We start from the raw sequence: 144,179 nt of genomic DNA on the forward strand, positions 1-144,179 counted from the left end.
GTACCAATTGAAAAACCAACAAATAGACTAACAGTCACCCTGTGATAGGTGGTATAGCTTGGCCACCTGGGAGGCCAGCCGTCCTGAGGTAACAGGGCCTTTACCATTGAATCATTCATCCACATGGAGTATAACATTTTCCATCCATCCATTATCAAGCCTGCTATATCCTAATTACAGGGTCACAGGGGTCTGCTGCAGCCAATCCCAGCCAACACTTGGCGCAAGGCAGGAAACAAACCCTGGGCAGGGTGCGTGCACACAAACACACACAAAGGACAATTTAGGATCACCAATGCACCTAACCTGCATGTCTTTGGACTGTGGGAGGAAACCTACACAGACACGGGGAGAACTTGCAAACTTCACGCAGGGAAGACCTGGGAAGCGAACCCGGGTCTCCTAACTGCGAGGCAGCAGCGCTACCCACTGCGCCACCGTGCTGTCCGCATATAACATTTTTAGAGTCAAAATTTTAAATCTGGAAAGGTACTCAGAATATATATGTTGAGCACAGAGAAAACTAGGAGATAGATGACACTGTTAATGAACATGCAAATTCATAGTCAGGGGACAGGGTGAGAAATCCAAAACAAGAACAGACAAAACTAAATCAGTACACCAGAACCAGAAGGTCAAACAAAAGTGAAAAACAAATAAGGTTTCAATTCAAAGGTCCTATCGATATCTTGGGTTTCTTCCCTTAACAATCACTACCATTAATTCTTCTTTTAGAAAATATTCAATACTCGGATATTGGAAGGCACTGGCTTCATTGGCTTCCAGTTCAATTCCGAATTCAATTCAAAATTCTCCTACTAACTTTTAAGGCTATCCACAACCTTGCCCCTCCATATCTGTCTGACCTCCTCCTTGTTGCCATTCTCTCTCGTACCCTTAGGTCCTCTTCCTCCATCCACTTGATTGTCCCCTTCGTCCGTCTTACCACCATGGGGAGCAGAGCATTCAGTTGCTTTGCTCCCCAGCTCTGGAACTCGCTACCATCTGAGCTTAGAAATATTGAATCATTTTCACTTTTCAAATCTAAAATTAAAACTCATTTGTTTAAGACTGCTTTTTCTCTTTGATTACAATTGCTCTGTCTGATTTTAACTTCTGTATTTTACTTTAGTTTATAATCTGTGTTTTGCCTATTGTTCATTGTCCTTGAGTGTTTAGAAAGGCGCCTACAAATAAATAAAATGTATTATTATTATTATTATTATTAACCCCAGTAGCATTTAAATAAGTAGCTCCTGGAGATATTTCCAAGAACCTGGCTATGCTGTTAAGATAGGCTTCTGGATTACCTGGAGGTGTTTCCTCAGTTTGTAAGTGTGCCATCCAGTGCTCCAATTTGTAAGTGGTCCAGTACACCTGGGCCAGGCTTTCAGTTCCACACACAGATAAACTTGGAACTGGGAGGGAAAGGAGATAAGAGCTTATCTGGGGAGGAGAAAGGAGGCTGTGTGTTTGGAAATGAGTATTAGAGGAAGGAGTTGTAGACATGTGAGATTACTGGGTCCATGGAAGTTCCTATTGATACTATTAGGGAGGACACTATAATTGCATAATTTACAAAACAGGGCCTTTATTATTTTTTTTCCCTGTGCTATATTATACACACCTGTGTTTATCTCCTTGGTATTGTATCCCCAATAAACTTTTATTTTTATTGAACTGTGACATCCATCAGTTGTTGAACTTCTCATGGGGGGCTATTATAAAGTAAAGCTTTGAAGTTTTTCCCTATTTATAGGTTTTACATTTTTAATATACTTAGTATATCCATCTATTCATCAGTCCAGTAATCTTCTACATAACCTTATCCAATTTGTTGTCTCATACAGCCAGAATCTACCCTGCTATCATAGCCTTGCAAGAACCAACATCTGGTGGACACCAGATCTTTGCTGGCTAAAAGAAAAATATAATCACCCAATGAAAATGTATTATCATATGCTCACTTAACTTGAACAATGTATTAAGTAGTTCTAAGGAAAAGAAAAATCTAAAATTTTATTTGTATGTTGCCTCAGACTTAGATTAGCGAAACCAATAGTGTGGATTCCTTTTGTTCATGCTGTTAATTTTACTTCTATGCTGCGTCTTACTTTTAAAGTAAAAAAAAAAAACAGTATAAACACAACATTGTGATTGAAGGAATAAGCCAGTGGCTTTGAATAGTAACAATGAACCCCTACACAATGTTTTGTGTTCCATTAATGCATATGAATGATTAATAAATGCCTGCTTTATCACTCAATAGAGGTATTTCAATCATTTTAGTTCCAAAAGTTAATGTCATCACACAGACAATGTCATGCTGCTATGAAAACAAACAAAATCAAGATGAAATAATATTTTGTTTAATGTACTTAAGAGCCTTTAGTTTTGAAGGAAGCTGCAGTGATTCTCTGTCTCTGAGCAACGATCACCAAGGCCAGGGCCCCATTGTTGCCATGTATATATAGATATATATATAGATATATATATATATGTGTGTGTGTATATATATATATATATATATATATATATATATATATATATATATATATATATATTGTAAAGACCGAGGAGACAGTAGCAAGGGTTGGGGTTTTCCGCCCCGTGATATTGTAAAATACAAAAAAAAAGGTCAAAATCATAAACAAACAGTTCATATGCGCGACGCCGGCTCCTGGCGCGCGCCATTTTATTGGGGAGGAGCCGGAAGTGGAGGAATGCCGGGAAGGACCGCAAGGGAGGATGGGAAGGATGACGCCAGGGCAAGATGGCGGAGGAAGGGCGGAAGTATCGCGACTGCGGTCAATCCAGGCCTATGGTGCAGGAAGGTCTTTTTTTCTATGAGGAAGCAGAGGGAGAAAGTTAATACCCCACCATTCCCTGGCGGCGAGTGGTTTCCCAGGTGCTATCGAATCAATCCGCTGCCTCCTACTCAAGGCGCGCGACACCATCCCCCTTAGCCCAGGACCGCCAGGTCGGGCGGACCTAACCGAGAGGTCGTGAATACGAGAGAGGGCATCGGCATTGGCCTGAAGGGTGCCCCGCCGATAAGTGACAGTGAACTTATACGGCTGTAAGTCCAGGAACCACCTGGTGACCCGCGGATTCACTCTTTGTGTAGGGACATCCACTGAAGTGCAGCGGATCAGTCACCAGAGCGAATTCGCACCCAGCAGGTAGTAACGGAGGTGGGTCACTGCCCACTTAATGGCCAAGGCCTCCTCTCCACTGCCGCGCACCGGTCCCCGTCCATCAGTTTCCGCTAAGGTACATCACAGGGTGCTCGACACCATCGACGCTTTGGCTCAGCACGCACCCAGGCCTGTGTCCGCGCCGGTCTGGAGAATAAACGGAGCCCAAAATCGGGCGTCCGTAACACAGGTGCCGACGCTAGGGCCTTCTTTAGGTCACTGAACGCTGTTCTGCTTTGTCGGTCCACACCACGATAGGGAGCCTTTTGTCAGGTCAGTCAAGGGTGCTGCTCTTCGAGAAACGGGAACAAACCGGCGGTAGTAACTCGCAAGCCCCAAGAAAGCCTGCACCTGTTTCTTGGTACTGGACGGGCCATTCTAAGATGTCTTTAACTTTGAGCTCTGTGGCCGCACCTGTCCTTGTCCCACGAGGTAGCCTAAATATTTGGCCTCCTTTAATCCAAAAACACTTCCGGGGTTTATGCGGAGGCCGGCTTTAGCCAGTGTTCGGAGGACAGCTGCACCTGCAGTAGATGCTCCTCCCAGGTGCCGGAATAGATGACAACGCCATCCAGGTAGGCGGCACTATAGGACTGGTGGGGCTTCAGCACTCTATCTACCAGACGCTGAAGGTCGCCGGGCCCCGTGCAGCCCAAATGGGAGGACCTTGTACTGCCAGTGCCCGCTAGGGGTGCTAAAGGCCGCTTTCTCCTTTGCGGATGCCGCTAAAGGAATTTGCCAATACCCTTTGTCATGTCAAGGGTAGTCAGATATCGAGCCGCACTCCAGCCGCCAAGGAGGTCGCCAATGCGGGCATGGGGTAGGCATCGAACTTGGAGATCTGATTCAGACGCCTAAAGTCATTACAGAACCTCCAGGAGCCGCCTGGCTTGGAGACGAGGACAATAGGGCTGGACCAGGGACTATGGCTCTTCAATTATGTCCATGTCCAACATACGCTTCACCTCCAGTTCGACCTCTGCGCTGCTTTGCCTCCGGAGTCGGTAGGGCCTCTCCCGGACGATTACCCCGGCCCGTGACTATATCGCGGCTCAATCAGCGCGTCCGCCGGGTGACTCGCCACTACCTCGGGATGGCTCGGAGTGTTTGGGCTAACTCCTGCCGCTGCTTGGGGGTCAGCTCTTCGCCGAGGTTAAGGGCAGTTGTGCTTGCGAAAGGGAGAGTGACCTACGGAGCTGGGAGCTCCTCTCTATCTCCAGGGCTTTAACAGGTTGACATGATAGATCCTTCACCGGTCGACGCATTGGGCTGTTTCACCAAATAGTCGACGCAGTCCTTTCTCTCCTTAACCTCGTAAGGCCCTTGCCAGTGAGCGAGCAGCTTCGAAAGTGGGAGGTCGGACGAGCACCATAACTCGTCCCCGGGCGAACTCCCTGAGGACGGAGTTGCGGTTGTAACACCGGCCTGCGCTGCTTGCGCACGCAGTCACGTGCTCTTTAGGAGGGGCCTGATCTTTGTGAGTCGGTCGCGCAGTTGCGCCACGCATCAAAATGTTAGAGGAGGGAAGAGCCTCGCCTCCCAGCCTTCTTTAGGATGTCGAGGATTCCCCGGGTTGTCGCCCGTATAGTAATTCAAAAGGGAGAAGCCTGTAGAGGCCTGGGGTACCTCCCGTAGGCAAAAGCACGAGCGGGAGGAGCTGGTCCCAGTTCCTGCCGCCCGCTGACTACCTTGCGGAGCATCTGCTTAAGCGCCTGATTAAATCGCTCACCAACCCGCCAGTTTGCGGGTGATAGACTGACGCTTTCAGGTGCTTTATCTGCAGTAATTTGGCTACCTCCTTGAACGTATCCGAAGTGAAGGGCGCACCTGGTCCGTGAGGACCTCCTTGGGTATGCCCACGCGGAAAACAAGTTAACCAGTTCCCGTGCGATGCTTTTAGTATTAGCGAGCGCAGGGGAACCGCCTCTGGGTACCGGGTGGCATAGTCCACCATGACTAGGATATACTTGTGGCCACGGGTTGAGGGCTCCAGGGTCCCACCAAATCGACCCCTATCCTTTCAAAGGGGATGTCCACGAGGGGAATAGGGACTAGAGGAGCACGGTCCCTCCTAGGAATCTGGCGGGTCTGGCACTGACAGGATTGACAGAACCGCCGGACCTCCTCATTGATCCCAGGCCAGTAAAAGCGGAGCTTAATCCTTCCAGTGTTTTTCGCCCCAGGTGGGCTTAGGAGGTGAGCATGTGCCAACTCGCATATCTCCCGCCGGAAGGTACGCTGAATTAGCAACAACTTCCGACCTCGCCTCATGGGTAGCCACCGGTACAACAGATCATTCTCAAGGACAAAGAAGGGTTCCCGCGGTGTGGATCCGTCCGCTGTGAGCTGTTAGGCAGAACGATCGCATTCCGGCAAAGCGCAGGGAGTCATCATTCCACTGCTCCTCTTAAAGGAGGCCGGCGTGGACCGAAATTGATGGTCCAGGCGCCGAGAGGGTCTTGGGGCCTGGGCCCGGAAGAGTTCCCTGGCTAGTCCCTTCTCCGCGGAATCTTCCGGTCAAGGTCCGTAGCCACGAAAGGTCCCCGAGACACCAGCCATAGGGCCTGCCCTTGTGCACGGCGTGGAGGCCGCGGAGGGGTGCCTTTTCCCCTCATGACAAGATCCAACGAGGCCCCGAGCGCGAATGGCTTACCGCTGATTCTTTTAGACCAGTCTTGTCCCAGAATCACTGGGAAGGGGGTCAGGTAACACAGCGACCGCCATTTGATTGGTTCCCCTTCCAGGTAACATAGCAGTGAGCGGAACGATATGACCTAGTCCCCCATGCACACAGGTAACCAACAAATGCTGTTTTAACCACTGTTGCGTAAGACAAAACGGCGAGCAACAATGGTAATGTTGCTGCCGGAATCAAACAAAGCCACCACGGCGCGCCCATTTAGCAACACCACTCCCGATTCGACTCGCCAAGGGATGCGGCGGGTACAATACCTCTCCGATGATGTCCAGCTGCAGTCCATAGGCTCCGGGCGATGTGATGGGGCAGTTTGGCAGCAGGTGGCCGGTCTCGCCACACTTGAAACAGCGCGCGGACCCGCCTCTCTGGCTCTGGCTGGCGCTTCTGCAGCGCCCGAGGGGCTCGGGTGGCCGCCTGCCCCTGCCGGTTCCCGCGAGCAGGCTTTTCTGACCCCCAAGTCGGAGGACCGCCAACTGACGCTCCAGGACGCCGAGGAGGCCCGACATGTTCTGATAGGCGTGTCCCCGACCTGCTGGGCGAGGGAACTGGGCATCGCATTGACCAGGCCTTCACAGGCCACCCGCCGACCACTTTCCGCCTGCCGGGCTCTCTGGCCGTAGCCAGCGCCCATCTTGCCCCAGAACTCAACGCCTGGGCGCGAAGGGCTTTTCGGGTCAAAGACCCAGTTCCGCCATTCGCCGCCTGCTGGCCCGGCTAATGCCGAAGGGCCAGTATTTCGGGCTTGAGGAGGTCGTAATTAGCGCCTCCTCCTCAGGGAGGTCATAATAGGCCCGCAGCGCTGGTCCTTCAGGTATGGCGCCAAGATGGACGCCACTGACCGCTGCCACTGCTCCGGTGGCCGCCCTCTCAAACATGCCCAGGTAGGCATCGACGCCCTCCGGCGGGCCCATCGGAACCATAGGATGAGGCGGCTGCCTGGGCGGGTCTGGTCTCGCCTGGGCTTCCACTAACCTGGCCTCGTGGCCTCCAGCTCCCGGTGGTAGCGGCTTGCGCTTGCTGCAGGGCCTGGAGCTGGGCGCTCATTCCCTGCAGCACGGTGTTCAGGTCCTGTCCCTCCGCCATTCCGGGATCTCTATCCTGCCGACTACGCCACTTGTAAAGGACCGAGGAGACAGTAGCAAGGGTTGGGGTTTTCCGCCCCGTATATTGTAAATACAAAAAAAAGGGTCAAAATCATAAACAAACAGTTCATATGCGCGACGCCGACTCCTGGCGCCGCGCCATTTTATTGGGGAGGAGCCGGAAGTGGAGGAATGCCGGGAAGGACCGCAAGGGAGGATGGGAAGGATGACGCCAGGGCAAGATGGCGGAGGAAGGGCGGAAGTATCGCGACTGCGGTCAATCCAGGCCTATGGTGCAGGAAGGTCTTTTTTCTATGAGGAAGCAGAGGGAGAAAGTTAATACCCCACCATTCCCTGGCGGCGAGTGGTTTCCCAGGGCTATCGAATCAATCCGCTGCCTCCTACTCAAAGCATATATATATATATATATATATATATATATATATAGATATATATATATATATATATATATATGTGTGTGTATGTATGTATGTGTATATATATATATATATTTATTTCCAAAATGTTTCCTTTAATTTTTCATTACTTCTTTAACACGCCACTTCTCCGCTGCGAAGCGCGAGTATTTTGCTAGTAGTAAACTAAATGTAAAAACATTGAATAACACTAAGAAAACCTTGAACAGAGAAAACTAACACTCCAAGAGTTCGCACTATAGCCTTAAGACCCGCTCGCTAAAAACACTTTTTTTTAATTAGTTTTAAGCACAGGGAAAAAAAGAACATTTGAGAAATCCATAATTTAATAAACAACCAAGAAAAGTAACATTGCAACAATGCACATGCGCGCCTGTGTGTGTGTGTATCACTGTTGCGGGCCTGCGTGTGTGTGTGTCTGTCTCTCGCGTGTGTGTGTCTCTCTTAAGCACGTGCCGCTGTGTCTGTGTGTGTGTGTCTCTCTCGCCTGTGTGTGTATGTGTGTGTCTGTCTCTCTCGCGCGCGTGCCTGTGTGTGTGTGTCTCTGTCTGTGTGTGTGTGTGTGTCTGTCTTTCTGTCTTGTCTGTGTCTGTGTCTGTGTCTGTGTCTGTGTCTGTGTCTGTGTGTGTGTGTGTGTCTGTCTGTCTCGCACGCGCCTGTGTGTGTCTGTGTCTGTCTCATGTGCACCTGTGTTTCTGTCTTTGTGTGTGTGTCTGTCTTGCATGCGCCTGTGTGTGTGTGTCTGTCTCTCTCTCTGCACAGGAAGAGACTGAACACATGCCGTGTGGCCCCGCGCATGCGCATTTCACCAGAAGACACACGGACACCTGGATTCACACAGGAGTTTTATTAAAGAGGATATGCTACCGTGGCTGTTCGTTTGTCTGTCCAGGATTTTAAATTACCTGTTGCTCGCAAACCGTTTGACTTATTGATCTGAAATTTGGTACAAATATACTACGTGACAGCTACTATCTGCTTTTGGGGTGATGATTGACCTCCAAGGTTATTCCTATTTTTATTTTATTTTATTGTAGAATCAACTGTCGGCAGGGTGGCCGTGCGGTGCATGCGTATGAGTGCCGTTCTCATCCCAACCACCTTCGCCATCACTTCCCCTACCTCTTCATATCTTAAATCATTCTTGAGGCAGATTGAAGACTTAAGTGCCAGCTTAAGGTAAAAATTAAAGAAAACATACTAAGTTATTGCAACACAAACACTGACTTAATCAGTTTTAACATGAAAAGATGCAGACGGAAGAAGAGTAGAAGCAGGCTGCTACAGTGGAGAAAAGCTGCTCAGAAAACAGCAAGCTCATCAACCTCTGAGCAAATGAGTGCTAAACGTACAGAGAAAGAGGATGAAAGCAAGGAATGCTCAAATCAAGTGTATTCACTGGGCAGTGTGCCGTTATTGATATTAGATAATGGCTTCCTGGACTTTTTGCAACCCAATGGAGATGTCTAGTTAGATGATAACAGCTAATAATGTATTGCAAGACACTGAAAGTCCAGCTGAAAGCCATGCCTTGTGTTTTTGGTTTTTGGAATAGCTGTTCTGCATTCTGAGTCAATTGTTTTCTTTTTCTCCCTCATTTCATCCCAATTGGAAACTGGTTGATACAGAGGAATCCTGGGTAAAACAGTTGATTAATTATTGTTTTTACATATTTGTGTAAAGGTTTTAATTTACATATTTCATTTGTATGTTTTGTATTTTCGAATTAAGACATAAAGGGTATATAAAAACTATACGTTTATTATGTTTTATTTTTTGGAACACTAGTAGTTTAGTGTAGGTCTAGCAAAAAACGTCTACAAATTGTGGAACAATTTCAGAAAGTAAGATTGTAAAGACTGAATATCTCATCATTTACAGTTTATAATATCAGCCAAAGATTCTGAGAATCTGGAGAAATCTCTATGCACAAGGTCCAAGGGCAAAAATGAGTAGTGGATGCCCCTGATGTTTGGGCCCTCAGGCAGTACTGCATTAAACATTGGCATGATTCTGTCATGGAAACAATTTCATAAATGCAGGTTAAATTTCTATCATGTAAAGAAGAAGACATATATGAACATGATCCAGAAATGCAACTTTCTTCCCTGGGCCAAAGCTCAAATGAAAAATCAACTGAGGCAAGTAAAAAACTGTTCTGTGGTCAAACTAATCGAAATTTGAAATTCTTTTTGGAAAACATGGATGTTGCATCCTCCACACAAAAGAGGAGAAGGACCATCTGGCATTTTATAATTTCTCAGTTCAAAATCCTGCAGCTCTGATGGCATAGGGGTGCATTAGTGCCTATGGAATTGTCAGCTTGCACATCTGGAAAGATTTCGCATCAATGCTGAAAGGTATATACAGGTTTCAGAGCAATGTATGCTCCCATCCAGACATTGTCTTTTCAGGGAAGACCTTGCATATTTCGGCATGACAATGCTAAACTGCATACTGAATTTCTTACAACAGCATGGCTTTGTAGTAGAAGAGTCCACGTGCTGATCTGGCCAGTCTGCAGTCCAGACAGTTCACCAATTGGAAACATTTGGTGAATCATGAAATGAAAAATATGACAAAGAAGTCCCAGGACTGTTGAGCAGCAAGAATCCTATATTAGATAAGAACATTCCTCTCCCAAAAGCCCAGCAACTGTTCTCCTCAGTTCCCAGATGTTTATGGACTGTTGTTACAAGAGGAGGGGATGTTACACAGTGGTAAACAGGGCCCTGTCCCAACTTTTTTGCTGCCATCAACTTCAAAATGAACTAATATTTTCATGAAATAGTAAAATGTCTCACTTTAAACATTTGATATGTATTCTGTGTTCTGTAGAGAATTAAATATGGGTTTATGAGATTTGCAAATCATTGCATTCTATTTTTATTTACATTTTAAACGGCATCCCAACTTTTTTGGAATTAGGGTTGTACTTTACGTACCTTGAAATGCTGACATGAAGATATTATAAAGACATTAGGGGCTGTGTTGGGCTAAATGACCTGCTTCATCAAAATTGCTTTTATGTTCTAGTGTTCTCACAAAATGCTGCATCAGATGGTTGTCAGATGTGCACCTTCTATTGTCAGAGAAATGAATTTCAATAACAATCACAACACATGCAAATGGGTCTGCTAATCTGTGAGGAAATCAATGCTCAAAGGTGCTCCAGTTTTTGTAAAGTGAACAGCACATCATGAAAGGAAGTGACCATATGGTAAAATGCCTCAGACAAAAACATGGAAGACTCTTTTACAGTATGATACTGAATTCATTAAGTAAGTTTGAGATCCAAGTCTCTGAAGACATGGGAAATAAAGAAAAATATCTACCCCATCAGACAGTGCTACATCCTCACAGAGTCATAAATAAGCAAGCACTAGAACTGAGCAGTAACTCACTTTGAAAAGACTGCAAGATCTAGAATCAGCCGAGTCATTATAGAGGGAAACGAACAGCATACAAGCAGATCTGTGGCAAATGAAATTTAATGGAAGTAAATGTAAGGTATTATGTGTAGGAAGTAATATTGTTAGATTTAAGTACCCCATGAGTATTCTTGACTGCGGACTTTCACTATTTGAGACACCACTTTTGGAATAGTCGTCGGGAACACCTGTGGCAGAGGTGATTGTCAGGGACTCATTGACCAGTAGGCACTGTTGTCTAAAGGGTTTAACAATAGTCTGAAGCCACCTGTGGCAGAGGAGACTCTTGGGAAAGTGAGCATAATAAATCTCTTCTTGGGTTTAAGATAAATGGTCTCAGCATCAAGGGATAAAATACTGTATTGGACTTTACATGACCATATTCAGTACGAAGAGGAATAAAGACAGGGATGGATTATTATTATTATTTAGGGAATGGCTTCCAGACTAATATACTGCATGCTTGACAAGCACACTAGCTATAGTATACAGTAACTTTAATTAATAATTACTGCCTCAGTGTGATTTATGCTTCTGCATAGTATTGCAGACATAAGTGTAATTTTTTTTTAAAATTTATGTATGTACTCATAGGTTTAACATGCTTGTAGCTTAACATTTAAAAGAATTTTAACTTGCACTAGACATATTACATGCTATGTAAGCTTTGAGACAAAGGCCATGTAAGAGCCGTTTGTTAGTTATTTAAGCTATATTAAAAGTTTGCCTAAATATTAGTGTATAGTCTATGGGAGGTTCTTATAACCCCCACAATTTGAATTGAACTGGTATATTCTAACTATTTTTTTGCCCCTCTGATTATAGAATTGTCTCAGTTAGTGACCTGCCTTGCTGTGTGTAAGGCATGGAGGGCACACAGTTTTAAACCATTCCTTACATACTCGATAGTATGAAGGTGAACGTGCTCTATTAAATGTGTAGTGCCATATGCTAGAACATACTGAATATGGAATAAAGCATCTTTAAGTATAGAATAACAGAGGTTTGGCAAGAAAAGATAAGCCTATTGAAGAAACACCTTTTTTTGCTTATTATTCTACATGTGTAACAATCTTTTTTCTGTATTCTTGTGTGGACTATTTGCTTTGAATTTTCATAAAATCTTTTAAAACAAACTTTTGGACTGAAAGATTTCTTTCAGAACACGTTTAACCCCTCCTTGATCCTGCCTTACGCATCTACAGCTACAGGCCCTTTTCAAGTGTATCCAGACAAAGACAAAATACAAAACACGATACAGCTGAAGGTTAAGCAACACATCTTTGACATATCCATGAACTTGCTGAAATATTCTGAATATTGAGAGAAATAGGGGTGTAAAGGGTGTACACAGAATTGTGTCATTCATTGGGATCATTTTTGTAAATGGTATTTGATAAAGATAATAAAAGAGCATCCATCACACAGTGCTGCTCACTGTTCATCTGTCTCTGTTGTAACACTGCATTGCTATTCAGAAAATTCCCTCCAACCTCTTGGAAATCTTTTCCTCAAACTAAGCCATCTGGGTGCAACTGAAGGGCCAAAAACGCAATAACAGACAAAAACCTTGCCCATATTCTGCGTGTATAGATGAATCTTGTTCTGTTAGATGACTGATGATGTGCTCCTAATCATTATGCCTGTTTGTAGAAAGTTAAACCAGCATTCAATGTCAAGTTAATTACTGTTTTTGCCTCTAATGATGGAGTGTGTTCTTCTTTACCCTGTGTGTGTGTGTGTGTGTTTATTTGGACTAGTAATAAGCTACAAAATTAAAGGATTTCATTTTCAGGAGTATGTCTCCCATGCAGGCACAGAAACAGTAATAATCCTATGTTGACCTTTTTTATAAGTCTCTTTGGGTAAAAACACTTACTTAGCAAATAAATGTAAACACCATACCATTTTCTAAGTCCACTTAATCATGAACAGCATCTTTGGGGGCTGGATCCTAATCCAGCAAGCCCAGGACACAAAGGAGTAACAATCCCCTGGACAGGGCACAAGTCAATCGCTGGGTGAACACACTCCCACACACACATACACACTAGGACCAATTTAACAAACTAACCTGCGTGTCTTTGAACGGTGGGAGACAATTGCAGCACCCAGAGGAAACCTACACAGGGAGAACAAACAAACTCCATGCAGAAAAGACCCTTAATGTGAACCTTGGTCTTTCTGCCATGGAGCAGCGTTACCATTCTGCCTCCGTGCCGCCCAAAGAATAAGCAGCAAAATTATTGTTATTGTTATTATTCAATTATTGATTTGAAGCCCAGCCTGCCGCACCATTTATTCTTCAAGAGTCTAGTCTTCAATTCAAAAACGTGATCCATATCAAGAGGCCACCATCATTTTCCAGAATTATTTATTTAAAAGTATTTTGCACATTTTAAGCATTTAACTGGAGGATTTTTTTCATTTATGTTTTTTACTTGTTTGCATTGGTCACCCTTGGGGTCCTGTTCTATCTGAAACTTTAACCTTTCTACACAAACACATGTAATTCAATTTGTTTCTGGCCACCACTACAAACTACATGGGCTAAGTACAATATTTTAAAAAATACCATTTTAAGACAGAGTAGTCCTTTAACAAAAAATATAAAAGTTAACTGTAGTTCTTGAGGTTTTGGAAGGTTGGCAATTACATTTTGTTTCAAAGGAATGGGGTGCCAAGTACTATTTTTGGGAAGAGTATTCATTTAAAACCTCAGATTCTGAGAGCAACAAATGACCACTCATCTCTCCACACAGGCAAATGGGGAAGTGTGACAATTGACCTTCTAAGTTTGTAATTTTCATTTTATAGGCCTCATTTTGGCTGTATTTTGTATCACAGAGATATATTCACACCTCTTCCATGGATGATGGTGCCCAATGTTTTTACGATAATCTTGAACCCCAAAAACCCTGGACTGGATTAAGTGGAGCTGAAAAACTGGTAGATGAATAGATGTAGAAACGTTCTGTATCTACTGTCTGATAGCAAAGTTAGAAAAGTCCAACAGAGCATTTATACATAGACAGAGAGACATACAGACAGACAGACAGGCAGGCAGGCAGGCAGGCAGGCAGGCAGACAGACAGACAGACAGACAGACAGACAGACAGATAGATAGATAGATAGATAGATAGATAGATAGATAGATAGATAGATAGATAGATAGATAGATAGACACACTTTAGTCTGAATGCACACCAAAATGACTAGAAAGGAAGAAAATTAAAAAGCATGAACAACTGACATGGCAGTCACATTCACAGTGAGGCATGCTAGCTGACCTACAATTATAAAATTTATAATTTATAATACATTTTTCCTGAAGAAGGGGCCTGAGTTTCCTCGAAAGCTTGCATATTGTAATCTTTTTATTTAGCCAATAAAAGGTGTTATTGTGCTTGACTTTTCACTACAGCCACTAAGTAAGTCATTTCTAGTTCTGCCCATGAAACTAAGCAGATGTTCACACACTAACGGACTGGTTTGCCAAAGTCTGGGGCATTGTGATGCCATGGTGGTTACATATATATATATAGCAAAATACCTGCTTTAAAAAATGTAAAAAAAATATATATCTATGGCAAAAAATATCTTGTAACGGACCAAAACAGGTTTTCTAGTTCTTAACACTCTACTAAGAGTGCATTCAGAGAAAGGGCACAACTTCAAGTGAAAGCTAAATGAAAGAAAAATAATAAAAGAATAAGAAATGAGAGATGTTATAATTAAGCAAAGAAATACTAACAGGGATTGCTTGCATCTGCAAAACAAAAGGATTCCCCTGCCATTTCTACTGACAGAGCTCCCTGATGAATGGCTACATTTCAGCATCTTTTCTTTTTCATCTATAAGGGACCTTACATTCTGTAACCTGTATGATAAAAAAATCCCTGGTTAATGTTTATTCTGCACCGCTCTCCAACAATTAACATTTTAATTAAGTTATGAGATGAAAAACATGAAAAAATGCAGTGCATATTTGTGCAATAATCAAGCTTAAAATAGCAGAGCAGTATGAAAACATTCATTTGAGTTGCAATTCAAACAATTTCTCCGTGTTACAGTAAATGAAGGAGCATTTTCTTAGCAGTTCAACGAGATTTTATTCATGGAAAGCAGAAGTATAGCCAAGGTAAAGCATCACTCGTAATAAAACTGAGTGCTGTAAAATTAATAATTACTACTTAATGACAAGGAGTTTGCTGGGCAGTGTGACTTCACTGTCACTGTTTCACTTTTGCTTTGTTCTTTATCTTTTTTTTTAACTCTCCATTATCCTAGTCAGCCAGAGTGCCTTAATATATATTGGGATTTGTAATTGCAGGCTGGGAGGCAAAGGCTATTTAAAATAAATCCAACCCCTATAACGGCCTAGTTTTTCAGACGTGCAATTTCTATTCGTTATCTTAGTATAAGTAGTCTATGAACAAGCACATCTCTTTCTGTGTCTTAGTGGTACTGAAAAGGGGATTTTATTTTGAAAAGTAAGTGCTGGAAATGGTTCAGCTCTGAAAGGCATCCAGCAAACACTGCCTTCTATAGCAGGCCTCATATCAGTCACTTTGGCAGGGGCTGCTCTTTGTGTGGTGGACATTCTTAAAGGTACTGCAATATAAGAATCTGGTTAAAAAAAAATAACGTCTGCATAACCTCAGACTCGGAATATCCAGTTAAACCCTGGGTAAGACTGCTGAATTTAACAAATACAAAAATCCTTCTGTTTCCACTTCTATCGTCATAACTACAGTATTATCAGTTAGTTTTTTTCAATTTTTCTGCAGCATTAACTATTAGAGTACATACTCTGAGGTAAATTTATTAGGTTTACCTACTTTTAAAAGAAATAGCCTTCTTCTCTACACAGCCAGTCACACTGATGCAGCTCCCTGTGAACAGCATGCAGACATGGCCTGGAGGTTTACTTGTTGTTTGAACTTGTGATCTAAGTGACTTCGACTTTAGTATAATAGTTACTGGCTGACAATGTATTTTGAGAATCTCAGAAATAGCTGCCCCGCTGAGATTTTTTCACAATACATTCTCTAGAATTTGCAGTTAATGATCCAATAAACACACAAACACGCAAAAACAATGAGCAGTAAGCATGTGGGCAAAGATTTGAGGAGATTTTCCAGATTCGATCAAGCTAACAAAGGGCACAAATGCAAAGACTTTGTAACACTGGTGCTCAGAAGGACACCTCTAAATGAACATTGGAGGTTGAAATAGTTTGGCCAAAAGATCAGAAGAGCATGCTGAGTTACACACTTGTAGGCTAAGAACAGAAAGATGAAGGATACAGCAGACATTTGTATGTTGCTTGTTTTGATAACCCTTGATTTATTCTGTAGAAGCCATGTCTCATTGGACAACTTTTCCAATGATTTTTCAGCCATAGCCTTCATTTACATAATCTTAGGGAGTCAAAGGCAGTCAGTGCTGCAATATCACCTAGTGTGATATATGCCCAATGACTCACTGCAACCAGTCCATTACTTGTCCCAATAAAGTGAAAAAGGTTTGATGCATATAATGCAGCAATACGGAATAAGGAGTAATGAACACAAGTGTTTTGGACCTCACAGACAGAAGAAAAGCTCTTCTGTCTGATGTCTCATGTTTTACGCACCAAGACAGAATAGAAAAAAGGTAGAAATTGCGGCTGAACTCATCGTACCTGTTAACCCCTTCATACAGCACAAGCTCCATCAGGCAGCACTTTATTGGCCATCTGAAAAGGGGCGAGGAAGAATGTGCTGGAATGCCAGCATGCAATCACTGAATTTGATATGCCCAGTGATTTCCAGTCATGTAATTTAACATGGTCTAAGTGAGAAGATCAGCAACAACTAATAGCCTTAGCAGAGATCCTATCTTCTCTGTAAGCATGTGTAAACTGACTTTCGCTTCAAATGCACTTAGTTGAGTCAGAATTTGGTATCAATCCCATGAATCTCTCTGGCCTTGTGTCAGTGGTACAGGCTAGTGGTGGTAGTGTAATGATGTGTGGAATGTGTTCTTAGCACACATCATACCTCTTAATACAAACAGAGCGTTAGCTGAATGGCACAGTGTAACTAGTCATTATTGACAACTTTGTGCACATTCTTATGGCCACTGTCTAACCGTTTTCAAATTTATATTTCAGTTTCAAACATCATCTGAAGTTGGTTCCACATACATGACAGTAACTTCATTTTATGTGTATGACCTGCATGGTCTTCACATCCAAAAGAATGCTGGGAGATTTCAGTATACTGTATAATGAGTGTACTGTAAGGGTGGCACTGTGGCACAGTGGTAACTCTGCTGCCTCGCATTAAGGAGACCTGGGTTCGCTTCCCGGGTCCTCCCTGCGTAGTGTTTGCATTTTCTTCCCATATCTGCGTGGGTTTCCTCCGGGTGCTCCGGTTTCCTCCCACAGTCCAAAGACATGCAGGTTAGGTGCATTGGCGATTCTAAATTGTCCTTAGTGTGTGCTTGGTGCCTTGCACCCTGTGTTAGCTGGGATTGGATCCGGCAGACCCCCTGTGACCCTGTAGTAAGGATATAGCAGGATGGATGAGTGTACTGTATTATGAAAAAATCTGCACAAGCTGCATGATGCTCTCTAGTCAGCATCAAATATAAAACCCAGTAGCTTATTAAAAACAAAATGGGGGTTCTACCTAATACTCAATAAAATAATGAAGTGGACAAAGAAGGTATCCTTTTGCCATTCATCTTATTTTTGCAATTATGGGAACTAGGAATAGCCTTGATGCACATACTTTGCATATTGCCTATTTATGGTAGCTCGCTATTTGGATCCAGCTCGTTTTTGTGTATTTTGTATGTGCTTGACGGCAGGCTTTCCCAGGTGTTCAGATCAAATCCCTGCTCTGTTTAAGTAGCTACATGGAAAGGCTTTGACTTTCACATCACATGAGTTAAGGTAAGACTAATTGAAAACATCTAAATCAAAATCATTTAAACTAAGAAATAATGATTTGTTTATATACAGTAACTCCTTTTCAAGGCTTGAAAATCTTAAACCATCCATGCAAAGATGCACTCAGTGGCCACTTTATTAGGTACTCCTATCTGCTGCCATGTAGGGCAGCCTGAATTCTTCCAAACATTCTCCTCCAAACTCTTTCACTAACAAGGTGATTTGTCCATGGAACAGTTTTTGCTTATTACTCCATTTCCTCTAAATTCTACTTACTGTTAGCGAGTAAAACCCCCAAGAATGCAGGTGGTTTTTGAATTATGCCCTTTTGTGTAACATTTTAAAAATCTTTGCCTTTGCTTTTCCCACCTATTGTTTTTGGCCTCTATCTATTTTGCATCCTGATTTTTGATTGTGACCATGAACCGAATAGTATATGGTTTTTTATTATCTGTTTATTATAACTCTTTATTATAACTTATCTTATTCATTTTTGCAGGCACTGCCAGCTAAATGTGACAGGGCCTTGCATGATTTTTCACCCTTGCGACTGAATCTCCATGTCACAGAGGCTTGTGTATGGAGGCTGTGCTAAGAAAACAATCACCTCTGAGAGCCTGGCACACATCCACACTCCCTCACATTGAGCCACCAATTATCTGGAGTGTGCCAAGAAAAACCTATGTATGCTTACAGAGAAGATAGGATCTCTGCTAAGGCTATGATCTGACTGGGATTTAAACCCATTTATCTACAGTGGTGAGGCAGCAGCTATAACAACTGCTCCGCCAGGCCACTCTGCATATACAATTTTGAATCAGAATATATTATTGTCACATCAAAGAAACCAAGTTTTGTTTTTTTTTTTTTGCTAAAGCAGTTATTGACTTTCATCTTTGTGCAACTGCAAGCCCAGAAGAGTTCTTTGCTTCACTTTGTACCCATATTTTATGTTGTGTGACAGTTGTCCACAGCCATTACCTGGCCTGGATGCCAATGGAATAGAAGGACCAGGGTAGAGAGCATTGGTGAGGTAATACCTCCCCTGGGACGCTAGAGGGCAGCCCTCCTGGGCTGTGGAACCATGGACTCCCACAGGGCACTCTAGGAACTGGAGTTTCGTACAGCTCTATTGGGTTCCGTGGGGGCCGCCAAGGGGAGCTGCAGAGCTTTATAGTGGACATCTACCACACCTGGGAGTGATTCCAGGTAATACTGATGAGCCAACTGGAATACTCCCAGGACCTGAATAAAAGGGGCTGTCTCACTCCATTCCGGGGAGCCAGAGTCGGGAGGAAGAAGGACAAAGCTTGCAAGGGTGGAGTGGAGGTGGAAGGACTGGCAACTGGCAGCTGAATGAAGGAAGGAACGAAGGTCTATGTTGTGATGCTGTATTCACTGTGTTGTACTTTGGGGGAATGAAGAAGAAACGATTCCCTGGCTGTAAATGTGTGGTAATTCGTGTCTCTGCCTGTCTGTGTCGGGTTAGGACTGCTGTACGCGCATGTGTACGTGTGTCTGTCCCAGCTGAGTAATAGTAATAATGTCAGTTGTACAGAGTACCATGAAGTTTCTTGCCACACAACTCTTTCTGGCAAAATTGCAGACAAGAATGCATTAAAGTACATAAATTCATGTTATTAAATAGAAAATACAAGTCAGCCTACCTGATGTTTCCATACCACTTGTTCATTTATGCTCATGGTGCCATTCCTCTCTTTTGGAGCTTACATCAGAGTATAAATTGCACTCATATTATTATGTAAAGCATCCATCACGATGCAGTTCATTATGAGGTGCTTGACAGCTGGATCCTGATGTTTCTTCTTCAAACAGCTGCAAAAGTGTTTTGGATAGCCTGTTGAAGCAATTCTTTGTGTGTCCTTGGCTCTGCTTTTTTTTGCATATAAATCCTTCAATTGAATTGCTGGTTAAAGCTGTTATTTCATACTTGTGAGAGCTAAGTGTTGGTGAAAGCTCATCAACAGTCGCACTGCAAAATTGAAACTGTCAAATGAGGTGCTTCAGTATTCTAAAAGCCAAAATTATGAGCCCATTCCTATATCCGGTCACTTTACAAACCACATTTCTTTTTCTGCCTATTAATTTAAAGAAAATGTGGGTGAGTTGTACTATGGGTAATGTCCCTTTCACAAGTAAGACATTTTGGATTCACATTGGGCACTGATTTTTAGTTTTTGTGTTATGTTGTGATAGTAGTAGCATGTTATTCTAGCTGTAGTTGTCCACAACACTAATTTAAACTTTATAATGCCACACAAATAGGTTCTCTGATACAACCTGCCATCTTAGGACTCCTTGGTGTTTAATAGCAGGTGGTTGAGCAAAATATCCTGACAATATCCTTAATACTGATTGCACTTTCCCAGCTAAAACATAAAATCCTGTTCACTCCCTCTATCCATAAATGGTTGACATAAATGCATGACAGCTCTATTGTGAGTGGCATAAGAATGATGACCTTCTTCACTTTAACGATGATTTTCTTCCCTGAAAACTTGCTGTAATTGAAGATACCTGGACTGTTTTGAGAGCCATTTTTTACTCTTCATTCTGTATGGCATCAAGTTTCTGAGCTGCACGCCATTCGACTCTCTTGAGTTTTTTGCAATTCAAATATAATGCAGTACAAGGTGTACACCTGCAAACATGAGGAAGTTTTTCTTCACACAGAGAACTATGAACACATGGAATCATTTGCCAAGTAGTGTGGTAAACAGTCAAACACTAGGGACATTAAAAACTTAACAACATTCTATTTTGGAGGAATTAAGTGGATAGAATTGGCGAGCTTTGTTAAGCTGAATGATTCGTCCTTCATCATAATCTTTGTGATGTTCTAATGTTCATCAAAATGCAGAGGCTGTTACTAGGTAACAACAACCTTTTGGACAGAATATATGGAACATTCATTTTCTTACACATTATTGGATTGTCATGAGATTGAACCTTTGGAGCTGAAGGATCATCGTTTGTGGGCAATGTTCATGCATTATGAACTGTTGGAGTATGTGGCTGCTGCCCATCATAAATCGATATTCAGAAACATAATGGTTAAAATGATGGCACAAGGAAGTAACACGTGCATTTTGCAAAATGACTTTCACTATATGTGCAAAATTTGGAAGTATTACCAACAGAAAGTTACTTTATTGAAATCACAGGGTTACAGTAGCCCATACATTTTAACAGATGTGACAGTTAGAAAAAGCATTGCTTAAAATGTGGATATTCTGCAAAATCCTACAGCAACAGGTAAAAATATCTCTGATGGTGCTCCCTGAAGTACCATGATAGGATCACCCTTGTATTTCACCGACTGACCATCATATCATTTAGAGGGTGTGAGGTATTGCTTACAACTGTCAATAGCCTAACTAATTTCCTTCCTTCTGCTACTCCCTGTAGAGAGTTGAAGTTAACTCCATAAAACAGTGGTCTGTTGACATCTCCTTTATTCATGCTACTGACCCCACATATTTTGTAAAAGAGTACCCAGCACACACTGAATTGCATCGGCAGTACATTGAGTGCACAAGTTCTTTCTGCTACATTTTACACAGCATTGTAATGCTATTTAAGAGCAGTGGAATTACTATTTGTGTGCTTGGTGTGTGTATGTGAATGCCCTGCAGTGGGCTGGCACCCTGCCCAGGGTTTGTTTCCTGCCTTGCGACCTGTGTTGGCTGGGATTGGCTCCAGTAAACCCCCGTGACCCTGTAGTTAGGATATAGCGGGTTGGATAATGGATGGATGGATGGGTATAATTCTTTTCCCCTGTGGACACAAACTGGAAACTCAGCATCTGAGGCTCAAAGTTTGAATGTTCATAATTGGCAAGTATTCTTTTAATAATTAGACTTTGAATTAAACGTAACACATATTAAGATAAGGTGCCTGGTCTCCTTATTCTGAAGCACATGCTAAGAAATGGTGCTCAGGCTCTGAGGCTGCATATGAAATTTTATTTATGTACCACACACTAAGAAAGCTACTTAGCTCTTGAGCTTTTATTATAACACGCATGCTACTTAAACGGCGCTTAACTTCTGATGTTACACATAAAAGTGACTATTAGAAATTGTTTTATTTCTTTCCAAGGGTATATAACCTTAAGGTTTCTAAATGATAGTAAGTCAATGTTAATTCAAATATTATAATGACAATCAATTCATAACATACAGTAAAAATAATCTTTTGGAGTCAGAATAAGAGATCTGCACCCTCCTTTCATCATTAAACTAAAACTGTGAAATAAACAATTAAAATAACAGACATAAGTTAATAATTAACAAATGCATAAATCAAGAGCCTGATAAAAAGGCCTACAGCTTAAAGAAGAAAACCAAAGTCAAAGTAAAAATAAAGACAGGCAAAATTACAGTGATCAAAAACGCAAAAATGTGGCTTCCAGGAAATCCAAAAACACAAAATGGTGGTGCTCATGGAAAAAATGTACATACGGTAAAAAATAATAAAAAAGTCTGAATTAGTGTAAGCCTCCTTAATTCAGGGTGTTTATAAACAAGAATAGTTGTGTCCGATATTTGAAATGTCAAAATGTGTGTTTCAGCTTAAGTCTAAATAGTGTTGATTGTAATAGAAACTTGTGATTTTTCATTGTCTGATAGAGGTCCATAGAAGATTATATCACTAGTAAAGGATCAAAAATAACTTCATATTCATCATCACTGACCTTGACAAAGTCTAAAATGATACCCTACTTGTGGCTCTTAGAGGGCTAGGATTACCGGTAAAGAATCAGATATCAAACATATTTTCATATTTGTGATCAGCTAACTGAAAATAACATAAAACAACAGTCCACATACCTATAATGTATTACCTGTCCTCATTTTTTGTAATTTTGTGAAAAGGAGTAACTTTGACCCCAAATGAATCGAGGATCATGTCATGTCCTTCTGATCATTTTTGCTGAAGACACTTATTGATTTATTCTTTATCAGGTGTAATTTCCAGCATAAAATATTTTCCAAAAGTGGTTAAAAAATGAGGATTTTTTTTTTGGGTCCGTAGGGCCAAAATAGTGGGAAGCCCAAGAAGCTTGACAGCTTGTATAACTAGACATCAGGTCGAGTCGAATGGTATATCATCTGTGGGAGTTTTCTGGTACCAGTGAGTCAGGAGGCACTGGACAAAAAAAAAGCTGACTTGATTTCAAAGTGTTCACAACTAATTCTTAAGAACACAAAATATAAACATTAGTGACAAAATATGAATGTGTTGCAGACAAAACACAAATAACAATAATAAAAAAATTATTCACACATTTCTAAAAGATTGAAGATTAAGCATAATAAACCTGTGTACAGCGAGGAAAGTGCTCTGTGCAAAAATGAATGTTTCATGTCTGCATAGTTTACTGAAATAGGAAATTAGCAACATCCTAAATAAAGAACAAATTAAAATGTTTGAATAATATACTGAGTTGGGATACCTAAACAGGGGTGTATGTGGAAGACCATTTCAGGAAATACAGGAAATCTGATCACCTTAATCAAAGGTACGATTTTAATCAAATGGTTTGTGATTTGGTCCACTCGGGTCCTTCTACAGTACAAGATGTCATGCACAGTTGCTGTCATTCCTTCTTGTCAAATTATGGCTGAGATAATGTCAAAAGAGAGCTAACACTTTCTCAATACTTATTAACTCAGATTAGTCCCATATTTTAACCTGACATCCACTTCAATTAAAAAATAGGAAACTCTTTCTGACTTGGTTGAGGTGATATTTGATAACAAGAAAGTTTCTTACGATAAGTCATGTTATCGGTTTATCTGTATGGTTTATCTGTATGGTATCGGCTTATCGGTTTATCGGTATCAATTTTTTACTCCGACCATTGAATCAACCCAAACCATTGACTCCATAATCCAGGCAATGACACTTGACAGCTCCATACACTGGCACTGTGTGTTTCTGTGAAAAGACAACAGGTTTGGGACCGGCTTTATTTAGAAGGTGCTGTCACCAGCACCTACCTTTTGGTTTGGTCTGGAATGGAATATCACACAATACTGTGTCATTCATTGTCTCATTAGATATTTCTTGAGCTGACTGCTTTCTCAAATGGTCAGTTGATTGTGTCCACTGTGTATCTGCTAGTTCAATTCTGTGAAACTCAGCTCTTCTTTTACTTATTTCAGCAAGCATGCAGACCACACTCCCTCATTCCAAAAATGACACAGTCCCCTAAATCTCCTGAGCCAAGTGAAATCCAGAACAGTTTGCTGTCTCACTTGTTCACTGCGGTCTCACCACAATGCTGAATCAAATACTAGGCAATGCACACACGGGTCATAGCAAGTCTTCATTACCTTGAGTAATACAGTTAATCTTTCTTTGTTCCATCAAATGAAGTAGCTGCATTTCTTGTACAGTAAGCAGTGTGTTGCCTGTGTTTGCACCAAGTCTGGTGCAAGTTTGATAGCATTTAGTAATCTAAATCTAAATTTTAGGAAAGGGACAATGCAAACTCTGATGCATAAAGAGTTTGTTGTGTATGATTATATTATTGTCGATCCAATTTGATATATTTGAAATGTATATTTGGTTTTCAAATACAGTCTCTTCAACTTTATTCTATGACATGCTTAATTCAAATAAGAAGTGTGGTGGGACAGACAGGGCCTCTCCCAACAGCATTGGTAGCAAAACAAGGGACCAGCCCTGGAGTGGGCACCCATATATCGCAGGACTCATTCGTGCACATACCTACACTCACACAGGGCCATTTTGGAATTGGTAATTAACCTAAATATTGAATCTGAATGGGACAAAGCATGAACAGAAAAGCATTGGTTTCCTGACAGAATAGCAATTCATGTGAGCAAAGTAAGAACAGGAGGTCTGATGACAGGGAGCTTTTATTTTGAAAGAACTTTCAATCAGCAATGACATCATTTGTGCACAAGTGCCTTGGCAAGCACCTGTGTGCGTGTGTGTGTGTGTGTGTGTGCGCAGATGCTGCTATGTGTGTCTGTGTGGCGAATGCATGTGGTGAAAGTGTGTGAGGATATGTGCATGAGAGAACCCTCTGATTAAAAAACAACCAAGGCCTGCCAAACCTGTCAATCTGTCACCAAGCCTCAGGGACACGCGGAGCTCTCATATTCCCGAGGCCAAATCAGCCTGGAGCTTACCCATGTTACGAGCCTAGACAGCAAGATAGTTATCTGGGAGAAATTAGAGGAGTGAGCCTTGCCCATTCACCCTCTGTCCTACCAGACTGTTTGGGAAGTCAGAATCTGGGAGCTGAAAAATCTGTGCTCCTTCTGATTCTCTTTTCATAAATGTATAATTAATAAATGAATGGGAAGTCAAAATGTACATTTACCCTGAAGGACAATATACATCTTTTTCTATTTTTTATTTGTTTTCCTTCACAAAAGATGCAGTTGGATGCAATGTGAATTGGGCAGTCAAGATGGTAAGTAGGTTTTAAGGTTACTTTTTGAATATGGTTAAATTTTGACATGTGGGTTCTTAATATGAGGAGCTTTCCTAGAGAAATAGTTTTGTTATAACATACAACTTTAATCGGAATGATTGTATGCATACATTTCATAGTAATCTACTTGTTATAAACTTCTAACACAATGCTTTGATTGCTCATTGTCAAAATCACAAACCTAGTATTATGCTGTGATTTAATAAATTAAGATTTGCATTAACTAAAATAAAGTTATAAGATCTCTAGAAGAAATAAAAGGATTTTTATAATTTGTATGGCAACAGATGCAGCACATTCTGCATATTGTTGGGTTTAAATGTAGCTTGTATAGTGACAGTCAATGCTGTGCATATTTTAAATTATGTCCTTCGCATTTTTATTTGTCTATACATAAATATAGCTTAATCAATATAATATAATATAATACTGTATAATATAATATAATGTGCTACAGGGTTTATAACGTAGCAGAAGGAAGCAAAATCTGATATGTCCAGGCATCAATCCTCAGCTTTGCACTTTGCAAACTGTTAAAACACAATTTGATTAATTCAAAACAACCTAATAAAATGTACTGTTTTGCAAGTTTTAATTTCCTTTGCAGCACATATTGACTTAACTAATGGCTGGGATTTACCTTAGAATTCTTGTGTTATTTTTTTTTTATAAAAGAAGTAGCAGCACTTTGAATACAGATGGAAAGGAAGAAAGATCATATTGTTCCTTATTGAGAAAGATGAGCATTTTTATTGTGTAATGTCTAATATTATTGTGCATATTTTGCTGTTAAAATATGCTCTCAGAAATTTCTGCAAAATATGGTTAGCCCTTTTTATCTATATTATTATGTTTAAAAGATTAAGTACGTTGCATTATGGCTTCTCCATTCAGGTTTTGCAATTAATGGCCGATGAGAATATTCCTTACGAACATTGTTTCTTGTTTGTGAGGTGGGAAGCAATTTAAATTTTCATTATCTGTTGACCACAATAATAACACAGTCATAGAGTGTCTGTTTTTTCATGGTTAATCATACATTTCCGTGATAATTGTCCAAGAAATCGGTGCAAGGGCTCAAGGATCCTGAACTGGATAATCAGCTTTGGAAATGGATGGATGGAATTTTTTCTTGTTGATATCTAAAATTGGGCACTAGAGTCAAAGGGGATTGCAGTATCTCAGGAGACTTCCAGGAGCCAACAGCTAGCGCAAGTTTCACCTTCCTTTCTGTGAGGTGCTCCTGCTCCTTACCCTTTTAGTGGAGACATCAGACTCAGGTTTCCCATTTTCATGAAATTGGTCATACAAAAGTTTTTTTTTTTAATTACTTTAATGGTGTTATTTGAAGAAGTAATAATCCATACAATCATGTCTAAATTAGGAAACCATACATACATACATACAAACAAAGTGAGTGTGCCTCACATTCAGTTGTGTGAAAAGGATCTCCCTGCATTATTTGCTGAGCCAAGAGTTCAATTTAGCAAGTCATCAGGCTTAACCCTTATTGATATTGACTGTATTAAGTACACTGCCTTTATTAAGAGCACAATGCAGAATGTTTTTTAAATTTTATTTTCATATAAAGATTGTAAATCAAAAGAAGGTTGTTGTCTTTCCCATTTCAACTGAAACTATAATCCTTTTGGAGTTACAGTGTATTTAATTAAGGAGTCAAGCTGTGATAGTGGGCTTTGCACGAGTACTTTAAAATCTGAATAGCAAAAGAAGGAAAGTGCCGCTTTATACATAAAAGAACAGGCAGCATAGTGGTCAAGATATTAGGCTTTAAGCTTCAAGGCTCATGGCTGCCATTTCCGTCTCTGCCTTGTTCTTCTGTGTGACCTTCAGGTAGTCAATTAACCAACCTGTACTCGAATTCTAAAAAAATAACATTTTTAACATATTCAGATCTTGTAAATTACTCTTGATAAAGTTAACAGCTAAAATATATATGCATATAACCCTTTTCAAAATATATTCTTTCTCAAAAGTCACTAATAGGTAAAAACAGATTCAATGGTTATTAAGCAACAAAAATGTAACAAAGTGTTTAAGTAGGATAAAAAATTATAATCAAATGACTTGTGCCTTCTAAGGCAGATGACCCAAAATATTGACTTGCTTTAAAAACACAAGGCACCCTTTTCCTTTTAATACTATCAATGTTTATATGTGTTTTTATATATGCAGTATATACTAGCAGGGATATCAGGGGCTGCCCACGGTAGATTAAAGTGTAGGTGTTGTCACTAAACAATTTCCCAAGGGGAAAAGTTTATCTCTAAACCAAAATCTTATGTGCAAAACCCACCCAGGGCAGCAACTTTTGTTTACCTGTGCCAAGTCCTAAAAATGCCTCCTAGGGACACTTCCTAAATAAAGTTCAAGTGTGATCATTAAATCAAATTTCCCACAGGGAAAAAGTTCAAAACACAACCTAGAATATGGCCTTTCTCTGTAAAAATTGGGAATCTGTGTAAAATCTTTGGCAGAGAGAAGTTCAGTGGTTTGGATTTATATACTTGACAGACACAAATGTGCATTCTGCTTTATATATTAGAGATATACTGTATATATTACTAATAAAAAGTAAAAAAAGAACACCCAGAAGGTATCTAGTCTGAAGTGTTGCAAAACAATGTGGTAAAGACAGAAAGAAAGAAGTCTCAAGGTCAGTGAAGCACCCTGTAGTGAAACAGAGTACGGTAGGAGATCACACCACTGCCATCAATTGGTGGTGCTCACAGTACTCTGTTCATCATGCCTGGTAGATGTCATTATGGACCTTTCATGCAATTAATGGAGATTGATTAGGGTCATATAGTGGCCCTTCATGAAGCCGCATGGTTTTCCAACAAACTGCAGAAAGCATCGGATGTGAGGTGTCTGCAGTGCATGAGTGTTGGTGACAACTGGAAGAGGAAGATATCCATAGCTGAAGACTTAGGTCTGAATAGCCCAAAGTATGATGGTACATCAGAAGAGAGACTGAGGCAGACTTAGTGTCCAAAGCAGCACATATCATAGCCACTGTCACATTAGAAATTTCCAATCTGGCCATACACAAATAAAGCTTAAACCAGAACTGCAGTTGCACATTACTCTTGCACATTTAGTCACCGTTACAGCCATACAACCCTGCAGTAATGTGTCAAAGTAGAGAAACGGTGGTCTCTCATCCTTAATGATTTTCTGACTGGGTATGAGTGATGGCCATGTATGCATCCAATGGAGACCTAGTAAATACCAACATCCATCCTGTGCAATCGCTTGCATGATGGCAAACAAGCCTGTGTTGTTGCACTAGGCTAGAAGGAGGTTACATCCATTTTTAATGTGAGTATGCTATAACATGTGATACACAATGTACCGAATAAACTATTCTGTGTCATCTTGTGAGTGTGATGATGTTCTTAAGACACAGATAATTTTCCTATTTGAATGTCAGTTTGTGGTGGGATGCCTACAGGGTGCTCTTTTCACTTTCCATATATATATATATATATATATATATATATATATATATATATAAGCCCCTAGCGCCCCTCGCCTTCCAACGTTCAGTTGCAGCCAGAATATTAGTAAAATCTGTAAATGTATAAAAGAAAAATTATTATTTATAGGGGGTTCATTCACCAATCCCCTGGCCCCATCTCTGCCATTCGCATTGTGAAAAGGGGGGCTGAACGCACCCTAAGGAGAAGCGGTTGCTCCTTCAAAACTCCCTCTTAAATGGTGATACATTGGGAGTCAAAGCACAGTTTTATTTTTACTACCTCTTTGCTCAATCAGCTGCTGGCTTGCTGCTGCTGCCGTGCCGCGTGATCTGCATCTTGTGCAGGACTTCAAACATTTAAAAGCCTGTACAGCAGCTCTCCTACTCTTTGTCTTTTATTTCCAGCCCCGGGCATGTTTAAATCTTTTGGCACAAAGTCCCGTCCCACAGGATGTGAATTCTTGATATTTTTTAGTTTATAATTTAAAAATGAAATAAGAATCTGAAAAGCTAACAACATCACATTAAAGTTCTCCAAATTCTGAAAACAGTGATACCAAACATATATATGTAGGTTTTAAAATAAGCCCAATTTAAAGCTTGACAAAAACGTGACTTAAAAAGTCACATAAAGACAAGACTTTTTAGCCAGGGACGAGACGTGACTTTTTCAGAGAGATACTTTCACGTCCCGCGAGACAAGACTTTGTGCCAAGACAGTTAACCATACCCAAGGCCGGAAATAAAAGGTAAAGAGTAGATGACAAAGTAAAATGTTGTAAAGAATTCAAAAACATTTGCGCGATACACATGCAGAGCAGGTTAGAAATAATGAAAGTACTAAAATTCAAAAGTCTCAAAGAAATGAGAAAACAAACAGAAATTATTACTTGGTGAAATAACAGAACAGCGAAAAGAGATTAAATATATTGTTCTGGTTTAAACTTTAAGTTGTAGATTGTCTAATTCGTGTTGCCATCAGGGAAAAGTAGTGTCTCTTCCCAATGAAGAGGTGTATCGAAGAGAATTAAAAGATTTGTTGTTTGGTGAAAGTGACACTTACATACGTGAGCGGCAGAGATGTGAAGTGGTTGGCACATAGTGCAGGGCGGGGGTATTGGTGAGCAAAGCGAGCAGGGGGCAAAGCCCCCTAGTATATAAATATACATATACTATAAAGGTCATATATATAGGTGTGTATGTGTGTATGCATATATATATATATATATATTGTGGCATATGGCCGGTCGTTCATCCTGGCCAATACCCCCAGGCCGCCAGATAGATGGAGCCCTCCCTGCAGCATGGAGATGCCCCGAAGGCCAGCAGGGAATCCTGGACAATGGAGTTTTTATCCACAGCCCTGCTGGATACCAAGGGGGCCGCTAGAAGACGCTGCAGGGAGGAACAAGGAGTATTTTCCATACAGCCCAGAAGTACGTCACAGTCAGGAGGACGGAAAAAATAAAGTACTTCCAGGCTAAAGAAGAAGAGTTTACACCTGACTTGTAATGGCAGGGTAATCACATGGACTGAGGGATCAGATGCACTTCCGGGTCAAGGACTATAAAAGACTTAGAGAAACACCATAGCGTTGAGCTGAGTCGAGTGGCAGGGTGACAACGTGTCTGGGAGTGGAGGATTGTGTATTTGGTTATTGTTATTGTTTATTATTTGTGAGTATAGTGGAGTGGAGGGTGCTTTGTGCACATTATTATTGTAATAAAATAATATTATTGGACGACAGCACCCCCTATCTGTCACTATATATATATATATATATATATATATATATATATATATGTTACAGCACCCCGTACAGCTTTACAGATACAAATCCTGGCTTTAAATACTTAAAAAAAAAACGGTTTATTAACACAAATACCTAACCTAAGGTTTTGAAAGTGACATAAACACAAGTATTCTTCTCCTTTCCTCTCCCTGGTCAAGTGAAAGACCCACAAAATAGGAATCATAGATCCCTGCAGCACCCCCTGGTGGCACCCATGGAACCTGCAAAGGCTGACTTATGGGACTACAGTTTCCAGCATGCATAGGTCTGCATAGGTAGCATCACCCGGGAATGCTGTCATCTACTGTGTCTATATGCCACCTGGGCCTTCTGGCCAGGCAATGTAAGGAGGTCCATCCTGGCAGGAAGGCTTGTTCCTTCATGCCATCCATTACTACATAAATATAAAGATGGAGGAAAAAAAAAAGAAAGCACTGACCTTTCAGGCAGGGATCAGAGTGATCACACTGGCAACCCAAAAGGTTATGTTTCTTCTAAAATGGGAGACTGGGGCAGCTAAGCTATGTCATGCCTTGTATGAGTGGGCACTAATTAGGGGCAACAGAATGATTAACAGATGGAAAGACAAGCAACTGAAAACATGCATTGCTTTGTCCCAGGATGCCACAGTGCATCCCACCGCTTGGAGAAGATTCCTGAGCCAATGTCCAAAATGGGTGAGTCCAGGTGGACATAACAAACTTCTGAAATACAGCTTGGCCTCTAGAAAACAAACACTCCTAGATAAATCCACTTTAAGAGAGCAGGCAGCTGCACAGGGTTAGTGAAATCTTTAGGATACAGGAACATAACAAACTGCAAAATTACGTTCTAGTTCTCTGTCCTTTGAACATACTGTATGTACTACAACCTTTGACTTTATGGTTTGGCCTGAACTAATTTTTGGAATCCGACTAAAGCTGCTTCATGGCCACGGTCTGAATAAAGAGAGGAGAAGAGAGAGACAGAGGTGAGTTTAAGGAAGTGCTTGTCTGTTGTATTTCAATGTACACAGGAACCGACAGACACCTGTACAGGTAGCCTAGGAAGGGCAACAGGTTTATTGTTTTGTCTGTTTATTTCTATGCAAACCATGTCCTGTATGTTTTGTTTGTGATTATCCTAGTGTGGATAGCTGCCATATTGATGCTGAGCAAAAGGAAGAATATTAGTATCGTTGCATATGCGTACAGTATACTTATGTATTCCATTTTATGTTTGTTTGAAAGTGTGTGTATACTGTATAGACTAGTAACTCTTAAGATGCTGAAGAATATTCATTGTAATGGGAGTTTTCTCTAGTAGCCCAATGACTCCACCTTTTATTCTATTCTTATTCATAGGCTAGGTTTGTTGAAAGTGACTTACCTCCTACTAGGTGTTCCTCACAGTGGGCTTCTTGAACCCCTAACCTAGACAGGCATCTGTCTGACATCACCATCCCAGCTTTGAGTTCCCCAAACTGGAGTTACTGTCACTGGTCCATCATCCATATTTTTGATTCCTCCTTGCTCCTGCTCTGTAATCTCAAGTGCTCCCCAAGCACTAATTAGGTCTGAATAGCACATCGACTTCAGCAGATTGCACCTAACACTTCAATTAGGATGAACTAAAGAGGAGACACTTCACTACAGGCAACAAAGCCTTGCAGATAAGGCACTGGACATTAATCCATGAGAGTGCCACTCCCTCCCCACTTAACCTCCCTGTGATTCAACTGTAATAACATTACACAAACTATCTGAAATTTTAAGTGTTTTGTGATGGTGTTAGTCAAAGAAAGGCACTCTATACAATAAAGGCTCTATTATGTTAAAAATAAACATGATATGACAACAAAATACAACAAATTACATGTTTGTTCCTTTAACTGATATGATTTTTTTCCAGAATGTCTTTTCCTCACTAACTTCACTTCCAATGGTTCATAACATAATGTCGACATACCTGCATAATCCAATCATAGGGAGCTGCTGCCTCTCCCACAAGCACTGGAAGCAAAGTAAAAATCAGGACAGGGGCTACTCTTACACACCCTCATACAGAACCACCCATTAACTTAACCTCATGTTTTCTGTGACGTGTGGCAAAACACAGAGTATTCCAAGAAAAACCACAGGTAATGGGAGAACATGAAATCTCTACACAGAATGCATCAGGATGCAGTTCACAACTATTCTACTGTGCACCCTTCCACTGAGTCATGTTCTTTTTATCACCATCTTATGTTCCACTCTTCAGTATGTTATTATCTGTGGTTTCTTATCTTTTTGTAGTTTAAATGTAATCTTTTTCGGTGGCCCCTTCTTGATTTATTACACTAGGCCATACCACTTTCTAAACCTGCTTAATCTGGAGCAGGATTGTGGGGAAGCTATAGCCTACCCCAGCAAACACAGGGTGCAACACAGGAGTAGTTCCCTGAAGAGGGTGTCAGTCCATTGCAGGAGAACCCACTCGCATTCGTGCACACACCCACTAGGACCAAATTAGTGTCGCCTCTCCATCTAACCTGCATATCTTTGGGCTGTGAGAGGAAAGCCGAGTACCTGGAGGAAACAGACGCAGACATGGAGAGAACATGGAAACTCCACGTAGGGAGGACCTGGGAAGCGAATCCTGGTGTCCTTAATGGAGTTGTCACAGTGATATTTCAGTTCTGGTATTAATTGTAGTTTAAGTTTTTATTTTACTTTTATAAATTATTTTTTATTTTTATTTCGTTCTAGTTTCAGTGGAGTCAACAATTTTTATTTAGTTCTGTATTTATAATTTTAGTTTTAATTTTATTTAGTTCTGGCCTTTTTACTGTAGTTTTTTTTTTTCTGTTGCAAGACCACAAACGCCAGCCTAAACATATTTCAATGCAAGTTATGCTTCAGTCAACAAAATCCACTCGTGGTTCATATTGCCGTTAAACACAGCTTCCCTATCAATGATCAAACAGATTAAGTGGACTAATGAGTATAGTCAGCAAGATCAAATGGTTCAACCCAAGAAACCAGTCTGTGCAAGCAGGTTGCTGTTAAGCTTTAAACAAGCACGCACTGAGAGAGATTTGTTCAGGTTGCAACAACGTCCGTTGCACAGATCGCCACACAGTGAAAACATTCACTCGACAAATGCCTGTGATGCAGGTGCACAGACCAGGTCCTCAGCTATTTACAGAAGAAAAAAAAATACAGACACAGTGAAGAAAAAAAGTTTATGTCGAGAATAAAGTCGACATTTCCACTTTATTCTCGTAGTTTATTTTGTCATTAAAGTAGTGTTGTGAACTAAACACTAAACTTCATCTTAAAATCAATTTTTAATTTATTAGATTTTCTCAGAGCCTGTCATAACTAATGCAGCACATTAAATGCTTCGTATTAAGTGTTCCTCTACCCAGTTGTTAATCACTACATGCTTCTTTAAACTGACTTCCTCTTGCACTGAGAGGAGGTACAAGCAGTGATCGCTACACAGAATACATTCACTTCATGATATTTCTGCTCTCTGAATGCTAAGATAAATACATCATTTTCATGATGAAATGCATTAAAGCCGGTATTAAACATACACAGTGGTGTGGTGGTAAGTGCTGCTCCCTCGCAGTAAGGGGTCCCCAAATGTATGTTCAGTGTAGAGAACTTTATGGAAGGTGTGACGAGGCTCCAAAACGCTGGATGTATTAATGGGTATCGCCCAGGTTTAACTTAAATATTGTGTAAATGTTGGGTTTGTGATCTGGTGGTCGGAGACATGAACACAGAATTCAATAGATGTTCTTCTGAGCAGACTTTCTTTATTGCATGCGTGCTGTCTCTATCAAACGTACCAAACTTTCAGTTCCTATCCTTCCTTTTTCTTTCTCCATCTAACCAATCACCACACGATAAACATCTTTGTGAAAGTAAAACTAGCTATAAACTTAGGACAGGGAATGTTCAGAACTTTAAAAATTCTTCATTATACAGTACATGTTTAATTATGCCATCCATTTAGGGTTGCATCCATCTTAGTAAGCATCGTGTATAAGGCAGTAACAATTCCTGAACAGAGTGCCAGCACATCGCAGGGTGAATACGAGCACACACACACAAAACCCCACAGCCTACATGACTTTAAAAGGAAACTGAAGCCTGCCGAGTAAACCCACCAGAAAAACATACAAACTCAAGGGAAGGGAACACCTGGAATTCCCCACCTGACTGTCTTACCCCCCTTAACAATACACCGCATAAGTGCAGAATCATCAGATAATTTCTCCAAGTGGCATGACCTGGTGTTATATTTATAGTCTGAGGTGTACAGGAGTGTCCTATGTGCTGCTCTGATGTTGCCCACTTTCGTATCAGAAACACAGTCCTCGAGTCCCACAAACTGCAGTCCGCCCGACAGATAGTCCAGGACACCACAGGCTCATCCAGCTGCTTAACAAGGATGACTGGATCATATTGAAGGTACTGGAGAAATCAAAAAACATAATCCTTACAGTGCTGCCATCTTTGTCCAGGCGAGAATAAGCCTGGTGGAGCAGATAGATAATTGCATCCTCTACTCCAATCTTTGTCCAACAGGCAAACTGCAGTGGGTTCTGGTGGTCTACCACAAGAGGACTCATCTAGTCCAGGACCAGCCTCTTAAAGGTCTTCATGATGTGAGACAATATCCCAACAAATACTGTCTTGACATATAGAATTCATCAAAATGACAGGGGACTTTATTTGAAATTATCATTTGCATCTGTATACTGTGTTTCAAAGAAAACAGAACACAAATGTGACATTTCTTGTACATTACATTAAATGTTTTGATCTTATTGCTAGAAATTTACTGACTTACAAATGGCACTTTTAATAATTCATGATTCTAGCATAATGAAGTATACATATATAACCTATTTTTATCACTGTTTATATTTTCTTTTGTCTTTCAATAAAATAATTAAATTGAGACAAATTACATACATTGAATATAATATATTATTAATTCTTGGCATTTTTAAATTTTGATATAACTTTTCATTTTGTAATGAACATATTAGAATATTTTAAAATTATAGTATAACTAAGAGCTCACCCATTTTACATAGACCACACATGTCTGAACCTTTCTCCAAGGCCGTGTTTCTAATAAATTGAGAGTTCCATTGACAGTATTCTTAATAAAGAACACTTTGCTACACAGCACCTTTAGTATGGTATGGGGCAGGCTAAGAGGTGACACTTAATTTCCCTAGTTATCGAGCATGACTTTTTCTAATTCTCTTTAGCAGAACTAAAAACAGATTAAATAAGTAATCTTGGCTTTTCATGTTAAGCAAGGCATGCGCACTTCAGTCGCTTTGTGTATTTCCCCCGGAGTGTAACTCCATGTGTAGCCCTTAGTAAATCACCTGTCACTTGCCTGCCTTCTGACTGTAAAAAAATGTAATCAGTGATATTATCGATCTGTACTTGTAAAGTACTTTGTGATGATACTTACACTATATAAAATAATGTCACATATTGCCAATACAAGGCAGGAATAAAAATAAATCACTCGAGAAAACATTCACTCATAAGACACAGGCTTAGAACTGCCAGTTTACCTAAATTTGGAAGGTGTGAAACCCTGGGCACGTACAGCCACCCAAACCCGACACAGACAGTCAGGACACAAGTTCCGCACACAACACATGCTTTATTCCTCTGTGGGGAAGCAGTTTTCTTTTGCTTCCCATTTCTCAGCACAGTACACATGAAGACAACAATTACAGCACAGTCCCTTCACCTCCAGTCCTTCACACTGGCTTTGTCCTTCTTCCTCCCAATTCTGGCCATTGAATAATGGCAACTGGACCCTTTTATAGCACACCTGGAAGGACTCCAGATGTCCAATGACCTTCTTCCAGCAGCACTTCCTGGTGCGGTGGAAGTGCTGCCAAACAGGGCCCAGTAAACATCCATGTGCCCCCTGGTGGTGGCCATGGGCCCCGGCAGGGTTAAACTTCCATGCTCCAAACCTGTGACCCTGCTGTAAGCCAAATGGGCTGCCCTCTATCGTTCTGGGAGAGAAAATGTTCTGAAAAAGCTCTCTCCGGTCCTTCCATTGTCGAGGTGGCCATCCACTACAAAGGAAAACCCAGAGTACCGGAGAAAACATGGGCAGCAACTGGACTGGGATTCAAACCAGGTTCTTGGAGCAGCAGTGCACCACCCTGCCTTTTTAGAATTATTTCTATCATACTTTTTACATGTGTGCTCATATTCTGAAATTGTCTGTGAGATTCATTTAATACTTTGTTAAAGTTTGAATTATAAATAAGCTTTATCAAAACACTAGTTTACTGATATTGATACAGTTTCTCTACCTGTTTTGTCTAGAGACCACAGGGCCAGAACCAAACCCAGCAGCAGAGTTAATATCAATGCCAGCAAGTCAAAATAAACAGGCACACAAGGGGAAAAAAAAAAGAATAAAATAGCATAACAGTAGGCTATAGAGCCCTAGGTACAAAGGTAAGGTTTCTCTGTAGAGCTATCAAGCTCCATCCTGTGGTCTGCTGTTTCCCCAAATGTGACGTCACCTTCCGGGAGCATCTTGGTCTTGAAGTCCTTGGACTTGAAAGGTCAGAGTCAGTTGCCCTCAACTACAGTAGGTGTCCTCTTGGAGCTGTGGATAGAAAAAAGACCATTAGCGACAATACCCCTGTGTGTCTTTGAGTGGTAGTGCTTACCTCTGATGAGCCATAAAGGTGACGCTGTGATAAGATATATGTGTACATACCTGTATTACGTTTAGACATGTACATAGAGTCCCTCAGTACATGGAAGGACACAACTGACTTACAGTACTGAATGTATATACATTATATATATTATATATATAAAGTAATGACAATAAAAACAAACTCAATTAAAATTTGTTCAAACAATCACCTTTTTATCCTATAAATGATGGTTTGATTGAATCACTATTTAATCATTTTTAAAGTTGCAATTGTCAGAATGACAATGTAAACCTCTGTGGCACCTTGTATTTAGCACCTGAAGAATACAGAGTTTGGTTGACGTAATGGCCCTCCAGCACCTTGTAGACTTTCTATATTAAATTATTCAAGTCATTATGTGCTGCCTCAGAAAGTTTGAGGTCAGTGGGCCACTCTATACACTGCTAACTTGTGGATGTTCTGCACTTAAAGCATTTCACATCATTCAGATTATTCAGAATGATTCATTCCTGGGCTGTCCAATTTATGTTCCTTACTCCTAGACCTCCCAGATTACACTTGTGCATATGCTGTGAAGGGAGTATCTTGGTCTTCTGCATGACTCCCACCATCTTCATAGTCCTGGGCACTGACTAGACAGTATAAGGCCACTGGCTTTGAGTAGCAGCCCACTAAAGCTTAAATGCCGAAATGACGACCTGCTCACCTGTCCACCCTGTACACTCACCCTTTTGTTCTTGTTGTTTTATGCTTGCTATCCTCGCATTACTGAGAACAGTGCCTCAGCAGACAATACTGCTTAAAGCAGGCAGGTTGTGCACTGTAAAAAGTGTACTTAAATTTAACGGTAAAAATTCTGTAAATGGCAAAAGTAAAATACCTTTTCTGAAAAAAAGAAAAGTTACCTTATGTTCTACTGAAAATTATTTTTGTATCTTAAACAATACTTTTCATTAGTCTTTTACTGCCAAGTTCTGTAAAATCAATATTTTTCTACCTTCAAAATATGCTACATACCGTTTACTTATACATTACAGTTACACTGAAAATAATCACTGTTAACTTTACAGTGTAAAACTGTTAAATAGTAAAAGTAAAGCACAGTTTCAGTAACACTGAAGTTTCAATATTTGCATAAGGACACGCCCCCTTTTACCATATTGATCCTGGTGAACCGCATTCATTTGCACAGTATAGAAAAAAACTTAAAGTTAGCAGATTTATTTTTCCCTGCATGCTGAAGGTTTGTTGAGGTTATAGAAGTTGTTTTGTGGTGGGTTGCATTCGATAAGCCAGTACACCTGTAGGACTCCATACACCACAAAAGCAAACTTTACTTCTCCACCATACAATGTGGCGTGACTTCTTTAAACACTGAGTTCTTTTCAATGTGTATAGTTAAATGATGCATGTTTGCTATTGGTTGTTGCTAGTTTATTGATGCAAACAGTGTACTGGTGTTTGATCCTGACAATATTTTCTAATGGTTTATTGGATTGGCATATTTATTACAGTGCATGGAGTTCAGGTTATGGTTAAATGTTCACTTCTATTGGAATGTGTTGTACAGTTATACCGTAGTTATACCGTAGACCTCAAAATATTGTCACCTTCTTTTTTACAGTAAAATTCTGGCAACTGCAGCTGCCAGTACTTTACCATAAATTCAACATTATTTTTTTTACAGTGTGGTGTGGGGCTTTCAGAGTTACCACAGGCAATGGAGGAAATGCCAGGGACCTCAGAGGTGAGAGGGGGGAATGGACTCGTAGTCAAACCACATGTCCAGACAACTCCTTGTAAAGATAGGCCCAGTTGTTCAACAGGGCTTTTCATGTATACTTTGTGTTTCCCTTTGTACTTTATAATAATCATATTTTCAGCATCCTTCTACCATTATGATTGTGGAGAAATGTCACCAGGCCTGGAATAATGGCATAACATTTTAAATATAAACAGTCAACTGTACAAGGGAAGGTCTGCAGTTCTATAGCTCCTGCCCATAAGTGACTATCTACACCAAGCAGGACATTTCTGAGCCTGAGTGCAGCGATGAAATTGTGTCTTGGATGCTACTTTAGGTCCTAGGCAGTTGGCTGGCAGCCTCTAGATCCTGGATTGTGATCTCTCTCTTGTCTGTGGGCTGTGTTTTCTCTCCAGACTGAAAACTGCTGTGTAGAACCTAACTGTAATGGCTAGTTCTGAAAACAAAAGCCTTCTGGGGAGGTTAGTGCTGTACTGTCAAAGCACCAGTGTCCTGGCCTACTTAGTGCCTGTGCAGAATCTGCATGTTCTCCCAAATTTATTTATTTTTTTTTCCTCTCATAACCTCTTAGGTTGGTTTGAAATTGATTCCATGAATATGTTTTTTAGTTTAATGTCTGGACTATATTAAAGAGCTGTCATTTCGTCAACATTTACATCTTTCAGAATATATTCACAAAAACAGTCCATAGTAGAATACATTTAAAAAGCTTGGTGGTCTTACCAGAGGAGCTCACTGTTATTTCAGATGTAACCTGACCTTTTCTGCATTATCAATGCTGCGCCATCTGCTGCATCCATGACACAGTGACCTTGGCCGCTGCCATTTGTTCCAGCTGATTACAGTCTAAGAAATGTTCCCGGTGTTGTCTCCTACAGCAGATTAAAGGTTTAGTTCATAGTGATAAGGAATGTATTACTAACAATAATGCCATGCATTAAGAGAAAATGTGACAGTTATATTAGAAGCTGCAGGGCACTTAACTGTTTAAAGGTATCCATTCTTGTAAAAATACTATATCAAAGTCACTGAATATTTTAACATCTTGCACAAAAAATGTCAAATGTGAGCTTTTTGAGAAAAGCAACATCGGCTTTTAAAGATATATTGCATATTTGCTGGACATTAGGCATTAGGCAGTGGCATCACCATTTCAGGTAGAGCAATACGTTCAGAGCAAAAGGTCGGCCAAGTTCCTCACAACTTCAGAGGACACATAGCCCAGCAAGTCGCAGGGATGCTAAAGCCTCTGGTAGGGGAGTGAGTGAGGTGAGCAAGTTAAACAGATGGCACCACATGGCCACTGCAAGCTGCTTATTCAAGGCTGAACTTGTGAATGACTAGCAAAAGGCCAGTACTCTCCTTCCCATTCATGGTGATTGACATTGTTGCATTGCGTCTTAGCTGAGTTGGAGACAATGCAGTACAAATTCATCTATTTTAAATCTTGGTATTTATTTAATGAGTTACTGGGGTGCACATCATAGTTCTTATAATCCGCCTTGATGACTTGTGCTTAAGCGTCTCAGCAATAAATGCTAGCACAGCGACAGAAGTCCTTGACCTAAGATTTTGTAGAAAAGTCTTGGTTTTTTTTGTGGTGGAATACTGCTAGAGAAATGCCTTTTATGTGTCAAAATGACATTACAGAGAAAATACATTTGGAGTCTTGGATTTTGTGGCAATAGCTCAATTTCCAGTCAGAGCTTTCTAAAGTGGTGCAAGCTCATTTTTCCAGTTAAAGAGAATTTTCATTTGGCTTTTTGCAATGAAATCTTCTAGTTTTTTTTTTTTTTTTGGTTGGTGAAAGCTATTCTGAGCGTTCCTGCCTTGTGCCCTGTGTTGGCTGGGATTGGCTCCAGCAGACCCCCGTGACCCTGTATTCGGATTCAGCGGATTAGAAAATGGATGGATGGATGGATGGTGAAAGCTAATCACGGAAGAGAATCTGCTCACCACATAGAGAATTTCCAAGTTTGGATTTTTGTGACGGCTGTTTGAGTTCTCTCAAGTTTTGGTTTTTATGGCAACAGTTTTTTTCATAGTTACACTACATTTTCAACGTTTTATTTTGTGGCATGGAATCATACAATAATGAACTGCTCTTAGAAAATCCAATTTTCAGTATTCTGGTTTTCCTTCTTGCTGTTTTCATTAATGTATGAGTTTTGGCTCTTGTTGCTTGTTTGTGTTTTGGTGATTTAACTATTTGTAATTCCTTCCTGACGATAATGATGGTCTGATTATCCAGTTTAAGAAGTGACGATGCGGGTTGGCTCCTGGCTTCTTCTTCTATAATGGGAGCCTCTTGAACCCAACACCATCAGTACCGTAACCGAGATGAGCTTGGCAGATGAGGACAAATACACATGAAGCAAGGGGATGGTGAAAATGCAAGTGCTTTTATTAAAAAGTTTCACAAAACAAGTGTCCCAAAGTGCAGTGCTCAAAAAAAAGTTCAATAAATAATCCATAAAAAGTGTTTGCGTTGAGGTTAAAATGATCACATAAGTAAATCCATTAAAACGAAGTTAAAATCAAATGACAGGAAACTGTCTTTACTAAAAAGCCCAGTCCCTTCTTTCTCACTGGTGGCTCCCCCTGCTTATCCTATATGGGCCTTACAGCAGAGGAGTCGCCTTACTGACAAACTCAGCTAACCTTCCACAGATCTGTGTCCCTGCTGTCCCATGGCTAAAGAAAGGCTCACTCTCTGGACCTAGACTTGGGAACCCAACGGCCATGGCGCTCACGTTAGAGCTCTCCTCCTCGACCCCCGCTGCCTTCCTGGTCTTTTATGGTGAATTGCTCCTTTTAACACACAATGCTCCTTCTCTCCTTTGAACCAGCTCCCTCCTGTTCACTCACTCCAGCTCCTTCCACCTCCTGCCTTCTCTCTTTCTTCCTTTAACTCTTTAAGGGCTGAATATTTTTTCCGAAAAACATAGTTTCTGAAAGCAATGGTTTCACACAGAAATCAACATAAAACGTCTGTTGCTGCATGCTGCAGCTGCCAGTTTGCCACAAGTGTGCGGCAGACTTGCTGCCAGGCTGTCTTTGCATCACGGTTGCAGTGCATTGCAATTTGGTTTCTATCTCTTACCATTGTTAAGTGGCAGTCCTCCTGGCGATTATTGCCGTAGGCGTGCCATCTACTCAATTAGCTGGGGACCAGTCAGCTGAAGCTGGAACGTCACATTCGTTTTCGATCACTTGTATCAAAATCTGAATCCGGCAAGTCATAGTCCAGTTCAGAGGTAATAGGCAAAACTTTGTCCACGGAGTATTTTGTTTTATGCATTCGCTTTGATCTCTCGTCATTATGTCGGTGCCATTTTTGCTCTTGTTTGCACCTTACTACTCACACGAGCACAGAACATCTCGGTCAAACCAATGATGCTAGCGTTCCTTCTAGCAATGAGAGTCCAACTAAAACATAACGGTTTGTTTTGGCACAGTTTACAGTTGATTACCATCGTCAACTCCTCCTTTTGACAAAAGTCGACATCAGCCCTAAAAGAGTTAACCTCTGTCTTCTCTTTTTCTCAGTTCTTTTTCTTTCCAGATTCCCCCCCTCTCACACTCACACTTCCCTTTTAAAATGGGACATGGCACAGTTGTGGCAAGTCGCAGCTCTCGGCATCAATTAGGGTCATGGGCGATCCTACACCTGTGCATTAAGTGCAGCAAGATGCTGTTGGGAGGGGACTCCTCTGTCATCTGGAAGTGCTTCTTGGAGGCAATATCATCAAGGTTACACCCCTTGATTAGAAATGAGGACTCAGCGCTGCACGATCACCTGATGTCAACAGCAAAAGCTCTGGTGATGTGGCTGAAGGGATTTCAGAGGACTCTGTTGTTCCAGGAAGATATAACCCATGAATGTGATTTAAAGGCTGCCTCAGTTTGGTGGCTGCTTGATCTAAGATTTAGGAGATGAGATTGAGCAAGGGTTCAATTGGCAAACGCCATTCAATTCAATTTAATTCATTGACATTACATATTATAGCACAATGAAGAGTATTTGTTACAAATCCTGCTGAGGATGAAACATGCAATGAAAAAATAGTACATGGTACAGGCACAAATAATGAACAAAACATTTATAAAAAATGATAAATATTAATAAATATGCAAACTTAGCAAATTAAAACTTAATAAATAAATAATATTTATTGGCATGAAATGTATATACAACACAATACATTAGAATTTATTTTAGTACTAGCAACTTGGCGCGCACTACGCTGCGCGTTGGATGACCACAGTTGAATGACTCAATCGTAAGGACCTCTCGTCGGGTCTCTCATTGGCACGCTTTTGCCTCTTTCTGTCGCGATCATGGCGTAATCTGTCTTCTCTCTCTGTAGGGGTTTCAGTTGCCTTTCGTTGTGCGGCAGAGACGCGTCGTTGAGCTAATCTGTGTGAATGCAGAGTGTCCGTTTCTTGCGAGCAACTGTCACGCCTTTGCCACTTTGCTTCGTGCTCACGCTGTAATGTGCCCTCTCTCGCAGCAGCAGGTTTAGTTGCGTTTCGTTTTGACATTGTTCCGTAAGGTCTCCTCCATACAAGTGCACATGGGTAGCTGAAGACGGAAAGGCATAGTGGGCATAGTGAAACACACGAATTGGTGACCAGGGGAACCATCCGACATACTCAAGTGCACATGTTATTTATAATTTAAGTTTTTTTGTTTTTGTTATGAACTTCCCCAAAAGAGTTGATCCCTGTAAATAGTTAATAGTATATGAACAATATAATCTGTTGTAGTATGGGCGTTAATTAGCGTCACACCTCATAACCTACATACACCACGTGTTTGGCTGTAACGCCAGAAGCGCGGTGGACGCTGTAAGGGTAGGTTGTGGTTTCTGTTTCTTTCGTGATTTTTTTATTTCATTTTATTGATTACTAGCAGAATACCCGCGCTTCGCAGCGGAGAAGTAGTGTGTTAAAGAAGGTACGAAAAAGAAAAGGAAAAGTTTTGAAAATAACGTAACATGATTGTCAATGTAATTGTTTTGTCACTGTTATGAGTGTCGCTGTGATATATATATATATAGCAAAATACCCGCTGCATGTCATGTGTTAAAATGTTATGAAAAGAAAAGGAAACATTTTAAAAATAATGTAACATGATTGTCAAAGTAATTGTTTTGTGTATTCTCAGCAGCAAAGTTGTTTTCGTAGCTGCATCAGAAAATGTACCACGATGTCTGACAGACCTCCTTTTACTGTTTTCTCACAGCTTGATTGCTCCTGTCATATACACACACACACACACACACACACACACACACACACACACACACACACACACACATACATACACATATATATATATATATACATACCTATCTACATCATATATACACACACATACATACATACACACACACAAATTATATGATGTGTGTGTGTATGTATGTATTGTGTGTGTGTATATATATATATATATATATAATGTAGATAGGGGTGTGTGTGTGTATATATATATATATACTTGTGTGTATGTTTGTATGTGTCTATATGTGTGTGTATAGCTTTGGTCACTGAGTGCAAGGGAAAAATAATAAAATATAGTCTATAAGTTATTAAACAGTAAAACATTAACGCTTTTAAGAAGTACAGGTACATTGAGCACTACTGGAGTGGTTGCGGTAAACTACATTTTAAAGACTGTGTAACACAACAGGTAAGTAACTAACAGCAGCTAAAATGTATATGGATCATCTCTCGGTAGTAGATCCCTTTTGAAAGGCGCTACACGATGGCTGTGGTATAGAAATTACATTTTCTATGTGAACGCTCAAATTTGTGCCTCTGGTAATGTGCCTTACCGCATTTAAAGAAAATTAGTTTTGTGTCCTCTGCAGTGTTAAGAGAGAAAGGCTTTGGTTTGGGATAAAAGGAAAAAGGTGTAAAGAAAGGAAAGTTGCCTTTTTCTTTTATATAGTATAGAGAGATGTGTTCGCTGACGTTATGATCGCCTTTTGGGGACAGTCGCGTGGGTCTTGTGTAGACTGGTGAGACGCCCCGCCATTAATCGGCTGTGATGGCACTGTCAGTCCTCCACTCGTGCGTGTCTTCATAATCCAGCTGAGGACCTCATAATCGATATCGTGCAAAAGAAAGTGTGAATCGCCTTAATATTATTTTGCCGTGGTGTAGAAAAGGGGTCCCGTGTTTGCACTTGTCTGGGCTATAGCGCAGGGGGAGGATGAAAAAATTAAAAGTGCTCACTTTGACTTAAGGCAGAAGCGCAGTCAGCGCCTCAAAGGCCGGCACAGCTATGCACGCTGCTGGCTGCTCGACTTTTGCTGGGCAGGAGACCCCAGTTTTGCAGACACGCTCATGATATCAAAAGTCTCAGCGCTCTTTGGAGGTCATTCATATATATATATATATATAAAATACCCGCTCACAGCGGAGAAGTAGTGTGTTAAAGAAGTAATGAAAAGAAAAGGAAACATTTTAATAATAACGTAACATGATTGACATTGTCATGAGTGTTGCTGTCATATATATGCCTGCCTAAATAAGTCACCTCGCTTGCTCTTACTTTTTACCGCTCATTTAATCATGGCTAGTGGCGGAAAAATTATAAAATGGAAGGAGGATGGCTTTACCAAAACAATTATTGATGGCTTAATCGATTATTCATAAAGCTTGAATTGGTGATCTGTTTTTCTGTGTTAACCTCATATTTTTCATACTTCTTCTCAAACTAAGGTGGTGCGAGGGTAAAATGAATCGGATGCGCTGATCAATGTAATCGTGTACCAGGAAATCATGCATTGACAAAAGCTCCCTTGCTTGTAATGCAAAGTGTGATTAAATGCATTATTTTTAACGCGTTATGGAGCACATGCATCGAAGCTTCTCAGCTGTGCTTGTGCTAAGAAAAGGAAAGATTTTAAAAATAACGTAACACGATTGTCAATGTAACCTTTTGTAAGTAGTGCCTGGAGGATTCAGTGTGGAGAAACTCTAGAGACAGCGTGTGTATTAACTTGTGGATTTTTCTGTGAGTATTTGGTGGCAGTCTGACGGTTGCTTCGAAGACGGCGTAGCCGCTGAGCTCAGCTCAGAGCGAAATGAGGTAAATGGGAGGGAAGATGATGACGTGAATCCCCCACAAACACAGTCTCTCGAAATTTGCATAAGCACACCCCTTCACCTACAATTTTAACTTAGTTACAAAGTGATCAAAACTCTCGTTTATATCCTGCGTCCTCTCATTAAACTTGTATCCCGCATTACCTGTGGGCATGTGAAACGCCAGCGGTAGCCTGTCTATGAACTTAATTTAAAGTTTAGGTTTGCACCTTGCTTTCTTTCCGAGGTAGCAGCACTCATGAATATGGTAGTATATGTCACTCGCTCGCTTCTTATTGTTTCGCTGCCTTCTCAATTATATAATGCATGTTTTCTTAAGCGCTTTTGGAGGTCTTCCTGGTTTTCTACGTACTGCGTTGACAGTCAGTTCACGTGATTACGTGGGAGGCGTGATGATGTCACACGAAACTCCGCCCCCACGTCTTTCCAGCTCAACTCCATTACAGTTAATGGAGAAAAATACCTTCCAGTTATGACCATTAGGCGTAGAATTTCGAAATGAAACCTGCCCAACTTTTGTAAGTAAGCTGTAAGGAATGAGCCTGCCAAATTTCAGCCTTCTACCTACACGGGAAGTTGGAGAATTAGTGATGAGTCAGTAAGTGAGTGAGTGAGTGAGGGCTTTGCCTTTTATTAGTATAGATTTAATAGGCAGAGGGGAGAAGACGTTAATGTGATGCTCTGTCTATTTCTTTACTTTTGTTTTGAAAAGATTTTTGGGAACAGGAAAAATAAAAGCAAAAGGGAAAGAACGGAGGGGGGTAAGCAGAAATTCTGAGAGGCGACGGACTGGGGCTTTTCTACAGGGCGGCTATACAGCCAAAAGGAACGCTGCGGACAACCGTGCTGGGCTTTTCTTATATAGATAGCTCAAAATCACACAAGAAGTGCCTCAATGGGCTTTACCTGGTCCTTCTTTTGACAGCCCCCCAGCCTTGACTCTTTAACAAGACAAGGAAAACTCCCCCCAAAAAAAACCTTAGCAGGGAAAAAAGGAAGAAACTTTGGGAAAGGCAGTTCAAAGAGAGACCCCTTTAGAGGTAGGTTGGGCATGCAGTGGGTATTGTATTCCCCAATACAATAAAATAGTGCAATAGAAATATTATAAGTACAGAGCAGAATTCAGCAGTAGATTATATTACATAATATGATTCGAATTGGTGAGGGTCCTAGAGACCTCGGGCATCAAGCTGCCTCCCCCTATTGGCCATTCCACAGCTGAGTCAGCCAATCTGATAAAAGGCCCATCTACCCGATGATTCCTGCGATCCTCCATCAGAAATGACTTTACCTTAGGCAGGCAAAACATTTTGGCAGTATGGCAGTGACACCAAGTGCCACATTTGACATTTATATGATAGTACAAGTTAAAATTGGACGATGGTTGAAGCGGTAGTAAAAAACTAAATGGTAGTGGAAGTGCTGACGTAATGGTGTCTTGGCCTCAGGTCAAGCAGATGATTTTATGGAACTTAATGTTTTAAAGGCACAGGAATAGAAACTCTTTGCTAGTCTACTGGTATGGCATTGGATGCTAAAATATCTCTTGCTGGATGGATGGGGACAAACAGTTTGTGGGTGGGTTCTGTTGTATTTGTCATGAAGGAAAATGTTCTCTTTGAGCACCACTTGTCATAAGTCTTCCGCAAGTATGAGTGTTCGGCTCTAAAGATGAACTGAGCATTTTTAACCACCTGTGACAGGGCATTGTGGTCTACCAGAGTCCATCGTACCTAAACAAACTATGATAGAGCTAGTTCATATGCTCTCTACTGTGTAACTGAAGAAGTTTGCAAAAATCATGGGAGAAAGGTTGCAAACTAAAACCAGAATATTAAATACACAAAACCCAGCAAGCAGCAAAAATTGTAAATACACTGGATTTCCGTTTTGTTTGTTTTTGTGAATGACTGAATGGCAGATCAGCCATTTAGATTCAATCAGTGGCTTTCAAGTTCAGTCCTTAGGGTCCACTGCAGTGACAGGTTTTCATCCCTTCAACTTCTTTTTTTAATTTGACTCCTACCTAAGAATTAAAGAAGATGATATTTGCCAGTTTCTATGATTTGATGTCAGAGGAGAAATTACACAACTCGGGTTTACTGGAATGTCGGAAGCATTTATGTTGTAACAATAGTAGAATCAGCAGTGGTTGTAGCTGTATTGTACTGTCTTGTAATTCTGTGTTGTTTCATGTTGGTATTTAAGATTTTTTTCATTTAAATTCTACCTTTCAAGGTATTCTGCTTATTGAAGCCATTATTTTCCAGAGACCATGCTGGTGGGTCTGACATGGAGGTAAGCAGCAGACATTCACTATTTGGTGTCTTTTGCGCTGATGTGATTAATTGAAACTATTAAGATGCAATTAAGGGAGCAAACTCCACAGAAAAGAAATGTGAATTAATTAAGTTCAAAAATGGAAAAAATACAAATATTTGTAAATCTCCCACTTCTCCGCTTATCTGAATACAGAATAAGAAAAAAAAAAGACCAGCTAATTAAACAATGCACCCAGTCAGAAGGAAAACGACTCACAGATTGTGAAAAACAGGCTGAAAACCTGCAGCCATAGGGGGACCCCAGCACTTAACCTGAGGACCACCAAACTAAACCAACAGGAAAAACACCTCTTTTCCTAGTTGTGAACTTTTAAAAATTTTTCTTAACTTCTAAACTTTCTGTACTTAAGAGGAATACATTTATTATGTGAATGCTATATAGAAATAGTGTATATTCTTTATTTACTGCTGATATTATTCACATTACTGACATACTATAATAATTGTGGTCACCTTTTAATGAATTTCAGTTGAAAGAAACAACACACACTCAATGCACATCTTTGCTGTCTTTTTCTCCTGCCTTTGCTTTCTATATTGTCTTGAATGATAAGTAAAGTTGTTTATCTATCCATATTTAACTTTAATTTAATATAAGGGGATAATTTAAAATCAGTAATTAATCTAACACAAGTGTGTTCTGGTTGTAGAATGAAAATTTGAATATATCTTACACAGATTAATGGAAAACATGCAAACTCTATGCAGATAGCAGCCTTGTGCAGGTAACTACATCTATGAGGAAAAAGCAGTTATAAATTATCCAGTTGCCTCGCTACATTTTTCAATTCCTTATGAATTAAAGTAAAAATGAGCTGAAATGCATCCAAGTGTACCATCTGGATGATAAGATCAGGATTGCTCTTTGGAACAGTAACAGAGTTATTGTAGGACATAGCCTTGATTTGGGCTTTTGCCATTAATCAGGAGACCTTCACCAACAGCAGATCTGTTTGTAGATGTAAATCTTAAGGTGAAGGACAAAATAAACAGCATAACATTGAACTCTGCTGATTGTGTAGTGTGTGAGACATTTAATCACCACACTTAAAGATTTGCTGAATCTTTGAGGCAGCAGTGCCCTAGCCAAGAATTTCTCACCTCTTATGTTGCAGAAGAACTTATTGTATAGTTAGAAAGCATCTCTGCTGATGTTGAAGATTAACTCTTGATGCTGCTAAAACTGAAACACTATCATCCTTATTGCCACCCAGTCTGAAAGTCATGCAACTTGAGAAAATGAGTTAAATTAAATTATCCGCAGGACTGGAGCTGTCACTGCTCTGCAAATGACCTACATGTTAAGCACCATTACAATGTGCAAGAGCTAAAAAGAGCACAACGGGGCGAACAAAAAAGGTGTCCCACTGATGTGATTCAGTAATACCTTTAGGTGTCAAGCTTTTACTCTAATTTTTTTATTATTTTATTTTAATTTTTAACAGATTAAACAGAGACAACCAATTGCACACAATTCAGTTAAAGATGCAATCATACAATCAATATAGTAATACAGACGTCGCACTCCATGAACTATTCCATTCGATTGAAAACACCCAGCCTCCTTCTACTACCATATCCAGAGAGATATTTGATTAGTTTAAAGGGGATTCTCAAAGTTTTGTGCATTTAAAAGTTTTCATGAAAGGTACTTTAAGGTTCTTTTTATAGTGGTGGGTTAGTTAATATTAGGAGTTCCTAAACTGTTAGCCTTGATTTACATGTACGCCCCACAATACTACTTTAACATTTACTCATCACTTATTCTTATCACAGACAGTGATGGCTAAGGCTGGCTACCTCAGTGTCAGTACGTTAGCAAGGACAACAAATCATTCTATTTACGAGTGACACTTCTCTCAGGATGCATATATCCTTCAGTACCCAAATTGTTACCTCAGAAAGGACTTATCAGCATCTTTTTGTAAATTATTAACCAGTTGTTTACTGGCTTTAGTTTTGAGCTGCATATTGTTACAGGGGTCTGATATAATCATTCATTTTTTTGATTCAATGCTTTGTTTTGAAGTTCATTTTTGATTTGGGCCATTTTCTACCACCATTTAGATTTTTTGTTCAGTTGCGCTAATTACCAACTTTTGCCCAATAAGGGGCATGTCTTCAGAGGTCGTGATCCTGTCAGTCATTCCACATCAGGATAAAAGAGTCATTCTAGGTTCCCTTCCTTATTCGACTACTTTGATTCTAAAACCCTTCTTGAACTTGTATTTCATGTATGTTCTCTTACTTGTTCTTGGCTCATGGTTTTTGTTCTCCTGGCTCAGACCCTTGCTTCATTTATACTTTTCGTTTATACTTTTTCTCAATGTCTTTTTTCTAGTCATTTTCATTGTCTCTTGCCTTCTGGGCAGAATATGGCTATCCTTTGGATTTCAGATCACTGCCTTTAAGAGGGCTAAACAAGAAACAAATCACTTACAGGCTCAGCTCACTATTATCTGTTCATTACTCAAGGCAGATGATATCAATCAACCGGGCTGTTTCAGTTAGATAATTTTCAAAATGCAATCATTATTTATGTTTATTTTCAGGGAAACCAAGCGTCAAAGACTAGAAGTCAAAGGTAGAAGAAAACAATCCAACCTGAGAGCTTTGCTTCAGTATAACCAAGAGAGAGGTATGCCCATGTAAATTGAAGAGTTCATTCATCTTGATTGCAACTATGGCATTCTTTAAAAGTGTGTACTTTAATTCCGCAGCCTTTGCCCTGTCCTTCATTGGGGCAAATTTTTATTTTATAAGGGGTGTTGTACTTTTATCCTCTGACAGTATCATGTTTCGGTGTGTTTTCAGAATTGCCTAGGCCCTCTCTCTTTCTCAAACTAAACATTTCATGTTTCTCATATTAAAATCTGTGTGTTATCACTCTATATTATGCCTCTCTCAGAAGTGACTTCTCTTATACTGTGGCTATTTTTATTAAGTTATATCAACCAAAATGTGGACAAGTGAGAATTTTCCCTTGGTCTTGCTACCTGTCAACCTGAAGTTTTCTTAAGCTAATTATGAGATATACAGTAAGTTAGAGAACAAGATTCCCAAAAGCCCCCATTTCACATCATCTTACAACCATGTACACATTGGTTAGTTTATCTAAGCTTAAACATAAACATTCTAAGAGATAAATAACACTTGTTTTTAAGATTTGATTTACATTTACCTATTTTTTCTCAGAGTATCTATCTAGTTACATAAAATGAGTCCCAGAATTAAACACTATGTTCAAACACATTCTTATTCCAGTCTATTTGTTTAGTTAATTGTTCAAAAGAAGACCAGATTAACAGACCCCCCTTTTTAAAGTGGCTTATATCCTGGTTCAGGATATCCTCTGAAAACTTGGCCTCTGTCACTGACCCTTTCACCTTGTAGCCCATCCTCTTTGTGTTATGTCAGCTTCTGCAACTTCTCCCCCCATTCCCATGCTGTCACAGCATGATTTCATTGAGCTAATCACCTCTTTATCAGGACTTCATGTTATGTGCCCAAACCTAATTTTCTCCAAACCTTTTTGCTAAGCTCCTGTTTGTTTATTCATTACATTTTATTTTCAAAAATCACATCAATACAGTGACGTTCTGCTAATCAGACATATAATAACATTCCATATACAACAATTTACTTCAAATTAAATGCAATAAAAACGAAGGGAAAAAAGCAAAAAACAAAAAACACCAAGATTCAGGTACTTCAGCCATTGTAAAAAACCTCACACTATTCCAGTGTGGTGCAGAGGTGTCTCCCGCTGCACTCGGGTCCCAATCCAGGTGGTATGTGGCATGGTGGGTGTGGCTATGCGTGATCAGTGCATGCTCTCCAACCTCCTTGGCATGTTTTAAAAAAAATTTGAACAAATCATCTAAGAGAGAATGTTGCTTACCTACTAAGTTATAGAGGATGGGTTGGGATGTTGTTGGGAGAAAGATAAGTCTGCGAGCTTGCAGTATGTATAGGACATTACGATAAATTTGTCTCTATGCATTTTAATGCCATCCGGGAGTTTACCAAATGGATTAGGAGTGACTGTATCACTTAGTCTGTCTCAGGAGTATGTAAAGATTTTAATCCAAAGTTATATTCATTTTATGCATTCCCAAAACATATGGCCTAGTGAAGCTAGAGCTAGATGGTATCACTCACAGGTTGAGTCAATTTTTAAATATGACAAATGTAGTAGATGAAGGAACTTTTAGTTGAATAATAGAATTCTTGGCACATATAGAACTAGAGAATGTTCTATGTATGGCTGCGTTCGACTCTTTTCAGATTTGCTGATTGAAAGGTCCTTTTTCCACCACTTCCTATGATCTTTGAAGGGTGCTGTAGATTCTTTGAAATATTTTTATATATTATTGAAATGTCAATGTCAATTTATTTATATAGCACATTTAAAACAACATAGGAATGATGTGGCCAAAGCAAATTACAATAATAGAATAAAAGAAAACATACAAATAACAAATAGAAATAAAATATTTGAACATAAATAAAATAAATAGAAGTAATGTTACATACTCACAATGAGGAAACCATCAGTATTACTGAAGGTCACGGAATGCAAGTGAATAGAAATGAGTCTTTAATCTTGTTTTGAACAGTTCAATTGTAGACGACTCCTTTATGTAATGAGGGTAAAGAGTTCCACAGGTGAGGTGCAGCAGCTACAAAAGCCCTGTCCCTCTTAGTTTTACACTTGGTACGAGGGACAACATGAGACAAGTGACCAGAAGATCTAGGCACTCTGGATGGCTGGTATAAAACACAGAATTTGGATAAATAGGCAGGAGCAAGCCCATGTGAAGAGTTATAAATTAGCAACAAGATTTTAAAATCAATTCGAAAACTGACAGTGTAAGCCAGTGTAAAGAAGCTAATATTGGAGAAACAGAATCAGACTTTCTTGCCCCAACCAGGAAACGAGCAGCAGCATTCTGGACCAACTGTAACCTGCGTATCAGGGATTTGCTAATCCCAGAATACAGCGAGTTGCAGTAATCAAGGTGAGAAAAGATAAAAGCATGAGTAGCTTTCTCAAGATCCCTAGAATATAAAAAAGGCTTGGTCTTACCTAATAGACAAAGCTGGAAAAAGCAACTCTTGACTGCAGAATTAAATCTGTTTCTCAAAAGAGAGGTTACTGTCAAAGATAACACCAAGATTTCAGACTTGAGGTTGGCAAAAGACAGAGAAAGAGCACCTCTGTTTTATTTTGATTCAGATCAAGAAAATTATTAGCCATCCAGGATCTTAGTTCAGAAAGAAAGTTGTGCAGTTGATTTAATGCAGAGTTGCAGACAGGAATATAAACCTCTAGGAATGATATAGGTGTGTGGAAACTTGGGTATGTTTTAAATTTCTGATTTGTGTATTGGAAAAGAAGTGTATAGCTGGGAAGTTAAATTTACAAGGCTAAGCTCCTGTTTAAATGCACACAATCACAAGTAATGGTAGTTTTTCCTTATGAGGTCTATAATACTGTTAAATTCTTGGCCACACGGTTTATTCACTTAAAGGTTGCATTTTATCTAAATTGTCCTAAAATAAAAACACACAACTTAAAGTTATATCTATTAGAACAGCAGAAAAGGTTTCAGCAGACATTGTGCATGCCTCTTTTTAGAACTGAGTTAACAAGTTCTTGCCAAATTCTAAAAAACAGGTGTGAATCAAGAGAAAAGTTTCTTGCCATAATAATCTCCTCAGTGTCACAACATCTGCAGTAGAGTTTCACCCAACAACATGAAAAGTACATCCAGAGAAGGCAGGCAGCTCAAAATGCAATGCAGGAAAGTATTTGATATTGGTTGTGCCTGTTAGCAACTGCTGTAATTCAATAGAAGGAGTAAAATAACACATAGCAAATATAGAAAAGCCAAATGAATAACAAAAACTCTTTTATTTAATGTAGATCTGTATATTTTCTTTCAGTTTTGAGCTAAACATTTACTTTCATATAAGTATGTAAGTCTAAAACTTTACAGGGAGCATATACGGTTTTCTACATGAGTAGAGAAAAGCACACACCAATATGATCGATATTTAACACTGCAAAGAAAAATACAAAAAAGCATAAAGAGAAAGGGTACCTGAAGGCAAACACCATATACTGTAATTGAAAGTAAATACAAAGTATAAATGTGTTAAGAAGGGAAAAAAAGACACTACTCAAAGATGGCTACACTTCCAGTTAAATACAGGCCAGGAAGGAGGGAGCCGGTCCAGGCAGAGAGAACCCGAATCTGACGTCAGACGTGGTAAGGCTGTCAATTATCTAGTCTGTAGAGGATGGAAAAGAAGAGGCATTAGTATATAGCGCTACCCTGTGGATCAGCGAGGTATTAACACCACCAGAGCCTTTCAGCTCTCCACAAAGCACACGTGTGTGACAATACTTGACTTATTCATTGTGACATCACACTAGTCAGAATTTCAGCATGTATCACAATGCACACAACTTATGCAGTGGCAAGAAGAAATACAACAAACACATAACCAGTACAAATACTTATGAAAGAGCATCATATACAATGATAAAAGGGAGAGTTATGAAGACCTGGTTAATCTACCATATCACAAAATCTAACTTCCATGTGTTCTGTTCTTTTGCTTCCTGTATTAATTTAATTTCTTTATATAAATTGGACTATTACTTTTTCAGATCAGTAATTCCTTAACATGGTGCCACAATAAACAACAACAATATGTATTTCTATAGCACCTCCATCCATCCATCCATTATCCAACCCGCTATATCCTAACTACAGAGTCACGGAGGTCTGCTGGAGCCAATACCAGCCAACACAGGGCGCAAGGCAGGAAACAAACCCTGGGCAGGACGCCAGCCCACCTGAATTCTATAGCACCTTTTCATTCAAAACATGCACAGTAGCTTAAAGTGCTTTATAAGAAATTTGGAAAACAAAATTGCAATTATAAGGAATGAATCAATGATATCCAAAAAATAGTAAAACAAAAATAAATAAATACAGACTTACTGTACATTATAGAGATATCAAGTTAGTAATAGAAATGTCAGAGTCCATAAGGATAGATACAACTGCTCATTTTTTAAGTCTCACATTTATAATGATAAGTCCAGTGGTATGGTTAGATAGCCAGGAAGGACAAGAAAATAAAAACTGTAGCCTGCAAGGTGTTGAAAAAAAATAACAAAAAAAAATTTGCGAGGATTCCAAGGCTAAAATGCAACCCTGCCCTCGCCAGGCCTTCTACTAAACACAAACATACTAAAGTAGTTCATTATTGTTTTTACGCTTAATCTTAGAAGATTAAATGAAGTGGATCTCACCAAGAGTTACAGTGTCCACAATCCTTCTAAAGCCATAGGCAGTACTTTGATCAGATGGCTGTAGTGCAAAACACCACAGCAAAATCTGGAACAAATAACGGAGAAAAGAAGAGGTCAGTATTGATTCAAGTATTTGATGTTGCAGTTCTATTAGAACTGTTTAAATAAAAAGGGAAATTATTAAAAAAAAACTTAAAAAGTGTTGTTTTTCTTGGAGTTTTAAATGTGTTAGTCTGCCATATTTCTTTTGGTAAAGCATCCCAGATTTTTTCTGTTGTGACCACTAGGGGACGTAACAGCATCCCAAACCCCAGATATAATAACATAGACACAAGTCCCAAAAACCTTTTTATTAAACAGAATACCTTGTACAGGCTTCGTCTTGAACTTTACAATCAGTGGCCTCGTTCACCGCCACCCAACTCTGATTGTCTTTCTTAGGTGGAGATGCTTCTCTTATTATGGACCTGAGAGTACTTCTGGAGCCATAGTGTTGGACAGCAAAAGCACTTCTGTGTCAGGCAGAAGTACCATAAAACAGGGAAGTCTTTCCCTGGCAGCACTCCCCGGAGGCACCCAAAGACCCCGATAAGGCCCACACCAGAGCTACACTTCCAGATGGCATCTACACTGTATAACAGCAAAAGGCTGCCTCACCACTTCTTTTATGCTTAGGTCTTAGAATTGTAAGGGAACCACTGGTTTTTAGGATCATAAGATTATGACTTAGAACCAATTATCTATGTTAAAAATCCATGAAGATGTTCTCAGATTGCAATTTACATGTTATGATTGCTTTCATGCTGAATTCTGAACTACCTGTAGTTGATCGATGTCTTCCTCAGGTAGCCTTGTTAAAAGTTCATTGCAGTGATTTAGTCATCTAAAAGCAAAAGCGTGAATTCATTTTTTAGCTTGATCAGATGTTTAAAGGTTTCTAACTTTTGCAAAATTTCTTAAATGAAAAAATTTCAATCTTAGTAGTTTAGTTAATGTAAGGTTTGAAGTTTAGACCCAAGTACATAATAGCACTTAAACTCTTTACTTCTGGCTTAATTTGAAAAGCCAAGTGATCAAGTTTATTTCTAAGACCCTCACTTTCTTTATTTCTTCCTACAACTAAAGTTTGTTTTTCCTAGATTATCTTCAGGAATTTATTGTTTATCCATTCTCTAATGTGAGTAAAGCCCTATTTGGACAGGATAAGTTTTACACCAGGAGATGGGTAAAGTAAGTATTCCTGCAATTATTCCTCACTCATGTCACTAACCTTTTACAGACTGTGTGTTCATGTTTCAGCAAAGATTATGAAACTGTTTACATTCTAAAAAAATAAAAAAGATAGCTGCAAGTCAAACTAGTCCTCTGGAAATTAACATGTCAATAAAGTTCCATCATTTGAGCAATATGGATGAAATTAGAATTACAGAGGTCCACCAATAATACTTACTTTGCCCAGTGCCTGTAGTGGAATAAAATAACTACTGGTATCCCTTGTTGTGTGTGCTGTATAACAGAGGAATGAGGTAACCCTTAGAGGTCTGAAGGCAGGCTGATATGAATAACTTATATCAAAACATTATTGGAGGATCTCTTCTCCTTGGAGTTGTGAATGATGTAACCACAAGGGGGCACCAGTGAGCCCCAAACCACATTCATAGTGAAGCACTACATTATTATTAGGATCCAATAAAGGCTTTTTATTCTCTCCAGGCACTTCATCCCAATTATCTCTCAAGTAATCAGCCACAATTATACAATACTGTAAATGAATAATAAAGTACAGTTCTTCCTCCTTCTCTCCTCCATTTGAGTCTCCTCTTTATGTCGGACCCAAAGTTGTTTCCAATGTCATGTCAAATACTCTGGGAAACACTTCTGGACCATAAGAAAAGTAGGGAGGTCCTCCCCAGATAGTGCCCTCTATTGATAAGTAGGGATCCCGACAGGGCTGCATTTCCACATTCCAACTCCCAAGTATCCCTGATGGGCCACTGTCACTTAGCTTGTGGGGGACGGAACATCTTCCGATTTCTGGCTGGCTGGACACAAAGTTATTTCTCTGGTATTCCGGCCAATATGCTTTCATCATCTCTCTGGCTTCCCATCCAGGTAATGTACATTTCCTTGTCTCACCTGGGATGCGTAACAGATATATAGTTGTTATAAATAAGGGGTACTAATGTGGTCTGAACAGATGGTATGCACAATTACATGTGCATTAACTACCAGTACTCATAAGGCAAGAACAGAAAAACAATGGTATGGAGTATCAGTGCATACTGCTCCACGTCAAGCACTGACTTTAGCCCACCTCATGGTGTTAAACTAAACCCATCTGAATAGGGCTTAAGTCATGACAAGTGAAAGAATTTATTTGAAATTGAATTTGCAGAGATACTCTGCTTTTTGCTGTGCAAAAAAAATCAAAAAAATTCAAGAGATGGGTATTTTGTTCCTGAATGGACACATGTACATATATTAATTCATCTGTCTTTGTCATTTAGTATTTAAACAAAGATCTATAGTAAAAGAAAAATCATATGACCAGATGTATCTTGGTAGTACAATCCCGACTTTGCCACTCGTATGATGACAATCGTGCTGTTTGCAATCCTAATCGGATACAGAAAAGAGACTTGACACTCCATGACACTTGAAATGTATATATCCTCAACCTATTTTCTGTGTGAACAAAAAAACCAAGAAAGAAACTGATAAAGGTCTTCGTGAAAGGTGTGTCTTGGTTGCCCTTGCTTCCATTTCCCATGCAGTGGTGTCCACAGCATGACCAATTTTGGCAGGCGTTCTGGGAGCATGCAGATAATTTGGCCCACAAACCAAAACTGGCATTCAGTGAAAATATTGGCTAGCACAGTGTTTCCCAAACTCGGTCCTGGGTGCCCCCTGTGGCTGCAGGTTTTTGTTCCTACCAGATTCCTAATCAGTGACAACACCTGATAACAACTGAGCTTATTTAATTAGCTGGGATTTTTTTTCTTTTATTTGACATTCAGAAAAGCACAGCAGCATGATTTTTACATTTATAAGACATTTATAAACATTTCTGCTTTTGCTCTAGATTTAAATGTTTAACTCTCTTTTGTTGATTTCATTATACTTTGCCCTTTCTCTGTGCAGTTTTTTCCCCTTCGTTGTATCTTAATAATAACAATTAAAAACGAGCAGATCAGACACCCAGGCAAACAACGCACTGAATAATCAAAGGTTGCAACTACTTTAGAGTCAGACCCACTAATTAGTAAATAATGCATTAATTAGAACACCTTGAAAAGTAGAATGAAAATCAAGATGAAAATACTGTTAAAAAGAAAAAAAATACATTATTCCTTTATAACTGCTTGGTACATTTTAATATTTTTTTTTTAGCAAACTTAGTTTTCTAATTTCTATATTGTTCCCTAAACACAGATCATGGGAAATATCAGTTCACTTAATTAGCCCAGGAGTTCAATTAAAAACAGAAGCTGGTTGGAACAAAAAACTGCAGCCACAGGGGGTCCCCAGGACCAAGTTTGGGAAACACTGGGCTAGAGGGTGAGTGGCAGTTCAACAATGTACTTCTTCATTACTGATGTGGTCATGGTATGAGATATAAAGGGTCCTTCAGAGGAACCATTTTTGGAATACATTCAGGCGTTTCACAATGGTTGAAGTTGCCTTCCGCATTTCACAGGCATAGATAGTGGTAGGAATTATAATCAAATTCAGAAGGTGAATTTTAGTTGGTAAGGAGATGCTGTTGGATTTCCAGATAGGCCCCAAGCGGCGCATAACAGTCATCACTTTTCCGATCCGACATAGGGTATCTTTGTCAGACTCACTGTCTGTAACCACAATACTTCAGAGGATGGTGAAGTGGACCACCTCTTTGAGGAGCTGTTGACCATTGTAGAAGGGGCTGTTGATATTGGAATACTCTACATTTAGAATCTTGCCTTTCAATACACTGATTCACAACCCAGCTTTTATTGCCTTATGCTCCAACACCACTGTGTACCCACTGAGCGCTCGCTGATTGGCTCTGAGCAAGACAATATTATTGGCAAAATCCAAGTGCTGAGTCATGAGCAAGAGACCGTTAAAGTCTATGGCCAGGAGGAACAGGAATGAGAATAGCACACACACCTATACAGATCTGGAAGAAATTTGCAGATACCTTGGTTAGTGTAAACACAGAAGCTAGATTGGTGGTAGACATTCCAGAAGATGTCGACAAGGATGCTGTATGAGCATGCAAACTTCCACAATTTTCCTTAATGGACACTATCCAAAGCCTTTGTAAAGTTAATAAAATTGATTGACAACTTTTGCTGCAGCTTGATACTCTGTTCAATGTCTTCAGGACAGAAATCTGCTCCATACATGATTGCACACTGGAGAATCTAGCTGATTCCTCATGGAGCCGACCATAGACTGGTTGCCATGAAGGCTGGAGAAGAAATGCACTGAAGACCTTCCCAGGAACAGAGAAGAACATTATCCCATGCCAGTTGTTAGAATTGGCCAGGTTTCCCTTTTTTGGTAACTTGATGATGACTCCTTTCCTGATTTCTCCTAGCAGGGGTTCAGTAGGTCTTGGTCATCATATTTCGGTATCTCTGGTGATATTTCATCAAGGCCTAGGGCTTTGCCATTCTTGACCCAATTGCCACCCTAGTCTCAGCTGGGGTAATCAGACCCACGTCAACCTATAGGTCCTCTTCTGGGTCGATTATATCTTCTGCAAATATTGAGGTTGTTTCTGGTTGGTTTAGAGTTTCCTTGAAGTGTTATACCAAATTATTTTCTTATGCCTCAGTGGTCAGAATCAGGCATCCATTCTTTTCTTTGATAGGGGCTCCATGCCCACTAGATGAACCAGTCAGCTCCCATACAATCTTAGTGTTTTTGCGGTTGACAACTTCTTGTGCTTCTTGGCCCATCTTCTCACTCCATAGTCTCTTGTCATGTCTACTTTGCTTAACCATACGGACAGTCATACAATATTGTTTCCTCTGTCTCATGTATTGGGCCTGCTGGGGCTTAATCTCATATCTGCTTCATATTCTTTCTCACGTCAATCAGATCCCATGTGACCACGTTTATCTATCGTTTCTTGAAGGTTCCACATTGTTGGCTTAGCATCGCTTCTGCACTCTCAATAATAGAGAGCCAGAAGAGAGTACATTCCTTGTTGATGTCCCTGTCATCGTTCAGCTGCACAGAAACAGCGCAGTAGGTCCCCATTGTGTGTTTCAGCCATGCAGACCAACAACAGTTACAAAGCACGCTGGTACATTGTCCAGCTGGTAGTCACCCAGCATGAGTATGATCATAGAGCTCATACTTGATGGTGTCATGCGGAGATGAATGATGGTAATTCTTACCTGACAAGTCTCCAACCTAGCAGAGATTATTCAGTACAAGACTGGTTTCCATCCAAACAGTGCCGCCACCACTTTCTTCGATAGAACTAAGCCCACATCTTGTGGATGGTCTGCCACGTGTCTGGAGTATAAAAAGATCTTCTCATTGCTTACCAACTGGCCAGAACCTGACTATCGGACCTCAGAGACTCCTAGCACGTCCAGATGATAGTCGTCAAATCACTGAAATAATTGGATGAGCTTGGGCAGGTTGAGCTATGGAAGAGACAGTTTTTAATTTTTCCATGTTTGTTTTTATTTATTTTAATGTAGTCTTATTTTATGCTCTTCTTTTACACAAAACTGTATTCTCAGTGCTTTGTGTTAGTCTTCTCTGTGCATGAGCTTGATTGCTTAATGGGGCCACTTTATATATACTGTATTTGGCTTGTTACAGGGAGATCCTGCAGTTTTGCATCATGCAGAATGAGGTTCTGTTTGCTATAATCTGTTGTCACTTTTTCATTTTTGCTTTTTAGTTCTCACTCTCTTAATGCCTCATAGATGTTATGGGAGAAGATCATTCAGATGTTACAATGGGAGAATGAGATATAACAGCTAGACTTCAATTAGACCATTTTTTTTATAAATTGTTAAACGTTATCATAATAGTAGGTTGTAGAGTTTTTTTGTGACTAGTAAGAGTGTCTTCAATATTTTTATTCAATTATATATTCAGGTGGCATATGGTTTGAGTCAAACAAGAAACATAAACAAAGGTGGTCGTGAATCAATCAGGCAATACTTTGCATTTAGACAAATACAGAAAACACAGTCAGGAGAGCTACATTGTGAACCTGCAGTTCTTCATTCATACCAAATTATTACTTTATATGAAAGGTCATTTCTTTAGTTTTTAGGCAAAGTTCTAAAATATTATGCCATTAGACTAGTCATCAATCAATAAATGTGCAATAGCACAAAAAGAAAGGCCCTTTAAACAAAAGAGTAGAGCAGCATAGTGATGTCCACACCTAGGCAGCACAAAAAAGCAAACAATAAAACAAAAAAATTAAAAAATGTAGACAAAGTAAAAACTACTGTAAAATCAAAGACACTGATACAAAAATTAGAGACATCATGACACTGAAGAGTCCAAGAAACATATTAGGCAGGAGGAATACGGTGCAAAGACATTTTATAAGCAGCTTAAGATAAATGGAGGTTTTTTAAGTTTAGTATATATAGTTGATCATGTGTCTGAAGTAAGTAGAACGGTTTAATTCTTTCTAAGTAATGACACCGAAGGGTATTTACAAATCAAGCCTACTATATTGGTTGAGTATAATATCCTACAGGGCAAATTGGTTTAGTTATCTCAGAAATTTGATACCATGTTTATAAATTTACTTCTGTCTCAGCTAGCCTGGAGTTCTTGTTTCTATTTGAATTGTTAGATACCCAGAGAAGCTAATTCTAATACAGAGCCACCACTTAAATTAAAAGTCATTTAATTAATTTTTGACTAGGCATTAAATTCCTTTGTCATTCTTGTTTTACACTACCATTCCCTAAAATTTTTCTCTGCACCTTGTTACTACCATGAAATTCTTACATTTCTTCTTCCTCTCTTCTCCAGCTGAACAACTCCAATCAAACATGTTTCTTGATTAGGCTCTTCAAGTGGAATCTCTTCTTCCATAGTTGGTATGGCTTACAAAAAAATGAAGACTTTTTGGGTAGAGTCTCCTGTGAAAACTGAGAACATCCAAGCTGTCTTTTCCTAAAGAAATCTGGTCTTTGCTCTCCAGTACTACAAGCGAGTGCTTACTGTTAACCAGACAAATGATGCTCATTCATCATGTTAAAAGAAAAGGTACAGTAATTCACCCTTTTTACATTGCCATGATGCTTCTCAAGATATAATAAATGCTAACTCTATGCAGTGTTTTTCAACTAGTGTGCCGCAGCATAGTGGTGCAACGTGATAGCTACCCAGGTGTGCCGTGGAAATTAATTAGTGCAACACACCGGGGTCTGAACCTGAGAGGGACAATCGCTGCAGGCGGCTGAAACCAGTCTGAGGAGGACAGAACATAAAAGCAGCTCCACTTAGAACCCTTCAGATGTGTCTCCTAGCTGCTAGCGTTCATCTGCCTAGGTGTGTGATCACCAGCGAGTCTCATGTGGCTAGTGGATGGTGGGCACGCAAGTGGCAGAGAGGGGCAGACAAAGGGACATAGCAGCTGGGAGATGCCAACAAAGTATTCACTAAGTGCCATGTCTGCCCAGTGCTGCCAGAATGTGATTCAACCTTCTGTCACACTACATAGAAATAACTTGCTTACTTATCGTCTTTATGCTCTCTGGAGTGTAGGGCAGCAGCAAAGTTCATCCACAGCTGTCTGTATTTGGCCATTGTCTCCAATGTACCCCAAGTATAGTTCATAGCTTTCATCTTGTTCTCCACCATTCGTTGCCAGGTTGTTCTTGGTCTCCCACATTTCCTACATCCTTCTGGTGTCTAATAGAATGCTGTTTTAATGATAGTATCAGCATCTCTCCTCCTCAAATGGCCCAACCACTTCCAGTGTCTCCTCATTATGATACTACCCATGTCTTCTTCTTGATATTGGAGGAGGAAGTCATGGTTTGAGATCTTTCTGGGCCAGGAAAAGCCCAATATCTTCCTCAGGTTTATGGTGTGGAACGTTGACAGCCTGATTAGGTCAGCATTCTGATCCATACAACAGTGTAGACAGGACACAGCTCTTATATAGTTTTCATTTTGTGTGGATGCTATACTTGGATGACTTCCACACATTTTTCATGGTCCCGTAGGCATTTCTTGCTTTTCCCAGTCAGCGGATGGCGGATGGCTGATGACACTGCCTAGGTAGTTGAACTTTTCTATGCTGGACAGGTCAGCAAAATATAATTTGATTGGCTCAGGGAATTCCATGTTAAGTGTCATGAACTCTGTTTTCTTTTGGCTCACTCTCAGTCTCACCTGGCCTCCAAAGAGTCATAGGCATTCTGTTTTTCCCTGCATGTGTTGGTGTGTGTGGGACAGCAAGGCAAGATGATCTGTAAAGTCCAGGTCTTCTAAGGGGGTGAATAGAGTCCATCTGATACCCCTCTCAGCATCTTCTGTTGTCTTTCTCATCACCGAGTCTATGGCCAGGTTGAAAAGCATGGCAGACATCACACAGCCCTTTATTACTCCTGTCTTGGATTCAAAGGATAGGCCGCTATCGTCTACTGCACAGGTAAAGTCTGCATAAAAACTTCTGATGATATGAATGATCTTGGTGGGAATTCCATAGAATCTCAAAATCTGCCATAGGCTTTCTCTGTGGAATGCTGTTAAAGGCTTTTTCAAAGTACACAAAGTTTATGTATAACTGCATTTGACACTCTATACATTGCTGAATGATGTTGTGCAAGGTAAAGATCTAGTGACTACAGCCTCTGTTCTTTCTGAAGCCAGTTTGTTCTTTACATAGGCATCTCCGATCTGCTGGATGATGACCTTGGTAACAATCTTAAATAGAGATAAGCAAGTTGGAAATGTTTTTTTTAATTCATTTTTCTAGTTTTAAGAATTTAAATTAATTTTGCAGTGGAATACATTTCAAAGTTGATGACACATTTGCATTTACCAATATTAATAACTACACTGTTCAAGCTGGGTCATGTGGGCTAAGGTGTGAAATTTTTGTTTGCTAAGCATTCTCACAATAAAATACATTTTCCCTCTTATTTAGTGAGGTGGAGAAAGAAGGGCTCCATTTCACATGAAACTTTAAATTAATCAATTATCATTTTTTAACTTTAGTATCTACCTAACAATGCTGTGTGGAGATACGACACTATAACAATGCCAAAGTATACTGCTGACTTCCATTAAAACATCAGAAGGAGTGCAGTAAAAAAAATATTAAAATTGCTCTGAAGCCTGAGTGGAATTTAATCTTGACTCTAATCACTTTATTGTAAATTCTGGAAGCATCTTCAGTACTGCAGGCTTCTTAGCTTGGTATTTCCAACACAAGGCCATGTTTCAGTGCTCTTCGCTATAGAGAAGGCTGGGGTTTGAATTCACGAATGCGTCAGGAGCTAAGCCGACATTCCATGCCTATTTTATTTTCCATTGATCAGGCGCACTCATTCTTTTTGCATCCACTGCACTTTTTTAATGTCTCCAATGTGTTCCTTGAAATAGAGTGACAGTTTACTACAATTTAACTCTGATTTCCTATTTACCTGTGATTCATGAGATATGTAAAATATAAAAGCTCTCCAAACATGTGCATGTTAGGTTAGATGGCAATCCTAAATTATCCCTGTGATGAGTTGTAAATGAGTGGCCCTGAAATGGACTGGTAATCTTTCCTGTTTTGATTATGACTCTGCCAGATAGTCTCCAGCACCCTGAGCCCTAAACTTATTAAGGAGGTTTACGAATGTTATATGGAAAACGTGAATGGTGAAGTTCTCAAATGGCAGCACAGCATTAGTGGTTATTGCTCTGCTGCCTGGTAGCTCTGAAGTCCTGAGCTTTCTGTGGAGTTTCTCTGTCTGCTCAGGTTTTTCTTCACATACCAAAACATACATTTTAGTTTAACTGATGACCCTGAATTGGCCCAGATCAGTGAGTGATGGTGTAAACCTGATAGCCTGATATTCCTGGACAGGATAGGATAATGGGGTCAAACGTAGATATTCATTTTAGTATCTACCATATATGCAATTTTAGTCCTTATAAAAGCATTATATTTTAGACTTTTTATGGACTTCCTCTAATTTGAGAAGACAATCATTCCATCCAACTATTACGAAATCCACTTACTGCATGAACCAGAGCCAACTTTAGAACCATAAGCAGGGAGCAAGCCATGAATGGACACCTGTAGTTGAGCTAGTATGCACTTTAAATGTTACTCTTGTTCAAAACAATGAACAGCAGGTGGACCTGAAATCTTTGACAGTCTGAATCTGAACTGCATTATCTTTAAAAAAAAATATGGTTTTTAAGATAATGCAGTACATGTGAGGGCAAATGTGAGCATATCCAAAAACAATTACTTATTCATATTTATGAAAAGTGTGTATATATTCCAGATTTGATTATAAGATCAGCAGTGAAGTAATAAGCCACATGGCAGGTGCTTCTGCCTCACACCCCCAGGAGACAGCTCTCATCCCAACCTGGTCACTGCCTGGGTGAAGTTGGCACACTTCCCATGACTGTGGGTTTTTTTTCAAGGAAGTACAATTTTACTTTCTTCTCAGAGGCATGAATTTTAAGGATACCAGTAACTGTAACATTTTCTGGTATAACAGACAATGCCCTATTATGTACTAAGTTGCTAGCTAAGTTGTTTATCCTGGTATCCAATTACTATAGGATAGGCTCCTGCATCCTGTAATCATGCAAATAGATGACTCCAACTTGATGTGGGGATCTTTAACAGTTGTAACATATATAGGGACATACGTAAATACAGGGTTATTTCCCTAAGAACAATGTGAGAAGTAAAGAAAAAATGGCAGCAGTTAAAATTACTGTAAGTGAAATACAGATATAGTGAAAACACAATTTTTTTATAGCATCAGTAGTCTTGTGTCAGATACAATTAAAGGATTGGGGATGGCAACCCTGTATAATTGAAACATGCAGGAAAAAAATAAACATCTCTTTACAGACAGCAGTCCAAAGCAGAACTGACAAGCACCTGGAAAGCTCTTCTATAAATATGGCTGAATGGCGGAAGAGGTGGAGTCAGGGAGGTCGGAACAGGAAGTGGTGTGGCAGGAAGATGGGTTCTGGGTAACGGATATGATGTCATCAGAGGGTGCCGGAAGTGATGTCAACAGGGGCTGGACTGCTGGTAATGTCAATAAGAGGCATGGTCTGCAGAGGGTCAAAAGGAGAAAGGATCAGATGACAGTGCCAATCCCCAGTCCCACTCTAAATCGTCTCCTATGCTCACGTGTGTGACACATTTTCAATTATTTTTTAATGTAATTCTAATATACACAGAGGAAAACACCTTTGCAGGCTGCACCTTACATTTCATGCTGTTACTCAATACAATTATATATTCTTGAGGGCAGCATGGTGGTACAATGGTTAGCACTACTACATCAAAATACCAGTGGGTTTGAAAACCACAGCTGCGTCCTTCTATGCAAAGTTTGCATCCTCTTCCCATGCCTGCGTTACGTTTATCTCTGGTTTTCCTTGCACTTCCCAAAAGTTTGTAGATTAGGTAACTTCCAGATTTTTAATTAGTCCTATATGATGAATTAGTCCCCTATCCAGTGTTGTTTCTTGTCTTTCTCCCAAAGCTGACTTAAAAGACTCCAGCTCCCTATGATTATGGATGAGATTAAGAAGATTAGAGAATGTTATGTTAGAAACTGTTTGATAGCAATCTACAATTTGTATTAGTTTACTCTGAAATGGCTCTGAAATGCTGTGATGGACGGCTGGCAGCTCAACCCGGCCGGGATGCCCAAAGAATGGAAGGATGGGGGAAGGCAGCTACTCTGGGACACTGCCTGCCCCAGGACGCTAGATGGTAATTTCCCTGCAGCATAGTGGTGCCAGGGCACTATGAGATCTGGAGTTTGGCTTCACAGCCCTGCTGGGCACCATGGGTGCCGCCAGGAGATGCTGCAGGAGGACTTGGGGATTTCTACTTTCTGCATAGCCCGGAAGTACTCCCAAGTCACAGGGATGGAAGCCCCGAAGTATTTCCAGGTTGAACAAAATGCAGGTTCTCCATCTGACCTGGGTCACCCGAGCACTTCCGGGTCAAGGACTATATAAAGGACCACTGTGAACCCAGAAAGTGAGCTGGAGTTGGCAGGTAGAAGAAAGAGCTTGCTTGGAGGAGTGGAGGAGACAGAGAAAGAATTGAGTGTGTACTATTAGTGTATTTACTTGCCTGTGTATGGTGGCTGTGATGCTTAGGGGCACTATTTATAAAGGAAGAAAAAGAATTAAAATACTTTGTAGTACTTTTACCTGGTGTCTTAAGTGTCTGTCAGGTTACAGGAGCGACAGTGCCCTCTAGTGTCACACTGCTTATGCTTAGATTATTAGGTGGTCCAACAGTTGATAGAGCTCAGAAGAAAAACTAAGTTAAAGCCTCATACACTAGGCTGTATATACTTAACAGTTTTGGTTATTTAACTTTCAGAAATCTGTGAATAGCAAATTACAAGTGGAGAACCACAGGATAGAAATGAGCAAAAGAAAATATTTTTTTAATAAAAAAGTCACTTCATTAACTGAAGTAGAGGTGAAGTCATGCTATTAATTTCAACAATTGAAATATCCAGATCTGTTTGGAAGACTAGTGATTTTGTTGTCTTTATGGAAGGGACTGGCAACAAGTCCTCGTCTTCCTCACGGCTATGTGATACTATACGCTAGTTGAAATTTTTGATGGTAAAGAAGACTGATGCTAGATTATGTTACCTAGTACTGAACTAAAATTACAGCAACAGCCACTTGTGTACTGAGAATTTCTAAGTGACGTGGAATGTGTGCACCCTGTCAGTGGTGAAAAACATCACTCGGGTGGCATCCCTCTCAATTGCACATCCTCATTGCGGGCCACTGGATTAAGAGGTCAGAGCTGAACTGTTTGAGCAAGCTGAGCTTAAGGCAAACTTATCTTTCTCTACTGACTAATCAGGCTTCTGACTGCAAGGACATCTTCTTTTTCACAGTAGGCTCTCTCTTTCATCCTCACTGCACTCATTGCTCTCACTACACCCACCCCTTCCTGCCTTAGTAAATCCAAGTACAGCCATCAAATGACAACAGAGAGAAATTCACTTGGGTAGATTCCCTCTTGATGCTGCATCCTCAGTGTGAGATGTTAGTCTTGAAATTGAGCTGCTGTAATGCTGAGTGCAGAGTAGAACTGTCTTAGCTTGTCAAACTGAAGGAGAACTCCCATGTCCTTAGTGACCAACCTAGCTTTTGATTGTGAGGATAGCTTCTTTTCAGAATGGGCTTTCTCCATTTCATCCTTGTGCTACATACACTTAAGAAGATCTTAGATAAGATGATGGAGCTGAGAGGGGAATGGAACCATAAGAATGAAGGAGAAACAAGTAACACAAGCATGGAGGAAGAAAATAATTTATAAGCAGCTCCTCCAAGGAAGCAACTGTATGCAAAACGCTGACACCCTGTGATGATTAGAATTCAGGCAACTTCTGGTACACTAGGACACGTCTTCAATGATGTTTTAGATGTTCTCTGCTCTGGAGGTGTCCTCTCAATCTTAGCCACACATCTTCTATAAAGATTTCTGGCTGACACAACATTGTAATTCTTTACTTTCAGTGTAGATTTTCTAACAGTTTACTGTGTATAGGTATTTTAACTGCAATGCTTCTCCAAGAAATTGAGCATTTTGATTCAAAATCAGTCCTGGTGTTCCAGCATGTTCTCATTAAAATATACTTTGACCCTGCAAATCAGCCTTAGTCTAGCCCAATTTGATTCCTTGTTTGATGTTACATTGATATTTTTGACAAATGAAAAATGGTTTTCATAAAATGGTAGCAAAACCACAGCAATGGAAAGATTTACTGTCTTAAAGAGGAATATGTGTGCTGAATGTTTGCACTGAATAAGGCCACCATTGTTATCTTCAAACAGGAAATCATAGATACGTGGAATAAATCGCCAAGTAGTGTGGTACTTTAGAGACGTTCAAAACTTGGCTTAATGCTGTTTTGGAAAATAGAGCTGAATAGGATTGGAAAGCTTGTTGGAGTGGCTTGTTCCTGCCAACATAGTTCAAGTATTCGATAAAAGGGGCTATAAACATTTGAATAAAAGATCTGTGGCTGGCACATCCAGTGGCACATTGTGCAGCTCCTCCCTTGATGTGGCAGTTGTCTTCAAAGGTTGTGGACCAGACTAAAGATGGCAGCACATAACATTTTACACAAGCTTTATAAGTGTGAGGAAAAAGCATCTCATAAAGTGTCCTAAAATAAATCATTTGTGTACTGGAAAACAACACCAGCTTGAAATAAAGGTTTGCATGCTGGTAGACCATGTTCTCTTTATGTACTATTTTAAAGTCAAACTGTCCCTTACAAGTCAAAGGAGTGATCAGATATAGCAAATGATGGTGCCTCACACCATGACACCATGTCATTTGTTGATCTTTGTGACCTGTGGTGAAGGAGATCTCATCCGGATAAATGGGAAGGGTTACGTTAGGTAGGGCACCCAGTGTAAAATTTGCCAGATCAACATGCGGACAACAATATACTTGGGATCAACCATACAGAGTAATGGGGATTGTGGAAGAGAGGTGAAAAAGGGAGAGCAGGCAGGGTGGAATGGGTGGAGAAGAGTGTCAGGAGTAATTTGTGACAGATGGTTATCAGCAAGAGTGAAAGGGAAGGTCTAGAGGACGGTAGTGAGACCAGCTATGTTATATGGGTTGGAGATGGTAGCACTGACCAGAAAGCAGGAGACAGAGCTGGAGGTAGCAGAGTTAAAGATGCTAAGATTTGCATTGGGTGTGACGAGGATGGACAGGATTAGAAATGAGTACATTAGAGGGTTGGTTCAGGTTGAATAGTTGGGAGACAAAGTCAGAGAGGCGAGATTGTGTTGGTTTTGACATGTGCAGAGAAGAGATGCTGGGTATATTGGGAAAAGGATACTAAGAATAGAGCTGCCAGGCAATAGGTAAAGAGGAAGTCCTAAGAGAAGGTTTATGGATGTGGTGAGAGAGGACATGCAGGTGATGGGTGTAACAGAACAAGATGCAAAGGACAGGAAGATGTGGAAGAAGATGCTCTGCTGTGGTGACCCCTAACGGGAGCAGCCAAAAGAAGAGGAAGAATCAGACCATGGCTATGTAGGATACCTTCTGCTGAACCCAAGTCCTAAGGCAGTCTGCAATTGCCAAAGGCCACCAACAGACTTTGAATTGGCCGTCATTAATTGAGACCCACTTCAGTGTTTTATGGGCCATGGTTTTATTGCATCGCAAAGGAAGCCAAGGAAATAATATGAAGGTATGATATACTGTAGATACTGTGACAACCTTCCTTCCTTGTTGTTTTTCCTCTTGGCATTCTCAATAACCATCATCCTCTTAATATCCTTATTGCCACCATGTACTAAAAAAAAACCTCACGCACAGCAAGTTTCCATCCAGTTTTTTGCAACGTTTTGTTATCGACAAACAGAATATACGTAAAAAAAAATGTGCAAAATTTGCTGTCTCCAACCTGTTTCCATCCAACTGGCTTTTTATCGATAAAATGGTGTGCGTGATGACATCATCCCCTCCAAAACGAACTGTCGCATAAGTTTTGTTGTATTGCGAAAAAAAATCTGCCCTTGAGCCGTTTCCATACATAATTTTGTGTATGTCGCAAATGATCTACCTTTTGTTTTCCACGTTACACCCCCTCCACTAAACAAAGAAACAAAGAAATGGAGAGATTATTCAGACAGTTTTTTGAAATTTTGCCAGCTTACTGTTATTTCAGTTTCACAAATAATTGGAATTGTACATAATATCCGAAGACGACAGCAGAATGAAGCAGTTGCTTGTCTGATAGCCCTAGAGCTCAAAGAAAGTACCCCAGTGTGACGAAACCCACGGGTATGGGAGAGACGACGGAATAAGACCTTCTGGGAGGAGGTGGTGGGAGACACTTCACAGAAAATCTCTGGCTGCAACATTTTAGAATGACACGGCCGATGTTTGAGATGTTGTGTGGATTCGTCAGTCCTGATGTTGCGCCCATCACAGGTTGCCACTGACCACCGGTTCCAACCAAAAGCGGATTGCCATCGCCCTTTACAAGCTGGCAACCTGCGCCGAGTATAGAGTAGTTGGAGAAACTTTCGGGGTTAGTAAAGCTACCGTCCATCGATGTGTATATGCTGTGTGCACCGCTATTAAAGAAAAATTAATGCAGCGTTATATCAGACTTCCGACTGTAGCGGAGGCCAATGCAATTGCATACCGCAATTCCTTGGTGCATCTTGTGCCACAGTTTTACGGTGCGCTGGATGGCACGCATGTGCCTATTCTTCCCCCGATGGAAGGCTACTGCGATTACATTAATCGCAAAGGGTGGCCATCTATTGTTCTCCAGGCCCTTGTTGATGACAGGTGCATGAAACGAGACATTTGCGTTGGCACTCCTGGAAGTGCTCATGATGCAGCTGTGTTTGCAGCATCGGATCTGTACAGGTGAGCCTGCCTTTCAACATCCCTTCTCAGTGTGATAACAACTGAATTAGTACTGTAACCTGCTTCCCTTAAGGTTTTAATTAAAACTGACATTTGAATTTATACAAAATAATGGCGTTTAATAAAAAAAAACTAAAGTTAATATTGAGAGAATTTCTCATATATACTAAAACATCTGCCATTTAATAATAAGAAAAAAATGTTTAAATAATGAAACACACGGTTTATTAAATATTTTGACTGGCACAGTAAATTACCTTTGCGATTTTTGTATTATTTAGACATCCTGAGAGACACCCCCAGGCTACAGTTGATGTGGAGGGAGTTCAGGTACCCCTTTTATAGCAGGAGACCCAGCCTATCCGCTACTGTATTGGCTCATCACGAGAAATAACGAGTCTCTTCATCAGACCATGCGAACCGCTCCGCTATTCTCGTTTTGATTGCACGTGATGAAAATGTATCATGTGACACATTTATTTGCGTTAAAGCTGTTTTTTTCCGACAAAAAGTGTTCCCAATGTAGTTTTTGCGACATCTGTAAGTATCGATATGGAATTTATGCGCTAAAGTTAAACGGAAAAATATTATGTCGACATGTACAACATTTTATCGATAATTAGCATTTCCATAAGCTAAAATTTGATGTGCTAAATATTTTTTCGCAAAAACTCCTTGGATGGAAACCTGGTTACTGTTCCATTCCATCTGAACTAGTGTGGTGCTGAGGTGTCACCCATTGCATGACTGGGATCCTGAGGTGGTTTGTCATGTGGTGGGTGTGGACCTCCTCCTCCTCCACTATGTACAGTAATACATTGAGATGACTACATAGTCCAACAAATTTCAATAGTTCAGCTTTTCGTTCATTTAATGTTATATAACACAAAATTGCCATACCTGTGTTATGTAAATGAAGGTAATGAGGGCAGCAACCAGTCCTGGACAGGATGGCAGTCCATCACAGGGCTCACAACCACACAGACACACACATTCAGATGGGGAAATCATCTGGCTTTTTGCTGTCTAGAGATAGCTATGAGCATAAGAAACAAGTAAACCTGATCATTTACACACATGCCCATGCTAATCTCCCTTGGCAGTTTTCATACAAAGGAGGCCAGTGCTTTAATGTGCAAATACTTTTGTTAAAGGTTGGTGTGTTTTTAGTTTGAGGCCATCTTAGTTTGACCAAAGGTTTCTTAAAGATTCCTATGATGTAATAAAGTATATTCAAACCAGTGTCTACTTATCAAAAGTTACCTATATTTTACGAAATAAGTGTTCCCTCGTAAACCATCCTGCGACAGTATGATCTCTAAATCATTAAGAGTCTGTGCTGACATTTTGGAAAATGCTTAAATGGAATTTTTCAAGTGTTTTTAATTTCTAAAACAGGTAAATGAAAAAAGAAGTAGAATTAGACGGGAATTTCAAAGTAGCTGTCGATTGTCTGACTGACTGCAATGAAGACCTGAAGCCACTGCAGTGTTTCTAGGTAACAGTTCACTAAGTGTTGATTTGAAATGTTGCTCAATAAAGTCTGCCATTTTGACTGATAAAGAAGCAGGAAAAAAACAAAGAAGGCAATCAGCAAACAAAAAGCACAAAAAGATGCCCTTCCTGAAAATTGATTTACATTCAGATTACTTTACATGTTAAATCACGGCATTACCTGTGAATAAAATGATGTATACTGCACACGCTTCTGTGTCTAATCATTCTTTAGCTCGTTAACTCATTAGGACACTTTGTTCATTTTTAAAGTGTAATCTTTCCACTTCTACTTCTCTTTCACTTTCACAACACCTATTGTAGTTCATAGAATTTTTAAAAAATGAATGGCTTCTTTTGGTGTACATTATACCTTTTATTTTAGTACACTTCTGAAATGATTTAATGGCTTAGTATATAAAATATAAGAAGATATTTTCTGGATGAGAATTATAGAAATGAATTGAAATATTAACAATATCCACAAGAGGGAGTTCTCAGTATGCCTTATAACTGCTCATTTCTGTTTTCAGGAATTGTCAGGAACTGTTAAATCTTTCACAGATTTTAAGTAGTGAAGAGTTAAAAAGAGTATTCAAAAGAATGAGGAGTCATACATTGTAATTGCTTATTATTATTATTATCTATCTGCTGTCCATAATCTATTTCACCAGCAATGGGCACAAGGCAAGAGCCAGCCTTCAACATGGTGCGGCTTCATTGCAGGGCACATTCACTCACTCCAGAACAAGTTTGAATTTTCCAGTCAAATGAACACACATATCTTTGGGACATGGGAGGAAAAGTCAAATGTCCAGCATGAACATACAGCAGGTGAATACGAGAAGAAACTGTAAACTCAGTAGAGACCAGGACTGCGCTAGCCCAGGCTTTGGCACACAGGCAGCAACCATCCTTAGAATAGGTGGGAAAGTCTATTGGGGGGCACACTCATTCACACCATGCCAGTTTAGTGCTACCAATCAACGTATAGAACATATCTTTTTAAAGTGTGAGGAAAACCAGAGTAACTGGAGAAAATAGAAGATGGATAAAGGAAGGGCACAGATTTGAGCCCAGGAGTCTAGCGAGGCAGGAGACCACTGTATCCCACTATTACAAGTCAAGCCTGTGGCTTCCTGCATTCTATTTTTAAACCTGTTTTTTCGTTTGCTTCTTGTCTACCTGAATTACATTGAGGCACTTTGAACAATATGTTTCATATTCACCGGTAAAATATAAGTATATGATATACAGATAATGCTGAACTCTAAAAGACATGTTGCTAGGACTTATCCACTAGAAGGTACGTAAAAATTAAAATTACTAAAAGAATGTTAAAAAAGAGCTTTGCATGTTTTCAATGTAATCTTTATGTTATTGATACCTAATCTCTCTAAGAAGAGTAAACATATTCATGTATGTATTTCTTAAGTTATGTTTTTCACACTCAGGGAATGCTACCATTTGAGATCATGTACCCTCTGCAGTCCGTAAGGCATTCCTAACATTGGCATTTCCTCCTTGGCCCCTCTTTCATTACAAGATGAGGGTCAGCGGCTAGTCTTTTGAAATTCTAGGGCACACTGCACACATTCAGGCCATAATGTCCCTTAGTGGTCCCTGTGTTGCCAAGCTGGCATTTACAGAACCTGCCAGATGTCAATACAGCTCACTCCTTCCCTTGTGATGCCCCTGTCCTCTCCAATCTCTTGCAAACTGGGTACCCATACACACTTGCCAGGTAACTGTTACAATGTGGTATTAATGATTTCCTACTACAGAGTTCTGCTCATTGTGGTATTTATCATTTCTGCTCATGGTGTGCTGTTGTTTACATGAAAATTCACCTTTGTTAGTCACTGGGCATGGAAGAAAAACTCACATCCTGCTAAAAATGAATTATTTACAGCTTCATTTTGTGGTTATAAATATATCTCCGAAACATAAACGGCAAGCTTTGTGAAACTGTGGCTTCAAAGTGGACAAATTTCAATGTTTTAAGGCTTTGCTTCACTTTGGAACTAATTCCCTATTGGCCACAACTGTAAGCTGCTTGGAGGGAACATGTTTTTCTTTATGAAAGTATTGAATACATCATCAATTAACAAAGCAAGTGTCTGGAGCAAATGGAAGCATGCTATGATTGTGAAAAAATGAGTTCAGCTTCTAAAACACTAAACCTATCCTTTTTAAATGTTATTAAATAAGCACCTAGCGCTGAATAGTAATTCCATTTTTGTCCTGGCTGTGGTGAATATCACATTCCTTACTGCTTTCAATTTTGAACCCAAGTTGTTATTTACTAGCTACAGTATTTGATGCTCCTATTAATAACAAACGTACAGCTATCCTTGCACATTATTATTTATGCAGCCTCTATATATGAAAGCACTTTTGTAACATTTGTCGTAATGAAGAAAACCATAGAGTTCAAGTATACAACCAGCAGCCATACCACCTGCACTACAGAACAGGTAATCCACCTGAAGACACTGTGCTGTGAAAACTGGCACCATCCTTCAGAAGAGATGCACTGTGGTCCTGACTCTCTGTGATCATAAAAGATTGTTGGCCATCTTTGGAAAAGAGCAGGATGTTTCCACATGTCCTGGCTAAACTGCCCACCTTGGCCAGGTCATTCTAGCCCCCTAATCATCCTCCCTCTCTATTTAGCTAACTCCCTCAAACACCCCCTTCACCACCTAATAACTAAAGTGTGGTAAGTATACTGGAGCAAGAATGGCTGCCGTCACATTCCCCAGGTGGTTGCTTCACATTGGTGGTAGTTGAAGTAGTTCCGCAATGTAAAGTGCTTTGAGTAAATTAGAAAAGGTCTATATAAATGTAATTATTATTATGATACGGGTAGCACGGTGGCACAGTGGGTAGCGCTGCTGGTTCCCAGGTCCTCCCTGTGTGGAGTTTGCATGTTCTCCCCGTGTCTGCGGGGTTTCTACCGGGTGCTCCGGTTTCCTCCCACAATCCAAAGACATGCAGGTTAGGTGCATTGGTGATCTTAAATTGTCCCGTGTGTGTGCTTGCTGTGTGTGTGCGTGCCCTGTGGTGGGCTGGCTCCCTGCCCAGGGTTTGTTTCCTGCCTTGTGCCCTGTGTTGGTTAGGATTGCCTCCAGCAGACCCCCGTGACCCTGGAGTTAGGATATAGTGGGTTGGATAATGGATGGATGGATATATAGCACCTTTCCCATGCTTTAGGTGCTTTTCTTAATTATTTTATTAAAATAACATTTGTTAAACAAATGTTATTATTTTCTTATTTTATTAATGCTTACCATGCAGAATACATACCAGAGGTGATTTTGGGCCAAGTGTGATATTCGCTTTTCATTTTGAGTGTAGTTGTGCGAGTCTTAATGAATACCTTGTGGTTAACACATCTGCTACTTCCAAATCTGAACTTCTTAACAGGAACAGGAACAATGGCTATAACAGTGAAGGATAAAGCATGACAACCCACCAGTCAAACCTTCCTTTAGAATTATTTTGTCTAATTTAGTACAATTACAGAATCAACTCACATGCACACCGATGCTTTTTTCAAACCTTGATTATAAAACATATTAAGCAGATGGTTGATTTTAACTAATCTCTGTGCTGTATTTCACTGATGCTGGCATAACTATGTTTCTTCAGTTTGTGATCAACAGTTTGATTTACATGAACATTCTTTATGATTTGTTATACATTCTGATCTAAACAGTTGTTTGTAAGTACCTCAAAATGTAAAGTGCTGTCAAAATTGTTGGTAACGTTTGGCTTGTTTCTCATCTGAAACTATCATATGCAGGATAAGGTTCCTGCATTCTTTTTTGTAACCCTCTTAATCCAGATCAGGGTTTGCTGGATCCTATCCCAGCTGGTATAGGGCTTAAAGCAGGAATAAACCCTGGATAGGGTGCCAGGCTATTGCAGGGCAAACACAAACACACACACACACACACAGACTCCAACCTCACTCATGGGCCAATCATCTAATCTGTATGTCTATGGACTGTGGAAGGAAGCACACACAGACATGGGGAGAACATGTAAACTCCACGCAGGGAGGACCCGGGATGCGAGCCCTGCTCTCCTTACTGCAAGTGCCATCGTAGCACCCTCCTTTGTGGTTATTTATGTTATTATGTAAGTTCTTTAACACATTATGTATGTTGAGGACTGGTAATTGCAATGCCCTCATTGTCTTCTCTCACAGAAAATCAGAGAGGATAGCTTAGCTTGTTTTCGTATGTTGCTGAACTCTAAGTAAAATATTTGGTGCATGCTTTTGTTGGCAGAAGATACCACCATTATGTAGACAAACGGAAACAATCTTCTGCAAAAATGTTAATTTTGGCAGACTATTTGAAAAAAAAAAAAAGATCTCTCAATGGAGGACTGCCTGAATTTATTTATTTCCCTTTTGCTTTTGGCTCTTCTAACATTTCTTCATGTTGAAAAAGCACCGGTAGCATACTTTTAAAAAGCCATTTATTTCACTGTATACAAGGTAAAATGCCTAAATAACTGTGTTCTTCACCTCTGAGCTTAACACTGTGTTTCTGAGTTGAAAACCATAGAGAAAAATATCTCTGAATATGTTAGTAATCTGTATAAAACATTTGGATTATCTGTGGTAATGAAGGCATTGGTCCAGCACTGTATCCCTAAAGGTAAATATCAGCATTATGGCTGTTTGAGATCTGACTAAAGAAAAAAAAACTGTTTCATTTGTTCCACGCCTTGTTTCTGTTTCTTTCTTTCTTGCACACAAAATGCTGATTTTATGAAGTACATAAGTGCTTGTTGTGTCATTTTGAGATGACAGGTAGGGGGACTCTCCATTGGACTTTCCAGCACTAAATAGGTGTGGCTACAATCTTTTGAAACTCACCTAATTTCACAATAAGGTGGATATTTTCTTCAGATTCCCCAGATTTGTGCACCCTTTTTATTTTTTTTTTGGATCAACTTTTTATTAAGTAAAGACAAATTGACAGGATATATCAATAAATGGACATAGCATACAAAATAACCCATGCCAACCACTCCAACCCTCTCCCACCTAGCCTAAGCCAATGGATAATAAATAAAAAAACTAAAAAAAAACCCAATGAGTTATAAGTTGGGATTTACACAAATTAGTCGCAATGGAGGTGGGCTGGCACCCTGCCCAGGGTTTGTTTCCTGCCTTGCGCCCTGTGTTGGCTGGGATTGGCTCCAGCAGACCCCGTGACCCTGTAGTTTGGATATAGCGGGTTGGATAATGGATGGATGGATAGTTGCAATGGACCAGGATTCAATTAGACACCTGTCTGTGTCAGGGTCCTTAAGTTACAAATCCCCTTAAAGTTGGCTAAAGACATCACAAAAGGACAGTTAAACGATACTCCTCTTGCTCATTGCTCTATACTTTATGTTGTACAGTAATTCCCCTATCAGGACTGACCCAAAGCCACATCAGCAACAAAATAACAACAACAAAAGCACAAATAGCAATTGTATATTTAGCTTTCGTTCTGCCAGGAAAATCCCATTGGAAATCAGAAAGCTCTCACTTTCTCTAAGTTTCTGTTCTCATTTGAGCTATCAGAGCTCCCACTTCCATCTTCACCTGGTGCTGTCAGCGTGTGCAGAAGTTTGAAGGGTGGAAGCAGTAATTCAAAAATCACAAGATTGAACGTATCAGCATTTGTGATGTACCAGCATGTCAGCTGTCCAGTGTGTGTGAGGGTTTAGTTCCCAAAAGTCCCATCCACATGAAGGTTCCAGAAAGAATCTTATTTATTTAGATCTTTAACAGGTTCCGTAAATAACCATGTATAGATGGTAAAAAATTTCTGAAACACCAATGGCTCATGATTTTAAAATGACTCTCACTGCATACAATCCACTAAGTTCAGGTTTTCTTAATCTGTTAGTGTCCTGGTAAGTAGTTTACCATATATTAAAGATTTATTTTTTTTCTAAATAGTAGGAAGTTCTTCAAAACACAAAGAACTAACTTCATATGCAAAGAACCCTTCCCAAAATGAAATGGTTCTTTGTCAAGCAATGAATCCACAAGGAACCATATAGCACAGTGAAGAGCCATTCAATACCAGTAAAGAACGATTACTTTTAAGAGTGTATTGTGAATCAATCAATAATATATCATAAGTGTGTTATGTATATGAGTGCAAAGCTTATTAAGTACAGAAACCTCAGAGACATACTGAATAATGACTGAACTTCATTGCTGCCTGCACCCAATTATGGTGTAACTAACCCAAGGACTTTACTTTGGCCATATAGAGAGAGAGAGAACGCAGAATGAGAAGAAGAAATTCTAATCAATGTGGGTTTTCAGATGCCAAAACAGGACCGTAATTCTTTGTCATGGCACTCAAGCTCTGACATAAGTAAAATACCAAACGGATCTTGTGGTACAAGTCTTCTTTCCAAAACCACTAGGCAAAATCTAAGAGTCTAAGTATGAAATTGGTGAGATTCTAGGGATCTTGAGAAAGCTACTCATACTTTTATCTTTTCTCGCCTTGATTACTGCAACTCACTGTATTCTGGGATTAGCAAATCCCTGACACGCAGGTTACAGTTGGTCCAGAATGCTGCAGCTTGCTTCCTGGTTGGGGCAAGAAAGTCTGATTCTGTTTCTCCAATATTAGCTTCTTTACACTGGGTGCCCGTCAGTTTTCAAATTGATTTTAAAATCTTGTTGCTAGTTTTTAAATCTTTACATGGGCTTGCTCCTGCCTATTTATGTGAATTGTGAGTTTTACACCAGCCATCTAGAGTGCTTAGATCTTCTGGTCAGTTGTCTCTTGTTGTCCCTTGTACCAAGTGTAAAACCAAGAGGGACAGGGCTTTTGCAGCTGCTGCTCCTCTACTGTGGAACTATTTACCCTCATTACATAAAGGAGTCATCTACAATTGAACTGTTCAAAATGAGATTAAAGACTCATTTCTATTCACTTGCATTCCGTGACCTTCAGTAATACTGATGTTTCCTCATTGTGATTATGTAACATTAATTCTATTTATTATTTATTTTATGTTCATTTATTTTATTTCTTTTTATGTTATTTATGTTATTTGTATGTTTTCTTTTATTCTATTATTGTAAAGCACTTTGGCCACAGCATTCCTATGTTGTTTTAAATGTGCTATATAAATAAATTGATATTGACATTCTGCTCTTTATGGTGGAGAATAGTCAGGTCAGGAGCAGGAATGACTTTAAGAATACATGTAAGGCTTTTGTGATTACATAAACCTCCAAGAAGGCCGGTTAGGTAACCATAAAGAAATGATTCCACCCTGGAGAAAAGATGTGTGGTAAGGATTTTTTTTTTAATTGAAATGTTTTGGGGAACTTTCTTTGCTCAATACAACCCAAGAGGAGCTGCAGTCAGGAGAGGAGGAGGAGGAGGATAACGGTCACCTGGGAAGGACTGAAGGAACAGAAAGAGTTAGAAGAAGAATTGTATTGTTAAAGGAAAAACATGTTTTGTAAGGTACTTTAGAAACTAACAATAAGTCATTTCAACCCAGGACTTGAGTCTTTACAGTTTCATCTCTGATTTAGGGCTCTGATGCCCCCCAAGTAGTCACCACATACAGTATAAGAAAATCATGCAATATATGTGTATGCGTATACTGTATATATAGTCGCAGCCTTCATTCTGAACACATCAAGTGGCACAGGGTGGACCACCAATAAAAAGTTGGCTGAGGGTTCTAGATGTGCCAACCACCTTAATTCTTCCCTTTTCAGAAAGGCCCCAGAACATTCCATAACATGCCCAATAATGGTAACTAGAAGCCATGGAGATCTTAGCAGTACTCATGGAGGTTTAGAGGGGAGTAAAAAGACCATCCCCGACAGGGCATATAAAATGGGCCAAATGGAAGTTAAAGGTAGTTTCACCAAACATCTTACCAGTGAAAAGGTGTCCCAGCAGGGGGAAGTCCCTTTCTTAATGACTATTAGAAGAATTAAAGGGGTCGATGACTCACTAAAATAGGCTACAATAAATACTTCAGCATGTCTGGTTTGAAATATTTAATCCTGAATCCAGCCTTTAAATATATCAGGCATTTCTTGTGGTCACTATATATATACTGTAGTATCTATACATATAACATGTTTAATATTTTAGAATATTCTGCAGACCTATAAATACTTGGGAGTGCAGCTGGATGATAAATTGGACTGGACCTCCAATACTGATGCTCTGTGCAAGAGAGGACAGAGCCGACTATACTTCCTTAGAAGGCTGGTGTCCTTCAACATCTGCAATAAGATGATGCAGATGTTCTATCAGACGGTTGTGGGGAGTGCCCTCTTCTACACGGTGGTGTGCTGGGGAGGCAGCATAAAGAAGAAGGACGCCTCACACCTGGACAAACTGGTGAGGAAGTATACTGCTGCTGGAGTATGTGAATTTCCCCTTGGGATTAATAAAGTATCTATCTATCTATCTATCTATCTATCTATCTATCTATCTTCTCTCTCTCTCTCTCTAGAAGTGTCGCTAGTGATCCAATAGATATTTTGTAAAGGAAATGCATGCTAGCTTTTTACAGTTTAAAGGAATGTTACCCAGGAAGAAATTTTAAATATTGAAAGTAAAAAAATATACAAAAATAAAACATTCTCTATCCAATTAATAGTTTGTGCTTACCCCAGTAATGCTTCACATGTTGTAGTGCAGCTATGAAGGTTCAAACTCCAAGGCTCCCAGTTTAGTTAACACTTACGACTTGTTGTGTGACCCTGAGCAAGACACTTAATCTGTGCTCTGACTGAAAAAAGTTGTAATGTGTCCTGAGCTTGCAAATCAACTTGGATAAAGATGTCAGAGAATTTCAAAATTATAATATTAGAAAATAAAAAATGTCTCCTTTTACTAAATCTATCTATCCATTTTCTAAACTCTCTAATCCAGGGTAGGGCCGTGGGAACCTGTTTACTACACCTTTATTTATTTATTTTTGTGTAGAGCTTTTCACTAAGTATACACTCAGTGAAAGCTCAATTACTTTTAATGTGATTGTATTAAATTGAATAACTTTATCAGAAACTAACGCTGTGATTTGAAACTAGCAATCTGCACTTTTTTAAGTACAGACTGCTGAGTTATAAATGAATAATTACATGAGTTAAAAGACGTGGCCCTTTTTAAGTCATAATCATTCTAAATCTTCCTGCAATGAGCAACAAGTTTCACAAAACCTTTTTGTTTAAATCACAAACAACAGCCACCCAACCCTAACATGCTGCACACCCAAACATTTTATGCTATTCTTTGCCTCCTGTTTGCTGTTGTTTGGCAGTGCCAGTTACTCAGAAATCACGAAATGTTATTTCCAGCTCATGAATTCTTTTTTTCTCATACAGCCTCCTGCCAGCTCTTGATTACTGGGACTCTAAACCCTTTCTAATTGTACTTTCTCTGCTTGTTGCTGTGCTAATTTTGGTTCATCTTACTTACTTAATTACTTACTAATCTTGTTTTGTTCCAGCTACTATATGTCTCCATATAAAACTGTAGTCTATAAATCTAATCAGAAACCATCTTTACACGGTGTTGTCTGATGCCTTATTCCCTCACTCTTAGACCTCCACCTTCATAAGTAACCTCACTCCAAGCAAATGGAAATTAAGGCTGGCCTGAGCACATTGGCAACCTGACAAAACTGGGACAACAGCGGAAATGCATTACGCACCCACATGGCTCTCCTTCTGCTGAGTGCTATCTCTTCACTAATGTCAGAAGGGCAAGGCACAGCCGATCTCAAGAAGGTCAGAGTGGACATAATCTTCAACTACAAGCTTCTCACAGGACTGTCGTTTCTTGTCTGCACACAAGATCAGAGAGACCCCCACTCAAAAGGAAGGAGACTTTGGAAAGAAACCCAACCATAGACAGCCTTTCATCTTTAAGGTCTGTAAAAAGACTGAATTTGATACATTTATTTTCCTGTGGGGTAGCATAATGGTGCAGTGGTTAGCACTGTTGCCTCCAAACTCCACAGCACTGTGCATAAATCTTAACTCTGACTCTAAAACTCTAAAAGATATTAGTTAGTTAATAGCCTTTTATGGTTCTTTACTGGGTGGTGTGCTTACTCGTTGAACCATTGCTTGACAAAAGCACAACATTTCATTTTGGGATGTGAAAATTTGTGCTTTGAAAAAGCTCCGAATAGGTAGAAAGAAACTGAAATTTTTCATGTATGGTAGCAGTACAGTAGCAGTACACTAACAGATTAAGAAGACCAGAACTTAGCCTGTATTATTGTGTGCAGTGAGAGTCCATTTTAAATCATAAGCCATTGCAGTTACAATCTATTTCTGTATGTGTGCTGTATGAAGCCTGATACACATTTCCATCCATCCATTATCCAACCCACTATATCCTAACTACAGGGTCATGGGGGTCTGCTGGAGCCAATCCCAGTCAACACAGGGTGCAAGGTAGGAAACAAACCCTGGGCAAGCACACACCCCCCAATCACACACACTGGAGTACAGGAGTAAACCCACGCGGACACGCATGCAAACTCCACACAGGGAGAACCCAGGAAGCGAACCCAGGTCTCCAAACTGCGAGGCAGCAGCGCTACCCACTGCGCCACCGTGCCGCCTGTGACACATGTAAATAAACTAAAGTTCTTCCTGGAATACTTGTGTGAATAGATCTTTTGGGAACCAAAAATGGTTCTTCTGTAGCTTCACTCTGAAGAACCACCTTCATTTAAGAGTGGGGTCACGTGTCGCCCACATTTGTTTTTCTCCTTTTAATTTTTTTATTCCCCCAACAACCAGCAGAGACGCTGGTCCCGTTGACTGGCAATTGCAACTTGGCCTGTTAAGTCATGTCTGATATGCTCTGAACCCACACCTCGTCCTGGGTGGGTTCCTGTCTTTAGTCCAATTCACTCACACAATATATAAGTAGACATTTGCTCAGTTAATAACACAAATGGTACAATCTGCTGTTTGCCCTGAGTCTTAAGGACAGAATCAGAGCAATTTCAAAATGTCTGCTTTAGAAGTAAGTTAACAAAGCTATCTGATGTTTCTCTTGTGGTTAAACATTGTAGTTTTCATTTACATTATGCCTTTTAGATGCTGCATAATAAATAACGTGTTAAAGGAGGAAGCTTTCACATTTTAATCAAGCTCTGGTTTTTCAACTTGTTTCTTTAAGTACCCACAAGTGCTTTTATAGATACAGTATTTTTTGATTTCTTACCTTTTAAGTATCCCTTGTTTTTATTAGGAGGAGGGCTGCTCAAGTTACATTTGTTCATTTTGATATTGCTTTTAAAACATAATCCACAAAAAAACCACATCCCCCATAGCCCCTCATTAAGCTGGCCCAAATACAAAATGCTAAGGACTTCCTCCATCGAAATGCAACCTCACTTAAAGGAAATGTTTCATTTCTAAGTACCAGATTTACACACCCAAACTTCACGGAGGATTTTCACTGCATAGGTAAGTGAGTCCCAGTATCTGAGCAGAGAATTTCGTTTATTTAAAGAAATGTAATGGAACACAGTAGGTGAGGGTCACCATTAAATGGTCGGGGATCTTTTAAGAAATTATATTTGGGCTTAATTTTATTATTTAGGTTGTATCTGTAAAGATCTCAGCATAATGTGAGGAAATGCTCTAAACGTGAAGTCTTTTATATTGTCTGAGGAATTTCTTTCAGAAAATGAAATGCTTATATTTAAGTGTGTAATCCTTCCGGCATTTTTATTGATTTATTTATCGCTGGTGACACCTACTTGAAAATATGAAACAATACAGTCAATTCATATTTTTTATTATGTGTATACTATTTTTTTCCTTATAAACGTGCTTCAACAAATTTATAGGCTGAAAGAAAGAAACTAACATGTTTTAGTATTTGTTCAAATGTTATCTGGAGGTTTAAAAGTTACTTTGATCGTTATTGGTAACTTTATTAGTGTTTTGCATGTTAAAAGAAACTTGCTTAAGCTATGTTTCAAATATATATAGTAATGTCTAAATCAGGAAGGAACTTAAGAAGAAAGTGATCCATAATATATATTTATAAAATGTTCATATTATGTATAAATACGGAACAAAAAATCCACATAACCACAATTAATTTAACATGCCAGAGGTTAGTTGGCAGGCAGATATTTAACACTGGGATCCTCTTTTGTTTCATGTTCTTTGTGTAACAGGGATTGATCCTCAATGCTCTTGCTTTTATTTAGTTATTAATTTAGTTAAAATTAAAAGGCAGTTTCACTTCAGTAGCAAAACTATCACTGCGCTTAGCTGTTTCATAAATCCGCTTTCATAATAAACACCTCAAGTCACTATTTAAGCCGTTACGAATGTTGTTCAGATTTATATTTGGAATGATTGCTTGATATATAAAGTCGAGCAGAACATGAATTCCTAATATACACAGTAAAATAATAATAATAAAAAGTAAACCGTCAAATTTTGATTTAATTTAATTGAAGTTAATGTAATTGAACTTGAAATATCAGGAGGGGTATTTGGAAAATGCGGCGCCAAATCCGATATATTGAATTTGTTTTGAATGTGTAGTATGTAAAGTCAAACCTGAAAAGTTTTTAGATTTGTATTCCCAAGGCGCCTTGCCGGTGCCCAATGACTCCTGACGCTTGTGCTGGCAGCGCTCCTCAAGTCGCACCGGTGGTGTCCCAGCGAACGCAGAGAGCGGAGCGGCAGCATATTCCTTGTCTAAGCTTTTGTTTAAAAAAAAATTGCAACTGCAACATGAAATATAACATTCTTAATCCAACGGAGGGTCACTGAGCACTGGATCCAATGCAGGCAGTTCTATGCGCAACACAGGAATCCGTTTTATGCAGCACCGGACTACCGCAGGGCGCGCCCAGGCACTCACCATCACCCTGAGTCACCAGGCAAACCGTCTGAGCCACCCGTAAAGCCAACCACCTGGAGAAACGGAATTCAAGGTATCCTAATATAATGAGAATTGAAATAAACGTTCCGGGACCCACATGCTCGTTTTCATTGTAAGCATTACTCCACGTTCGAAACTCATTTTATCAAGTTTTATTTTGTGGCGTTTCACGATAAATTGACTGCGTTTAAATATTTGACTGGATAAATAACGAATCCGATCGTCTCATTGCAAAGTACAGAGCCCGGTAGGTGTCAGGTAGGAAAATTTAAAATAATCCGTTCGGACCCGTAGGGTAGGGTAGGGTAGGATATAACGGCTAGACATGCAAATTTTCTTCGTCTTTCGCCCGTCACATTTTGCAGATCTCACGAAAAACAGCAAGGACTTTACTTACATTTATGCCGCTAGAGCGATCAGACGATTATTTCGAATATCACAAGCATAAAAAATGCTTTTGGCAGTTAAGCTACACCCTTAAAATACACCCAATAAATGACCAAACATTTATGTCAACTGGCCCCAAGCAGATGAGCTTAGTCATTCAGAAGAACCCGTATCATTAACTAATGCAATTCAAGGTGGCAGTTTAACGTTAGCCTAAATGTTGGTGTAATTAACAAGTGAAGCTACTATTTGCATTTAATCAACACAATGAATTAGGAATAATCATACGTTTTATTTACAAATCTACACGTAACTGGGTTAGCTGAAAACGTTCCCTTTACAGTAACTACACATTAACCACAGGATACAGCAACTGTCTCGAAAAAGGGAATCATGTTGCTTTTGTGATGCAGCAAGTTGCACAAATTTGCCCGTTTATCGAAAACGGGCTAAAATAAGACAGCTTCCACAACCACGTAAAATACGAGGTACTTCGAAAAAAGAAGTTAACGAACATTCTTTAAAATACGTTTACTAACTTTCCTTCAGTTGTTGTTTTTCTGTCCGTACAGAAGTGCAGGTGAACCCTTTGCCAACAAAAGGGGCGTTCCCTTAAGCAAATGAGGTCATTCTATGCAAATACCCATTGAAATGCGGTTTTCAAAAAAACTTTACACTTTGGGGGAAAAAAATCTCATAAATATCCATTAAAAGAACCGAATCAGCCGCTAGTAGTTTTACCGTTAAGTTATGGTCTTTTAAGTGTATTCGTTTCAAAAATAAACGGCTATTTCTGACTACAGGCATATGTTTCCTCCATGACAACACTCTATGCAAATTTATCACGTACGTAAACCTAAAAACTTAATACTGAAAAAATAACCGTACTAAAATATTTTGTGTAGGAGTAAAATAATGTAGGTGGATAACAGCCCCTGAGACTAATTATGATTCTGATTCAAGGAAGGAAATCTAGTGGTTTTCTTTCAACATGATTATGTTAATGGTAAAACTACAAGATGACCTTCAGCGGTTCACTTGTCTCTAAAAAAAGCGCGACCAGACATTTCGATAACCTGATGTCTGGTAGGAAAAAAAAAAAAAACGAATCAACATTTATTATTATAACACTGTTAAAAAGTATTTTTGCAACAAAAAAAAGGTTAGATTTTACAGACATTTCATGTTATTCCAAATAAGTGATCTCTTCTCATATGCAGTATAAACAGTGTCGCACCGCAATTTAAGTTTTTCTTTGTTATTTAACAGATTTTGTCTGTCACCATAAAATACCAAGATAGAAATCATACCTATTTATCATCTGTAAATTGAGATTTATTTGGCAATTCAAGCAGTATTAGAGAAAATATATAATAAAAAAAAGTGGAAAAAAGTAAAAAAAAAATAAATACAGTAAACAGTATAGCTGGTGTTTGGTGCCAACCAAAAAGTTCTAAATGGCAATCATTTTCCATATTCATAATAAATAAATACCCCTAAAATGACCATTAAGTGGCAATAGATTGTTAATTCACAGACACACCTTGCATTCTCAAGGTAAAAGGCAGTTAAAAATCTGTTTTCACCACATTAAAGTACTGTACTTCAAAGCAGTACTGACACCCCTATCTGGTAAAAATATCACGTAATGGTTTCATCACCACTCAACTGAACACTTTTGCCAGACTACAGAGTATAAACGGCACTTTTTTAGTAGTGCGCTTTTGTTTACAGGATTTTTCGCATTACGTTGTGTTCACCTCAGTGAATCCTCAGCCTGTTCATTCGATTCTAAATTAATGATTACAATGCATTTTAAATATCAAAGCTCCAGCAGTGAGTGAGAAGGATAACACTGGTGCATCTTGTAAAGATGTGCGTCACTGTAATTGTAAAAAGAAAACGTTTTATGTGAACATATATCAATATCAATGACCTGTATCTTAATGATTTTTTAAATTATTTTATTAATTAAGAATTTGGTTTGCCAACAGTAATAAAAACTTGTTTGCTTGTCTGTTTTACCACGAAAGGTAAGTACTTGAAATGAGAAAAAAATCAAGCGGCAGCGTGGTAGCACCGCTGCCCTGCAGTGTGGCGATTCGGGTTTGTCTTTACATGTCCAAGGGGGTCGCCTTACACCCAATGCATGCTGGGATGGGCTCAAGCCTGGGTTTGAAAAATGAATGGATAGAAAATGTAAGGAGCATTATAGAATATATGTACAATTTTACTTAGTAATGTTATGTTTAATACCTCTTTTAAACCAAATAAATACTGTATGTAGAATTATGAATGGGCTCTGTAAATATAAATGTGTTTTTAATATTTTGCATAGATATAGTATACATTTACATTAATTTTACAAAGGATGTGCAATCTTTTAGGTTTTCAATACTTTTTTGAAATATTAAAAATTTTTTATTATGTAAAAAAACATTTTTTAACACTTTTATCATGAGGATACATACATGTGAATTAACAGTCTTTTGCCACTTAATAGCATAATTAAAACAGCTGCACCTTTTGGGGTATTTTATATTTTTTTCTAAACATGGCAAATTATTGCCATTTTAGTTTTTGGTTGGTCCCCATTGCTGCCATACTTTCTACCATATTTTTATGGTTTTGTTTTGTTTTTTTACAGTGAACTGTAATGCACTGACAAACCGGGAACTTCAATAACCAATATAGACTTACTATTAATATGTTTCTGCTTTCACTAGATGTGCTGTTGGCTGCTTCAAGGCTCCTAGAACAGCTGCTGTCTGCGTGGGCTTTGCTCTCCCCGTACAAATGTTGACTTTTCTATGGGTATTCCAGTTTCCACCCACAGCCTAAACATGTGCAGGTGACACTGCTGGGTGACTCAAAGTTGCTCTGCTTGGCGGTGCTCATGAGTGTGCCATGTACTAGACTGACAAACTCTATCCAAACGCATCTCTGGTTGGGAGTGGGGTTTTTATAGCAAATGGGTTCAGGTTTGAACCTCCTCAAATATATTTGATGACACATCACTGATCACACTAATTATGCTTATTATGCACTTTCTCATCGTAATTCCTGGCTATGCTTCTGAGTATATCCAGGTTTAGTTCCTGCCCTCTGGGATATGGATTCCTGTTGGATAAGAACATTCAAGAAATGGATGGACAAGCTGTAATACAGCTCTTTTTACATTTACATTTATATTCTTAGCAGATCCTTTATCCAAAGCAACCTAATAAAAAGAGGTCAACGTAATCAAGTAAACCTCAGTAAGGGGGGACTCTTTAAGAACAAAAGTTATAAGACAAGATTACACAATGGATTATCACAAAAGAAAAGCTCTCAACCAAACAGAGCAGAAAACTAGTTAACCTTCCTTAGTAACAAGAACCCATTAAAGCCATTATCAGTTAGAAATTCAGAGAACAAGTGAATCTTCAACTGCTTCTTTAACACATTGAAAGAGTTGGGGGTCTGGATGGAGGTGGGCAGCTCATTCCAGAGATAAACATAAAAAAGTCCAGATTGAGATATGATACCAAGCAGAAGTAGCATCACCAGTCACTTTCCACTAGCAGACTTAAGCGGGTGAAAAGAAGCATAGGACCTAACAAATGTCTCCATATACATAGTTGCCAACCCACTGACTACTCTGTAGGCAAGTGTCAAGGATTTGAAGTAAATGCAGGGAGACAGTGTAGCAACATGAAAACAGGCATGAAATGTGCACATCTTAGCTGATTGAATACTAGTCTGGCTGCTGCATTTTGAATCATCTGCAGGGGGTTTGGTAGCAAACTTTGCAAGGCACACCAATACAGAAGACAAAAAAATACTACACAAAGCAATAAGAATCAACAGGAGTATCTATCTATGTAATGGTATATAATTATAAGTATAATATATACTATAAGTAAGTATTAGTATGCATGTACCAAACTGAAGAAGTAACAAACAATAGAAGGAATTAAAAACGGCTCATAATGTTCATTCGTCTACAAGGTCAGTCGGTCATTTTCTAACCTGCTTAGCCCTGAATAGAGTCGTGGCTAGTGATGAGCGAACACCAAAGTGTTCAGTGTGAACACATCGCGATGTTCGTGTGCTCTACCGAGCACCCGAGTATAATGTAAGTCAATGGGAGACAATCAGGCACCCCCTCCTCTGAAGAGGGGAGGGTGCCTGGTCCATTGGAAAAGGTCAGAAAGTGACAGAAACACCACCCAAATGGACCGGGAACAGCATGGGGACGATGTCTGGATGCATCTTGGACTCCCAAGTCACTGCTGGGAACCAGTTTGTCCGAGTTATACGCCACTTTTACAGACTGACAAAAACACGCCCAAAAACCCACCAAAAAAAATCAATTTAACAGGAAAAATGACGCTCTAAAACATTATATGCCAGTGCCTGCAGGTGAGCTGACACTCTAAAACATTATATGACAGTGCCTGTATATATAGCACCCGATGACGTGTTCCGGCCAGCCAATCACTGTAATGCCAGCACCTGACATGGCTACTGGCATTACAGTGAGGGCAGAACTTACCTGCCCCTTGATTGGCTGTCTCCAACCCGCAAAACGTGCGGAGCGGAGATTCGAGCATGGGGCACGAGTACATGTGGTGCTTGTTCGAGTAGCGGCATGCTCCGAGCATAGCGATGCTCTAGCTGAACACATGTTCGGCCGAGCAAACTTGCTCATCACTAGTCGTGGCGGTTCTGAAGTCTAACCAAACTACCATAGGGCACAAGGCAAGAACAAACCCAGGACAGAGCACCAGTCCATCAAAGGGTGAACACAAACCCACATGCACTTATATACACCCCAACCAAACACTAGAGCAAATTTAGTATTGCCAATCCACCTAACCTGTATGTCTTTGGACTGTGGGTGGAAACCGGAGCACTTGGAGTAAATCCAAGCAGAAACGGGAAGAACATGTAGACTCTACCTAGGGAGGACCCCTGATGCGAATCATGGTCCCCTTATTGCGAGAGAGCAACTCTACCATGGCGCCACCATGCCACCTCAGCTACCAAGTCAGTCATTCATTCATTCCGTAAACCTGCTTCTTCCAAAGCTGCGTCTCAGCAGGTTGGGCCCTGTCCTAGCAGCATCACATGCAAAGACTGAATGGAGTGCAATTTTAGATTTTTTTTGTTTACGTAGAGTGCCATGTTTCAAGTAGATGCCCAATGTAGAAGTAGAAGCCCAGTGTGGACGGGAGAAGAAAGTATAAACTCTGCACAGGCCGGACTGGGATTTGAGCTCAAGGCTGTGGCAAAGTGAGACAGGAGTGCTAACAACTGTGCCACCCTCAGTTACAAATGGCTCAATTATTTTAAGGAGTGGTTATGTACACAAAAGAGGAGGTTTTACTTAAGTTATGGGGAAATCAAGCACTTAAATTCATAAATTCCATAAAAGCATTAATTATTTTACTAAAATTGTCTTATTAAACACAAGGCACTAGGAAAAACAAACAGAAGTGGGTTGTGCATAAGATTAATCCGCCACCACATACAGACACATGAAATGAGCAGCCTTTTTACACACATGACTTGTTTAATATCTGTAAATACTTAATTTATAAATTTAAATACTCCATTAGTGAAATGTAGTGGTCCTCCAATTTGGTCCTGAATGGCTGCAGTGGCTGTACATTTTGTTCCAACTCACTTTATTTTTAAATAGAAGCCAAGCATTGCCACTAAAGTGCATATTGCTCAAGCAACATTTATGTGCTTCAGTTTTGTTAATGCATTTGTTACAATACCGAACCCTTAATTTCTGTTTTAGTCTTAAATTTCTAACTGCTTCTCATTCCTTAACCACCTACCACTTAATAATGAGAGGAAAACGACATAGAAGCCATCAGCTCACCAGCCTCATTACTCATCATGAGTTATCTGATTTACTAAAATGTTTGTAAAGAAACTGAAGAGAAAAAGGAACAGAAATGGGTATTACTAATCTGATCCATGCTGCTCCATGCCACAAATCATATGGATAATGTTCTTGGAAAGCAAACATGTACAATATAGGAATGGCCTGAATTGGCAGAACGAAAGTTCTAATAAGGCATGCAATAAATAACAAGTTCTCGTATCGCCACAGAATTAAGAAATTAGGTTATACAATAAAAACCTACCGCTACTGTATCCCTCCAGGATTGAACTTCAGAACTTCTGTCAAAGTCACTGGAAAAATCTAAAAACTTTCATAAGAACCAGACACTGACTTTTACTACAAAGAAATGAAAGCATAATTTAAAAAATGTCCCATAAGATTGTTTTTGGAGTTAGCTTGCATGCACGTTTGATTTCACTATCCTCACTGCCACCTCCACTTTTAGTGCAGAGACATTTTGTACCTCATCACTTAAAATGGCAGCTGCACTTTTCACCAAGGACTTCTGCCTTGCAATGGAAAAATAATTGGAGCAGCAGGAAACCAAAAAAAAAAAAAAAGCAGTTGCAATCTGACTGCCCTAAGCTTCTTTATGCTAGCTGCTAATGCTTATTAATTCAAAAGTGATTATTTGAACTCTAATTTAAATGTTGCTGTTTTTGTTTTGCTACATGTAATATTGCTGCAAGATCTCCATTTTGTTTTACATATTGTCTTACATTTGCAACTTTTTTGCTTTTAATGTTAGCTTTTGCACCACTGTGTCCTTCACCAGCACCAAAAATTACAATGGGAACATGTTGCTCCAAGTCATCCAGGTAAAGCAAACTTTTAAGTAAAGAATATAACTTGAATGTTCCACTGCTAACATTTGTTATCCTGATTTCTTTTTGTCATTTTTCTTAGTGGTAAGGATGTTTGTTCCTTTGCTGTAAAATTCACAAACTTTGGTTTTGTAATGCTATCCACTAGTAATCTACAAAATGCTAGATTTTTTTTTTTTCTGCTAGAAGTCTTTTTTTAATTTTCTCTCTCTGGTATATTTCCAAAGGCAAAGGAAGTCTGTGGTCAAAATGTCCGGTTCTACCCCTAGCAGAAAATTGCCCACCTGCCATTTCCTCTTTTTATTTTCAAATATGCAGTACAGCAATAAGCAGCTGCAGAGTCAAGTGAAGCAAAGAGATTTGCCCATTTTGTTCTTTCTAAAATGTACAACTAACAGTTAATCTGTAACCCCACTAACAGGATGTTAATGTGCAAGAAGATTTATAACAGAAATTTATTTTTTTTTACTTTGAAATGTATATATTTATATAACCTATGGGGTCTTCCAAATTTGCTTGTGAGTGACAGGCTGCTTTATAATATTAGCATGAAAAAAATGAAATGTTTTCTTTATTTGTTTGATCAGGATGCCAGGCCATCACAAGGCACATACCCACACTAACCCATAACAGTTACATTTTAAAACAGGCATTTTTGGAGAGTTGGAAGAACAACTGGAGTGTTGGAAAAAAGACACCTGTAGACTCAAAGAGAACATGCAAGTCCCACACTGACAGTAGACAAGCATTACTTTCAAACCAAACAAGATTCACTTTGCTACTCTAAATCCCAACCAACCATTTTCTAACCCGCTGAATCCGAACACAGGGTCACGGGGGTCTGCTGGAGCCAATCCCAGCCAACACAGGGCACAAGGCAGGAAACAATCCTGGGCAGGGTGCCAACCCACCACAGGACACACACAAACACACCCACACGGGCCAATTTAGAATCGTCAATCCACCTAACCTGCATGTCTTTGGACTGTGGGAGGAAACCGGAGCGCCCGGAGGAAACCCACGCAGACACGGGGAGAACATGCAAACTCCACGCAGGGAGGACCTGGGAAGCGAACCCGGGTCTCCTAACTGCAAGGCAGCAGCGCTACCACTGCGCCACCGTGTACTCTAAATCCCTTTACCTAAATAAGATTTTTACTTTGATTTTGCATTTTGAAACACAGTAGGTGATACCGTTCCAATAAATACAGGATCAAACTGCCTTGTAGCCTTTTAATGTGCTTTTTAAATCAAATCCAATCTTTCAGTTTCATCAAATGTTGCTGTTTAATCAAATATTGCTGCTTCTTTGTGGAAACTAATTTTAACGTGTTGTACATCTAAATATGTTTTATTTTAACATATGTTAAAATACATTTCACAATACTTCACGCTTCTGTACTTCTCACTTCTCCATCTATTTTAGTGCGATGTTCGTAATTTTGTTTCTTAGCTGGTGTTCGTGGGTCTAGTATACACACAGCATTATCAGGTGTTTAAAAGAAACATAACATTTTATGTTAAACTATTTACTTTATCTTACATACAAACAATACAGACAGCAAATATGTTTAATTTTTACTGTTTACCTCTGCAAGATCTCATTTATCAATGAAAGCGCTATTCGATTCTTCGGAAAAAATTTAATTTTTTTGTAGAAATCAATAATAATCAAGACGTAGTGGAATATACCATATTATTCTTGAACAAATATACGATAAATGTTCCAATGTTCCCAGAACTATTTAAGGTTTATTCATTTGAGCTGAACAAATCTGAAAGGACCAAGCTTGCATACAGTGTCATATTGAAACGATATAATGAGCCCTCTCAAACATCAATTCAAAGCATCTACACACCACATGAAGGACAGAGTTTTGGTGTGTGCGCATTGCAGATTAATTTTTTGCACCTGGTACATGCAAACTGTATCTTCCTGTTCTTCTTAGGTCTACAATCATTGCAGCGTTTCCTCTTACTGCTACTGGCAGCAACCTGCAATGTGAAAATGCTGGTTAGCTATAAAAGTCTACACACACATCTTTAAGCATCTCTGTATCACACATATATATATATATATATATATATATATATATATATATATATATATATATATATATATATATATATATATATATATATATATACAACTCTAAGTTCTGTGTGTCCAGTCCCTCTGAGCAATCTGATTGGTCAGTTTGGCTTTGGTGATGCCAAGAAAGAGGAGTTGCAAGTGTGAGATGCATGTGGAGGAGTAAAGGTGCACGTTGAGAGAATTGCCTTTAAGGACAGAAAGTATTAAACCAGTCAGGCTTTACAAGAACACTCTCGAGAAAAGGGAGTGCCGGTACAAACTCATATGAATAGAGAGTAAAGGCGCTGAAAGTATAGTACACATAGGGCAAGTGATAGCAAATATTTTTAAATTGTTCTGTTACCTGTCTCCAGCAGATAATGTGGTTAGTATATATAAAAAAAAACAAAACAACTAAGGGAACACTTACAGTAAATCACACATTGGATCTCGATGAATGGCATATTCATAATACTGTGTAATTCGTTAAGAACAAAATGAAGTAACAATGATCAACAACCCATTGAGGGCTTGTTTCAACATCACACCTAAAACCAGAGTCAAAAACTGAAATCGCAGGCAGATCCAACTTGCGTGAATTTCATCACGGCAACTCATAATGTGACTCAGTAGTGTTTATGGCCACCACGTGCCTGTATGCCTACCTAAAAACATCTGGGCATGCTCCTGATGAGATGGCAGATGGTGTCCTGGGGGATCTCCACCCAGACCTTGATCAGATCATTAGTGGAGGAAGCCGGGGCTCACTGTAACCATGTAAGGCCTGACAATGGCTCTGAGGATTTCATCCCGGTAACTAACAACACTCAGGGTACCTTTGCAAGCACATAGAGGTCTGTGTGACCCTCCAAGGATATGCCTCCCCAGACCATCACTGACCCACCACCAAAATGGTCATGCTAGATGATGTTGCAGGCTGCATAACATTCATCACTGTGTCTCCAGACTCTTTCATGTCTGTCACATATGCTCAGTGTGAACCTGCTCTAATCTGTGAAGAGAACAGGGTGCCAATGGCAGACCTGCCAATTGTGATATTCTCTGGTGAATGGCAATTGAGCTGTACAGTGATGGGCTGTGAGCACAGGTCCCACTAGAGTATATTGGGTCCTCATGCCACCCTCATGGAGTCACTTTCTGACAGTTGGTCAGAAACATGCACACCATGCAGTAGCCAGCTGGAGGTTGTTTCATATGACTCTGGCAATGTTCCTCATGTTCCTCCTTACACAAAGGAGCAGATAACGGGCCTGCTGCTCGGTTGATGCCCTACTATGGCCCTGTCCAGCTCTCCTCATGTAACAGCCCATTTCCTGGTATCTCCGCCATGCTCTTGAGACTGTGCTGAAAGATGAAGCAAACATTCTTGCATGATGTGATTCCTGTTTTATAGACAGTTTCTACACCTGCATTGCTTCCAGGTCTAGTAGAGTCCTGAACACCACCAATATAACATAAATGTGCTGGCACAGTATGTATTCAATAAAAATGCATTCCTTAATATGTTCTTGAAAGAAATTAAGCCAAGGACATTGAATCTCTGGTAGAAATACATGGGTTAAAACAGTGGTTCCCAACCTTTTCTATGCCCTGCACTGCTAGAAAATGCTTGATTTATGTTCGTAACCCTGTAAAAGTAATATAACATTTGAAATTGAAGTCAAACTTCTAATTTTTGAGCCACAAAGTAAACCACATACAGTAGTGCAAGTGAACAAATTGAACTAAAAAATAAGCTTTTTACTGCATAAAATGTAAACATAAATTGAGTAATTTACCTTTTAAAATCTTAATAATCTTGTAAATGTGACCCCTGTGATGCTCAGACACTCGACTGACAATCTGTGGATTGGGATATCCCACAAAGCATTAAGGCCATTAGGAAATGACACACAATAAGTAATTGAGGGGTTTGGGGTACTGGAGACTCCTGTGAAGCAATGGGTGCCAGCACACTGCTAAGCAATGAAATACAATGGACGAATCTTGTCCCTCAATATCACCTGCACCTCAGTTAAAGCTGATGCATTTGTACACTGCCAGGACCGCCAGCAGGAGAGATAGGCTGAGTGTAAGCAGCAGGTGTTGTTTTCAATTCTGTACCCATTGTCCACCCCCTGGCAAAAGTGTCAATGAAACCTTGAAATCAGTGACATTTCATAATCGTGGCTTGCACTGAAATCAATACTACACCTCACCCTTCTCTATGGATCATTGCAAGGTCCAAATTTCATTCTCTTAAAAAGAGTTATTTGCCTTTATGAACTTTCCTCCAGCAGCAAGGAACCTGCGAGAACTTGCATTACTGCAGTTCATTCACATGTGACAATTGCGAGCAATGCTAGATTGTTTTAATGTCAAAGAATAAGAGCACTAACTAATAAAGGACACTAATGAAAGACACTGACTGCACTACAATAAAGTCAGACAATGCACCTCACTCAAATTTGGTGAATTGCGATGCAGTCTTCTTCTTTGACACACCTCCTGGAATGCCATTTAGCTCCCTCTGAGGGTGCGGGCACCCCAGGTTGGGAAACCCTGGGTTAAGAGGTATTTTTGGGGATAGCATGTGTCCAGTAGTAATTTTACTGATTCTATTCTTTTTCTTTTCACAACTTTGATCAATGCTAAAATGTAAAAGTACCTCTGTATACTAAGATCTTCCTGTATTACTTTCTCAGTTTTATAAACTTGAAAAAACTCTTTCTGCTTTGCTAAGCATTATAGAAAAACCTTTTTTTAAAATAGGGTACAGTCTGGAGATTTCAGCACTACTGAGAATGAGGCATACATCTCTGGTACTCCTTACTCTTTCATGTACCTGCAGACCTCTTGACGTGGCACTCTATCATAAGCCTTCTCCACATCAATAAACACCATATGCAATCCTTTCTGTTTTTCTCAATGCTTCTCTAGGAGTTGTCTTAATGCAAAGACTGCATCAGTTATTCATCTCACTCACCAAACTGCTACTCTCCTAAGGTGGTGTCTTATCTAAGCCTGCTCTCTATAACCCTTTCTCAAATTTTCATGGTGTGTGACATCAGTTTTATCAGTTTCCACACTCCTCAATATCACCCTTTCCCTTATAAACAGGTCCAATAACACTGCTCCTCCACTCCTTTCATATTCTCTCCTGTTCATAGATCTTTGGCATTGGATCCCACAGTGTATCTATTCCCTCTTCTCCTAAACTCTTCTACCATTTCTATTGGTATTTCATTTGGCCATGTTGTCCTTCCATTTTTCACTCTTTTCAGTGCCTCCATTAATTCCTCCCATCTTATTCTTGGTACTTGCTCTTAATTTGTTTTATTCCTAGTACAAAAACACAGATGATGCCTTGTGAAGATTTTATATGCTTATGTTATTTTCTTCCTTTTAGGCGAATCTGGAAGGAATATTCAGTAGAAAGATATTATTTCAGTTCATCAAATGACCTGGTATCCATAGAAGACAGTATACAAATGAAGTCACACAATTCAAATAAAATCAGGCACAATCATGTGAATTATATTATGACCAGATGTCCTGAACGTGAAGCAAAGAATCGTCATTCTGCCAACAGGGTAAGTATAAATTACGTTTTGATGCACTGTTAAATTCAGTCCAACTTCTGGCAAAATACTGTGCCTTCAGCTTTTTATTCTTAAGAACTCTCATTTTTATAAATGTATATGTATTAAAATAATAATTGGCTTAATCAGAATTTATTTAATGATCGATCATGGTGCTGCATCTCTGTGGATGGTGTATGGACAATAATTTGATGACTTAGAATACAAAATGTAGACATTGGTGTGTGAAATATGTTTTGTGAAAAAAATGTTTAGTGCCAGCATGTGATTGGGATATAGAAATGACATAAATAGAATTAAATATAACATTACATTTTGTGGAGGGGTATGTCAGTATCTGTAAACTGACATGAATAATTATCTGACAGTTTGTTGATGTGCAGTAATAGGCAAGGGAACACCAAAGACATCTCTTCACATCATAAATGATGTCAGAAGAGCCACAAGTTGCTCTATATATGATATTTCGATGACTTAAGATACACAAGTGAGGCATAAACACAAAGAAGACATTAAGTACAAAGTAAACTTGAACAAAACTATATCCTGCCCTCTCCCTGTGCACACTTAAATGGATGTTTACCCGGTGACATAGCTTACCTGCTTGTCTCACCTCCAGTATCACTAAAGCACTCTGACCTTCTCACTACCTACTCCTATCTCTTTCTCTCTCTTTTTCCCAACAGTAAACTTCCTCTCAAAGTCTCCTCCCAACTCTAGACTCCACTTGCCCCAGTTTAATTCAGCTTTAGGCCCACTTTTGTTGTAACTTCAAGGATCAAGGTCAAGGATGGCCCATCTTTGGCTACATAAACATATAGCATGTGTATAGCATGTCCTCATTATGTCTCTGTTGCCATTAGACTTTGCAGTTGTTAAAGAGCCAAGTCTTCAAAGCAGCTTCTCTGTTCAACTTCAAAGAGATAAAAGGATATTGCTCCTTTTGAAGGTCCTTTGCTAGGCCTCTCTGATTTTGCCATTAAATGGGCAACCGTTTCCCCGTTAAAGTCAGTATGAAGGCACCTGCTGACAACGAGATCTTGTGGCCTCCTGTGAACCCTCCATAAATCTCTCTGTCTTTCTGTTTTCTCCTAATAGAGGGTCAGGCTCCCAAAACTTGCTGGATCACCTCCTCAAGTGCATCCCAGAGGAATCTCCTCTGACTCCTTCCTGACTATCATTCACTCTTTCTCCTGCCCCGATGTCCCTGTCTGTTGGCCTTGACTGGGAATCCTTCCATAGAAGCTCTTGCCTTCCCAAACTGGCTTTCTTTGTCAGTGTGAGTCTCTCTTCTGTGGAACTTTCCCTGACATTTTTCACCTTTATAGTGGTCTTTTCCCAGAAATCTCTCAGTAGCTGAGTATTCAGACACAGTTTGCACTTGCTATGTTGCAAGTCTTTTTGTTTCCAGACATTAATTAAAACCCATATTATGTATCTGATAAGAGACTGCATAATGCATACACATAAGTGTCATTATTTTTAGTAACATAACTTTAAAATGTTGCATATTAACCACCTTAGTGTTAGACCCAAGTGTCACTAGGGCTGTAAAAATAGTGCTAAAAATGTTAGTTCCAAGTATCACTCGGGTAATTGTATAGACGCGTCTCACATAAGACCCAAGAATTACTCGGGCTGTAAAAGTGCCAAAGGAGTTACTGACGAATGTTACTCGATATAGGTGTGTCTCGCATAAGCGTCAGGCCCCAGCTATCCATGTTTTGAGCACTGCATACAATTCAGGGTCACTGGGAGTTGGTGCCTAATACACCTGCACTGTGTACAAGACAGGACCCAACCTTGGATGGGTCATCAAGATCGCACACAATTTCAAAATAATATTAATTGAGCTAGTGTTTTAAAACATCTTTAATGTTTTGAAGAGCAAGGTAGACCTCTCTGATCACACAACATGCAATGTGTTAACAGAAGTGCATAATGGCAGAGAAATGCAATTATTGGGGCTACTGAAACATCACCCCCAAGTAAAACAAATCAGCCAACTATAAATTCATATTATTTATTGTTTTGACTAAAACATGTACTATATGACACATTTGAATGGTACCGGAGTGAATGTGAAGTTGCAGCTAATTTCGGCAATTACAGTCGGTCGAGTTCATTGACTAATTCTCCATTAATACACAAGAAAAAGCAACAGCAAAGTCTGATCACCTTGAAAATTACAGAAATTATAATTCTAATTATAGTCTTAAATTGACAACTTTGATTTCACAAAGGCAGCCTTAGAGTTGAGACAGGTCTAAAAATGGAAGGGAAGATTTGGAAAATTATAGCATCAGGTTTTGAATTAATTTATTAGTCTTTGAAATTTGAATTCATTTGACTTGCTAATTCAGTGTTACTCACCAGGTAATGTTTCCTTGATACACTGAGGCAATGTCACAGCAGCAAAGGCCACAAACCGGATGGATTTTCTGACATTTGATTTGAAATGTGTGTTTTTAGAAAATCTACTTTAAAGAGTTTGTGTAAATGTAAATTTTCAGAAATATTTTGACATTCATTAGTTCATGTTGAAATGATACAATAACATTTGCATTAGACAGAAATTGTAGCGGAGTAAATGTAGTACATGCAAACAGTAAAATAAATTGGGTAGAAAACGATGATCATATCATTTATCATAAACCCCAAACTAAAATCCTCTAAAGCCAATAAAATGCCCCATTTGCTTTTACACTGGGGGAACCCCCCTCTCTGCTATGCATGAAATTCAAGCCCTGAACTGTATATTGAAAATATTGAAATTTAAGGTTATTTTTTTCACATGAAATGGTGCTATTGTTCATACATTAAATATAATTTATTTAAAAAACACAAAATGCACATAAGAAAAATGAAAAAAACACAAACACACAAAAATTATTTGTAATAATTTACTAAAATGCCAAAATACTCCCAAAGACTTTTGGACAGATAAAGAAATATCACCTTTAGTTTTTCTTAATAACAGTTCAAAACCAAATGAAAAGGTGATACTACAGAACATTTTAAATTCTTAGCGGTGGTATGCTAAGAGAACCCCTGATCTAGAGGGAAGTATACCAAGCACAGTGTGATGGGAGAATAACCAGAGCAGGTGGATAACATACAGAAGAGATTATTGGCCTGAGAGTGACCAACAATTACTGAGAAGAATTTGGAGATATTTGGTCAGACCTGCTCCACTTGTCACCACTAAGGCCTTTACAAGAAGTGGGCAGAAAAAAACGAAGCAATACATTATCCATTTGGTAACATTACTATATAAACCACATTAATGTCAATTTTATCATCACTTATCATCATGACTGCATGGTCCTTTGAGTAGTAATGCAAACACATCCTACTCTCTGTTTCTGCAAGGCTGGCTTTCTAACACCTCCTCACCATACAGTAGGCATGTTCTAAAGATGATGCTATCTCCCAGAATGCTTCAACTTGGCTACTCACATTTCTTTCCCACATCAATTGTTAAATCGTAGGGTGGAAATACGCATAACATACACCATAGGTAGCAACAAAAACAAAACAAGTCAAGTACAGATGATTTATTTACTTTACAAGACAGGCTGATCGAAGCAAGATAATTAAAAGTATGACTAATGCAGGAAGATGCTAAGCATTTTGAGTTTTCAAATGACTGTAAACATGTCTGCTTATTTTCTTTGCTTTACTCACACCAATGCTTACTGGAAATATCTGCTTTAACGCAGAAGAACCTACTGTAGGTGTGAGTCGAGTGCTGTGTGGCTGTTGGTTTTTTATTTCTTTTTTAATTTTAATAATTTGAGCCAGGGTTTAATGAGAAGGTAGGTCGATAGAGAAAAATGCAGGCAAACATTCTTGGTACATGTGTGGCTCACCTCACGGATAGATAGATAGATAGATAGATAGATAGATAGATAGATAGATAGATAGATAGATAGATAGATAGATACAGTGGTGTGAAAAACTATTTGCCCCCTTCCTGATTTCTTATTCTTTTGCATGTTTGTCACACAAAATGTTGATCATCAAACACATTTAACCATTAGTCAAATATAACACAAGTAAACACAAAATGCAGTTTTTAAATTATGGTTTTTATTATTTAGGGAGAAAAAATCCAAACCTACATGGCCCTGTGTGAAAAAGTAATTGCCCCTTGTTAAAAAATAACCTAACTGTGGTGTATCACACCTGAGTTCAATTTCCGTAGTCACCCCCAGGCCTGATTACTGCCACATCTGTTTCAATAAAGAAATCACTTAAATAGGAGCTGCCTGACACAGAGAAGTAGACCAAAAGCACCTCAAAAGCTAGACATCATGCCAAGATCCAAAGAAATTCAGGAACAAATGAGAACAGAAGTAATTGAGATCTATCAGTCTGGTAAAGGTTATAAAGCCATTTCTAAAGCTTTGGGACTCCAGCAAACCACAGTGAGAGCCATTATCCACAAATGGCAAAAACATGGAACAGTGGTGAACCTTCCCAGGAGTGGCCGGCCGACCAAAATTACCCCAAGAGCGCAGAGACGACTCATCCGAGAGGTCACAAAGACCCCAGGACAACGTCTAAAGAACTGCAGGCCTCACTTGCCTCAATTAAGGTCAGTGTTCACGACTCCACCATAAGAAAGAGACTGGGCAAAACGGCCTGCATGGCAGATTTCCAAGACGCAAACCACTGTTAAGCAAAAAGAACATTAGGGCTCGTCTCAATTTTGCTAAGAAACATCTCAATGATTGCCAAGACTTTTGGGAAAATACCTTGTGGACTGATGAGACAAAAGTTGAACTTTTGGAAGGCAAATGTCCCGTTACATCTGGCATAAAAGGAACACAGCATTTCAGAAAAGAACATCATACCAACAGTAAAATATGGTGGTGGTAGTGTGATGGTCTGGGGTTGTTTTTCTGCTTCAGGACCTGGAAGGCTTGCTGTGATAGATGGAACCATGAATTCTACTGTCTACCAAAAAATCCTGAAGGAAAATGTCCGGCCATCTGTTCGTCAACTCAAGCTGAAGCGATCTTGGGTGCTGCAACAGGACAATGACCCAAAACACACCAGCAAATCCACCTCTGAATGGCTGAAGAAAAACAAAATGAAGACTTTGGAGTGGCCTAGTCAAAGTCCTGACCTGAATCCAATTGAAATGCTATGGCATGACCTTAAAAAGGCGGTTCATGCTAGAAAACCCTCAAATAAAGCTGAATTACAACAATTCTGCAAAGATGAGTGGGCCAAAATTCCTCCAGAGCGCTGTAAAAGACTCATTGCAAGTTATCGCAAACGCTTGATTGCAGTTATTGCTGCTAAGGGTGGCCCAACCAGTTGTTAGGTTCAGGGGGCAATTACTTTTTCACACAGGGCCATGTAGGTTTGGATTTTTTCTCCTAAATAATAAAACCATCATTTAAAAACTGCATTTTGTGTTTACTTGTGTTATATTTGACTAATGGTTAAATGTGTTTGATGATCAGAAACATTTTGTGTGACAAAAGAATAAGAAATCAGGAAGGGGGCAAATAGTTTTTCACACTGTAGATAGATAGATAGATAGATAGATAGATAGATAGATAGATAGATAGATAGATAGATAGATAGATAGATACTTTATTAATCCCAAGGGGAAATTTACATAATGATGGGAAAAAAAATATTTGTACATTATTTACATTTTAACAAAGTATAACTCAAATGTCAGTTGTTAACATCCAACCCTGCTTATTTACATAAAATATGTCAGGTAAGAATCAATGGCAGGCTTTCCTTAGATGTGTATGCTATTGATTTGTTAGTATTTGTTTAGAACAAGATATTTAAATAAAGCTGATATTGCGAAATTTATAACAAACTGTTTCTCTTACAGGAAACTGTGATAATGTTAAAGTTTTCAGATGGACCATTACGTGGCCAATTTGCTTATGCAGAAAGAAGGGGCTAATGTGAACAGGTATTGTTTTCTTTTCTGTGTTATTACCTTTTGTTAAAAATATCTAGTAATTAAATAGCACATGTAGACAATGTAAGTTCATACTTTTATTAACTTTTCATTTAGTTTTAAAGTTGTGAATATTGAGTCTGCTATGCCAAAAGGAGAGCTCTTTACAGACCCAATCATAACCATAAAAAATCAAAGAGGAGTAGGATGACCAGCAAATAAGTCTATCTACAAATAGAGCAAAGTATTCACTCACAAAGTTATCTCAGTGACAGAGGCATTGGAAATGCTAAACCACAAACTTCAAACCTGAATAGGCTAAGGTCAACACGATTGGACATATGTCAAAGAAATTTTAAGTCCTTGTTTCCATTGCTTTTTTTTATATTTCTTCTCTCATATTAACTTACTTTTCTAAAACTGTTTTATACTTGATTAGCTTAATTACTTCTTGTTTGTGTCCTTGTTGCATGGCTATCAGTTTCACTTACAGCATATCAACACCCTTTAATAAATTAACAAACTACTTCAATCTTTCTGCCATTCTCAGAAACTCTTGTGCTTACAAATTGCCTCCTCTTTATCAGATTGTTTGATGAAAGCTGAAAAGCCACAAAGATCTGTGCACTGAACTGAACATGCAGGTGCGGGACACACAGACTTTAACAGTTTCAGCTTATACATCTGTGTCACTTTCCTGTTGCCACCGAAAACGTTTCTTCTAGCAACTTCACCCTCCTGCTTAAATAGAAAATGACGATGAACAAATCAGAGAGAAGTGATTTCAGTAGAAACAAAAATAGTATGGGCAAAGTAAGTCATGGGCCTGTATTTTATCAAGCATCTCGGAATGACTCCTAGTCATATTAGCCAAAGAATTTGGCCTACTTCAGAATAGGACATAATGGAAACGTTCTACATGCACTGCCAGCCAAGAGTGAGAGTCCGCATTTGAGAATGAATGATGTCATGACTTCATAACACCCTGAGTTGTGATTTGTACTCATGATAACAGTATTACAAAATAGTGTTAATGCCACACCACAAAAATAATAATAATAATAATAATATTCAAAGTTGGAGTAATAGTAGACAAAGAAGAAGGAAAACATAACAGGGTAAGATACTGTGCTACGCTGCATATAATTGTTGCCAATTCATGAAAACATCAAGAATAATACTGTAAAGTGTACAAAGAAGATTGTAATGTGCACACACTGGTGCCAAAAATCTGGCCATATTGACATAACAATGAATGCTCCAGGTTAAGAAAACATTTACTTATTTAGCTGATGTCTTTATTCTGGGTGACTTACAACATTTATGATGCAATTGGTTAATTTTCTTTTGGTTGTCAAATTGGAGCACAGGTTGGTCAGGTAACTTGCTCATGGTAACACAGTGCCAGTAGTGGGATTTGAACCCACAACCACAGGGTTTGAAGGGCAGTGCCTTAACCATTACACCACACTTGAAGTCAATACTGATCCACAGCCATACTCTCAGGAGAAATCACCTTCTCACCATTATGGCCATGGAAAATGCTTTTCAAAGTGGCAGCTATTGAAGCTAGCCACGGCCATTAGTCACCTTCACTTTTCCAGTGCTTCTGATCATATTCCACTGTGCCTCTCTCTGTGGTCCCCCCTTATCTTCTGCGAGGCTCTGTTTATCCAATACTCTGGGTGCTTCCTCCTGTCTGCTTAAACCTTCCCGTTCTTGTTGGGTGTAAAGTGAATGTTTTAGGCATTCATGAACTGGAGAGCTCAGCATACCTTTGTAACATTTTGCTATCTGTCATCCATCCTGCCCCTCCTAACTTCAGGGTAATAGGCTGGCTACTACACTTACATTTATCTATTTGGCAGATGCTTTAATCCAAAGTGACTTTCAAAGGAGGCCAACATAACTGAATAACAGTCTAGGGACAGTTTTGAACAAGTGTAGAGGGATAGTACAGTTTGCATTCATGACTACCTGTGTGTTGATACTGTGAAATCACTTGCAATGTACATATGTGATCTTTATCTGTGTGCCAATTTGGATGAATGCAGCTTGTCTTAATATTACCTCATGTGGAGTGCTGTGGAAATGTATGAATCTACTTATCGCCTTGAGCATGGGAAAGGCGCTATATAAAGGAAAATGTATTATTATTATTATTAAAGGCATTGAAAGTTTGGTGCCATATTCGGAAAATGGTTGGTTATGATTTACCCAAATTGTTGATAATTGTAAAGCTGCATTTTACATGTAACATTACGCTTTATTTTGGCTGACAGCGCATGACTACTCTGTGTAAATGGAGCAATCATATAACATACAAGATTTATACTGAATATTATTCCACCTCTGTCAAGTCAGTATCTTTTCATTGTTGCCCAGTGTTTCCAAAATTTCCAACTTTCCTGGGATGTGCATGCTGATCTCTGCCTGAACACCATCTTCTGACAGCACCTAGCAAGCTACAACAGCTCACACACTCTCCTAATTCCTGATGAAGTGATGAGTAGTTTCCTAATTTATTTCTACTCCTAAGAGTAGAACCAAATGTGCGTCACTCTGAGATTTTTGAGCCCATTGGGACCGTTTTCCAACTCTAAGACTCTTGATAAACATGGGCACCGGTTTTTCTTTGACCATTCCAGTTTTATGTTTCATAGATTATTTTGTTCCTACTAATAAATGATACTTCACCATATTTTGAAGACTAAGAGGCACCCTGATGTTTTATGTTGTTGTTTTTTTGCTGTGCAGAATTGTGGTAGCACTTCCTGCAATTACTCAGTTTTTAATTTTATGTATTTATTTGTATTTGTATTGGTCTTTTATGCGGAGTCCATTGAAAAATAGCATTCTTTTAAAACGTTTAATTCCATATTTATGAAAAAAAGTGTACTTTTTTGTTTATATTAAGGATAATCAGATTCTCTTACATCTGTGATGCCAGTGACTTTCTGGATTCGAATGCATTTGCTTCAGACATGATTGCCATGGCCAGGCATGTGCACAAATTGTAGTTTGACTTTACGCCATTCATTTTATTAAAGAAAAAGTGCTGCATTGTCATTTGTCTTTTTAAACTTTGCATAAAGGGAAGGTAAACTAAGAGCAAATCTTTTCTTGACCATTTAGAAAATGCTATGCGTTGGACTTTGCACTGTCTTTCAACTTTAGGTTTTTGTGTTGCCCACTACTATTTGATGAAAGACTTCCAGTGCCCTGACCAGAACTTGTTATTTTGACTGAGCCTAAGTGCTTTAATTATCTGTGGTGTCCTCTTGTTGTTTTTTTCATAAATGTGTGTTGGTTTTAGCCTTCCTTCTGGTATTTTTCCCACTGCTCATTCCCAGTTTGGTGCTTTCTCATTTTAAAAATGTTTATAGTCTTCAGCCATAACTTACAGTAAATCAAGATGTTTAATTAAAGTGCAAGAATTTCTACACAAAACATTAAAATGCTGGAGCACCTATGTTCTGCCCTACATCTTGTTAGTTGAGACTGTTATTTGTTGAACTGTGCTCCCCCTTCATCTTATCATTTATTAACACACCAGTCAGTCACGTCCCACACTCACAGTGGTACAATAAAAGTCTATGAAACTCATGTATGGTATGTAGGTCCCATAATAAACATTTGAATACAATACACCCCATGTGTCTCACGTAGGCACCCATTTATCTCTTGTTTCGGTCACATCCAAAATGTATCCTTAGGGTATATAAACTCCTGTGTCTGGTTAGTTGTGGTACGCAGCGATTTGAACCTCTGTCTACGCATTTCTCTTTGTCTTGATCCAACCATGGAAATCACTCACCTTGTAAGTGTCTTTTAAAGCTTTATTGTTTAATGTACACTGTCTGCTATGTATTGCTTTGTAAATCATTCTTTATTGTCTTTGATTGTACACCTGTAAATGCCTGTATGTTTCTTTTGTAAATATTTCAGTTTACAATGAAGATAGCTCGCTCACCCCTTGTCGTTTTTTACGTGGATGTGCCGAGTTGTTTAAGCTCTCTGCGGCCGCATTGCACAAGACAGTGCGGAGTGAGGCAGAAAAACCTATGATACTAAACAGTCTGCTGTCAATGATATGACTAGAGACACCAAACTCCATACGCCTCTTATTTACAGCCACGGTCATGAGTCATCAACCTATGGAAAAAAGGGGACTGTATTATAAAATGAATTCAGGACAGTTTTGGAAATGTGATCCCCTTGTTAAAGGTATCCATTGAATCTTGCCTAAGATTATACCAGGAGTCAGCTGTTTGTAGCAAACCAGGAACTTTCTGGTTTCCAGTTCAGTCACTTCATTTTCATAAAACATTTCTTGACTAAAATAATACACAGCAATATACATATACATGAAAACTATGCATGGATTTAACTGCAATGAAGTAAATTGAATGTTACATCTCTCTGTATATCATGTCTGTCTGTATGTCCGTCAGCTTTTCACAAGAAAACTACTTAAAGGATTTACAGCAGGTTTTTTTCTATAATTTGCTTGAACGTTCCGGTTGATTTTGCGACTTCTGTCATTGCGCTATAAATCATAGTTCGCTTGCAGTACCAATTTATTTGCGCACATCCAAGAGACGTGCAGCGGGCCGAGGGCAGGAGGGCAGGGACATCCTCACTCATGTGCCAACCTCGGGGCGTATCTTATATCTGCTTAGCTAGCAAACGAGAGAACGACTTAACAGATTTAGATCAGATTTTTTTCTACAATTTGCTTAAACATTGCATTTGATTTTGAGACTATTCTCATTGCGCTACGAATCATAGTTCCTTGCAGGAGTGATATATTCCTGCCAATCCAAGACAGAGGCTGCAGGCCGAGGGGAGGGGGAAGTGTGATGTCAGGAGTAGGGAGCCGGGCAGGGCCCTCCTCGCAGTCCTGTTTCACTAATACGCAGGCAGAGCCACGGTGAACAGCTAGTAAAAATATAAATGTAGTTCATTGAGACCAAACACAAATCAGGCATTTCAGTTCTTTAAAGTATATTTGATTGTGACTAATCTCACTCAGGAACTAGTGGTGTCCAGTCCTTGGAAGTTTACCCTGACTTTTTCATAAAGTAGGGTACATATTTATAGCAAAAAAAAAAACAAGGTATTTTGTGCTGGAAGTTTTCATTACCTCTATATATTTTTCTCTCTTCTTGCATGTTTTGGCACTTTTTCACAAAACTTGCAAACATTTAACATGCCAATTGTTTTTGTATATGTAATCATTTACCTGCATGAGCTAAATAAAACCAAATGGATAGACCCAGGCTCATGTGGGCCCATTTCTGCTTTCGTATTTAATTTAAATATTTACACTTCTAGCATATTTTACAGCAGCTATTTTAAAACAAGCAATAATATTGCACAATATTATTCTGATTTTATTCACCATCTGCACCTTTTCACATATTAATATTTTTTGTAATTTGTTTTGTTTTGACATATTAACATTTTTTGTACAGTAATTTGTTTTGTTTTCTGTATTTCAGCAAAAGGATCAATGACAAGCTTCTGTGTGAAACACTCCATTAAGAAAATGTGAAGATAAAGACAACAATTTCCACTAATTTATTTTTTTGAGTTTTATGTATCACTTAATTATAAGACCAGGAAAACAGGACTTTGTTTATTCTTTCATTCATTTAAATTACAAGATTAGAACAACTTTGATTAGAACTGGCCAAAATAACATTGAATCAAGATTGGAAATAAAAACTTACTAACATTTGCGCAAAGTTTTCCCTTAAGTTTGCAATTGTTCTTGTTGCAGAATTTGTTTTAAGTAACAGTAGGGAAATACTGCATTAGTGTCCTTCATAATTTGAGACTGGAGTTGTGTACACACTAGTTGATCTGATTTTTTTATTTTTATAAGTTCATTAAATGTGCACAAAATAACTAATTGGATGTTCATGAATTAAAATGATACATTTCTAAATGTTTTAAGCATAAACCAGTTGAGTATGAGATGTTCTTTTAAAACAGTTCTGACAATACAAGAAAATGTGAGTTGGTTTTACTATTTTTTCAAGACTGAGAACTGTTTCTGCTGCTTCCCAAAAATGTCACATTTGTTTTCTGCAATTTTTAATAACTTATATGAGCCATCAATAATTGTTATGTTCTGAAAGATATAAAAGGTACTATAATTCATACTGCTGGGCAAATGGTAATTTCAGCATGCTGAATATCACTATTAAATTTCCAAAACAATGTTGAAATATGAAGGATTTAAAAAATGCAAAGATCTTTTCATTGCAAAGTCAATATGTTTTTTAACTATGTATTCATTTTATAATCAGAAGCGGCATAAAGATGGAGAATTTTAAGGCAAAAGTCATTAAAGTGCACCCTAATAGTTTATAACATATATATAACACTGTAGCCCATTAATATTTCATTAAATTAATTATGAAAAAAATATGACATCATTTTGGAATAATAAAATAACATGGTTTAATAAGTTTATTGCCGCCACATGGATGAGTATGGCAGAACACTTGTCATTTTCAGTAATTTTATTTTCATGTAAAAGAGCTAAACACATAAAGTAGCATGCTTTATAGTAAAAGATCCACACCAACAGGTTTGCTAGACATCCCAATTGAACAAAAATTGTATTTGGAAAAAGAAAATCTTAATTCATTTTTTATATTTAATATCTAGTTAAAGAGGCTTGCTAAATGTTTGTTGACAGCCTGGTGTACCACCTTTTATGAATAAAATGTGTAACTGTCAGCTGAATCCGAGTGTTTGAACTGTGTTTGTTCGAGTATATCATGTGCTCATAAAAAAAGAAAATGCACACCTTCATCTTCCCACATCAGAGAGCTACATGGACAAAAATTTTTGACGTGAGCATCAGTAGGCTTTGCACCCTAGGAACCATGTTACCCAAACAATTCTACATTTTAGTAATTAGTTACCATTCTGATGATCTTTCTAATCATAAAATAGATCATTACAATAGCAATTGACAAGAAGAATTCATAATTAGCTGCAGAATTATGGTATTTGCCATAATTCTCAAGAGATTATGAAAAATTAATTTGAGGTTTCCTCTAGAGTGTCTCTTTCTCTTGCAAAATTTGGCATAAAAACTAATCAGCACATCATCATCTCATAACTGTCTTAAGTTTCAAGTTTGGTATTTTTCTGTCCAGTCGTTTTAACTCTAAACTGTCCTCAAGAAACTATAACACACAGACACACACACACCCATCATCAAGACAGTGATGTTTTCGGTCTTGAGAGAGGTAAACAAGGGTAGCGCACAGGTTGTTCACTGAATACTAGCAACTGGCGTACTGACGCTTGTGGGCAGTCATGGCTTTGTCTCGAGAGAGGTAAACAAGGGTAGCGCACGGTGTTCTACCACGCAAGTTGTATTCCAAACAAAGGTCGTATTCCAAGCAAAGTTTTTCGCGTCCAAACAGGATGTATACCAAGTTGGACTTATTCCAGAGCGGACATATACCAAGGTACCACTGTACTTTCTAAACAATATTAAACAAGATATGTTTGCCCAATAAAAGTTTTGAACATATCCTCTACGAGAGAATCTGATTTATTTTATAATTTGAGGTAATGTAGAATTCCGCTTACCCACTGAGTTATAGAGGGTGGGTTGGGATTCTTCCAGTTTAGCAAACTAAATCTGTGTGCTAGCGGTATAGACTATGGCAATTGGTTTTTCCCTATGCACTTTAATTCCATCCGGTAGTATATCAAATATTGCCATTAATGGGTTGGGAGTGATTGTAACACTGAGGCTATTTGAGAAGTATGTAAAGATTTTGTTCTAAAATAATGTTAATTTACTGCAATAACAGATATTTCCAACTCAACCATAAATAAAATCAGGGAGCAAAAAAGTGATACTCTACAATTTTAAGAAGTAACATAAGTCCATAATGGTTGTCAGTGTAAAGAAGAATGGACACAAGCTAATATTCTAAGGCAGAAGATCTCAAAAAACCACTGACACTTTCAGAAATATAGGAGATCATAAACTCACTGCAAAGTGGGAAAGTTGGAAGGCACAGTTGGCTACCAGCTGAGTTTTATTTTAAAATTTTCAAGTAACTTGGCTCCATTATTATTAACATTTATAGAAGCTAAAGAAAGCAAATTTCCATCCTAAACATTATGTCAAGTATTAATATTTGCAGTTTCAAAGCAAAATAAAAACTTACTATAATGTGCATCATATAGACCAATTTCACTCTTGAATAATGACTTTCAGATACTAGCAAGTCTTTGCTAGAAGGACTGAGAAAGTGCTTCCCACAGTAAAGTCACAAGAACAAACCAGATTTACTAAAAGCAATCATTCAGCCTCAAACCTTCGGCATCTATTTAATGTAATATACTTGCCTGAAAATTATGACTCACCAGAAGTTCTACTGTTTTTGGAAACAGAAAAAGCCTTTGATATAGAGTTGAAAGTAATTATCTAGTCACCAAATACCACAGATGTTAATTAAGTACATTCACAAAACATACGGCCTAGTTATGTTGGAGCTGGATGACAGTGCTAGCAGGTTGAGTCTTTCGCTGGGTACATTTTGGACAATTTTAAACAAGATAATTATGAATGACGAAAGAGTGTATTCTGTGTATGGCTGAGTTCAGCTCCTTTTCTGAGATGTCAAGTAAAATGATCCTGTTCCTACTTAACAATTTCAGTTATTTCTCTAAACAGACTATGACAAATAATGGATATAAAACATGGTTTAGGATATTGACACTGGCCATGTTATAATTTATAGAGAGAGCCCATACAGTAAAGAATGTAGTGCTTGCGCTTGCCCTTCAAAATAAATAATGCTTGGCTATATCCGAAAATGTGCAATTATACACAGAAAAACAATTCTGATCCTAGAAGATCAAGTATCACTCATTAAATCTGATTCCAAACTGTTGATGGTTTCTAAAAACAGGAAACATTCCTTCATTTTCAAGGGTGCCATGTGAGTCATGCAAAGGATATTTTTTTAAATTATTGAAGAAGTATGTTTAAAGGCTGTTGGTTAAGAGATGTGACGAATTATTGTTTGGTTAAGACATATAAACAAACAATTTTGGAATTCATTAAACTATTTCTAAACATATGATTTACATTTCCTTACAAGACTTAAGATCATATCTTTACAGGGTCAGAGTTAGATATAAATTTCCTAAGAAATTATGAGATAAGTCTGTTTTCAATTCAAAGGTTATTTTTAATGGAGTATAATCTGCAACACATGTTGCTTTTATTTACACTTTTGCCTGAAACTGTTATTAAAAATGTCAATAAAAATAGAAAAGCCTCTGTCTCATTTTTGGAGATCTTCCACAGTAAAATTAGAAAGTAATAAACACATTGTATGGTAAGACCTAAAATGTTCTGTATGAAAATCTGTTATGTTTTAATTATGCTGATTTGTCTATAAAACTTATACTTGTTTCTTCTTTGATACAAAAGATATATTCACTGTGGAGTGGGAGGTAGGATCCCCATGAAGCATTGAGCACTGCTGGTGTCAGCCCACTTCAAGCACAGCACGCAAGACCAAACAAGCCCCACCACTGCCACTTCCTTGTCTGGTGCCCGTATCTCAGTGAATAGGTTATGTAAAATATAACACTACAAAGATAGGTTCCAGCTTATCCGTGACCCTGTCTAGGATAAGCAGGTTAGAAAAATGGATAGAGAATGAAAAATATTGAAATATTATTGACAGGTTGCATTAGCCTCGCAATCAGTCACCCACCTTATGAGCTAACATTCCATCACACAAATGAGCTGAACAGGCAAACCAGCCAAAATCTCAAAAGAAGTCTAAGTTATGTGGGCTCAGTGATCAATTTAAGGACAGTGAGCTATCTAAAAGAATGCTGTAAACAGTGAGAAATCACAGGCATTTAGAGTCTCCGAGCACCGCAGCAGCACATACCTGCACTCTTCAAATTCAAACTTTGTGCATGACACGATGATCTGTTTACCTTCCCTCAGCAACAGCGCACAACTGGTAAACAAGATAATGTCAGGAATCTCACACACCTCCTTTTTGCAAATATGAGCGTCTGACAGATCTTGTGAGGGGTGCAAGATTTAAAGAAAAAAAGGGACAGTTGTAGTTTGGTGATTTGAAGAAAGTTTTGAAAATGTTTGAAGCCAATCGATGATGTCTGCTTACGTTGACACTATATCATCAGCCCTAATAGGATTCCAGTTATACGAAGTAATTGGTTATAATGAAAACTTGCGCCTACTTCTGGCTGTTGGGGTTCAGGACGGGGGGTTGTGACAATATCCAGTTACAGATGTCAGTCCATCAATTTGCCCTTTGTCTAAATATGCACAAATTATTTGCAGATAATGCAATAAGCACCTAATGCAGTTGATCAATTTTCATTGTGATATCCTAAATAGAGCACACTGTACAATTTTTAAAGTTTAAAATATCTCCCATTAATAAACATTGGAGAATTTTGTATTTGTCTACTATAAAAAAGAGAAACATTTTCTGTAAGTTCAATTGTGGATTATCTTATTGTTTCAAGTTTGTGTTGATATTACTTGAAATCCTGTATTTTTTTGTATAATGTCCTCTTTTATTCACCCAAATGTTTTTCATGACAACAACATGAATCTCCAATCCAAGTTGGTCAAACACAGGGAGAGACTTCTCCCACTGAGGTAAGATGACAGTAAAAGTGTATAAAAGGAAAAAGTCACTTAAGTATAGAGTGAACAAATATGTATTTAGTATTTACATACAAAAAAACAACCTTGTGGCTGCATTAACTCCAAGACCTACTCTCTATCATGGTCTGAAGAAGCCAATAATTTTACTTTGAGACTTCAACTTCTATCAAGTAATTATTAATATTTTTTAGTAATATTTTATCAATATATATAAATTAACAAAAAGCTTTACACAGTGAATGGGGAGCCACTTCAACCACCACTCATTTTTTAGCATCCACATGGATGATGCGACGGGGGCCAATTTTGCACCAGTACACTCACCACACATTAGCTGTTAGGTGGTGAAGTGGTGAGAGATTGTTAGCCAATTAGAGACAGGGGATGATTAGAGGGTCAGAATGACTAGCCTGAGTTTGGCAGTTTAGCCAGGACATCGAGATACACTCTACTCTTTATAAAGGATGCCCAGGAATCTTTTATGAACACAGAGAATCAGAACCTCAATATTGCATCTCATTCGAAGGACAGTGACATTTTTACAGGACGTTGTCCCATTCATGGTACTGGGGCCTTGGGATCCACACCCAGACCACAGGGAAAGCTCCCCAGCTGGCCACGCCAACACCTCTTCCTGCTGCACCCCAAGCTTTTCCTGGTTAGTCTCCAGTCTAAGTACTGGCCAGGCACGAACACACTTAGCTTTAAGTGGATTACCTGTTCTGAAGTGCGGGTTGTATGACTTCTTTCAAAAATGTTATGCTGATCATATTTGAAATACAATTACACATAGACCTTTTATATCCAAAAACTACCAGTAAGACATCAATTGATGTCATTTTTACATCACTTAATTTAACTGGAATCTGTTTTCTGTGAAAGCTGATATCAAGTCACTACAAGCCTTTTCAGCTTTCATTTTTAACTGTATGATTTTGTTAAGTACTGTTTAAAGTGTGCTTATAGCGTAATCTATTGTAGTAGTGCATGCAAAGACATTCTATTATAACAATTATTTTTGAATAATGACTATCTGTTACAAAATAATTAATAAACAAAATTGTGATAACTGACTATTTGAAGTAGCTAAAAATATTTCAATACTTCAACTCTCAAGTTAATTAACTAATTCCCTGTATGCTGGACAATGCATACATTTTCTAACATTTTATTGTTTTCATAAATCACATGATGAAGCAGATCTTTGTTACAGGCTTTTTTAAAAAATGTCTCTAGGGATTTTTATGTCCCCCTCTTTATTAAACTGTGTAGGAGAAAATGCACTATTTTTAGCTTTAAACTTTCTCAAAGCTGCAAAAAAATGGATATGCAAGATTAACAAAAAAAAAAACTTTAAATGGGAGTGGTTTTGCTTTTATTCAGCAGAAAAATCTGCCAATGGGGTTAGAAAAGTTTACTTGACAGGATTTCTTAAATTAAGCTAAATATTCAGTTTCTTGATCATATCATGATATAAACAATTTTCACTTGCTTTTCACTGCATTTTTTTGCAGTGAAGAATTTTAATTACAATGAGAAAAAACAGCAGAAGATAAGAAGACGGAAATGGAAAAGCAGATGAAAATGATAAATAATAAAGGACAGCACATGGTGAAATTTCTGTATCTTATACTTATTTGTTGTCTAACTAGTGTGCTGGCACAGCAGCTCAACTGTTAACTCTATTGCCTCCTGAATTCAGGTTTTTAGGTTCAAATCAGAAAAGAAATGTAGTATCATATAGTTTTTAGGCATACTGTCATCTCTGACATTCTGTCCATCTCTCCATAGGATTCAGCACAAAGCATGTTCCTTTGTTAATGTCTATCATTACAGCACTGAATTGAAAGATGCCAGCTAGAAACAGTGGCACTAGAACAGCTGGAAAGTGGGAGTACTAATTACCAGTTTCATTTCTTGAACACTGATCTACTTTGAAAATTAATCAGACTAAAATTAAAAGTTCTTTAGATAATCATGCTTCAGAAATTAAAATATAATTAAACATGCATGTGGCATACTAAATCATGAATACTGAATGATATAAAGCAAGTATAGTCCAGTCATCTATCCATTGTTTGAACCTGCTCCATCCAATTCAGGGGTCCAGGTGACAGGAGGAAGGCAGGGACCAACCACATACAGTAAATGACCAGCCATATAATTTAGCAGTGATGTTCTTTAGGTTATATTTCAGCCAGGGTTCCTCCTCTGGCTGGGGTTCAAATCCTTATTTTTCTGTTCTTTGTTTGTTTTTAACTCTATTTATGATACCTTGCATTTAATTTTGTCTATGTATGTCTGCCATGATTAAATTTCTTATGTTTTGTGGGGGATGCCTTCAGCCTTCTAAAGGCAGTGGTAACCTACAGTTCCTTGCAGTTCATTCAGATGAACGTGGTAGCTGGTAAGTGGTTCTGTGTGACTTTGCTGTGCTTTTGTGATTTATTGGATTTTTGACCTTTTTGCTCTGTTCTTGACCACTGTTTAAATTTCATATTAGGGCTTTTTTTTCCTTGGATTGTCTTTACTGTCAGTTCATTTTTGCCATTTTGTGCTCCACAGAGTGCCATGTTAAAACAGAGCTTTTTTTATTAAGATTAAGTCTTTTATTTTATAAAGATCCTGTGTTTATCTTATTAGTAGTTCAGGTATAACAGTGAGATCTTCTTGTGAGTATGGTACAAGATAGTGTCACGCACAGGTGCATGGGGAGCAGCTTAGGGACCCGACGCGCAACACGACAAGTCGTGCCAGGGGACAATGGCGGGGTACTAACATCTCTTTCTCTGTTTCTGTAGAAAAGACAAATTGCCGCTGCCATAATCCTTCCCGGACAACTCCAAGAAACACAACACTTCCGGGTCCCTTTCTATCCTCTGGTCCCCCACCGCCATGTGTTCCCAGCATCCCATGCTTTTAATTTCCGGCCCGGCTCCTTAAATTGTCCATCTACCTGCCCTTCCATGTCTGATGATTTCATTGAAATATTTGACCTTGTTTTGTTACAGTATACGGGGCCACAAACCCCAAACCTTGATGACCTTGTGTTTGTCTTTATTACAATAGGTAAAGACAAAATGATTTGTTTGTGTTTGCAAAATGCTTTTGTTAAAACCACAAATATTAGGAAACCATTTTTTAAAATGTAACTCATGAGAGAATTCATCCAGGTTACTGCCTAGGGAGTTACGTGACATCATTCATCCTTGTTATGTTTATTAACAGCACCAGATGTGATTATCGACACACTCATAGGCATAAAGTTATTCAAGGAAGTTTTATAACAGTGGTTCTCAAACTCAGTCCTGGGGTCTCAGCCACCTTCTGTTTTTAATTGGACTGCGGTGTAACTAAGCTAGATGTTTCCCTGTCTCTCTGATTTGGAGTCAAAGTAGAAATTATAAAACTAAGTTTGGCAAATTTTTATTAGAATGTACCAATTGTTTATTTATGCTACATCAGGATAATTTAGTGTGTATTTTTCACATGCTTTTTAAGATTTTCATCACCATTATGATTTTCATTCTGCTTTCTCCAGATGTTCATGTTATTAAATCAATTATTTATTATCAAGCACATTAGCAAGTCTGATGCAGTTGAAATCTTTCAACATGTTGTGTCATTTGTCTGGGTGTGTGCTGTGCTTGTTGTTATTTGTCATTATTAGGCTACAATTAAGACAGCAAACTACTATACACAGAAAAGTGGGAAATTAATATGAAAATAACCAAAGAGAGTTAAGCATTTAAAGCAACAGTAAAAATAGAAGCATTTTTTATGTCTTATAAATGTGTTTTTCTGAATGTAGAATAAGAGACCAGTTAAGAGAACAGACACACAGCTCAGCTAATTAAATAAGATCAATCAGAGGTAAAATGACTTACTGACTGTAAAACTGATTGGAACAAAAACCTGCAGCCATATGAGTCACCAAGGCTTAGTTTCAGAACCATTGTTTTACAAAAATAAAAGTCAGCAACCCCATTTCCTTATGAGAAATTCCAGTTTGGCTTGAGCTAATGCATTCCCTTGTGTCTTGGCTTTTTGATGAGTAATTCATTTGGTTTTAAATTAGCCAAAACCAGTCAGTGTACCTTCTTTTAAAGCATTTTCAAATAGCAATAGCTTCATAGAAAAAAACTTGTGATCTGATCTTAAGATAAACATTAGCAGTAATGTAGTTCACATTTACCACAAGGAACAAAACCTTGAGCATTACAACCCACAATATAATCAATTTGTCACTGTGAAACTTTCCCCCAATTACCCTGTCTTTGAGGACCATCCTATACTGATAGTCTATGAAAGAAGAGATAGAATTAGCTAAATTCATCTTCCCAAAAATCACAAAAAGAAAAATCCTGATTGGAGATTTTCCACTTGAATGTAACCGTGTTTTAATGCCTTACAGATCCAGAGTTGTCCATTCTAATCCCAGACTGGGCACCACATCCCAAAAACATGTGCCCTGTGCTAACTAGAAAGTGTAAATTGGCAGTCTGGTGATGGTGGGAGTGAGAGTTTATTGTGTGATGGACTGGCGACCAGTCAAGTGTTGGATCGTGCCTTGTGTTCAAAGCTGTTAGACTAGATGCTTTCCCCCTGAAGGCTTGAACTGGATTATGCAGGTTTGAAAATATATATTTTTGATTTTCTATATAATTTAGTAATTAGCATGATGTATAATATTCCAATTCTGGTTACTGAAGTATGTTAAGACGTGCATGTAACCTACTTCAGATTGTATTTTTATTGAGCAAATCTTATACAAATAATTGCCACTAGATAGATAGATAGATAGATAGATAGATAGATAGATAGATAGATAGATAGATAGATAGATAGATAGATAGATACTTTACTATACCCAATGCTGCTCATCAGACTATATTCTATCCAGAACATATTGTGCAATTGGAGTGCTAATGATGAGATTAAACTGTATGTTTAATGTAATAATAGTTTTTGTTTCCCTAGACATAAAAAAGAACAGAATGTATGACTATTGATATGCCATCTTATTTGTATTATGATTACAACACAAAGTGGTTTAACATACTTCTCCTAGGACTCAAGTGGCTGCCTGAAGCACCATCTAGGATGTGGGAAAATGGGGAGGGCCATGGAAAACAACTTTAGAAGACTTTTCTCACGCTATGTTTCAAGTGCTAACATGATGTTTCAAGTGATTCAGTACAGAAGAGTTTATGGCAATAATTTCCTAATAAAACTGGGCTTACAGAATGTCCTGTTGCATCATAAAAAGGTGTACAGTTGAAGCAAAACAATTAGAAAACTGTCAGAGATGGAGGTTGCAAGTAAATACATGTTACCTTATACTTTATTCTGTAAGGAACAGTTTTTATAATGTGTAATTGCTGTATTTAAATTAATTTATTGATAAATGATTTTATTGAATAAATGTGTTAGTTAATAATAATCATATTCTTAGTTATCGAGCATTTCAAATATGTAACAGCCTCATTAAGGATAAGGCATATGTATATTATTAAAGTTAATTGGCCCATGGTCAGGTCAGTACTTAGGCGGGTGGCCCATTCAGAGTTGATGCCTTCAAAAAATTAACAGGTAGCCGAATAAACAATTGATTATTCTTGTGTACATCTGAGTAAATATATCAGGGATTTTTAAAAGACAGATTGTCTATGGTGGTGGTGCAGTGGTCAGCAATGCTGCCTCACAGATCTGTTGTCTGTGTGGAGTTTTCTTGGGGTACTCCAGTTTTCCTTTAACATCCTAATAGGTTGTGTTTAGGTTAACTGGTCTTTTTAAACTGGCAATGCATGTGTGAGAGTAAACATTCCAATGGACTTTCTGTCTGTTATTTGGCCCTGTTTGACCTTGAATTGGATTCAGTGAGAATTAAATTTGATTTATTTTTTCTAATGTTTCACTAAATATAGGTTTAAAATGCTTACAAAACAATAATTCAGTTCATATTGGAGGACAGGTAAACAAAAAACTGTAGTCCAAACAATCAAGGAAACAATAAGCCACTTTGATGAGATTTGTGTGGGTGTGTGGTCAACAGCTGGTTATATGAGACAAAGTCATAGTTTTGATGACATTGGTCTAAACATAACTGGAATCCAGTGTAAAGACTCTAAAGAACAGAAGTTATGTGGTTATATTTCTCCCACCATCATTTTGAATGAAACTAACACTAATTTTGAACAGCCTGTGAATAACATCTTACAGTAATCAATTCTAATAAAAATAATATATAAATAAACTTTTTAGAAATTGCTGTAACTGTCCAGCTATACAGCTGTACTTTCTGAGCAAGCATATAACCTCATACCATGACAAAGTTTTGGTAGTAGTGCTATCTGAACTTGAAGCTATGATGTAATTTAAATGCTTGCATTACATCAATATACAGAAAACAAAATGTTGACAGCCTTTACTGAAAGTATATATAATTTCGCAATTTTTTGACTGTGTGTATTTAAACAGGAGTTTAACACACAAGCACATTTTTTGGAAAGCAGAATGGGTCATTAAGCATATGACGATGACAAATAGAAATGAATAAATGATTTTCAAGAGGAAGAGGATATGTGTAAAACGAATGGAGAATATTGGGAGCAATGTAAATGTAAAAGCATAATATAGTGTTACAACTATGAGACTGAAGTTTAAGCTCAGATAAAAAGACCAGTGTGCATATGTTTGTGTGAAGGTATAAAATAGGTGCTTTGGACCCTTTAGTCAACATGTTATTGTATTTAGCTAAAAGTAGCTTCACTGACAAGTAACAAGACCATAAAAACTATTAGTTGTACACCTACTGATAAATCATGTATAATCAGCTGCCAAGGCACTCTTTAACTCTTTCAGGGCTGATGTCGACTTTTGTCAAAAGGAGGAGCTGACCATAATCGGTAATCAACTATAAACTGTGACAAAACCAATCGTTACATTTTAGTTTGCTTCATTGGTTTTGATCAAAATATCCTGCACTCCCGTGAGTAGCAAGGCGCAGACAACGGCAAAAACGGCACTGTCATCTGGCGAGAGATCAAAGCCGAATGCGTAAAGCAAAATACTCCGTGGATGACGAGTTGCCTGTTCTCTCTGAACTGGACTAAGACTTGTCGGTCTCTGATTTTAATACAAGCGATCGAAAATGAATATGAGGTTTTGCAGCTTCAGCTGATTGGTCCCCAGCTAATCGTGGTGCCAAACAGATTCATGTAGCTGACACAGCCTATGGCACTGTTCACCTGGGAGGACTGCCACTAAACAATGATAAGAGGTAGAAACCAGATTGCAATGCACTGTGAGTGCTGCTGCTGCCCCGTGCAGCCATGTGAACACAGCCTGGCAGCTTGCCTGGCACACATTCTTGGCAAACTGACCGCCACAGCATGCAGCAACAGACGTTTTATGTTGATTTCTGTGTGAAGCCATTGCGTTTCAGAAAACAATGTTTTATGGAAAAAATATTCAGCCCTTAAAGAGTTAAAGGAGAGTTTTTAAAGCACTTCTTTGACAACTCTGTCAGGTTAGCCAAATGCAGGAGCATTCCAATGTTCACAATCATCATGCCTAGTTTAAGAACAAAATGGCAGTGCAATGTCTTGAACTTTAAAAGATCACTATAGAATTACAGTAAGAAGATAAAGACTGCATCAGCTAAAAAGCCAACAACTGCCTGAGGTGAAGCTTGCAGTATAATCTTTGGTTTGAATCATTCAGGCCGTAAGTTGTCTTCTGCTTAAACTTGTAGTATTTGGTATGTCTGGTTTCTCCACAAATAAACATAAGTTTAGATTGAAATATACTTTGATGGTATTTCACTGAAAATACCTTGTTTACAGTTACCGGAGGTTCAGTGGTTCTATAAGATGACAGATGGATGTACTTATCCAGATTCTGTAAGATCTTAACCCAGATCTAAAGAGATTAGTGTTAAAACATTTTGAAGTTAGCCAGTCCCTGTTGAATCCTTTCCAAAGGTAGCCAGTCCTTATTAAAGAATGCACACGCAAGTTTTGAGGGGTGTACATGTAAAACGAGGTTAATAAGCCGTGGGACATTATTTAGGCATTTCTATGATTAACTTATCTATACTAATAAAAGGCAAAGCACTCACTGACTGACTCACTGACTCATCACTAATTCTCCAACTTCCCGTGTAGGTAGAAGGCTGAAATTTGGCAGGCTCATTCCTTACAGCTTACTTACAAAAGTTGGGCAGGTTTCATTTCGAAATTCTACACGTAATGGTCATAAATGGAAGCTATTCTTCTCCATATAATGTAATGGAGTTGAGCTCAATGGCCGTGGGGGGCGAAGTTTCATGTGACATCATCACGCCTCTCATGTAATCACGTGAACTGACTGTCAATGCATTACGTGGAAAACCAGGAAGAGCTCCAAAAAGCGCTGAAGAAAACATGCATTATACAATTAAGAAGGCAGCGAAACAATAAGAAGCGAGCGAGTGACACATACTGTACAAGCATATTCATGCCTGCAGCTACTTCAGAAACAAAGCACGGTGTAAAACTAAAGTTTAAATTAAGTTCATAGACAGGCTGCCGCTGGCATTTGTCATGCCCACGGCTAATGCAGGATACAAGTTTAATGAGAGGACGCAGGGTATAAACGACAGTTTTGATCACTTTCTAACTAAGTTCAAATTGCTGGTCAAAGGCTGTGCTTATGCAAATTCCGAGAGACTGTGTTTGTTGGGGGATTGACAGTTAAGGCGGGTGGAGGAGTGACGTCATCCTCTCCCGTCCCATTCACCTCATTTCGCTCTGAGCTGAGCTCCGCGGCTAACGCCGTCTTCCGAAGCAACTTCATCACACTGCCACCAAATACTCACAGAAAAATCCACAAGTTAATACACACACTGTCTCTAGAGTTTCTCCACACTGAATCCTCCAGGCACTACTTACAAAAGGTTACATTGACAATCGTGTTACGTTATTTTTAAAATGTTTCCTTTTCTTTTTCATAACTTCTTTAACACACGACATCGCTGCGAAGCACGGGTATTTTGCTATATATATATATATATATATATATATATATATATATATATATATATATATATATATATATATATATATATATATATATGAAAGCAACACTCATAACAGTGACAAAACACTTACATTGACAATCATGTTACGTTGTTTTTAAAATGTTTCCTTTTCTTTTTCATAACTTCTTTAACACACTACTTCTCCGCTGTGAAGCGTGGGTATTTTGCTAGTCCAATAATAAAAGAGAACCTTGCAGACCTTTTGTTAACACTTTCACAATAAAACTTTCCTCTTATATTCCACACACATTTCAAATAAACTTGTGCCCCTCTAATGAAATTGTATAACTGGACTGGCATCCCATCCAGAATTCTTTCCTAACATATTAGAATAAGCAGGTCCAGAAAATTTTGTTCAATATTGACAATAATCCCGAAAACCATCTTTAATAGATTGATTTCTTTTTCACAAAGAAGTGACTTGAAATTTTATAGTATAATTACCAATCATCACCAAATGTCCATGGCTAAAATGCAGCAAAGATACTTTAAATAACAGTTTCTTTGAATTAGCATATTCTTACACACCTGCTTATATAAGCAAGCATGAAAGCAGCTTAAAACCTAGTAGTAGATATCCATCTGCTATGGGGTGCTCACAAAGGGGCATTTACTGAAATCTACTGTATAGATGGGTCTGGAAAAGCCAAAAAAGCATAAACAATCATACAAGTAAAGTACTGAACTCATGAATAAATGCGCAGTGATAACTCCTGAGCAGGCTTTGATGATGAATGTTTCAAGGTGAGTTTTCAGAGTCTGACAGCCTTAACAGTTGAACCTTCAGTTCAAGCCATAGGATGTCACCTTTTCGAGGTAGTGCTTATTTTACAGAGAACTTACCTTTCAATAAGGGAATGCTAATGTTTCTGCCTATGCGAATACTGGCAACAAAAACAGAAAGTCTACAGCCCTGCCCTCTCAATTGCATATATTTCACAGAAAGGTGCTGTAACAAGATTTTGTTAAAGCATTCTTCAAGTTGACACAGAGATATGCTGTTTTTCTGAATATATAAATGTGTGCAGTGTGAGAGATGAATGGAGGTGTTGTGACTAAACTAATTTGACACTACCAGACTTCATGAGGGAATTCTCTGCTTTATATATTTGGCATTTTTCTTTTAGTGGTTTGTAACATTTTCCCACTCTCTCAGTGTGTAAAACAGAAAATATAATAAAAAGCTTAATATCCTGTTTTTGAAACTCACCATTAAGCAAGTTTGTTAAAAATAACCTTATATAACTGCCACTATAACTGGAAAATAACAGTAATATTTCACATGCAACGGAAACCCCCATTTATTAATCTGAAACCTACTAAATAAGGATGTTATACTATGAAAATTGTCAGGAAATCTTGGGTAAGTACCATAATGCCCCATCTTGTATCATTCCATAAGTTTTTTGCAGATCTCCACATAGCTGTGAACTTCCACATAGTGACTTTTGCCATTCTGAGCTCGCCCTTTGTGAGTGTGTGTGAGCATGGGCTGCAATCTCTGTTGCTGGCCGCAACTTGCATCAAAGTGAGAGTATCTTTAAGAACAGGATGACATACTTTATTAATTTAGAACTAAAATCTCAAAGTTGTACTGAAGCACAAAAATTTTCAACTAAACAGTTTTTATTACTTAAAAGCTTCACTGAAGGATAGTCAAAAGAGTCAAAAGAATTATGAATCTATTTCTACTCTCAACTACAGGATTTTTATATACTTATGTTAATAATTCTAATGTTTTCCTCTTCTAGTTTTACTACCTTTTTATTCATTTTTCTTTAAGCATTATACAGCTTGACATAATCAGTTGTCACACACATGTGCCTTTGGGATAGCTTAAAGGCTCTGGTGGTGGTAATATCTGGTCAATCCATAGGGCGGTGCTCTATACTAATGCCTATTTTCTTCCTCCTTCTACAGACCAGGGGCCTCATGCATAATGCCGTGTGTAGAATTCACACTAAAACATGGCGTACGGAAAAAAACTAGAAATGTGTGTACGCACAAAAAACTCCAGGACCCTCATGTATAAACAGTGCGTACACACAGAAATGTTGCACAAAGAACGGTTCCACATTTAAATCGCGATGTATAAAACCTACACTTGGCATAAAGCCACGCACATTTCCACGAAACCTCATACCCTGTCGTACGCAAGTTCTCCGCTCAGATTTGCAGACTGGAGGCACCCAGCGATAAAGCAGTGCTACTGTTCCTGTGTGGTTATTCTTTCTTTTCCTGATGCGACTTTATAAATACACTGAAATTACCCACATATTGTTTATTAGTTTAATGCATCTGATTGCAATTAACCTGTAACAATATAATGGTTCAGGGAATAGCCATAGCATTCCAAATACCATAACTGCTTTAGCGTTGTAACTCTCACTGCACCTTCTTCTTCTTTCAGCTGCTCCCATTAGGGGTTGCCATAGCGGATCATCTTTTTCCATATTACTTTCACTACACCACTTGGAGTGTTTTTATCACTGTATCTGAGTGGGGAATCACAGCAGCAGCTGATCGGAAAGAGAATTATCGGTATACAGCATCAAGCATATGCTGCCTCAGCTACGGCAAAATGTTTCAAAGCCTTTCCTGTAGAGACCTTGTGGTTCAGAAACAGTTTCATCCCAAGAACTATAAACGCACGCAATCAATCGCTCCTTGTAGAACTGTTTGTACTTATAAGTACAATTACCCCACTGTAAACTTGCACTACAGTTATAATATTGCACAACCTGCTCCACTTTATAAAGTGCGTATTTACATATGACGATATAATTTTTAAGATGAAATGCATTGATTATATTACTCAGATAAAACTTTAACTTCATTTAAATAATCTGTATTGTTAATGATTAAACATGTGAGGACACGGTGCTGCATTGCTAGCAAGTTCACGTATTGTTCCTGCCTTGTGCGCTATATATTTACTGAGCCTGGTGCGACACTGGAAGGATAAACGGATAGAATAATTAAACAAGTACTATGAAGATATTTCAATGTTCCTTAAAAGTTTTGAAGAATCGTTGTTGTAAGCTTGCAGATGGCTTAACATCTACAGTATTACAGAGCTGATTGTGTGGTAATTGGGTATTTAGGAAAAGAAAAGTAATGACAGGAATTGGAGGTTAGTACATTTGAAAGAGACATTACTACTACAATAAATTATTTCATCGAAGGTCGTGCATGGCACAGCAGCATCTTGTGTGAGACATGAACAATCACTGCGCCATCGTGTTCCCATGTTTAATAACATGCTTTCATTCCAATCATCATGAAAATGATATCACGTATATATATATCAGTATTTTAATTATTCAGAGAGCTGTAATATCACAAATGTAAGGGATTCTGTGTCCTGTCGGAGAAAGAGAAAGAACGTAAGCATGTAGTGATTCACACGCATAGAGCACATAGAAGATCAAATACAAAACGCATACAGAAAAGCAAACATTTTAAAAATAACGTAAGATGATTGTTAATGTAATACACAAAGCATTTAATGTGTTACTTGAGTTATGATGGGATTTGAGAAACTAGTAAATAAAATGATTTTAAGATGAAGTTTATGATGTTCTACTTTAATGACAAAATAAACTATGTGGTTAAAGTGGAAATTTCGAGATTAAAGTTGACATTCAGCTTTTTTCCCACTGTGTGCCTATATTTTTTTTTGTCTGTACCCTAATAAGCTTTCATATGACACTCAGATGGTGGGCTAGGACTCGCCTTTTCACGGCGACTTTGATATGTGACTTCTTTTTTATTTTGGCACTGTGCGACTTTGTGAACTTGAGCTTTCGAGTTTCTCCGACACGCTATGTCACTCGATCAACTTCCTTTTGTTGATTATACCACCGTTTAAATAAACAAATAGTATGTTTTTTCTTTGCCTCCACTTGGTATTTGCTGAAATTCTTATATTTTCCCCCGTGCTTTTCCCATTGTCTTTTCACAGAATGCTGAGCTTAAGAGCTAGTTATGTTGATTTGCATATTCAAAGAGGCGTAATTCTGGAAGGAGTTGGGGCGGGACAGCACGCGTGTGCACGAGTGTTAATTTTCACGCTGACCAGGATTTATGTAGCGGAAGAACATGGAAGATGGCGAACACACAGATTCCTGCATCTGGATTTTTCTGTGCTTAAGCACATTTCGGCTTTTGTGCTTATGTCATGTTATAGTGTGAATTCTACACACGTCATGTTATAGTGTGAATTCTACGCACGGTGTTATGCATGAGGCCTCAGATGTATAAATCTGTGCATAAGCCAATTTCCATATTCTTCCACTACATATATCCCAGTCAGCGTGAAAAATAATGCATGTGCACTCGCCTACAGCCCCACCCCAACTCCTCCCAGAATTAAACCTCTTTGAATATGCAAATCAATATAAATAGCCCCTTAATTTTTGCGTTCAGTGACAAGACAATGGCAAAAGCACTGGGAGAAAACAAGAATTTCAGAGAATAGCAAGTAGAGGCAAGGAAACCATACTATTTGTTGGTTTAAGCAGTGGTATTAACAACAAAAGGAAGTTGATCAATTGACAGAGAGTGGTGGAGAAACTCGAAAGTTCAAGTTCAGTAAGTCTCACAGTGCCCAAAATAAAAAGAAATGGTCAGATATCAAAGTCAGTGTGAAAAGGCGAGTAGTAGCCCACCGTCTGAGTGTCATATGGAAGCGTATAAGGGTACAGAGAAAAGAAAAAAAAATAGGGACACAGTGGGGAAAAAAGCTTGAAATGTCAACTTTAATCTCGAAATTTCTACTTTAATCACGTACTTTATTTTGTCATTAAAATAAAACGTTATAAACGTCATCTTAAAATCATTCAATTTCATAGTCTCCCAAATCCCATTGTATCTAAAGTAGCACGTATTCTATGTGTTTTTCTATGTACTCTTATGTGTGTAAATCACTACATGCTTCTTAAATGGGCTTTCTTTTACGCCGACAACACACAGAATATATTATATTCATAATGTTACAGCTCTCTAAACAATTTAAATACTAACATGTATACTTATTATCATTTTCATGACGATAGAAATTAAAGCATGTATAAAACATTGAAGCATGATGGCGCAGTTGTAGCAAATAGCTGGCGCCACTTCCAGAGATTGTTCCTTCCTCCCACAAAATGCTTGCTGCACCGTGCACAACACTCAATAAAATAATATATTGCAGCAGTACTCTTTCTTTCAAATAAACTAACCCCAATTCCTCTACTCCCTTTACTTTCTCAAAATAATCAATCGCCACACAATCAGCTCTTTAATAAATGACAAACCATCTGTAAGCTTAGAATGCTGATTCTTAAAATCTTTTAAGGAACATTGAAATATCTTCATAGTACATTTATAATTATTCCTTCCATCTATCCATCCAGGGTCGCGCCAGTCTCAGCAAGCATACAAAGTGAGGCAGGGACAATCTCTGAATGGGGCGCCAACTCATCACTACCTCTGTGCCACCCTTGCATATTTAATCATTAACAATATACATTGTTTAAGTAATGTTTAAAATGTATCTGTATAATTTTCTTATATAATACGCTACCATGGCTGTCCGCTTGTCTGTCCAGGATTTCACCTGTAGCCCGCTGTTGTGATGTGAGATTTTGCATATAACTTGATAAATGTTTTGTATCTCTTTATTTATAATTTAGGCAAACCAATGTAATTTAGTGTTACCTTGGTGAGAGGCATTCTTGTTTGCCCCCCCAAAACGACTTTTCTTTGTAATTTTACGACAGGATTTGGGGGATGTGTCTTAAACCAGTTTGATGAGTACTTTTTTGCTAAAGTCTTTTCTCCAATCCCCCACACAAAGCCAGGTTAGCGTAATATATGGTCTTCGGGGGGGGCAGGAGATAAGATGTTCTATTTCACCCATTGGTCTGAGGTATGGCTGTTTGGAATTGGCTTGTCTCAGGGGCCTTCAAGTACCATGATATCCTATTCGCTGTAGGGAGTTGGACAGAAAACCTATAAATTTGCTTGCTCAACCACATTCTCTCTCTCTAACCAACATATGATGAAGAAGCATCTCTCTTGCTAACCTGTGATGATGAAGACAACACAATGAAGAGCACAGCTTAGCAGCCATATTGAACAGACATGTGGCTGAAAGCTGAGCACCAACGATGCCTTAACTAGAGACATTTTAAGTAACTGCTAGTCTGTGTGCCACCTGAATTACACATCACCATTTAATCAGGTTGTATGGTTGCCAATATTCAAATGTACTTTGCATTTTGTTATTATTTATGAATATTATCAGTAATACATTATTTTATGTGTGACTTAACTCCTGCTTGTCTTTTTACTACATCTAATTGCCTGAGGTTATAGATATATAAGTGAAGGTGGGGATAAGTTATATACAATAATACCTTATAAACAGTGGTAAGTCTGTGAGATTAGGCATTCTAAGGCTACATATTAATAATACAATAGGGAAAAGTAGAGCAATATATATATTACTCTACCAAGATAAAACACCCGCAAACCGTTTGACTTATTGACCTGAAATTTGGTATACCTATACTACGTGACCTCTACTGTTCACTTTGGGGGTGATGATTTGTATTACTATTTTTATTTTATTGTAGAATCAACTCTTATCAGCACGCAGCAGGGCCACTGTGCGGCGCATGTGTATGGGTGCCATTTGTCGTGGCGAAAAATTCATCATCAGAAGGCTTTTTACCTAAAAATAAAGGCTATTAGGATTCGAGATAGACAGACAGAGTTTTAAGGCTTTATTGCAATAAATCAACAACACGGACTCAACCCAATTCAGCCGAATGAGATTGAGCCCTGATCATTACAATTTAAGTTTTTATAACAATTTCTTATCATTTTGGCTCATTCAATTAGCTCATTCTGCACCTGGTTTACTATCCATTGTTCGTCTTGGTGTCTGTTTGGCTTATTTTGATTGGTCTAAGACTGGGTGGATGGTTTCCTCTCAGCCTCTTCTCTGACCCCCTTCTTACTCCTGTCTGGCCAGACCTTGAGTTTCCATGGGAACCCTTATTATCTCCTTACCTTTCCTATTACTGGCCCCCTTATGGAATTTGTAATCTTTCTTTGCTGATCCATTTTCTCTAACTGGCCAAGGCTTCAATTCCATATATGGGTTTCCTCTCTTAAGCCTTCCAAACTTTTTACAATAGTGACCTGAAGCTTTTAAGTTTTAATTAAAAAGAAGTATAGTATGTGCTTTCATTTGATCATTGCTTGGCATGCTTGATTTGTCTTAATTTGTACACTAAAGTTAATTGCTAATATATTCTTATAATATTTTTGCTAATGCCTGCATTTACTACGATTTTCTCTTCATGCATTAGGTCAGCGTGACCCTGCTTATAGTAAAAGCTTTTGTGCTGATTCATCAAACCAGCTGCTCTTAGAGGCCTCTTCTCTATGTTATCTCTTCCTAGCCTTGAATCACAGGTGTTCTCAAACTCTTATCCTGTCCAAAACTGGTCTTGGTATATCAATTAGCTGTTCTTTTCTTTACTTTGGAAATTTTAATGTAAGCCTATAAAATAATGCAATATAACTGATTTTTAGTTAAATATTTGCTAGATCTATCGTATTTGCTTCAATATTCTAATTTATGCTTAATCTAATGTTTTAGAAGCTTTTAATTACTTTTTATGGCTCTATATGTTAATTTTGCTATTCTCTTATGCTAATAAAAAACTTTCCTTCTACACATTCTCATCCCTACAACCTTCGCAGTCACTTCCTCTACCCCTTCATATCTTAAATCATTCCTGAGGCAGATTGAACACTTAAGTTCCTGCTTAAGTGAAAAATGAACAAAAATGTACTAAGTAATTGCAACACAAAACTGACTTAATCAGTATTAACGTGAAAAGATGCCAATGGAACAAGAGAAGAAGCAGGCTGGTAGAGTGGAGAAAACAAGAGCTGCTCACGAAGCAGCAAGAACATCAACCTCTGAGCAAACAAATGCTAAACGTACAGAGAAAGACTATGAAAAATATAAGCCAAGTGTATTCACTACACGTTATTGTGCACTACTCCGTTACTGGTGTAATATATATACTTTATTGTATTTAAATCTTAAAAATAATATCAAGAGCTCCAAGAACATAGCACCTGGAAATTTAAGTCGACTTAGAAACCAGTCATCATCATCTGTATATACTTGCTCTCTTCTGTTGAATTGAATTGATTTCCTTTATTGTTAACTAGCAAAATACCTGCGCTTCGCAGCGGAGAAGTAGTGTTTTAAAGAAGTTATGAAAAAGATAAGGAAACATTTTAAAAATAACATAACATGATTGTCAATGTAATTGTTTTGTCATTGCTATGAGTATTGCTGTCATATATATATATATATATATATATATATATATATATATATATATACACACAGACACACACACATATAAACATATATACATATACATATATACAAATCTACATATCTATATATATATATATACACACATCTACATATATATACAGTACAGGCCAACAGTTTGGACACACCTCCTCATTCAATGTGTTTTCTTTATTTTCATGACCATTTACTTTGGTAGATTTTCACTGAAGGCATCAAAACTATGAATGAACACATTTGGAGTTATGTACTTAACAAAAAAAGGTGAAATAACTGAAACCATGTTTTATATTCTAGTTTCTTCAAAATAGCCACCCTTTGCTCTGATTACTGCTTTGCACACTCTTGGCATTCTTTCGATGAGCTTCAACAGGTAGTCACCCGAAATGGTTTTCACTTCAGAGGCGTGCCTTATCAGGGTTATTTAGTGGAATTTCTTGCTTTATCAGTGGGGTTGGGACCAGCAGTTGTGTTGTGTAGAAGTCAGGTTAGTTGGACGATCATTTATTTTTCAACAGGACAATGACCCCAAACACACCTGCAGGCTGTGTAAGGGCTATTTGACCAAGAAGGAGAGTGATGGAGTGCTGTAAATGGTCATGAAAATAAAGAAAACACATTGAATGAGGAGGTGTGTCCAAACTTTTGGCCTGTACTGTATATATATATACACATATCAACATATATAAACATACATATACACACATACATACATATATAGATATACACATACATACATACAGATAAATATACATATATATATATATACACACACACACATACATATATATATATACACAAACATACATACTGTACATACAGACACATATATATAAATATATATAACACAGACACATATATAAACATATATATACAGATCTACATATATACATATCCACATATATACACACATATATATATACATATCCACATAAATATTGTGAAATGAAGCAACTCGACACACGTATAAAAGGTTTGGGGCAGCCACCCGTATAATATTCCTAGCTGAAAAGGATTCTTTTAAGTTCATGCAATGAGGTTGCCAGTACGGAGTCCAAAACAGAACTGATCAAGGTTTGAAAAGATGGTGGTTTTAAATGGTCAAACAGGAAGTGACATATGTTAACTGGAAGTGATGTAGGTTGACCGGAAGTGATGTTTCTCTGACATTAGTCGGGGAGCTGGGACCGGAAGTGACAATTTTCTGGGGGCTGGAACTGGAAGTGATGTTTTCCTGGGCACCGGAACTGGAAGTGACGTTTTCCTGGGCGCCGGTACTGGAAGTGATGTTTTCCTGGGCGCCGGAACTGGAAGTGACGTTCCTGATTCAGATAGGTTTTCCCGCGGCTGGTCTGCAGAGATAGCAAGAGAAGGTTTAATGCACCCCAACCTCCCCTGGCCTGGCGTGGAATTACCATTACTTGGTCCACACAACGTCCTCCTATTCGCACGTGTGTGACATGGCCCCCCCCCTCAGCCCAGAACCGGTCCGAGAAGTCGTGGCATCTAGAAAGGGCATCGGCATTGGCTTGCAGAACACCCCGGCGATAAACGACCGAATACTTATACGGCTGTAGATCCAAAAACCACCTCGTGACCCACGGATTGGATTCCCTGTGCAAGGCCATCCACTGTAAGGGTGCATGGTCTGTCACAAGAGTGAATTCACGTCCCAAGAGGTAGTATCTCAGCTGAGTAATTGCCCATTTAATAGCCAAAGCCTCCCGCTCCACTGCCGCATACCTAGTTTCCCGATCCAACAGTTTCCGGCTGTACATAATGGGGTGTTCAACTCCTCTGGCTCAGCACGGCTCCAAGACCTGTGTCCAAAGCGTCCGTCTGGAGAATAAAAGGTAAAGAAAAATCTGGTGCTTTTAATATAGGAGCTGACGTAAGGGCCAGTTTCAAGTCACTGAATGCAGCCTCTGATATCTCATCCCATACCACATGATTAGGTCGACCCTTCTTTGTGAGGTTTGTCAAGGGAGTAGCTCTCTCGGAAAACCGGGGTACAAACCGGCAATAGTAACCCGCTAAGCCGAGAAATGCTTGAATTTGCCTCTTGGTTATCGGACGGGGCCAGTTTACAATGGCATCTACAGTGGTGTGAAAAACTATTTGCCCCCTTCCTGATTTCTTATTCGTTTGCATGTTTGTCACACAAAATGTTTCTGATCATCAAACACATTTAACCATTAGTCAAATATAACACAAGTAAACACAAAATGCAGTTTTTAAATGATGGTTTTTATTATTTAGGGTGAAAAAATCCAAACCTACATGGCCCTGTGTGAAAAAGTAATTGCCCCTGAACCTAATAACTGGTTGGGCCACCCTTAGCAGCAATAACTGCAATCAAGCGTTTGCGATAACTTGCAATGAGTCTTTTACAGCACTCTGGAGGAATTTTGGCCCACTCTTCTTTGCAGAATTGTTGTAATTCAGCTTTATTTGAGGGTTTTCTAGCATGAACCGCCTTTTTAAGGTCATGCCATAGCATCTCAATTGGATTCAGGTCAGGACTTTGACTAGGCCACTCCAAAGTCTTCATTTTGTTTTTCTTCAGCCATTCAGAGGTGGATTTGCTGGTGTGTTTTGGGTCATTGGGGTCATTGTCCTGTTGCAGCACCCAAGATCGCTTCAGCTTGAGTTGACGAACATTCTCCTTCAGGATTTTTTGGTAGACAGTAGAATTCATAGTTCCATCTATCACAGCAAGCCTTCCAGGTCCTGAAGCAGCAAAACAACCCCAGACCATCACACTACCACCACCATATTTTACTGTTGGTATGATGTTCTTTTCTGAAATGCTGTGTTCCTTTTACGCCAGATGTAACGGGACATTTGCCTTCCAAAAAGTTCAACTTTTGTCTCATCAGTCCACAAGGTATTTTCCCAAAAAGTCTTGGCAATCATTGAGATGTTTCTTAGCAAAATTGAGACGAGCCCTAATGTTCTTTTGCTTAACAGTGGTTTGCGTCTTGGAAATCTGCCATGCAGGCCGTTTTTGCCCAGTCTCTTTCTTATGGTGGAGTCATGAACACTGACCTTAATTGAGGCAAGTGAGGCCTGCAGTTCTTTAGACGTTGTCCTGGGGTCTTTTGTGACCTCTCGGATGAGTCGTCTTTGCGCTCTTGGGGTAATTTTGGTCGGCCGGCCACTCCTGGGAAGGTTCACCACTGTTCCATGTTTTTGCCATTTGTGGATAATGGCTCTCACTGTGGTTCGCTGGAGTCCCAAAGCTTTAGAAATGGCTTTATAACCTTTACCAGACTGATAGATCTCAATTACTTCTGTTCTCATTTGTTCCTGAATTTCTTTGGATCTTGGCATGATGTCTAGCTTTTGAGGTGCTTTTGGTCTACTTCTCTGTGTCAGGCAGCTCCTATTGAAGTGATTTCTTGATTGAAACAGGTGTTGCAGTAATCAGGCCTGGGGGTGGCTATAGAAATTGAACTCAGGTGTGATACACCACAGTTAGGTTATTTTTTAACAAGGGGCAATTACTTTTCACACAGGGCCATGTAGGTTTGGATTTTTCTCCCTAAATAATAAAACCATCATTTAAAAACTGCATTTTGTGTTTACTTGTGTTATATTTGACTAATGGTTAAATGTGTTTGATGATCAGAAACATTTTGTGTGACAAACATGCAAAAGAATAAGAAATCAGGAAGGGGGCAAATAGTTTTTCACACCACTGTATTTTAGAACACTGTGGTCTCACCATACCCCGGCCCACTAGATAGCCTAAATATTTGGCTTCGACCAACCCAAAGTAACATTTTTTCGGGTTGATACGAAGTCCAGCTTCTGCCAGTGTCCACAATACAACTTCAACCTGCAGTATGTGTTCCTCCCAGGTGTTGGAATAGATGACAATGTCATCCTAGTAGGCAGCACTATATGAATTATATTATCCACCAGACGTTGGAAGGTCGCAGGTGCCCAATGTAATCCAAATGGGAGGACGCGATATTGCCAGTGACCACTAAGGGTGCTGAACGCTGTCTTTTTCTTAGCGCAGTCCGTTAAGGGAACCTGCCAGTACCCTTTAGTCATATCTAAAGTAGTCAAAAATTTGGCATGTCCTAGCCGCTCGAGGAGGTCATCCACTCGCGGCATCGGATAGGCGTCAAATTGGGAGACTTGGTTAAGCCGACGGAAGTCATTGCAAAACCTCCAACTTCCATCAGGCTTACTGACCATAACGATAGAACTGGACCAGGGACTATAACTTTCCTCAATCACACCTAGCTCCAGCATTCGTCTGATCTCCAACTCCACTTCAGCCTTTTTTGCCTCGGGAATTCTGTATGGGTGTTCTCGGACTATAACCCCAGGTTTCGTCACAATGTAATGCGCAATCAGGGAGGTCCCACCTGGTTTTTCACTGACTACCTCAGGGACAGACAGGATAACTGCTTCGAGCTCCTGACGTTGTTGGTGAGTCAAATTATCTCCGAAATTAAGGTGTGATTGATGAGCGAAGAGAGAGCAAAGCTGTCCAGAGGAGGGTTCAGTATCCCTGTCCTTCCACGGTTTCAGCAGATTGACATGATAAATCTGCTCGCTGGGTCGACGATTTGGTTGTTTCACCAATTAGTCGACCAGCCCCTTCCTCTCCTTAATTTCATAAGGGCCTTGCCAATGAGCCAGTAATTTGGAATGAGAGGTAGGGACTAAAACCATGACACGGTCTCCCGGGCGAAACTCCCGCAGAGACGTACCCCAGTTATAGCATCGGGCCTGAGCTGCTTGTGCCTTTTCCATATGTGTTTTTAATATGGATCTAATTTTTTTCAAATCTATCGCGTAACTGTGCGATATACTCTAATATATTTGTTGATGGGAGGGCCTCTTCCTCCCATCCTTCTGTTAGAACGTCTAATATGCCCCGGGGCTGTCATCCATATAGTAATTCAAACGGTGAGAACCCCGTGGAGGCTTGTGGAACTTCCCGATATGCAAAAAGGACGAGGGGGGGAGTTGATCCCAGTTCCTTCCATCCTCATTGACTACTTTACGCAACATCTGTTTGAGAGTCTGATTAAACCTCTCTACTAGACCATCGGTTTGAGGATGATATACCGCAGTCTTTAAGTGTTTTATTTGAAGTAGCTTGGCAGTCTCCCTGAACATCTGCGAGGTAAAAAGGAGTCCCTTGATCCGTCAAGATTTCTTTCGGGATTCCAACATGCGCAAATACCCCAACTAATTCCCGTGCGATAGCTTTTGAAGTAGCTGAGCGCAGCGGAACAGCCTCTGGAAACCGGGTAGCATAATCTACCAGGACCAATATATATTTATGACCTCTGGCTGAGGGTTCTAGGGGTCCCAGCAAGTCGACCCCAATCTGTTCAAAAGGGATATCTATTAAGGGTAAGGGAATTAGAGGAGCACGGTCCCTCCTAGGAATTTGCCTCAATTGACACCCCGGACAGGATGTACAAAAGCGGCGAACATCCTCATTAATTCCGGGCCAAAAAAATCGGAGCTTAATTCTCTCTAGTGTTTTTTCGGGACCCAAATGGGCTCCCAGCAGATGGGTATGTGCTAGTTCACAGACCTCTCGCCGGTAAGTCCGTGGTACTAACAAAAGTGACCTCATCTGTCCCTCATGTTCTGCCACCCGGTATAACAGATCATTATTAAGCACAAAGTGAGGACCCTGTGGCATTGGATGCGAGGTGCGTTGGCCGTCTATCAGAACGACTGCATTCTTTGCAAATTTAAGGGAGTCATCATTCCATTGCTCCCTTTTAAATGAAGCCTGAATTGAAACTGCAGACGTGAGAGAGGATCGGATTCGACCTCAAGGGGCGTGTTTTCATCCCGAGCCGTCGTAGCGCTTGCTGATGATGTCTCAGGTTGCGACTTCCCTGGTGTGTCGTCGTCATCACCAGAGGCCGAAGTCCGCTCCTCTGCCGGCTGTAAACACGGCGTGGAGGAAGTTGAGGGCGCAGCATCAGCATCCGTGACTAGACCTAGTGATCGGGGAGAAGTGCCTGAATCACCGCTATTTATATTGACCCAATCTCTTCCTAGTATCACGGGAAAAAGGGGATTATCCATCACAGCCAGCATTAACTTTTTTACTATGCCGTCCCGACAGATGAAGCAGTTGGCGGATCGATAATACCGAACATCCCCGTGAATACAGGTAATGCAGGTCTTATTTTTACACCATTGTCACGGTAATATCAAATGGCAAGCAACAATTGAAATGTTACTGCCGGAATCGAATAAAGCGATTACTTTGATTCCATTAACTAGTACTTCTCCCGTATGCGAACAAGCCAGTGGATTAGCAGGAGCACACCGTGCCTCCTCCCACATTACTTGCCCTTTGTGGGATATGATGGGGCAGACCCCACACCCAGGTGGCCAAAATAAGTACCCAAGGCGTCCCCTGACGCACTTGGCTCTAGTTTGTAGTTCCTGGGGCTATTTTTCCCCAGACCTTTAAAAGGATGATGGGTCGAAGCATACTCAAGCTTTCTCCGATACGCCCCAACTGCGGTACTTACCCATTTGATAGTTTGTTGGTATATGAGCGTGTGTCGAGCCTAGGTTGAGGTTTATCCTCCGTTCTCTCATGGAGGATTCCGTCCTGCCGGCTACGCCACTGTGAAATGAAGCAACTCGACACACGTATAAAAGGTTTGGGGCAGCCACCCGTATAATATTCCTAGCTGCAAAGGATTCTTTTAAGTTCATGCAATGATGTTGCCAGTACGGAGTCCAAAACATAACTGATCAAGGTTTGAAAAGATGGCGGTTTTAAATGGTCAAACAGGAAGTGACGTATGTTAACTGGAAGTGATGTAGGTTGACCGGAAGTGATGTTTCTCTGACATCAGTCATGGAGCCGGGACCGGAAGTGACAATCTTCTGGGCACTGGAACTGGAAGTGACGTTTTCCTGGGCACCGGAACTGGAAGTGATGTTTTCCTGGGCGCCGGAACTGGAAGTGACGTTCCTGATTCAGATAGGTTTTCCCGCGGCTGGTCTGCAGAGATAGCAAGAGAAGGTTTAATGCACCCCGCCCTCCCCTGGCCTGGCGTGGAATTACCATTACTTGGTCCACACAACGTCCTCCTATTCGCACGTGTGACAATATATACACATATCTATACTAATAAAAGGCAAAGCCCTCACTGACTCACTCACTGACTGACTGACTGACTGACTGACTGACTCATCACTAATTCTCCAACTTCCCGTGTGGGTGGAAGGCTGAAATTTGGCAGGCTCATTCCTTACAGCTTCCTTACAAAAGTTGGGCAGGTTTCATTTCGAAATTCTACGCGTAATGGTCATAACTGGAAGGTATTTTTCTCCATTTACTGTAATGGAGTTCAGCCAGTTCCGTGGGGGGCGGAGTTTCGTGTGACATCATCACGCCTCCCACGTAATCACGTGAACTGACTGTCAACGCACTACGTAGAAAACCGGGAAGAGCTCCAAAACGCGCTGAAGAAAACATGCATTATAAAAACATGCATTATATAATTGAGAAGGCAGCGAAACAATAAGAAGCAAGCGAGTGACATATACTACCATATTAATGAGTGCTGCTACTTCGGAAAGAAAGGTGTAAACCTAAACTTTAAATTAAGTTAATAGACAGGGTGCCGCTGGTGTTTCTCATGCCCACGGGTAATGCGGGATACAAGTTTAATGAGAGGACGCAGAATATAAACGAGAGTTTTGATCACTTTGTAACTAAGTTAAAATTGCAGGTGAAGGGGTGTGCTTATGCAAATTCCGAGAGACTGTGTTTGTAGGGGATTGACAGTTAACGCGGTTGGGGGAGTCACGTCATCATATCCCCTCCCATTTACCTCATTTCGCTCTAAGCTGAGCTCCGCGGCTAACAGCGTCTTCCGAAGCAACTTCATCACACTCCCACCAAATACTCACAGAAAAATCCACAAGTTAATACACACGCTGTCTCTAGAGTTTCTCCACACTCAATGTATTCCTCGCGCCCCCTTTATACCCTCTAATCTCCCATTTCAATTCAGATACCTCCAATTTCCTGTAAGGCTCAGCTACGCGATGACAAGTAATAAGTCTTAAGGACAGACCCTACAAAAAGTACGAGTGATCACTTCCATGCATCAAACCTGTTCAAAAAACGCATTACACAATTTACAAGGTGATGGCTTTCTATGGCGTTCGTTTATAAAGCAGCGGAGAGGCTGTGTGAAGGCAGCTACACAGAAAAAGCAGAGCGCCACACTCTGAATGTATTGCTGGCATCACCGTTATACCCTCTGATCTCCCATTTGAGTTGAAATGCCTCAAATTTCCAGTAAGGCTCTGCTTCGCGATGACAATTAATAAGTCTCAGGGACACACCCTACAAAAGGTTGCCATTGATTTGAGGCAACATTGCTTTCCTCCTGGACAAAACTATACGTTGCATTCTCAAAAGTTATATATATATATATATATATATATATACACACCCCGATCTACAATACTGTCAAATAAACGACCCACACACCATAGCGCAACATGAGAGGCTTCACCTTTAGCGCTGATGTCTGAGGTTCGATTTGCGAGAGTGGGTGCAGTGCGTGTGTACTGCCTGATGAGCCCAGAATTAGGGCGAAGCACGTGCCGCGTACTGTTTGCATTATTTGATAGTAAAACTATTTCAATATATTCAATATATATTTATCAGCGCTTAATGATTCATTTTACTCGCAACCCCTGTTTGGGAAGAAGTGTGAAACAATATGAGGTTAACGCAGAAAACCAGATCACCAATTTAAGCTTTAGGAATCATAGATACTTTATTCGACATCAATGATTGTTTTGGTAAAGCCATACTCGGTGTAATCCTCCTTCCATGTTATAATATTTCCGCGACTAGCCAAGATTAAATGAATGGAAAAAAAGTAAGAGCGAAGCGAGGGTGACGCAGGCAGGCAGGCGACAGCTCAATAGCTCGAATTTCGATATACTACAGTAGGTTCTATTTAGTCGCCAGAAATATCTTTGGTAGGAATGGAAGTTGGATTTAGTCTTTAAATTTCTATGGTGAAAAAAAATTTATGCAATGATGATTAAATTTAACTTTCATTCCTACTAAACATATTTCTGTCGACCAAATAAAAATTACTTATATTTAAAATTTAAATAGAACTTGAACAAATACGATAGTTCATAATACCCATGCAGCACTAAGTGCACGTAAGATTACGAGTCATCCGTTTTAACAAGCAGCATATTGCACTGAAACGAAATAGCCTGCCCATTTAATTATTTAGGAATGGATAGATAAATTAAGATTATGTACAAATAATGTTTTAAATTTTTCTTCCTCAGTGGATTCTGGCACCCCCAGCAACAGCTCCTCACACCCCAAAGGAGATATGTGTGTATATATATATATATATATATATAAAGATATAGATATATATATATAGATATATATAGATATATATATAGATATAGATATACATATATAGATAGATAGATATAGATATATAGATTATATAGCTAGATGGATATATACATGTAGATAGATATATAAGATAGATATAGATATAGGTGTATGTAAATGTGTGTCTGTATATATGTAGATATGTGTGTATGTATATATATATATATATATGCCAGCAACATTCATGACAATGACAAAACAATTACATTGTCAATCGTGTTACATTATTATTAAAATGTTTCCTTTTCTTTTTCATTACTTCTTTAACACACTACTTCTCTGCTGCAAAGCGCGGGTATTTTGCTATATATGCATATGTATATATGTGTATATGTATATATATGTATATGTATATATATGCATATATATGTATATGTATATATACTGTATGTGTGTGTGTCTGTGTCTATATATATGACAGCAACACTCATTTCAGTGACAAAACAATTACATTAACAATCATCTTACGTTATTTTTAAAATGTTTCCTTTTCTTTTTTCATAACTTCTTTAACACACTACTTCTCCGCTGCGAAGCGCGGGTATTCTGCTAGTCTATAATAATAAAAGGCAAAGCCCTCACTGACTGACTGACTAACTCACTGACTGACTAACTCATCACTAATTCTCCAACTTCCCATGTAGGTAGAAAGCTGAAATTTGGCAGGCTTATTCCTTACAGCTTATTTACCAAAGTTAAGCAGGTTTCATTTCTAAATTCTACACGTAACGGTCATAACGGTCGACAACGTCCGCCATGTTGAACTTTCTTATTTATGGCCCCATCTTCACGAAATTTGGTAGGTGGCTTCCCTGCGCTAACCGAAACCGATGTATTTACTTATTTCGATGGTATGACGCCACTGTTGGCCGCCATATTGAATTTTCCAAACGTCACTAATTCTCC

At 39.1% G+C, this 144,179-nt stretch overlaps 2 long non-coding RNA genes across 8 annotated transcripts; both read left to right on the forward strand.

Annotated features, from left to right (window-relative positions):
- The first annotated feature begins 24,794 nt into the window (after positions 1-24,794).
- On the forward strand, positions 24,795-74,159 carry LOC120527594. Of its 4 annotated transcripts, XR_005633382.1 has the most exons (6): positions 24,795-25,259; positions 48,394-48,453; positions 51,050-51,135; positions 56,967-57,057; positions 62,836-63,072; positions 73,859-74,159. It is a non-coding gene; the product is annotated as an uncharacterized LOC120527594 (long non-coding RNA). The 4 variants fall into 4 exon arrangements; XR_005633376.1 differs by lacking the exon at positions 48,394-48,453; XR_005633378.1 differs by lacking the exons at positions 48,394-48,453; positions 56,967-57,057.
- An 8,174-nt stretch (positions 74,160-82,333) lies between these two features.
- On the forward strand, positions 82,334-112,387 carry LOC120527583. Of its 4 annotated transcripts, none has more exons than XR_005633373.1 (6): positions 82,334-82,365; positions 83,575-83,901; positions 93,939-94,008; positions 99,498-99,681; positions 105,557-105,640; positions 111,133-112,387. It is a non-coding gene; the product is annotated as an uncharacterized LOC120527583 (long non-coding RNA). The 4 variants fall into 4 exon arrangements; XR_005633372.1 differs by lacking the exons at positions 82,334-82,365; positions 83,575-83,901 and adding exons at positions 85,000-85,014; positions 85,243-85,460; XR_005633375.1 differs by lacking the exons at positions 82,334-82,365; positions 83,575-83,901 and adding an exon at positions 84,996-85,014.
- Positions 112,388-144,179: the final 31,792 nt, after the last annotated feature.

The sequence above is a fragment of the Polypterus senegalus genome, chromosome 1, assembly GCF_016835505.1.
Source record: "Polypterus senegalus isolate Bchr_013 chromosome 1, ASM1683550v1, whole genome shotgun sequence".
Lineage (NCBI taxonomy): Eukaryota > Metazoa > Chordata > Cladistia > Polypteriformes > Polypteridae > Polypterus > Polypterus senegalus.